The sequence below is a fragment of the Physella acuta genome, unplaced genomic scaffold (genome assembly GCF_028476545.2).
Source record: "Physella acuta isolate Inbredline_101_S28 unplaced genomic scaffold, ASM2847654v3 ptg000283l, whole genome shotgun sequence".
NCBI classification, from domain to species: Eukaryota; Metazoa; Mollusca; class Gastropoda; family Physidae; genus Physella; species Physella acuta.
The window spans coordinates 47,698-191,876 of record NW_026731802.1 but is presented as its reverse complement, the minus strand read 5'-3'; the positions used below and the strand labels follow the sequence as shown (position 1 = coordinate 191,876).

General features: G+C 43.5%; 5 protein-coding genes and 1 long non-coding RNA gene across 11 annotated transcripts; 4 read left to right on the top strand and 2 right to left on the bottom strand.

The window, feature by feature from the left end:
- Positions 1-688: 688 nt before the first annotated feature.
- LOC131939546 (uncharacterized) lies at positions 689-12,461 on the top strand. Its single transcript, XM_059297926.1, has 11 exons — positions 689-883; positions 1,609-1,813; positions 2,556-2,681; positions 2,825-2,919; positions 3,422-3,530; positions 4,374-4,459; positions 5,421-5,518; positions 5,727-5,856; positions 5,996-6,121; positions 7,060-7,160; positions 12,034-12,461. Exons 1-11 carry the CDS (start codon positions 839-841, stop codon positions 12,287-12,289), a joined length of 1,377 nt encoding a protein of 458 aa, XP_059153909.1. The 5' UTR covers positions 689-838; the 3' UTR covers positions 12,290-12,461.
- Positions 8,031-9,439, top strand: LOC131939547 (uncharacterized). The gene is made up of 3 exons (XR_009386433.1): positions 8,031-8,491; positions 8,835-9,059; positions 9,151-9,439. It is a non-coding gene; the product is annotated as an uncharacterized LOC131939547 (long non-coding RNA).
- Positions 12,462-14,872: 2,411 nt separating the features above from the next.
- Positions 14,873-37,081, bottom strand: LOC131939557 (glutamine-dependent NAD(+) synthetase). Its single transcript, XM_059297944.1, has 19 exons — positions 36,883-37,081; positions 35,382-35,442; positions 35,168-35,284; positions 33,703-33,756; positions 33,127-33,268; positions 32,779-32,985; positions 30,197-30,328; positions 29,928-30,002; positions 29,310-29,437; positions 23,397-23,548; positions 21,011-21,179; positions 20,024-20,159; positions 18,542-18,648; positions 18,285-18,416; positions 18,071-18,140; positions 17,853-17,981; positions 16,238-16,414; positions 15,930-16,133; positions 14,873-15,538 (listed from the first exon to the last, which is right to left on the bottom strand). Exons 1-19 carry the CDS (start codon positions 37,067-37,069, stop codon positions 15,320-15,322), a joined length of 2,598 nt encoding a protein of 865 aa, XP_059153927.1. The 5' UTR covers positions 37,070-37,081; the 3' UTR covers positions 14,873-15,319.
- On the top strand, positions 36,398-50,338 carry LOC131939559 (uncharacterized). 2 transcript variants are annotated; one of them, XM_059297945.1, is made up of 6 exons: positions 36,398-36,447; positions 40,425-40,499; positions 42,038-42,078; positions 46,935-47,019; positions 47,347-47,458; positions 48,462-50,338. In XM_059297945.1, the coding sequence occupies exons 1-6, from the start codon at positions 36,426-36,428 to the stop codon at positions 48,517-48,519; spliced, it is 393 nt and encodes a 130-aa protein (XP_059153928.1). In that variant the 5' UTR covers positions 36,398-36,425; the 3' UTR covers positions 48,520-50,338. The 2 variants fall into 2 exon arrangements, with proteins under 2 accessions (XP_059153928.1, XP_059153929.1); XM_059297946.1 differs by lacking the exon at positions 36,398-36,447 and having other exon boundaries at positions 40,303-40,499.
- A 3,323-nt stretch (positions 50,339-53,661) lies between these two features.
- LOC131939545 (acetyl-CoA acetyltransferase, mitochondrial) lies at positions 53,662-66,594 on the top strand. The gene is made up of 13 exons (XM_059297925.1): positions 53,662-53,824; positions 57,785-57,832; positions 60,132-60,249; positions 60,678-60,773; positions 61,387-61,487; positions 62,849-62,941; positions 63,688-63,738; positions 64,043-64,196; positions 64,487-64,579; positions 64,959-65,072; positions 65,508-65,572; positions 65,905-66,062; positions 66,181-66,594. The coding sequence occupies exons 1-13, from the start codon at positions 53,795-53,797 to the stop codon at positions 66,299-66,301; spliced, it is 1,242 nt and encodes a 413-aa protein (XP_059153908.1). The 5' UTR covers positions 53,662-53,794; the 3' UTR covers positions 66,302-66,594.
- On the bottom strand, positions 66,583-142,003 carry LOC131939544 (mucin-12). Of its 5 annotated transcripts, none has more exons than XM_059297921.1 (14): positions 141,718-142,003; positions 140,352-140,556; positions 97,837-97,982; positions 92,645-92,743; positions 87,044-87,142; positions 79,650-79,748; positions 79,459-79,557; positions 79,143-79,241; positions 77,086-77,184; positions 76,895-76,972; positions 76,600-76,758; positions 76,272-76,442; positions 67,145-70,961; positions 66,583-67,099 (listed from the first exon to the last, which is right to left on the bottom strand). In XM_059297921.1, exons 2-13 carry the CDS (start codon positions 140,356-140,358, stop codon positions 67,146-67,148), a joined length of 4,971 nt encoding a protein of 1,656 aa, XP_059153904.1. In that variant the 5' UTR covers positions 140,359-140,556; positions 141,718-142,003; the 3' UTR covers positions 66,583-67,099; position 67,145. The 5 variants fall into 5 exon arrangements, with proteins under 5 accessions (XP_059153904.1, XP_059153905.1, XP_059153902.1 ...); XM_059297922.1 differs by having other exon boundaries at positions 140,352-140,501; XM_059297919.1 differs by having other exon boundaries at positions 140,352-140,447.
- Between the last annotated feature and the right edge of the window lie 2,176 nt (positions 142,004-144,179).

The window sequence follows — 144,179 nt, the reverse complement described above, 5'->3', positions numbered from 1 at the left end:
AAAAGGGGTCACACAACACTCACAACTCGCATGTTGCTTCGGTTAAATTAAGACCTCACACTGCTACGGGCAGAGTTTCTTCCAGGCATCTCTTCGGGGGGGGCGAAGCCCCCCCCCCCCCCCCCGAAAATTTTTTACCGCCCCCCCGAACGAAATGAAATTTATATAATTTATATAGAAAATATATACTTTTAACAGTGTCCGCCCCCCCGAAGAAAGTTTACCGCCCCCCCCCCCCCCCGAAGATTTCAAGTGCCCCCCCGGAGAAAAAAGTCTGGAAGAAACACTGGCTACGGGAGTGGCAGAAATGTGTTGTGAGTGGGGGGTGAGCGTTGAGAAGCGTGTTACTAAGGGTTAGATCCACATCCTGTTTTTTTACCGGGCACAATTTTGAGGTCATGCTAATCAGCTCTGGGTTCACAGTGTTCACTTAACCTACAAGTTATCATGTTTTTATTTCAATTCAGTGCACATCATGTTTATATTTTGAATAAGTAGGCCCTCAGACCTACAAATTATTATGCTTATATTTCAAAAAACTTCAAACAATGTGTGTTGCTTTTCTTGGATAGATAATCCAAGGAATATAGATCTAGATTTCTAGATCTAGATTCCAGATCTAAAATCTAGATCTAGAATCTGTTAAATCTAAATGTAACATAACATTAACAATGACGCCACGCGCAACAGTCCACATAAACTAGTGACGTCATTGTGGTCCACCATTTTGTTTCTCCTCTCAGATTTCAAACTGAACCAGTCTATTTTCAAACTTTTGTAGATCTAGATCTACATTGTATTTTAAAAACCGTCCTCACGCTGATGCATAGACTCCACTATGGCTGTGGTTGGTAATCTAAACGTTTCCAAAGACTTGGATCAGGTACTTTGCACGCCTCACCAGCTGCCATTACTACTTACTTACTATAACTATGACAGATAGAAATCTAGATCTAGATTCTAGATCTAGATTCTAGATAGATCTAGTAGGCCTAAATGTAAATAACTAAACTTTACTAGATCTACACTAATCACTAAACTAACTAAAACATTCATTCTAGAAGCTTCTGCTAGATCTAGATCCTCTAGAATAGAAGACTCACAGTCTAGATCTACTTAGTACTAGATCTAGATCTAGATCTATCTAGATCTAGAATCTAGAAGTAGAAGACTCAAGAATTGACTCAAGATGTAGATTAGAAGAGTAGTCTTGAATTTATATTTAGGCCTAGATCTAGATATGAGATCTAGATCATAGATGACTATCTTATTAATAATTAGTAGTCAGTATCTGTGGGACAAGGACAACTTTAGTCACTACCTGTAGAACATAGACAATTTTAGTCACTAACTGTAGGACATAGACAACTTTAGTCACTAACTGTAGGACATAGACAACTTTAGTCACTAACTGTAGGACATAGACAACTTTAGTGTCTTTAGTCACTACCTGTAGGACAAAAAACAACTTTAGTCACTAACTGTAGGACATAGACAACTTTAGTCACTACCTGTAGGACATAGACAACTTTAGTCACTACCTGTAGGACATAGACAACTTTAGTCACTACCTGTGGGACACAGATAGCTTGTTGTGTTCTATGCCAGGTGATGACCTACTACTGTCAGCAGCTGAAAAAACTGTCGACCTACTGGTCACAAATGACACAGTTGGGCGTGTGTGATGTGACCATGTCCAAGAGCGCGGAGGACATGATGGATCGTCTGGAGCAGGCCGTGGCAGCCATCATGGAGAAAGAAATTCGAGTGGAAAAGGCCAAACAGTCTGTCCTTGACCTCAAAGCCATTTTAGGTCAGCTTGTTTGTCAGCCTAGGTCAGCTGTAGGTCAGCTTGTTTGTCAGCCTAGGTCAGCTGTAGGTCAGCTTGTTTGTCAGCCTAGGTCAGCTGTAGGTCAGCTTGTTTGTCAGCCTAGGTCAGCTGTAGGTCAGCTTGTTTGTCAGCCTAGGTCAGCTGTAGGTCAGCTTGTTTGTCAGCCTAGGTCAGCTGTAGGTCAGCTTGTTTGTCAGCCTAGGTCAGCTGTAGGTCAGCTTGTTTGTCAGCCTAGGTCAGCTGTAGGTCAGCTTGTTTGTCAGCCTAGGTCAGCTGTAGGTCAGCTTGTTTGTCAGCCTTGGTCAGCTGTAGGTCAGCTTGTTTGTCAGCCTTGGTCAGCTGTAGGTCAGCTTGTTTGTCAGCCTAGGTCAGCTGTAGGTCAGCTTGTTTGTCAGCCTAGGTCAGCTGTAGGTCAGCTTGTTTGTCAGCCTAGGTCAGCTGTAGGTCAGCTTGTTTGTCAGCCTTGGTCAGCTGTAGGTCAGCTTGTTTGTCAGCCTAGGTCAGCTGTAGGTCAGCTTGTTTGTCAGCCTAGGTCAACTGTAGGTCAGCTTGTTTGTCAGCCTAGGTCAACTGTAGGTCAGCTTGTTTGTCAGCCTAGGTCAGCTGTAGGTCAGCTTGTTTGTCAGCCTTGGTCAGCTGTAGGTCAGCTTGTTTGTCAGCCTAGGTCAACTGATTTAAACTAGTTGAAATGGGTTTAATTCTCGCCTTGACCTTTCACCTGCAGATATCTCGCGTCAAACAGTTGAAGCCAAAAGCAAACATCTGGGACAGGAGGAGAAGCAGAAGGAAGAAGCCCAGAGCCTTAAGTTTAAAGAGTACCAGAGGATTCACAAGCTGCAGGACGAGAAAGGTAGGTCACAGGTCACATGGGAAGAGGAACTGCAGGGGTAGGTTTGTGTGTGCTACCGGCTATTATGTTTAGACCAACGTTTGATGTCACAATTATTGTTAATGTATCATGACCCTTTGACCTTTACCCCCTATTATTTCTAGCTCTGTTTGAGAAAGAGATAGTTCCAGCCAAGAGGAAGTTGTCCAAGCTCAAAGATTTGTTGGATGAAAAGAATGAGAAAATGAGAAATTTGGAGGTAGCAGCAGATTATTTAAACACAACTTCATACCTACACATCATCATCATCCTTTCCAGCTTGCTTAAGCAGCACCATCATTTCCTTTCCTACAATACAACATCCACCTAGTAAGCCTTAGAACTTCCAGCTAAGCACCTGTTTGCCCCACATCCATCTAAGCTCCTGTTTGCCCCACATCCACCTAAGCTCCTGTTTGCCCCACATCCACCTAAGCTCCTGTTTGCCCCACATCCACCTAAGCTCTTGTTTGCCCCTCATCCACCTAAGCTCCTGTTGGCCCCTCATCCACCTAAGCTCCTGTTTGCCCCACATCCACCTAAGCTCCTGTTGGCCCCTCATCCACCTAAGCTCCTGTTGGCCCCTCATCCACCTAAGCTCCTGTTGGCCCCTCATCCACCTAAGCTCCTGTTTGCCCCACATCCACCTAAGCTCCTGTTGGCCCCACATCCACCTAAGCTCCTGTTTGCACCACATCCACCTAAGCTCCTGTTTGCCCCAGAACTTCCACGAGATCCTGGCTGACCACTGTGCCCTGGACATGATCCTGCTCAAGGACATGACGGATGAGACGAGGGCTGAGAGGCACAAGTGGGACGCGCCTGATCTAGGTTGGTACCACTAGCAGAGTAGCCAAATGTTTTGTCAGTTTTGTACTGCTCAGAGTAGCCAAATGTTTTGTACTGCTACAGGGTAGCCCAATGTTTTGTACTGCTACAGAGTAGCCCAATGTTTTGTACTGCTCAGAGTAGCCAAATGTTTTGTACTGCTACAGGGTAGCCAAATGTTTTGTACTGCTACAGGGTAGCCAAATGTTTTGTACTGCTACAGGGTAGCCAAATGTTTTGTACTGCTCAGAGTAGCCAAATGTTTTGTACTGCTACAGAGTAGCCCAGTGTTTTGTACTGCTACAGGGTAGCCAAATGTTTTGAACTGCTACAGGGTAGCCAAATGTTTTGTACTGCTACAGGGTAGCCAAATGTTTTGTACTGCTACAGGGTAGCCAAATGTTTTGTACTGCTCAGAGTAGCCAAATGTTTTGTACTGCTACAGGGTAGCCAAATGTTTTGTACTGCTACAGGGTAGCCAAATGTTTTGTACTGCTCAGAGTAGCCAAATGTTTTGTACTGCTACAGAGTAGCCCAGTGTTTTGTACTGCTACAGGGTAGCCAAATGTTTTGAACTGCTACAGGGTAGCCAAATGTTTTGTACTGCTACAGGGTAGCCAAATGTTTTGTACTGCTCAGAGTAGCCAAATGTTTTGTACTGCTACAGGGTAGCCCAGTGTTTTGTACTTCTACAGGGTAGCCAAATGTTTTGTACTGCTACAGGGTAGCCAAATGTTTTGAACTGCTACATTGTAGGCAAAGATATGTCTAAAGAAATAACTATATTAAATGTAATCTGATCAGATGTGTCTAAAGAAATGACTATATTAAATGTAATCTGATCAGATGTGTCTAAAGAAATGAATGCATTTCTTCTCAACATGGACGAGCTACACGCCCTGGAGGAGACAGTTGGTGACTTTAAAGATGTGGTGAGCACATCTCTAACACATTAGTACAAACACAGAAGTCTGACGTGTCTGCCCAGCCCACTGGTGCCTCATCTGCTGGTCAGGACAACATTAATGGCTTGGTCGGGACAACATTAATGGCTTGGTCTGGACAACATTAATGGCTTGGTCTGGACAACATTAATGGCTTGGTCAGGACAACATTAATGGCTTGGTCTGGACAACATTAATGGCTTGGTCAGGACAACATTAATGGCTTGGTCAGGACAACATTAATGGCTTGGTCAGGACAACATTAATGGCTTGGTCGGGACAACATTAATGGCTTAGTCAGGACAACAATAATGGCTTGGTCTGGACAACATTAATGGCTTGGTCTGGACAACATTAATGGCTTGGTCTGGACAACATTAATGGCTTGGTCTGGACAACATTAATGGCTTGGTCAGGACAACATTAATGGCTTGGTCAGGACAACATTAATGGCTTGGTCAGGACAACATTAATGGCTTGGTCTGGACAACATTAATGGCTTGGTCAGGACAACATTAATGGCTTGGTCGGGACAACATTAATGGCTTGGTCGGGACAACATTAATGGCTTGGTTGGGACAACATTAATGGCTTGGTCAGGACAACATTAATGGCTTGGTTAAACCTAGTGGTCAACAGCTAGACTGCTAACCCAAAAGTCTCAAGTTAATATGTCCCTGAGTCCACCCAGCTCTGATGGGTACCTAACTCAGAATAGAGAAAATAGGCAGCTGGTTATAGTACTGACCACACTATCCCTTGATATGCAGAGGTCTCTGAAGTAGGTGAACTCTACTAAATCTGCGCCATTTGTCTTGGGCACAAATGGGAAAAGATGATGATTAAACCTTCCTGGCCTATTTGAAAGTGCATGAAGTTTTGTTTGTCATCTTAATATGATAAATGCATTCTATGATAGACTTTTGGTAATAATTTCTTGTATTGGCAGCTTCAAAACCAGAAGATTTGGTATGATGAAGAACTACAGACAAAACTTTTTTATTCCACTCGAAGTAAAGAGATCAAGCATAAAATTAACTATTTCAAGTAAGGTTTCACACTCAGAGGGCAAACCCTAAACATCACATCCATTTTTGACTCATGTTTGTAGCTACATATGAGAAATTCATTACATTCAACTGTACATTTCACACTATTTGGGCCTACACCTATAAACTATAACAGATCTATTTACAAATCTATAAATGACACAAATCTTGACGGTGCTGGTTTTTATGATATAGGCCAATTTCAGGAATGTGCTTCGTCGTTTGGAAAAAACAGGTCGAAGTGAAGACACTGATGAGGATCACGATGAGAAACGTTTGAGCAGACGGTCTGAGCATATCCTTGTTGATGGCTCCCCAGGAGTTGAAGCCAAAGAGGTAGCCTAGATCTAAGTGAAGTTACCAACCAGATTAGCAAGCCCTTCTGGTCATAGTGACAATATATTCAGATTAATATGTAGTGGTAGCATGTAAGAAATTAGAATCAGTAGTGTAGGTTGTACATCACTGCACACAGGTGGAGTTGTATCTCAGCCACCAGTTTGGTATGAAAGTCCTGGCTGACTACACTATGTTGAGAAGATTAAAAGATGAAATAGGAGTTCAAGGTTTGGCTTATCTGGTGGAAAAAATCAGGCTACAAGTAAGTCTAAACTTTAAGTAAACCAGCTAATGCTCAATGCAAAATAATTGTCAAGATATAAGATCTAGATTCCAGCTAGACCTAAGTCTGAATGTTACAATAGCAATTAAAGTAGCCTATATTATAATATACTATGTAAAACATATAGTAGTCTATAAATATAGGATTTCTATTAACTTTATTTGCTATTTAGATCAATGTTTTAAAAAAACAACTGAATATTATGCCAAACTATAGTGTAGTTAGCATGTCACTAGATCTACATGATAATGTTAGAAATCAACTTTTACAATGAGTTTGACAAGATCCAATAAAGTGAAGTTTTGAGTCATTTCCGTTGACCGGAAGTAGTACTTTATGATATTTCTGATTTCTCAGAAAACGCATTAATTTATAAAGTACTAATATTCTGCACTATTATACATATTGTTTGCCATTCGCTGGGTACGCAATTCTTTTTTGTATGAGATTCTATTCTATTTTAAAAAGTTTAAGTATTGAAAAATTGATTAAAACTCGTCTAAATTCCCAGTTGTTATCTCTCTTAGTGTTATATAAGAATATTCAAGAAAGTTTTGGGTAGATCACTCCCGCTTATTTTTTATTTATGCTCTTAATGTTCAGATTTTACACTATCCATCACTACTGGATTGAACAATGTTTTAATTTGAATTTACTTAGTTCAGTTGACTTAGAGCTTAGTCATTGTTTGTGTAGTTAACTTACTAAAGGCTGTCATAACACTAACAGGTGGTTGTCATTATCCAGAAGCTAATTAGCCTTTGTATTTCAATTTACTTCTGGGTGGGTTGAAAATGTCCCATTTTTGTCATATAAGGCACATCCAGGTAATGTGTATTACAATACTTGATGTATCATCTAGTTCTAGTTAGTTGGTTACAGTTTGAGAGGTTAATCTAAAATCCAATTTTGTTTAGGGCTGCAGCTGTGCCCAAACACCCTCACCAAGCCAGTCCTACACAGACTGGGAGGAGAAACGGATAGAGAAGGCCCTAAAAAGTATTGCACTAGAATACAGGTGAATACATGCTATCCGGCTGGATTAGTTAGTTTTCTGCTACAATGATAAACATTACTATGGCTGGATCATTTAGAATTGCTATAGTGTGTGTTGCAGGGACCTCAAACCTTAAGCCCATTCCATGTGTTGCAGGGACCTTGAGCCCATTCCATGTGTTGCAGGGACCACAATCCTTAAGCCCATTCCATGTGTTGCAGGGACCACAATCCTTAAGCCCATTCCATGTGTTGCAGGGACCACAATCCTTAAGCCCATTCCATGTGTTGTAGGGACCTTGAGCCCATTCCATGTGTTGCAGGGACCTTAAGCCCATTCCATGTGTTGCAGGGACCTTAAGCCCATTCCATGTGTTGCAGGGACCTTAAGCCCATTCCATATGTTATAGGGACCTTGAGCCCATTCCATGTGTTGTAGGGACCTTAAGCCCATTCCATGTGTTGCAGGGACCTTAAGCCCATTCCATATGTTATAGGGACCTTGAGCCCATTCCATGTGTTGTAGGGACCTTAAGCCCATTCCATGTGTTGCAGGGACCTTAAGCCCATTCCATGTGTTGTAGGGACCTTAAGCCCATTCCATGTGTTGCAGGGACCTTAAGCCCATTCCATGTGTTGCAGGGACCTTAAGCCCATTCCATATGTTATAGGGACCTTAAGCCCATTCCATGTGTTGCAGGGACCTTAAGCCCATTCCATGTGTTGCAGGGACCTTAAGCCCATTCCATGTGTTGCAGGGACCTTAAGGGGCTACAACACCGTACTCAGCTTGATTTTTTATTTTATTTTTATTTTTTTTTTCGATTTTTTTTTATTTTTTATTTCTATACATTAACATCTTATTTACCTAATGCCATTATCGTTTTAACTGTAAATTGACATTTTCATACATATTTGTGCATTTGAAGAAGGTGTGTGTGCCTGGAAAAATATAAATTTACGGAAAAATGGCCTCCATAAACATGCCTGTCGATTCTTAACTAAGCGACCTAGCATAGCAAGCCGTATATCAGAATGACCGGCTTGCAATTCCTCATTTAAATAACCTAAATACATTGACCTAGTTTTAAATACTAAAATAGAAATCGCGAGGTGAATGCATGATGGAAATAAGAAAAGCTGTATTCCCATTGGTTACCAGGCGAAGCCATGTTGTAAGTTACTAAAATTAGCTCATGTCAAGGCGACATATGACCGAAATGTAAGCCGTTGCCGAGATACGGGCTATTATTTTGCTCAGCGCATGACTTCCTTTACTCGACATCTGCGAACCTGTGTGCTTCTTTTTTATCAAATAAGTGCATATTTTTTGTTTGTTGGCTTCTTTTTACGGTAAGATTTGATTTAATTACTATTTTACTGAAATTATTTTCTAAAATATAGTTATTAATTGTATTTTCATCAATAAACTTGGACTATTATTCCTTATCGATAATGAGTCGTTCTAGATCTAGATCTCGAATCTAGATCTATTCTAGATCTAGAACTAGATTTAGATCTAGATTGGAGATTCTAAATCTAAAACCTAGATCAAGATCTAGAAGTAGAATTTAGATTCTAGTCCAGATCTATATAGGTAAATATGAGTCTATAAATACAAACAATAGTTTATAATAGAATAATAGATAGATCTAGAAATAACAATATGCCTTATTATTTTTAAATATTTTTACAGTCAATGCCTGCAGTCTCAAAGCTAGTGCTGCCAAGCTTGCTAGGGTTGATGCACATCACTTGGGACTGCACAGATGCACTAGATGCACCTACAGTACCTGCATCTCAGTGCACATGCATCGGTTGCAGCTACACTACTTCCACCAACCATCGCAAAGAAAATTTAGTGCTTCTGCAGTCTAATCGCCGTAATGCACTGAGTGGATAGATTGGAAGTCTTACGCAGGTATTAGGATTTGTCAAACTTGTTTGAATTCTTGAAATCACTCTGATAGCTAGAATGTATAGATCAGTATATTGTCTCAATCTCATTTCAGCAGCTGAAAAAATCTCCAGACCTACTTCAAGAAGGCAGTTTCAAGTAAGACTGGCAGTACAGGGAACTGAGGTGGAAAGTTGGAGCTCCTTCTAATCATGTCCCTTTGACAGATGAAAGGACACACACCAGGATTGACAGACAGGGAAAACCTCCTGGTGCTTCTGGCAAATGTGTCATGGTACATAATTCAACACCGCTATCTCACAAAGGTTCATCATTCATCTTAGAACATGTTGCCAAAGCTGTCCAAAATGTTTATTAGCAACTGACGACAAATGCCATATTGAGCAGTTACATGATAGATTCAACCCAAATGAAAGTCTTTCTGCATGCATCTAGGCATATGGCCCCAATCATGGGATTACATGACAGTTAGTAATACTGAAAGATGGCTGTTATTTCACCCATAGCCCAACAGAAACTAGTTCAGGCTGAAGGCAGATCATCATATTTTTCTTCAGCTTTCTAAATAGAGAATGATTAGGCCTACTGTAACTATTTTGTTTTTGTAATGTTAGTAATATGCAAATGTTTTCAGAGTTGTATACTGTACCTCTATGTAGCTATTTTGTAAGCTAATTCAATTTTTTTGTAAATTTTACTTGACCTGTTTTGAAGTTTTTTGTTCAGGGGTACATTTATAAAACCTGATTTACAAGAATAATTACTCCTTAATTTCAGAAACCAAATGATAATAGTAACTTCTGTACATACTAAAACTATTTAATAAGCTTTTACTAGGATATTATTTGATTTAAAAGCTTTTATTAATTTTTAAAATATTTTTGATAACTCTTATTTACAATTTATTTTTAGGGGGTGCACCTCATTAAACCTAATTACCAAGACTAATTATTGCTTGATTTGATTGAAACTTTGATTATAGTATCTTGTATACATTGCTTAAACTATATGATAAGCTTTTGATAAGATATAAAGAGTGTTTAACAGTTTTTTTTCATTTTCAAACACGTTTTCCCCTTTTTCTCACAATTTTGTTTTTTTACCAGTTTTAAAACTTCAAAATTTATGATCTCAAATACTGTCTATTAGATTTCAATGAAATTTGTACAGTAGAAACACAACATAATTACTGTTAGAGTAATAGAGACTTTTTTAGGTTATCTTGAGTAGTTTTGTTTTTAGAGAATTTCAAAGTTGATTTCATGGTTAATATTTTAATCTAAAAACAAAAAATTTGTAACTTCAACATTTTGTCATATATTCAAAAAGTCTCTCTATTCTCCTGTTAGGAATCCTCTCCTTTATTTAAATTAGAAGTTTTAAGTCAATACATTAAATGGTTATTGAGTTAAACAGATTGAAGCATGATATGTCTAAATCATTTATTTCTGTATTTTTTAATCGGCTAACGCTGAAGACACATTCACATTGGTCTAAAAGTATATAAAATATCTTTATAACTGCAATACATGTGTTTGTTTTCTTAAAAAAAATTTTTTTGTAAATTTTTGTATGTACGGTGTAGTGCCCCCTTAAGCCCATTCCATGTGTTGTAGGGACCTTAAGCTAATTCCATGTGTTGTAGGGACCTTAAGCCCATTCCATGTGTTGTAGGGACCTTAAGCCCATTCCATGTGTTGTAGGGACCTTAAGCCCATTCCATGTGTTATAGGGACCTTTAGCCCATTCCATGTGTTGCAGGGACCTTAAGCCCATTCCATGTGTTGCAGGGACCTTAAGCCCATTCCATATGTTATAGGGACCTTAAGCCCATTCCATGTGTTGCAGGGACCTTAAGCCCATTCCATGTGTTGCAGGGACCTTAAGCCCATTCCATGTGTTGCAGGGACCTTAAGCCCATTCCATGTGTTGTAGGGACCTTAAGCTAATTCCATGTGTTGTAGGGACCTTAAGCCCATTCCATGTGTTGTAGGGACCTTAAGCCCATTCCATGTGTTATAGGGACCTTTAGCCCATTCCATGTGTTGCAGGGACCTTAAGCCCATTCCATGTGTTGCAGGGACCTTAAGCCCATTCCATGTGTTGCAGGGACCTTAAGCCCATTCCATGTGTTGCAGGGACCTTAAGCCCATTCCATATGTTGTAGGGACCTTAAGCCCATTCCATGTGTTGCAGGGACCTTAAGCCCATTCCATGTGTTGCAGGGACCTTAAGCCCATTCCATGTGTTGCAGGGACCTTAAGCCCATTCCATGTGTTGCAGGGACCTTAAGCCCATTCCATGTGTTGCAGGGACCTTAAGCCCATTCCATGTGTTGCAGGGACCTTAAGCCCATTCCATGTGTTGCAGGGACCTTAAGCCCATTCCATGTGTTGCAGGGACCACAATCCTTAAGCCCATTCCATGTGTTGCAGGGACCACAATCCTTAAGCCCATTCCATGTGTTGCAGGGACCACAATCCTTAAGCCCATTCCGTGTGTTGCAGGGACCACAATCCTTAAGCCCATTCCGTGTGTTGCAGGGACCACAATCCTTAAGCCCATTCCATGTGTTGCAGGGACCTTAAGCCAATTCCATGTGTTGCAGGGACAACATTCCTTAAGCCCATTCCATGTGTTGCAAGGACCTTAAGCCCATTCCATGTGTTGCAGGGACCACAATCCTTAAGCCCATTCCATGTGTTGTAGGGACCTTAAGCCCATTCCATGTGTTGCAGGGACCTTAAGCCCATTCCATGTGTTGTAGGGACCTTAAGCCCATTCCATGTGTTGCAGGGACATTAAGCCCATTCCATGTGTTGCAGGGACCACAATCCTTAAGCCCATTCCATGTGTTGCAGGGACCTTAAGCCCATGCCATGTGTTGCAGGGACCTTAAGCCCATTCCATGTGTTGCAGGGACCTTAAGCCCATTCCATGTGTTGCAGGGACCTTAAGCCCATTCCATGTGTTGCAGGGACCATGATGAAAACAAAAGATTGCTCAGAGTTCCAGGTTTGAGCCAGGACAGCTGTGTGGAGGAGCAGCAGCACGCCCCATCTGACCACACCTACCCCTCCTCCCCATCACTATCCAACAGCTCCTACCTGACCAGGAACACGTCCAATACAGAAGTTTCCTCCCCTTCCAACCAAGCCAGCAGGAAAAGTTCTAGTAACTCGTTAAAGAGGAAAAATTCATTGGCTCGCATCAAAAAGTTTCTCAAGTTTTGAAACAGGTTGCTGTAACAGTCAGCATAGATTTTTCTTATGTTTCAGATTATATTGATTTTTCTTTTGTTTCAGATTATATTGTCTTACTCATTTAAACTTTAAATATCCCAATTGAAAAAAAACCTTTGTATCAGAAAATAACCCTTAGGATTATTAAAGAGCCTCAATTCTAGCACGTTTTTATTTGAAAAGACAAGTTCATACCACATTTTTAAAACACTTTTTTTTTAATATAGTCAAAAAATGGCAACACTACATTGATGCCTGACAGCATTAGTTTATAGGTGTTGATTGTTAATAAAAAAAAATTCATTAAATTACATAACAAAGTTTTTGGCTATTCTTTTAGTAATAAATAAAATTGTGTGATTATACTTCATAGAAATCGTTCAAATTTAAACAATTATTATAAAAACAAGTAGGCTTTGATCAGGATTCTTACAAACTTGTCTGAGGGAACTAATCAGCCAATAGAATTCAAACAATTTGTCAGATTTAATTGATTAAATTTTTAATCATTCAATAGAATTCTAATACAGATAAACTTGGACAACATGAATATTTATAGAGGATATACTACACCATCAGCTGTACCATTTTTAGTAAATTTAAAAGTAGTTACAACTGATTAAGTTTTTTCAAGTTAACGAGTAAAATTTTATATGAAAATCATTTTTGTAAAATGTAAGACTTAAAAAATTCCAAAAGTGCTAAAATTAAAAAAAAAAATTTAAAAACATTTTGTGCTCACATGAGATAAACATTTGTCCACAATTTAAAAACTTCCTGCCTTGAAGATGAGTTGTGTTTGACAAAAAAAAATGTTTTTCACTCTGGTTCTACAAACTTTCACACATTTGGTTTTACTGAGACACTCTGGGAGTTGAGATTTAAAAGATGACGCAATTGTAAAACATAAAGCAATGATAGAATGGCAACATTGTACAAGTGATGAGTACACTGATTATAGCCAATAAAATGCCCTTTTTAAAATAACGCAAGAGTGTAAAAAAAAGCATACAATATTGAAAATGTTTCTTTAAAAGAGAATTGTACTTACTATACATGTACTTTTTAAAAATGGGAAACATCAAATAAAGTAATGGTTCTCAAAACAATCTAATGGTATGTGGACTGGTACAAAGGTCATCTGTCTTATAAAGTAGCAAGAAAATAATGATAATTATGGCATCAAGAAAAAATACACAAAGTGCAGGTGTAATCCAAGAAATGAATTATGTTTGTCAGTCAAGTATCTACAAGTTTGAAGTAGATAATTCTGTCACCATGTACATACTCCATCCACTAACTTGTTTTATTTACACATTGGTTTTACTCTGATTTAATGTTTTGGGCAATTACATACAATGTTGTGAGGTTTAAACAGTTAAATATAAATAAATGAAGTGTGCTACAAATGGTAGTCCTCTAGTATGGCTAGTAGTTAAATGTCCTCTAGGATAGCTCACATGGTAGCTATATGTCCTCTGGGATAGCTAACATAGCTTAGTGTCCTCTAGGTACCTAAAGTCCTATAAGCATTCATAGATATCTATAATATAAGCGGGCTGTGTCTGTCCTTCCGTCCGTCATCGCTATAGATTTTGGGACTATAAAAGTAAACTACGCACCATGCTGTGCTTTTCAGTGCACCGCAGTGTCTTATTATAAGTTATTGAGTAGGGTTTGTTTATATAACGGCATAGAGCTATTTTATAATTTCCACTGTTTGTACAATTTTGCATAACGTAAAGAGAATATTAAATACACGCACATTGCTAAAACATATTAAAAGGATCAATGTCAAATATCGTTTTCGTTAATATTCCCAGAAAGAGTGGATACATATTAATAACATAATAACAGTACGGTAGAAAAATCTAATTAAACTGCTTAGTAATTTTGCCAATGGAGGTAATTCAAAGATAAATTGAACTCACGCTAAAAATGTGAATGCAAAATCTGCAAGACGGAATAATTGTTGGAATAATATAATTTATAAATGAATTTATAAAGTGCAATATGGTCGGTAAAACACGGATATTCTAAATACTGCCTTTAATTTATTTGCGGAAAAGCTAGGGGTTTTATAACAGAGGCGTAGCAAGAGGGGGGGGGGGAGGGTGGAAATCGAAAGTTTGAGGGAGGTGGGAGGGTGTAAATCGAAATTTTCCGCCGGCGCTCGGAAAGGGCGTGATTTGGCGCTACGGGATAGACTGTGAGCAATATGCCTTTATGATTACATTTAAATTGAGTTTATGTTGAGTGTTGTGTTTGTTTTTTCGTTTGTGTTTTTTCTTTGCGTTCGTTTGTGTTGTATTTAGTTTTGTTCTGTTCCCAACTTGGTACATTTAAAAAAGATTTACCGTGTGTTGTGGTTGTGTTGTGTTGTGGTTGTGTTGTGGTTGTTTTGTGGTTGTGTTGTGGTTGTGTTGTGATTGTGTTGTGGTTGTAATGTGGTTGTGATGTGGTTGTGTTTTGTTTGTGTTTGTGTTGTGTTTTTGTTTGTTTTGTTCTGTTCCAAAGTTGGTATATTTTAAAAAGATTTACCGTGGCGGAGCACGGGATGCAGCTAGTTTTTATATAACCACACTAAAAATTTTGTTTTGATTCTGAAAATAAAAAAAAACTTCCATTGAACAAAATTCAATGAAGCCTTGGGTAGAACAAATTGTGTTGACAAACCAAAGTTTTCAACTGATGTATGGCTTAATCTAATAGAGTGAGTTGTGGTCAGCAGTCAAACAACTGACATATTGGTATGTGTGTGGCTATACAATGTCAGTCTGACTCTGGGCCTGTACATTACCCAACAACATTGTCTTGACATTCTAATAAGAAATACCTGTTCCATTTCTAATCCAGCCAACAAACTTGCATGAGATAGATTGTCTTTTAGTTGCTCTGGATCACTTGTTACACTAAAAATACTTGTATATATTTGAGACCAGCTTTAGCCTGGAGACCAAAACTTGTCTTCCACCAAAACTTGACTGGGCTGGCAGTGTTGAGCTGACTATTTGCTGCTGGCTACCACGAGGCCTGAGATGCTGACTGAGATTCCACTTTCAGATTTTTTCCTCCGCTGGGGAAAGTCTGGTAGCGAGGACGTTTATCCTCTGTGTCCACTGGACTGCCCCCTGACGCAGAGTCTGTGGTGGTGCGCTTGTGTGGGTCACGTATAACAACAGAGTACTGGAGTCTGGGGCTTGATGAGGGCTGCTGGTAGCTGGGGATCTCTTCCTTGATCTGAGACAGAAATACTCAGTACAGTAGTGGCAGTAGTACAACACATCTCAGTACAGTAGTGGCACTAGTACACATCTCAGTACAGTAGTGGCACTAGTACACATCTCGGTACAGTAGTGGCACTAGTACACATCTCGGTACAGTAGTGGCACTAGTACACATCTCAGTACAGTAGTGGCACTAGTACACATCTCAGTACAGTAGTGGCGCTAGTACACATCTCGGTACAGTAGTGGCACTAGTACACATCTCAGTACAGTAGTGGCACTAGTACACATCTCAGTAAGGTAGAATTGAGACATACATTACAAAATATGCTTCATTTCTCTAGTACCAATAAGTAGGGGACCTATATTAGACTAGTCCATTTGTAAAAAAAAAGTCAGCTCACTTTAGCAAACCTGCTGGGACCAGTCCAGTCCATGCCAGGTGAAGCAACCTGCACACCTCCCTGACTCCCCAAGCCCTGCCTTGTTAAGCTGCCCAGACTGTTGATGACTTGCGGGGACGGAGAGTTAGCATAGCCCGGCATGTCTGAAGTTCTTTTGCCACTGGCTTGTTCTATTCTCTGTATGGAGCTGTTGGCTTTCTGGACCTGGACAAGTCAGTCATTAATGGCTTTACTGGACATCACTGATTCACTATATCATGACACCACTGAACATCACTGACTGACAGATCTAATTAAGTAAGACCAACCTCAGCATCAATGCGAGCAAACTGCCACAGCCACTTGGCGTTGTACAGGAACTGTCGCTGGTCAAACCTGTTGTCATCAGGACTGTAGGACTCGCAGTGGTAGGACGGTGTTAGGACAGTCATCTTGTGCCGGTTGACTGCATACGACCTAAAAAAATGTTTCACTTTGTCCGCTATCTGTAACAAAAATTGTAAATATTGGTCAAAGAACTCATTCACACCTTTCACAAAGTACCTACAGCAGGATACTATGACCTAATCAATGGGAGATTGGCCACTATGACCTACCTGTTCACACTGGCCACTATGACCTACCTGTTCACACTGGCCACTATGACCTACCTGTTCACACTGGCCACTATGACCTAATCAATGGGAGATTGGCCACTATGACCTACCTGTTCACACTGGCCACTATGACCTAATCAATGGGAGATTGGCCACTATGACCTACCTGTTCCCACTGGCCACTATGACCTACCTGTTCACACTGGCCACTATGACCTACCTGTTCACACTGGCCATTATGACCTACCTGTTCACACTGGCCATTATGACCTACCTGTTCACACTGGCCACTATGACCTACCTGTTCACACTGGCCACTATGACCTACCTGTTCACACTGGCCACTATGACCTACCTGTTCACACTGGCCACTATGACCTACCTGTTCACACTGGCCACTATGACCTACCTGTTCACACTGGCCATTATGACCTACCTGTTCACACTGGCCACTATGACCTACCTGTTCACACTGGCCACTATGACCTACCTGTTCACACTGGCCACTATGACCTACCTGTTCACACTGGCCACTATGACCTACCTGTTCACACTGGCCACTATGACCTACCTGTTCACACTGGCCACTATGACCTACCTGTTCACACTGGCCACTATGACCTACCTGTTCACACTGGCCACTATGACCTACCTGTTCACACTGGCCACTATGACCTACCTGTTCACACTGGCCATTATGACCTACCTGTTCACACTGGCCACTATGACCTACCTGTTCACACTGGCCACTATGACCTACCTGTTCACACTGGCCACTATGACCTACCTGTTCACACTGGCCACTATGACCTACCTGTTCACACTGGCCACTATGACCTACCTGTTCACACTGGCCACTATGACCTACCTGTTCACACTGGCCACTATGACCTACCTGTTCACACTGGCCACTATGACCTACCTGTTCACACTGGCCACTATGACCTACCTGTTCACACTGGCCACTATGACCTACCTGTTCACACTGGCCACTATGACCTACCTGTTCACACTGGCCATTATGACCTACCTGTTCACACTGGCCACTATGACCTACCTGTTCACACTGGCCACTATGACCTACCTGTTCACACTGGCCACTATGACCTACCTGTTCACACTGGCCACTATGACCTACCTGTTCACACTGGCCACTATGACCTACCTGTTCACACTGGCCACTATGACCTACCTGTTCACACTGGCCACTATGACCTACCTGTTCACACTGGCCACTATGACCTACCTGTTCACACTGGCCACTATGACCTACCTGTTCACACTGGCCACTATGACCTACCTGTTCACACTGGCCACTATGACCTACCTGTTCAGGTGGACACTGCTGGCTACTAATGTGGAGAAGTTTGCAGAACATACTGTATGGCCCACAACAGTTTTGTTTACGTAGTTTTCCATACACTGACAGCTCATCATACGTCATCCCCATGTCTTCCTGTTAACATATTCAATGTTAGATAATTCTATGGACAGTAACAAAATAAATCTGCTGACATACAACAACAAACTCCACTAGACACAAACCTCATCAGTCTGAGCAAGCCTTCCATCCTCCAGGGGTTCTAACTCCGCTGTAGGTGGGGCACTGTTGATTCTAGAACAATAGTCATGGGGATGATTAATTACAGCAGTCAACATTGTTTGATGACTCAATTTTTTTTAGGAAATTATTACTTAATGTCTGGTACTGTTATACTAAAGCTAAGACAAAGGCAGACTCTAACAGATTTCAGCTTACTTCTCTAGAGAAGAGAACTTGAAGGCTTTCACACAGTACTGGATAAATCTACGCAGGTCAGTTTTTGATATCCCCCCGATAGGGTTAATGTCAGCACTGGAGCAGTCGTACTTTGTCATGTAGCCTCGCAAGCTGCAGATGAACAAATGCTGGCATTTATAGGGTTAAAAGTTTAATGCTGGAGGATACCAGCATTTAAAAGGTTAACACTTGAAACCTTGTTTGAGTCACTAAGATGGATGTAGCTGTGGCCTTACCTCTCATCTACATTAGATGAGCCCAGGACCAGCAGTCCCCCAGGCTTGCCTCGGGCCCACAGGCTGAGCTGGGCAAACAGGTAGGACACCACCATCCTCACCCTCGCCTGTAGGGAGACAAGTTTGGTCAAACATTGAGGGGTGGCTGGTGGCTGGACCCAGGGGTGGGTGGTGGCTGGACCCAGGGGTGGGTGGTGGCTGGACCCAGGGGTGGGTGGTGGCTGGACTCAGGGATGGGTGGTGGCTGGACTCAGGGATGGGTGGTAGCTGGACTCAGGGATGGGTGGTAGCTGGACCCAGGGGTGGCTGGACCAAGGGGTGGGTGGTGAGTGGACCAAGGGGTGGGTGGTGAGTGGACCCAGGGGTGGGTGGTGTTTGGACCCAGGGGTGGGTGGTGGCTGGACCCAGGGGTGGCTGGTGGTTGGACCCAGGGGTGGGTGGTGGCTGGACCCAGGGTGGTGGCTGGACCCAGGGGTGGGTGGTGGTTGGACCCAGGGGTGGGTGGTGGCTGGACCCAGGGGTGGGTGGTGGCTGGACCCAGGGGTGGGTGGTGGCTGGACCCAGGGGTGGGTGGTGGCTGGACTCAGGGGTGGGTGGTGGCTGGACCCAGGGTGGGTGGTGGCTGGACCCAGGGGTGGGTGGTGGTTGGACCCAGGGTGGTGGCTGGACCCAGGGGTGGGTGGTGGTTGGACCCAGGGGTGGGTGGTGGCTGGACCCAGGGGTGGGTGGTGGCTGGACCCAGGGGTGGGTGGTGGCTGGACTCAGGGGTGGGTGGTGGCTGGACCCAGGGTGGGTGGTGGCTGGACCCAGGGGTGGGTGGTGGTTGGACCCAGGGGTGGGTGGTGGCTGGACCCAGGGGTGGGTGGTGGCTGGACCCAGGGGTGGGTGGTGGCTGGACCCAGGGTGGTGGCTGAACCCAGGGGTGGGTGGTGGCTGGACCCAGGGGTGGCTGGACCCAGGGGTGGGTGGTGGCTGGACCCAGGGGTGGCTGGACCCAGGGGTGGGTGGTGGCTGGACCCAGGGGTGGGTGGTGGCTGGACCCAGGGGTGGCTGGACCCAGGGGTGGGTGGTGGCTGGACCCAGGGGTGGCTGGACCCAGGGGTGGGTGGTGGCTGGACCCAGGGGTGGCTGGACCCAGGGGTGGGTGGTGGCTGGACCCAGGGGTGGCTGGACCCAGGGGTGGCTGGACCCAGGGGTGGGTGGTGGCTGGACCCAGGGGTGGGTGGTGGCTGGACCCAGGGGTGGCTGGACCCAGGTGTGGGTGGTGGCTGGACCCAAGGGTGGATGGACCCAGGGGTGGGTGGTGGCTGGACCCAGGGGTGGGTGGTGGCTGGACCCAGGGGTGGGTGGTGGTTTAGAGGTTGAGTTACAAAAACTAAGTTATATAAGAGCTAGTAAATTATGATATTAGAATAATGACAATTGTGTGACAGAAAAGTTAGCCATTGATAAATAAGTTAGGGGTTGTGTTTCTGAGTGTACCTGGACATTTTGCATGGCCAGATTTTCTCTGAGACTTCCTCCGTGGGCCTTGAACCTGGGTACCACAGAAAAAGCCAGCTGGAAAATCTTGAGCAAAGATTCAACAGCCAAGTCCACAGAGATGCCCATGTGGTAGCTGAAACAGAAACTTTATATTAGATGGACTGATGGAGCCAAGACAGAGAAACAAGACAGAGAGTCAAGACAGAGAGCCCGGAGAGAGAGCCAAGACAGAGAGCCCAGAGAGAGAGATCCAAGACAGAGAAACAAGATGGAGAGCCAAGACTGATAGCCCAGAGAGAGAGAGCCAAGAAAGAGAGCCCAGAGAGAGAGCCAAGACAGAGAGCCTGGAGAGAGCCCAGAGAGAGAGATCCAAGACAGAGAAACAAGATGGAGAGCCAAGACAGATAGCCCAGAGAGAGAGAGCCAAGACAGAGAGCCCAGAGAGAGAGCCAAGACAGAGAGCCTGGAGAGAGCCCAGAGAGATCCAAGACAGAGAAACAAGATGGAGAGCCAAGACAGAGAGCCCAGAGAGAGAGCCAAGACAGAGAGCCCAGACAGAGAGAGCCAAGACAGAGAGCCCAGACAGAGAGCCCAGACAGAGAGCCCAGAGAGAGAGCCCAGAGAGAGAGATCCAAGACAGAGAAACAAGATGGAGAGCCAAGACAGATAGCCCAGAGAGAGAGCCAAGACAGATAGCCCAGAGAGAGAGCCAAGACAGATAGCCCAGAGAGAGAGCCAAGACAGATAGCCCAGAGAGAGAGCCAAGACAGATAGCCCAGAGAGAGAGCCAAGACAGATAGCCCAGAGAGAGAGCCCAGAGAGAGAGCCAAGACAGAGAGCCAAGAAGGAGAGCCGAGAAGGAGAGTCCAGAGCCAAGACAGAGAGCCCATAGAGAGAACCAAGACAGAGAGCCAAGACAGAGAGCCAAGAAGGAGTCCAGAGCCAAGACAGAGAGCCCAGAGAGAGAGCCCAGACACATCCCACCTTCCAATCTGTTCAGCCAACTCAGCTGCGTAGGATTTGGTTTCAGCTGAGCTGTTGGTGGTGCTCATGTAGCAGGTCATGAAGAGTCGCTGGGCCAGCTCACGCGGGTCAGATGGGATGTAGTCCGACTGTCCGGTTATTCTTTGGATGTCACACACCACTGATTTGTCTGGGGTAGGCAGTTTATAAGATTGTACACGTCTAACATAGACAGCACACATCTAACACAGACAGCACACATCTAACACAGACAGCACACATCTAACACAGACAGCACACATCTAACACAGACAGCACACATCTAACACAGACAGCACACATCTAACACAGCACACATCTAACACAGACAGCACACGTCTAACACAGCACACATCTAACACAGACAGCACACATCTAACACAGACAGCACACGTCTAACACAGCACACATCTAACACAGCACACATCTAACACAGACAGCACACATCTAACACAGACAGCACACATACAGCACACATATAACACATACAGCACACATCTAACACAGACAGCACACATCTAACACAGACAGCACACATCTAACACAGACAGCATACATCTAACACAGACAGCACACATCTAACACAGACAGCACACATCTAACACAGACAGCACACATCTAACACAGACAGCACACATCTAACACAGACAGCACACATCTAACACAGACAGCACACATCTAACACAGACAGCACACATCTAACACAGACAGCACACATCTAACACAGACAGCACACATCTAACAAAGACAGCACACATCTAACACAGACAGCACACATCTAACACAGACAGTACACAGACAGCACACATCTAACACAGACAGCACACATCTAACACAGACAGCACACATCTAACACAGACAGCACACATCTAACACAGACAGCACACATCTAACACAGACAGCACACATCTAACACAGACAGCACACATCTAACACAGACAGCACACATCTAACACAGACAGCACACATCTAACACAGACAGCACACATCTAACACAGACAGCACACATCTAACACAGACAGCACACATCTAACACATACAGCACACATCTAACACATACAGCACACATCTAACACAGACAGCACACATCTAACACAGACAGCACACATCTAACACAGACAGCACACATCTAACACAGACAGCACACATCTAACACAGACAGTACACAGACAGCACACATCTAACACAGACAGCACACATCTAACACAGACAGCACACATCTAACACAGACAGCACACATCTAACACAGACAGCACACATCTAACACAGACAGCACACATCTAACACAGACAGCACACATCTAACACAGACAGCACACATCTAACACAGACAGCACACATCTAACACAGACAGCACACATGTAACACAGACAGCACACATCTAACACATACAGCACACATCTAACACAGACAGCACACATCTAACACAGACAGCACACATCTAACACAGACAGTACACAGACAGCACACATCTAACACAGCACACATCTAACACAGACAGCACACATCTAACACAGACAGCACACATCTAACACAGCACACATCTAACACAGACAGCACACATCTAACACAGACAGCACACATCTAACACAGACAGCACACATCTAACACAGACAGCACACATCTAACACAGACAGCACACATCTAACACAGACAGCACACATCTAACACAGACAGCACACATCTAACACAGACAGCACACATCTAACACAGACAGCACACATCTAACACAGACAGCACACATCTAACACAGACAGCACACATCTAACACAGCACACATCTAACACAGACAGCACACATCTAACACAGACAGCACACATCTAACAAAGACAGCACACATCTAACACAGACAGCACACATCTAACACAGACAGCACACATCTAACACAGCACACATCTAACACAGCACACATCTAACACAGACAGCACACATCTAACACAGACAGCACACATCTAACACAGCACACATCTAACACAGCACACATCTAACACAGACAGCACACATCTAACACAGACAGCACACATCTAACACAGACAGCACACATCTAACACAGACAGCACACATCTAACACAGCACACATCTAACACAGACAGCACACATCTAACACAGACAGTACACAGACAGCACACATCTAACACAGACAGCACACATCTAACACAGACAGCACACATCTAACACAGACAGCACACATCTAAAACAGACAGCACACATCTAACACAGACAGCACACATCTAACACAGACAGCACACATCTAACACAGACAGCACACATCTAACACAGACAGCACACATCTAACACAGACAGCACACATCTAACACAGACAGCACACGTCTAACACATCTAACACAGACAAGACCAACGTGACTTACTTCCACTTTCCACAGCCTCACAAACCAAATGGCACATGGACGCCACGATGCAGGCGGTGCTGGAGCTGTCCACGCCCCCACTCAGTGGCAGAAAGTAGCCCCCTTGACCACTGCGTCTCAAATAATCCCAGAGCCAACAAGCTGGACCATACCTGCAATACACATGAGCATGCTCTGGTCATTAGACATTTTCTTTAGTCACACTCTCACTTTTGTAGTAGGTTTGTCTGTTGATAGGTTTGTTTGTTGATAGGTTTGTCTGTTGATAGGTTTGTCTGTTGATAGGTTTGTCTGTTGATATATTTGTTGATAGGTTTGTCTGTTGATAGGTTTGTCTGTTGATTGGTTTGTCTGTTGATAGGTTTGTCTGTTGATATATTTGTTGATAGGTTTGTCTGTTGATAGGTTTGTCTGTTGATTGGTTTGTCTGTTGATTGGTTTGTCTGTTGATAGGTTTGTCTGTTGATTGGTTTGTCTGTTGATAGGTTTGTCTGTTGATAGGTTTGTCTGTTGATAGGTTTGTCTGTTGGAGAGAGTGTGAGTTTGTCTTGTTGTGGGTTGCTCTAGGTGGTCTGTGGATGAGCTAGTATTCAAATTATGTGGTGTGGGGGGGGGGGGGGGGGATCAGCAGAAGAATGATTGGAATTATTCTTATCATTCTAATTAATTTTAAATATAAATATTACAAGTATTTTTCAATTTTAAAATTTCAGAAAAACTAAAAAGATTCTAGTAATTAGAAAACCCTTAAAATAACAACCTTTTGAGCTCATCATACATGAGAAAAATGTTCATGCTTTATTTATAACTAACCATTAGAACTTAATTTAAATTTATTAATTAATAAAATTTCTGAAATGAATTAGAATAATTCCACTCATTCATCTGCTGACAAGCCCTGTCCCCACCACACACCAGACAGAAGAAAACCTAAGTGGGCAACAAACCTAATTTCCTCCTCAACAGAAGAAAACCTAAGTGGGCAACAAACCTAATTTCCTCCTCAACAGAAGAAAACCTAAGTGGGCAACAAACCTAATTTCCTCCTCAACAGAAGAAAACCTAAGTGGGCAACAAACCTAATTTCCTCAACAGAAGAAAACCTAAGTGGGCAACAAACCTAATTTTCTCCTCAACAGAAGAAAACCTAAGTGGGCAACAAACCTAATTTCCTCCTCAACAGAAGAAAACCTAAGTGGGCAACAAACCTAATTTCCTCCTCAACAGAAGAAAACCTAAGTGGGCAACAAACCTAATTTTCTCCTCAACAGAAGAAAATCTAAGTGGGCAACAAACCTAATTTTCTCCTCAACAGAAGAAAACCTAAGTGGGCAACAAACCTAATTTCCTCCTCAACAGAAGAAAATCTAAGTGGGCAACAAACCTAATTTTCTCCTCAACAGAAGAAAACCTAAGTGGGCAACAAACCTAATTTCCTCCTCAACAGAAGAAAACCTAAGTGGGCAACAAACCTAATTTCCTCCTCAACAGAAGAAAACCTAAGTGGGCAACAAACCTAATTTCCTCCTCAACAGAAGAGAACCTAAGTGGGCAACAAACCTAATTTCCTCCTCAACAGAAGAAAACCTAAGTGGGCAACAAACCTAATTTCCTCCTCAACAGAAGAAAACCTAAGTGGGCAACAAACCTAATTTCCTCCTCAACAGAAGAAAACCTAAGTGGGCAACAAACCTAAGTGGGCAACAAACCTAATTTCCTCCTCAACAGAAGAAAACCTAAGTGGGCAACAAACCTAATTTCCTCCTCAACAGAAGAAAACCTAAGTGGGCAACAAACCTAATTTCCTCCTCAACAGAAGAGAACCTAAGTGGGCAACAAACCTAATTTCCTCCTCAACAGAAGAAAACCTAAGTGGGCAACAAACCTAATTTCCTCCTCAACAGAAGAAAACCTAAGTGGGCAACAAACCTAAGTGGGCAACAAACCTAATTTCCTCCTCAACAGAAGAAAACCTAAGTGGGCAACAAACCTAATTTCCTCCTCAACAGAAGAAAACCTAAGTGGGCAACAAACCTAATTTCCTCCTCAACAGAAGAAAACCTAAGTGGGCAACAAACCTAATTTTCTCCTCAACAGAAGAAAATCTAAGTGGGCAACAAACCTAATTTTCTCCTCAACAGAAGAAAACCTAAGTGGGCAACAAACCTAATTTTCTCCTCAACAGAAGAAAACCTAAGTGGGCAACAAACCTAATTTCCTCCTCAACAGAAGAAAACCTAAGTGGGCAACAAACCTAATTTCCTCCTCAACAGAAGAAAACCTAAGTGGGCAACAAACCTAATTTCCTCCTCAACAGAAGAAAACCTAAGTGGGCAACAAACCTAATTTCCTCCTCAACAGAAGAAAACCTAAGTGGGCAACAAACCTAATTTTCTCCTCAACAGAAGAAAACCTAAGTGGGCAACAAACCTAATTTTCTCCTCAACAGAAGAAAACCTAAGTGGGCAACAAACCTAATTTCCTCCTCAACAGAAGAAAACCTAAGTGGGCAACAAACCTAATTTTCTCCTCAACAGAAGAAAACCTAAGTGGGCAACAAACCTAATTTTCTCCTCAACAGAAGAAAACCTAAGTGGGCAACAAACCTAATTTCCTCCTCAACAGAAGAAAACCTAAGTGGGCAACAAACCTAATTTTCTCCTCAACAGAAGAAAACCTAAGTGGGCAACAAACCTAATTTCCTCCTCAACAGAAGAAAACCTAAGTGGGCAACAAACCTAATTTCCTCCTCAACAGAAGAAAACCTAAGTGGGCAACAAACCTAATTTTCTCCTCAACAGAAGAAAACCTAAGTGGGCAACAAACCTAATTTCCTCCTCAACAGAAGAAAACCTAAGTGGGCAACAAACCTAATTTCCTCCTCAACAGAAGAGAACCTAAGTGGGCAACAAACCTAATTTCCTCCTCAACAGAAGAAAACCTAAGTGGGCAACAAACCTAATTTTCTCCTCAACAGAAGAAAACCTAAGTGGGCAACAAACCTAATTTCCTCCTCAACAGAAGAAAACCTAAGTGGGCAACAAACCTAATTTCCTCCTCAACAGAAGAAAACCTAAGTGGGCAACAAACCTAATTTCCTCCTCAACAGAAGAAAACCTAAGTGGGCAACAAACCTAAGTGGGCAACAAACCTAATTTCCTCCTCAACAGAAGAAAACCTAAGTGGGCAACAAACCTAATTTCCTCCTCAACAGAAGAAAACCTAAGTGGGCAACAAACCTAATTTCCTCCTCAACAGAAGAAAACCTAAGTGGGCAACAAACCTAATTTCCTCCTCAACAGAAGAAAACCTAAGTGGGCAACAAACCTAATTTCCTCCTCAACAGAAGAAAACCTAAGTGGGCAACAAACCTAATTTTCTCCTCAACAGAAGAAAACCTAAGTGGGCAACAAACCTAATTTTCTCCTCAACAGAAGAAAACCTAAGTGGGCAACAAACCTAATTTCCTCCTCAACAGAAGAAAACCTAAGTGGGCAACAAACCTAATTTCCTCCTCAACAGAAGAAAACCTAAGTGGGCAACAAACCTAATTTCCTCCTCAACAGAAGAAAACCTAAGTGGGCAACAAACCTAATTTCCTCCTCAACAGAAGAAAACCTAAGTGGGCAACAAACCTAATTTCCTCCTCAACAGAAGAGAACCTAAGTGGGCAACAAACCTAATTTCCTCCTCAACAGAAGAAAACCTAAGTGGGCAACAAACCTAATTTCCTCCTCAACAGAAGAAAACCTAAGTGGGCAACAAACCTAATTTTCTCCTCAACAGAAGAAAACCTAAGTGGGCAACAAACCTAAGTGGGCAACAAACCTAATTTCCTCCTCAACAGAAGAAAACCTAAGTGGGCAACAAACCTAATTTCCTCCTCAACAGAAGAGAACCTAAGTGGGCAACAAACCTAATTTCCTCCTCAACAGAAGAAAACCTAAGTGGGCAACAAACCTAATTTCCTCCTCAACAGAAGAGAACCTAAGTGGGCAACAAACCTAATTTCCTCCTCAACAGAAGAAAACCTAAGTGGGCAACAAACCTAATTTCCTCCTCAACAGAAGAAAACCTAAGTGGGCAACAAACCTAATTTTCTCCTCAACAGAAGAAAACCTAAGTGGGCAACAAACCTAATTTCCTCCTCAACAGAAGAAAACCTAAGTGGGCAACAAACCTAATTTCCTCCTCAACAGAAGAAAACCTAAGTGGGCAACAAACCTAATTTCCTCCTCAACAGAAGAAAACCTAAGTGGGCAACAAACCTAATTTCCTCCTCAACAGAAGAAAACCTAAGTGGGCAACAAACCTAATTTCCTCCTCAACAGAAGAAAACCTAAGTGGGCAACAAACCTAATTTCCTCCTCAACAGAAGAAAACCTAAGTGGGCAACAAACCTAAGTTCCTCCTCAACAGAAGAAAACCTAAGTGGGCAACAAACCTAATTTCCTCCTCAACAGAAGAAAACCTAAGTGGGCAACAAACCTAATTTCCTCCTCAACAGAAGAAAACCTGAGTGGGCAACAAACCTAATTTCCTCCTCAACAGAAGAAAACCTAAGTGAGCAACAAACCTAATTTTCTCCTCAACAGAAGAAAACCTAAGTGGGCAACAAACCTAATTTCCTCCTCAACAGAAGAAAACCTAAGTGGGCAACAAACCTAATTTCCTCCTCAACAGAAGAAAACCTAAGTGGGCAACAAACCTAATTTCCTCCTCAACAGAAGAAAACCTAAGTGGGCAACAAACCTAATTTCCTCCTCAACAGAAGAAAACCTAAGTGGGCAACAAACCTAATTTCCTCCTCAACAGAAGAAAACCTAAGTGGGCAACAAACCTAATTTTCTCCTCAACAGAAGAAAACCTAAGTGGGCAACAAACCTAATTTTCTCCTCAACAGAAGAAAACCTAAGTGGGCAACAAACCTAATTTCCTCCTCAACAGAAGAAAACCTAAGTGGGCAACAAACCTAATTTCCTCCTCAACAGAAGAAAACCTAAGTGGGCAACAAACCTAATTTCCTCCTCAACAGAAGAAAACCTAAGTGGGCAACAAACCTAATTTCCTCCTCAACAGAAGAAAACCTAAGTGGGCAACAAACCTAATTTCCTCCTCAACAGAAGAGAACCTAAGTGGGCAACAAACCTAATTTCCTCCTCAACAGAAGAAAACCTAAGTGGGCAACAAACCTAATTTCCTCCTCAACAGAAGAAAACCTAAGTGGGCAACAAACCTAATTTTCTCCTCAACAGAAGAAAACCTAAGTGGGCAACAAACCTAAGTGGGCAACAAACCTAATTTCCTCCTCAACAGAAGAAAACCTAAGTGGGCAACAAACCTAATTTCCTCCTCAACAGAAGAGAACCTAAGTGGGCAACAAACCTAATTTCCTCCTCAACAGAAGAAAACCTAAGTGGGCAACAAACCTAATTTCCTCCTCAACAGAAGAGAACCTAAGTGGGCAACAAACCTAATTTCCTCCTCAACAGAAGAAAACCTAAGTGGGCAACAAACCTAATTTCCTCCTCAACAGAAGAAAACCTAAGTGGGCAACAAACCTAATTTTCTCCTCAACAGAAGAAAACCTAAGTGGGCAACAAACCTAATTTCCTCCTCAACAGAAGAAAACCTAAGTGGGCAACAAACCTAATTTCCTCCTCAACAGAAGAAAACCTAAGTGGGCAACAAACCTAATTTCCTCCTCAACAGAAGAAAACCTAAGTGGGCAACAAACCTAATTTCCTCCTCAACAGAAGAAAACCTAAGTGGGCAACAAACCTAATTTCCTCCTCAACAGAAGAAAACCTAAGTGGGCAACAAACCTAATTTCCTCCTCAACAGAAGAAAACCTAAGTGGGCAACAAACCTAAGTTCCTCCTCAACAGAAGAAAACCTAAGTGGGCAACAAACCTAATTTCCTCCTCAACAGAAGAAAACCTGACATTGATTGGCTTGGAGTCAGTCAGCAAGTTGTAATCATCTCCGTCACACAGGGCAAACTCCACATTGATGCGGGGAAAGGCTTTAGTCGAGGCAGCCTACGGAGAACACAATACAGGTGCTACTGTACAATCAAATATTGATTATAATATAATGCATGCTGAAACATACAATCCATGATCTTTCACACATACAATCCATGATCTTTCACACATACAGTCCATGATCTTTCACACATACAATCCATGATCTTTCACACATACAATCCATGATCTTTCACACATACAGTCCATGATCTTTCACACATACAATCCATGATCTTTCACACATACAATCCATCTTTCACACATACAATCCATGATCTTTCAAACATACAATCCATGATCTTTCACACATACAATCCATGATCTTTCACACATACAATCCATGATCTACAACTATGAAGTTGTTTACCTAGACATGAATTAAATGGCTGAAATGAATTAATTGTAATGACATTGACTTGTGTGTGGTTTAAATATCTACGGCTAGCGTCACAACTCACCACATCTGATGGTTTAAATATCTACGGCTAGCGTCACAACTCACCAGATCTGACCTGGAGCCAAGCTTGTGTTTGTAGGACCTCACATCCTCCAAGTCTATAGTGGCTGTCACGACGGTCTGATCCAACATAATAGGATAGGAGGAGAGAACTTTTTAGATAATAAGGGAAATAACTCTTTAAATATCTAAGGGATAATAAAATTACAAGAAAAAAACTCTTTAAATATCTAAGGGATAATAAAATTACATAAAAAATAACTTTCTTTAAATATCTAACGGATAATAAAATGACAAGAAAAATTAAAACTGACCACTTCTTCTAAGGAGAACTGGGGTCCTTTGGAAACAATGTCCCCATTGAGAGCTATCATAGAACCTCCATCCCAGTAAACACGCTCTCCATCACAGCCAACTCCATTACAGAATATGTACACACCTCCAGACTGTCAGGAAATTCTTCATTAGTTGGCTCAATATAAGGATCACTCATACAGTAGGGAAATTCTTCATTAGTTGGCTTACATAACTCATACAGTAGGGAAATTCTTCATTAGTTGGCTCACATCACTCATACAGTAGGGAAATTCTTCATTAGTTGGCTCACTCATACAGTAGGGAAATTCTTCATTAGTTGGCTCACATCACTCATACAGTAGGGAAATTCTTCATTAGTTGGATCACTCATACAGTAGGGAAATTCTTCATTAGTTGGCTCACATCACTCAAACGGTAGGGAAATTCTTCATTAGTTGGATCACTCATACAGTAGGGAAATTCTTCATTAGTTGGCTCACTCATACAGTAGGGAAATTCTTCATTAGTTGGATCACTCATACAGTAGGGAAATTCTTCATTAGTTGGATCACATCACTCATACAGTAGGGAAATTCTTCATTAGTTGGCTCACATCACTCATACAGTAGGGAAATTCTTCATTAGTTGGATCACATCACTCATACAGTAGGGAAATTCTTCATTAGTTGGATCACTCATACAGTAGGGAAATTCTTCATTAGTTGGATCACATCACTCATACAGTAGGGAAATTCTTCATTAGTTGGCTCACATCACTCATACAGTAGGGAAATTCTTCATTAGTTGGATCACATCACTCATACAGTAGGGAAATTCTTCATTAGTTGGATCACTCATACAGTAGGGAAATTCTTCATTAGTTGGCTCACATCACTCAAACAGTAGGGAAATTCTTCATTAGTTGGATCACTCATACAGTAGGGAAATTCTTCATTAGTTAGCTCACAATAAGGATCACTCATACAGTAGGGAAATTCTTCATTAGTTGGCTCACATCACTCATACAGTAGGGAAATTCTTCATTAGTTGGCTCACATCACTCATTCAGTAGGGAAATTCTTCATTAGTTGGATCACTCATACAGTAGGGAAATTCTTCATTAGTTGGCTCACATCACTCATACAGTAGGGAAATTCTTCATTAGTTGGCTCACTCATACAGTAGGGAAATTCTTCATTAGTTGGATCACTCATACAGTAGGGAAATTCTTCATTAGTTGGCTCACATCACTCATACAGTAGGGAAATTCTTCATTAGTTGGATCACTCATACAGTAGGGAAATTCTTCATTAGTTGGCTCACATCACTCAAACAGTAGGGAAATTCTTCATTAGTTGGATCACTCATACAGTAGGGAAATTCTTCATTAGTTGGCTCATTCATACAGTAGGGAAATTTTTCATTAGTTGGCTCACATCACTCATACAGTAGGGAAATTCTTCATTAGTTGGCTCATTCATACAGTAGGGAAATTCTTCATTAGTTGGCTCACATCACTCAAACAGTAGGGAAATTCTTCATTAGTTGGATCACTCATACAGTAGGGAAATTCTTCATTAGTTGGCTCACATCACTCATACAGTAGGGAAATTCTTCATTAGTTGGCTCACTCATACAGTAGGGAAATTCTTCATTAGTTGGATCACTCATACAGTAGGGAAATTCTTCATTAGTTGGCTCACATCACTCATACAGTAGGGAAATTCTTCATTAGTTGGATCACTCATACAGTAGGGAAATTCTTCATTAGTTGGCTCACATCACTCAAACAGTAGGGAAATTCTTCATTAGTTGGATCACTCATACAGTAGGGAAATTCTTCATTAGTTGGATCACTCATACAGTAGGGAAATTCTTCATTAGTTGGCTCACATCACTCATACAGTAGGGAAATTCTTCATTAGTTGGCTCACATCACTCATACAGTAGGGAAATTCTTCATTAGTTGGATCACTCATACAGTAGGGAAATTCTTCATTAGTTGGCTCACATCACTCATACAGTAGGGAAATTCTTCATTAGTTGGCTCACATCACTCATACAGTAGGGAAATTCTTCATTAGTTGGATCACTCATACAGTAGGGAAATTCTTCATTAGTTGGATCACATCACTCATACAGTAGGGAAATTCTTCATTAGTTGGCTCACATCACTCATACAGTAGGGAAATTCTTCATTAGTTGGCTCACTCATACAGTAGGGAAATTCTTCATTAGTTGGATCACTCATACAGTAGGGAAATTCTTCATTAGTTGGCTCACATCACTCATACAGTAGGGAAATTCTTCATTAGTTGGCTCAATATAAGGATCACTCATACATTAGGGATCACTGACAGTACTGTACACAGGGACAACTTTACACACAAAACACCTTACTTAAGGTGAGTTAATATATTATGATCACATTTGTAACTCATCTTGAATAACTGTCAAATGACCTTATTGATTCTATACAGCAAATGTTTACCTTAATATGATAGTTGTCACATGACCTTATTGATTCTATACAGCAAATGTTTACCTTAATATGATAGTTGTCACATGACCTCATTGACTTTATGAAGCAAATGTTTACCTTCATGCTAGCTGACTTGACCAGATCAACACGGATGTACATTTTCCTCAGTTCATGGTGAGACGCGCTCCCATTGGCTATAATCTCCACCCCATCCAAAGCCATCTCAATATGGCGGGAGTTGGGATTCCACAATTCTTCACAAATTTCTGCCCCAATACAAGTATCATATGTTGATATAATAGCATCTCCAAAAGGAACAGTTCTCTGCAAAGAAATGAAAGATTGTGTCAGGTTCATGAAATAGCATCTGATTTAAGTAGGCCTGCTGTAGGGGACAATAATAAAACCTTAAAGTTAAGTACTGCATTTAGACAACAACATATAAGCAGCAACTAGTTATTTTACCTGACCAGTTATCTCATAAATCATACGAGGCAGGTAATGATCCTCAACTTCTTTCAACTTTTTCCAGGCAGTAAACCAGCGAGGCTCCCTATAATTGCCCTCATTAGCCAGCATTATCTTGGGTCGAATTAGAAGAATTTTCCTGGAAAAAGATTTTGGTAAAAAAACTTTACAAATAAAAGGTGTAATAAACCAAAGCATCAATGGGAACATTCCTGCAGGTAAATATCTGAAGTAGGTTTAGCTTGCTTACACATAAAGCAAATAGTGACATTAGAATCTACTGTTACCATTGAACTAATATCTGAAGTAGGTTTAACTTGCTTACACATAAAGCAAATAGTGACATTAGAATCTACTGTTACCATTGAACTAATATCTGAAGTACATTTAACTTGCTTACACATAAAGCAAATAGTGACATTAGAATCTACTGTTACCATTGAACTAATATTTTGCAAATGTTTTCAACACCTAAATAAAAAGTACCTCATTATTAAAGGTATAAAATTAAACATGTAAATAAAAAGTACCTACTTATTAAATGTTTTCAACATGCAAATAAAAAGTACCTACTTATTTAAGAAAAACACCTGACAATTGTAGGAGACATTTTTATGCATGACTGGCCTGAAATAAAGCAAAAGATTTCAGAAATTGAACTTTGTTTACAAAAAAAAAATCTCCATCATGTTTTATTACAGCATAAATTGGTTTGGTTCCATTCTAAATGTTGAAATAAACAAACAAAAACAGAAAATATTTATATTACAACCCCAAGCTTAAGGCTGTAAGAATACATCCCCACACAAAAGCTTGCAGTGAACTTACATCCCCACACATAAGGTTGTAGTGAACTTACATCCCACACAATAGGTTGTAGTGAACTTACATCCCACACAAAATGTAGTAAACTTACATCCCCACACAAAAGCTTGTAGTGAACTTACATCTCCACACAAAAGCTTGTAGTGAACTTACATCCCCACACAAAAGGTTGTAGTGAACTTACATCCCACACAATAGGTTGTAGTGAACTTACATCCCACACAAAACGTAGTAAACTTACATCCCCACACAAAAGGTTGTAGTGAACTTACATCCCCACACAAAAGGTTGTAGTGAACTTACATCCCTACACAAAAGCTTGTAGTGAACTTACATCCCCACACAAAAGGTTGTAGTGAACTTACATCCCACACATAAGGTTGTAGTGAACTTACATCCCCACACAAAAGGTTGTAGTGAACTTACATCCCCACACAAAAGGTTGTAGTGAACTTACATCCCCACACAAAAGGTTGTAGTGAACTTACATCCCCACACAAAAGGTTGTAGTGAACTTACATCCCCACACAAAAGGTTGTAGTGAACTTACATCCCCACACAAAAGGTTGTAGTGAACTTACATCCCCACACAAAAGGTTGTAGTGAACTTACATCCCACACATAAGGTTGTAGTGAACTTACATCCCACACAAAAGGTTGTAGTGAACTTACATCCCCACACAATAGGTTGTAGTGAACTTACATCCCCACACAAAAGGTTGTAGTGAACTTACATCCCCACACAAAAGGTTGTAGTGAACTTACATCCCCACACAAAAGGTTGTAGTGAACTTACATCCCACACATAAGGTTGTAGTGAACTTACATCCCACACATAAGGTTGTAGTGAACTTACATCCCCACACAAAAGGTTGTAGTGAACTTACATCCCACACATAAGGTTGTAGTGAACTTACATCCCCACACATAAGGTTGTAGTGAACTTACATTCCACACAATAGGTTGTAGTGAACTTACATCCCACACAAAACGTAGTAAACTTACATCCCCACACAAAAGCTTGTAGTGAACTTACATCCCCACACATAAGGTTGTAGTGAACTTACATTCCACACAATAGGTTGTAGTGAACTTACATCCCACACAAAACGTAGTAAACTTACATCCCCACACAAAAGCTTGTAGTGAACTTACATCCCACACAAAACGTAGTAAACTTACATCCCCACACAAAAGCTTGTAGTGAACTTACATCCCCACACAGCACAAAATCTCCTGGCACCCAGGGTGAGCAATAATCCGTGCCAGCACCTCCCATGAGTGCAAGAACGTGTCGCTCTCAAAGAAGTGATCACTGCAACTGTACCCACTGTATTGGAATAAACACAGCAACAATATGCATTACAATTTTGAATCATTTAAGACTGGATTTCTGTTTTTAATTGGCTGTCAAATGGATGAATTACCTAATCTCCAGCTCCTGACCTGCACGGAAACGTGCACCCTGTGCCTTGGCTTCATGAATACCTGCAGGAGAAGGGAGAAAACTTTTTTACATGAATCATAAGTTTGACAAGCAGTTAAAAAAGAATATGAAAAAAGGGTCTGCATAAACGCAAAGGGCATCTTACTGACTTATTAAACCATTTGCTCATACTAGCGACCAGCGTTGACTATTTTAAGATTTGAAATAAGGTTGTTTTTTAAATTAAGTCGTACTCTGTAATAAAAACTGATCACTATACCTAACTTGTACCCAGCTTGATTAATATTTTAAGAAAAAACATTTTGTTTTAAAAGTTAAAATTTCAAGTGGGATGGGCATAGACTAAAGTATTACATTATTTTTATAGGGGTTGGGTCTGGTAATTTAGTGAGGATGGAGAGGGAGGGTTTAAGTCTTTAAAAAAAGCATGACATGATTTAATCCATTTATGAATGACCCCCTAGGCAGTAAAAATGATTTTGTACTACCATAATAGTAAATTTATTCAATAACGGTAACAACAGTAATAATGGTAACAACAGTAGGCCGCATTAACTATCAAATTTCAGTTCGGGGGCCAGTTTCTTCCAGGCATGCATTTGATTTTTCCACGTTTTTTTCGTGGACAAAATGATCTCCACAGGCCGGGTGAGAGGACATCGCAGTTTGGAGATCCCTGGTCTATACCTATAGTATATATAGTATATACTATAGCCATGGCCATAGGCCTAATTTTTTTAAAAATTACTATTAAATTAAGGCAAGGTATTATGTATGCTATCAATTTGGCCTAGTAATTAGGCCTATTAATTATTATTAAAATTTACTGGAGTAGGAATATGTCACAATTATTCAATTATTAGCCTAATAGGCCCTAAACATATTTTTAAAATGATTTTGGCCCGGTTGATGTTCAGTAAATTCTTATTCTAGATCTAGATTCTATAGGCTACACTTTTTCACTTTTTGGTATTTAGACAACTCAGTTCTCACAACTGTTCTGTTTCTAATCATTGCAATATCTATGTTAATTAGATTCTTCTTAAGTAGATCTTTAGCAGTTTTGTTAAAGCTTAAACAAATTAGTATAGTTAGCGGCTGAATGAGTTTCATGTAAATTAAAACGTTTTGGGATAAAAGATCATGTAAAAGTACATTTTTTAAAGAATAAAATTCTTGGGAGATAAAAAAAGTAAAATCGGGTTTTCCCAAACATAAAACACCTAATTTTGATTTAAATAAAATTAATCGGTCTAAAAAAAGCCAACTGTACATTTCAATGTAGTATATTGTTTTAAATGAACCTCAACGTGAAATAACTTATAATAATGGTATTTGTAACTGTAAGAAAACGCAAATCAAAAATAAAATTACAACACATTTTTAGTCCAATCAGGCCAATTGGCTACCTATCGGGCATTCACGAGATCAGAAAATGTTTCATTATTCATAAAGTTACAAAGTACGCTTGCTTTACTTACTTTCTATTATTTTTTTCATATTTCCTAAGAAATCCATAGACCACTGATTGAGGGAGCATGCAGCAACGATTACTTTTCTCCCCATTTTTGTTTTAAATTTTAAAAAATCAAGTCGCAAATTTAAACTGTTTTGGACATGCAGGAAACAGTCAGCCACTAAACATGCCAGATACAAGCAACAACGCATTCACCACGGAAAGTTTGAAAGAGATTCTCAAACCATACGCACATGGTTTCAATTCTCAATAGCTGTGCTTTTTAGTGTAGAAATTCAATTTACATACATAACTGAGCTTAGGTATAATTTCTCTGCAGTATCTCCCGGTTGCGTTTATATGTTTTGAAGTTTATGAGGGTCTAGGTTTCAATACTCAATAAGCATTAGGTACACCATACTGTGTAACTGTTTTTTTTTTTTTTAAATGATGACATCAAAATACTCATCTGCCAATTTTCCGTTAGATGAGCATAGGCTGTTAGTACTGTTAGACTTATCAAAACTAGATAGACGTCATTTTTTTAAAAATTTGGTATTACGTAACACCACACATTATGGTGTTGAACATTCGCTATTCCTCAAATCGGACTAATGACTAATTATAACACCGCGTTTACAGTTGCGACATGTATACCATACATGTCTAGAAAAAAAAAATGAAAAAAGTAAGTAGGCCTGTGGGTCTAATTCGTTGCCTGGAAAAAAAATGTTTTCGATAACATTTACTTTGTTGCGAGTATTTTAGTGTTTTTTTTTCTAAACATCTAGGCCTAAGTGTAATCGCGGTATGTTTGGGGACAAACCCAAAGTCGAGTGACTTAAATAGTTTGTCTCATCAACATCAATTGGATATGTGATATTGAAGAAAAAGGCATAGAATGAATCGAGTTGCATTGGATAGCCTACTTTTTAAAAACCATTCTAACATGTTTTTTTCCCTCCATATTGTTCTTTATTATAAAAATGTAGATGATGTTGCTGATTGCTACATGCAGATATATTATAGGCCTAATAACCGTCCTTCTAAAAACTTTTTTCGCTCTTGCGTGAAAGACTGGATCGGGGGTGGGACGTCACTTACAGTAATATTTTTCCGAACGATTTATGGTATTTCCGTTGTTTATAGATGAAAAATTAGACATTTCAAGAAAAGCTAAATTATAGTCTTTAGACTATTTATAGTCTAACTATCTTATTCATTTGAATTGTTGAATTTTTAATTATCCTCTTTCCCCTTCGGCACAAGGGCTTCCGACGATAGGCCCAAATAGTTTTTTTTAAATCATCAGTAATTATCTCAAAATTAAATTTTAAACTAGCAAAAAGAAACAGCATGGACACCATAGGCACACAAGTAATACTATTTTTTTGTTTTGATGCAGTGTTTGATCAGAGTTTCTCCCCACCCCACCCTCCGAAAATTCCAAGTGCCCCCCCCCCCCGGAGAAAAAAGATCTGGAAGAAACACTGTGTTTGATGTTATTCCTAAAACATTTTATTGGATTCGATTTTGTTTCTTAATCCAGCTGCCAGCGTGCAAAACTCGCACGCTTATGAAATGTGGCCATGACTTTTAAAAGACATCAAGTCGATAATAATGCAAGTTAACTGCCAAAATTGCATTTTGATATTTTAAAATGCAACAGTATGATGTCATCCTTTCTAACACCCTTTACCCTAAGTCACACGTCGAGAAAAGTTCAAACATGTTAATCTTCTAACATATAAAGCTCAAATGTAATATTTATGTACGTTTTCGTACTATAATCTAAATTATATATTAAACTCAATATCGATCTATTTTAAAATAAATTTTCATTTTAAACTTAATATTTTAATTGACGTAATGTGCAAAGAACAAATTTAAACGAAATTTATTACCCTTTACAAAAATACCAATTTTGTTTGAAAAATAGTATATACATTATGTCCCTTTGTACCAATTACTTCACTACATGACTTACATTAAAATTTTAAAAAAAAGCAGGAACAATTTTTTTAAAGTTTGTTTTGATGTTGGGGAAAAAAACACAATTATTTAATTAGCATGGTTTGATAAAGTGCAATGTGTTAGGTAAAACACAGGTATTTTAAGTGCTACTTTTTATTTATTTTATACACTGAATATACTATTTAAATTTACTATATAAATTATTATTTTTGACCAATAACAGTTTAGAAGTAGGTCCTTAATGTCCTCTATGTTTACGTTTATTTTTCCATTTGCGTTACTGTTTGCGTTTATGTTTGCTTTGTGTTACGTTTGTGTTACGTTTGTGTTTGCATTTGTGTTTGCATTTGTGTTGCCTTATGTTTGTGTTTGCGTTTACGTTTGTTTTTGCGTTTGTGTTTGCTTTAGTGTTTCCATTTCTGTTTGCGTTTTTGGTTGTGTTTTGGTTTTGGTTGGTTGTGGTTAGAGTTAGGTCTAAAGTGCTCATCGTCTAAATTAATGATTTAAAAAATTAATATTGACGGTGATGTAAAGCAATTTTCATTTTTCAAACTTATAGTGATAATTGTTGGCGTGTCCATCAAAACAAAATTTTAAAAATGTATCACCTTTCACAACAATTCTAATTGTGTCTGAATCGATTGCGGGCGTCCTCCGGCGCCCGAACAGAGTGCTATTTGGCGCTCCCATGTTTGCTATGGCGCATACGTTCGTTTTAGTGAGCGCATCAGTTGGGGTACTATAGTCGTTTACTAAGTTGAATCAGGCGGTTCCACCGGCGCCCCAGCATGGTGCGATTTGGCGCCCCGGGCTGGACTATGAGCAGTATGCTCTTATATTTGCATTTAAGTTTGTGTTTATGTTTACCTTTATTTGCATTATTGTGAGTTATTGTTTGCGTTTAGATTTGCGGTTGTGTTTCTATTTGCATTTGTGTTTGCTTTTGTGTGTGCCTTTGTGTTTTCTTTGGGTTTGGGTTTGTTGCGTCTGTGGTTGGGTTTGTGTTTTGCGTTTGTATATCTTTTCGTTTGTTTATTGTTTGTGTTTTCTTTCTGTTTGAGGTTCGGTTTGTGTTTGCGTTTTTGTTTGTATTATAGTTGCGTTTTTGTGTGTGTTTGTTTTGGTTGGTTGTGGTTAGGGTTAATTCGAACAGTAATATATTTCCTAAACCCGAACAATGCCGGGTATATGCTGATTACTAGATCTAGATCTAGATCTAAACACATAAGTCATGGTCCTTTACGCAGGGCATGGCCGGGACGGCTATTAATTAATATACATTAATATACAAGCTGAATGGTTTTGTATTTAGTAACTTAATATTTTACGTAAATCTAATTCATGTTGATCTAAATTTTAACAGTTCATATTAATTTTAATGTATTGAAACTGATTCAAAATTCTGCTGCCCTTCTTAACTCCGCGAAAAATATAAAAAAATGAATTAGGCTCAGTAGGCATACCGTTTGAGAACCCGTAATGTTTGCCTAGATCCGAAAATAAAAGTGAATAGTTTCCCTTAGACGAAAACAAATCAACACTATTCTGCATTCCTGATCAACAACTGTCCAAAAATGATTTTATTATCTTCAGTTTACCGAACAGTAATTGCAATTGGCGACAGATGCGTACCTTCCAAATTTAAACCCTTGTGGGAGCATCCAGCAGGCAAGTTGATATTTTAATTGAGCATGCCTTTATTTAGGCCTAATCTCTGCATAAAGTTAAATTAATATATTTTTATTTGTCCTTTCCGAAGGCCAGGCAGCAAAGGCAGCTCAAAGCTCAGGGCCCTAGTCAGGCTCTTGTCTTGTGGAAGCTATGGCCCAAATAAGCTAAAATCTAATCTAAAAACGAACAAATTATAGACTCTAGGCCAAAATAGTCTATTATTACAAGATCTAGAATAGATCTAGATAGATCTAGATTCTAGGCCCTAGATCTATAAATAAATATTAATTTAAATACTAGATCTAGATCTAGATTCTAGATCCAGTTTCTCACTGTTTCTGATTGATCTATAATAATCTAGATACACAGTTGAAACCAGAAAGCTTAAAAAAAACCTAGATCTAGATCTAGATCTAACCTTTTTTAGCTAGATCTAGATTCTAGATCTAGATTAGATTTTATCACATCACTATCAGCAGCTTGTTACATTCTTGCAGATTTTTGTTTTAGTTTTACAATTCAATGCTAGATTTCTAGATTAATATATCTAGCACTGTATAGTTTAATTGCCATTGCTAGTCTTGTAACTACTTCACTGTTTTTAGTATCTGTAAAATTACATCATGGTTAAAATTTATAGCTTATATCTTAAAATATAGTTAATATTTATGTTTTAAAAGAAGCAAAAAATGTTGTAGAATAAATAAATAGCAAACATATTTTTTATCTTCTTCTTCGTTCTTAATTTTAGTGTTGGAAGGGATCCCCCTCCAACACAATTAAGGATACGTGTCAACTAGTTTTGCGCCATTGAGGCCATTGACCCTGATTTCAGCCTGCTTTTCTTTTTGGATTTGCTTCCTTCCATTGCCTTTGTCCAACCTAGAACAAAATACAAGGCAGCAGTTGTTTGTTTTTGGAGTTGTCTCTCCTAGAAGAGTGGCTGTCCCCAGCTGACGAGCCTCATCTGCCTGAGGGTCCAAACTTGAGACTTTTCGGTTTAGCAACCATAAGCGTTACAGACTCGACCACGCTGAACCCCTGAGATTTTATATAACATTGTATAAGTATGGAAAAATTCCGTAATTAAATACTAAATGCATACAGAAAGGTATTAGAGAGTATCACTTATTTCCTCTACTTTTGACATCTGTCACTTAAACCTCCCCCCCCCCAGTCTTATAATGTTCACTGGCCCACTGCCTATCTGTTATGCTACAGATGTATACTAAAAAAACTTCCATTAGCATGACCTTCTCAATTACCCATTGTACAATTTTTAGTGTAAGTGATGGTGAATCTTCAACCATAAAAATTAAAGGTTAGGTTTGATGTACTTTCATTGTATATGAAGTATATGGCTAGGAATTCAGAACTATCTCATTGCCTGTAGTAATAAACCCTCATGCCAAATCTACATTTGATCTGTTTAATCTGTCTGCCTTTAATCACACTCTGCCTTCAGTGATCTTCGTACCATAAATTATGTCTGTTATCACTTGTTATGTTTGACTTGATTTATGTTTCTTCCTTAGGTCCTAAAACAGTACATTTCTGGGCGCCTGGGGTGAAATGGGTAAGTGCAGTTGTGAGCATTGTCCTTAAATCTGTCAGCTGTCTGGACTAAGTGTTGTCCTTAAATCTGTCAGCTGTATGGACTAAGTGTTGTCCTTAAATCTGTCAGCTGAATGGACTAAGTGTTGTCCTTAAATCTGTCAATCTGTCAACATTAGTTTTTTTATTTGTAGAGTGTGGAGGTCAGGGCAAATTATTTTATGTGTGAGGCTATTAATAAGTTTTGATGTCAGCAGTATGTTGGGCCATTTCAGCAGTATGTTGGGCCATGTCAGCAGTATGTTGGGCCATGTCAGCAGTATGTTGGGCCATGTCAGCAGTATGTTGGGCCATGTCAGCAGTATGTTGGGCCATGTCAGCAGTATGTTGGGCCATGTCAGCAGTATGTTGGGCCATGTCAGCAGTATGTTGGGCCATGTCAGCAGTATGTTGGGCCATGTCAGCAGTATGTTGGGCCATGTCAGCAGTATGTTGAGCCATGTCAGCAGTATGTTGGGCCATGTCAGCAGTATGTTGGGCCATGTCAGCAGTATGTTGGGCCATGTCAGCAGTATGTTGGGCCATGTCAGCAGTATGTTGGGCCATGTCAGCAGTATGTTGAGCCATGTCAGCAGTATGTTGGGCCATGTCAGCAGTATGTTGGGCCATGTCAGCAGTATGTTGGGCCATGTCAGCAGTATGTTGGGCCATGTCAGCAGTATGTAGGGCCATGTCAGCAGTATGTTGGGCCATGTCAGCAGTATGTTGGGCCATGTCAGCAGTATGTAGGGCCATGTCAGCAGTATGTTGGGCCATGTCAGCAGTATGTTGGGCCATGTCAGCAGTATGTTGGGCCATGTCAGCAGTATGTTGGGCCATGTCAGCAGTATGTTGGGCCAAGTTGATTATTTGATTGGTTTATTGTGTGAGGCCAGTTCCCTGCTGTCATGTTGGTTGTTTCCCAACAAGTCACTGCGTATTGCTTGGTTTAAGTCACTGCGTATTGCTTGGTTTAAGTCACTGCGTATTGCTTGGTTTAAGTCACTGCGTATTGCTTGGTTTAAGTCACTGCGTATTGCTTGGTTTAAGTCACTGCGTATTGCTTGGTTTAAGTCACTGCGTATTGCTTGGTTTAAGTCACTGCTTATTGCTTGGTTTAAGTTACTGCGTATTGCTTGGTTTAAGTCACTGCTTATTGCTTGGTTTAAGTCACTGCGTATTGCTTGGTTTAAGTCACTGCGTATTGCTTGGTTTAAGTCACTGCGTATTGCTTCGTTTAAGTCACTGCTTATTGCTTCGTTTAAGTCACTGCGTATTGCTTGGTTTAAGTCACTGCGTATTGCTTGGTTTAAGTCACTGCGTATTGCTTGGTTTAAGTCACTGCGTATTGCTTGGTTTAAGTCACTGCGTATTGCTTGGTTTAAGTCACTGCGTATTGCTTGGTTTAAGTCACTGCTTATTGCTTGGTTTAAGTCACTGCGTATTGCTTGGTTTAAGTCACTGCGTATTGCTTGGTTTAAGTCACTGCGTATTGCTTGGTTTAAGTCACTGCAGGCCTTATTCATTGCTGGCTATTTATTTATTGCAGGCCTTAGTAATTGCTGGCTATTTATTTATTGCAGGCCTTATTCATTGCTGGCTATTTATTTATTGCAGGCCTTAGTAATTGCTGGCTATTTATTTATTGCAGGCCTTAGTAATTGCTGGCTATTTATTTATTGCAGGCCTTAGTAATTGCTGGCTATTTATTTATTGCAGGCCTTATTCATTGCTGGCTATTTATTTATTGAAGGCCTTATTCATTGCTGGCTATTTATTTATTGCAGGCCTTATTCATTGCTGGCTATTTATTTATTGCAGGCCTTAGTAATTGCTGGCTATTTATTTATTGCAGGCCTTAGTAATTGCTGGCTATTTATTTATTGCAGGCCTTAGTAATTGCTGGCTATTTATTTATTGCAGGCCTTATTCATTGCTGGCTATTTATTTATTGCAGGCCTTATTAATTGCTGGCTATTTATTTATTGCAGGCCCTAGTAATTGCTGGCTATTTATTTATTGCAGGCCCTAGTAATTGCTGGCTATTTATTTATTGCAGGCCCTAGTAATTGCTGGCTATTTATTTATTGCTGGCTATTTATTTATTGCTGGCTATTTGTTTATTGCTGGCTATTTATTTATTGCAGGCCCTAGTAATTGCTGGCTATTTATTTATTACAGGCCCTAGTAATTGCTGGCCATTTATTTATTGCAGGCCTTATTCAATGCTGGCTATTTATTTATTGCAGGCCCTAGTAATTGCTGGCTATTTATTTATTGCAGGCCTTATTAATTGCTGGCTATTTATTTATTGCAGGCCCTAGTAATTGCTGGCTATTTATTTATTGCAGGCCCTAGTAATTGCTGGCTATTTATTTATTGCTGGCTATTTATTTATTGCTGGCTATTTGTTTATTGCTGGCTATTTATTTATTGCAGGCCCTAGTAATTGCTGGCTATTTATTTATTACAGGCCCTAGTAATTGCTGGCTATTTATTTATTGCAGGCCCTAGTAATTGCTGGCTATTTATTGCAGGCCTTATTTATTGCTGGCTATTTATTTATTGCAGGCCCTAGTAATTGCTGGCTATTTATTTATTGCAGGCCCTAGTAATTGCTGGCTATTTATTTATTGCAGGCCCTAGTAATTGCTGGCTATTTATTGCAGGCCTTATTTATTGCTGGCTATTTATTTATTGCAGGCCCTAGTAATTGCTGGCTATTTATTTATTGCAGGCCCTAGTAATTGCTGGCTATTTATTTATTGCAGGCCCTAGTAATTGCTGGCTATTTATTTATTGCAGGCCCTAGTAATTGCTGGCTATTTATTTATTGCAGGCCCTAGTAATTGCTGGCTATTTATTTATTGCTGGCTATTTATTTATTGCTGGCTATTTGTTTATTGCTGGCTATTTATTTATTGCAGGCCCTAGTAATTGCTGGCTATTTATTTTTTACAGGCCCTAGTAATTGCTGGCCATTTATTTATTGCAGGCCTTATTCAATGCTGGCTATTTATTTATTGCAGGCCCTAGTACTTGCTGGCTATTTATTTATTGCAGGCCCTAGTAATTGCTGGCTATTTATTGCAGGCCTTATTTATTGCTGGCTATTTATTTATTGCAGGCCCTAGTAATTGCTGGCTATTTATTTATTGCAGGCCCTAGTAATTGCTGGCTATTTATTTATTGCAGGCCCTAGTAATTGCTGGCTATTTATTTATTGCAGGCCTTATTAATTGCTGGCTATTTATTTATTGCAGGCCCTAGTAATTGCTGGCTATTTATTTATTGCAGGCCCTAGTAATTGCTGGCTATTTATTTATTGCTGGCTATTTATTTATTGCTGGCTATTTGTTTATTGCTGGCTATTTATTTATTGCAGGCCCTAGTAATTGCTGGCTATTTATTTATTACAGGCCCTAGTAATTGCTGGCCATTTATTTATTGCAGGCCTTATTCAATGCTGGCTATTTATTTATTGCAGGCCCTAGTACTTGCTGGCTATTTATTTATTGCAGGCCCTAGTAATTGCTGGCTATTTATTGCAGGCCTTATTTATTGCTGGCTATTTATTTATTGCAGGCCCTAGTAATTGCTGGCTATTTATTTATTGCAGGCCCTAGTAATTGCTGGCTATTTATTTATTGCAGGCCTTATTAATTGCTGGCTATTTATTTATTGCAGGCCCTAGTAATTGCTGGCTATTTATTTATTGCAGGCCCTAGTAATTGCTGGCTGTTTATTTATTGCAGGCCCTAGTAATTGCTGGCTATTTATTTATTGCAGGCCCTAGTAATTGCTGGCCATTTATCTATTGCAGGCCCTAGTAATTGCTGGCTATTTATTTATTGCAGGCCCTAGTAATTGCTGGCCATTTATCTATTGCAGGCCCTAGTAATTGCTGGCTATTTATCTATTGCAGGCCCTAGTAATTGCTGGCCATTTATCTATTGCAGGCCCTAGTAATTGCTGGCTATTTATTTATGGCAGGCCCTAGTAATTGCTGGCTATTTATTTATTGCAGGCCCTAGTAATTGCTGGCTATTTATTTATTGCAGGCCCTAGTAATTGCTGGCTATTTATTTATTGCAGGCCCTAGTAATTGCTGGCTATTTATTTATTGCAGGCCCTAGTAATTGCTGGCTATTTATTTATTGCAGGCCCTAGTAATTGCTGGCCATTTATCTATTGCAGGCCCTAGTAATTGCTGGCTATTTATTTATTGCAGGCCCTAGTAATTGCTGGCTATTTATTTATTGCAGGCCCTAGTAATTGCTGGCTATTTATTTATTGCAGGCCCTAGTAATTGCAGGCTATTTATTTATTGCTGGCTATTTATTTATTGCAGGCCCTAGTAATTGCTGGCTATTTATCTATTGCAGGCCCTAGTAATTGCTGGCTATTTATTTATTGCTGGCTATTTATTTATTGCAGGCCCTAGTAATTGCTGGCTATTTATCTATTGCAGGCCCTAGTAATTGCTGGCTATTTATTTATTGCTGGCTATTTATTTATTGCAGGCCCTAGTAATTGCTGGCTATTTATCTATTGCAGGCCCTAGTAATTGCTGGCTATTTATTTATTGCTGGCTATTTATTTATTGCAGGCCTTAGTAATTGCTGGCTATTTATTTATTGCTGGCTATTTATTTATTGCTGGCTATTTATTTATTGCTGGCTATTTATTTATTGCAGGCCCTAGTAATTGCTGGCTATTTATTTATTGCTGGCTATTTATTTATTGCTGGCTATTTATTTATTGCTGGCTATTTATTTATTGCTGGCTATTTATTTATTGCTGGCTATTTATTTATTGCTGGCTATTTATTTATTGCAGGCCCTAGTAATTGCAGGCATTGGTGACTTACAACGTCCAGCTGAGAAACTCAGTATTTACCAGTCTCTTGCACTGGCAGCAACAGGTAGGTCAATATTTTAGTGGGAAACTTTCATTTTATTGTCCATTTTCTGCAACAACCTCTGGTTTACAAGTCATTGACTAAGTTAAATTATCTTACAGAAATATACAAACTAGAGTTAATGCTCTTAATATCTATATATATAATTCTCTTCTTGGATACCCTAGAAATCACCATGCTGTAACTACTGTAAGCGTGCCTAGCCGCTAGTCGGCTCGTATTACATACATCATTTTCTAAAGATATACAAAAAACGAACTGATCACCAAGTTAAATGAGTTACTTTGTGTAGATATTAAAAATGTAAGTATAGTTTATTGTCTATTTCAGGAACCATCTGGTCCAGATATTCTCTTGTGATTATCCCAAAGAATTTCAGTCTCTTCACTGTGAATCTTTTTGTTGCAATCACTGGCTACATGCAACTTGCTCGAGCTATCCAGTAAGATCCCAGGTTTTTCTAAGGGGATGGGCTTTCTAAAAGTTAGATTCACTCTAAGTTCCCATGTTTTTCTAAGGGGATGGGCTTGCTAAAAGTTAGATTCACCCTAAGATGCCAGATTTTTCTAAGGGGATGGGCTTGCTTAAAGTTAGATTCACCCTAAGATGCCAGATTTTTCTAAGGGGATGGGCTTGCTAAAAGTTAGATTCACCCTAAGATGCCAGATTTTTCTAAGGGGATGGGCTTGCTTAAAGTTAGATTCACCCTAAGATGCCAGATTTTTCTAAGGGGATGGGCTTGCTTAAAGTTAGATTCACCCTAAGATGCCAGATTTTTCTAAGGGGATGGGCTTGCTTAAAGTTAGATTCACCCTAAGATGCCAGATTTTTCTAAGGGGATGGGCTTGCTTAAAGTTAGATTCACCCTAAGATGCCAGATTTTTCTAAGGGGATGGGCTTGCTAAAAGTTGGTTAGATTCACTCAAAGTCTAGCATCTTCACCAAAGATACCAAAAAATCTCCTTGACTAAAGAGCATATAAATAAATATAGACAACAGTTTGGTTATAACGTTTTTACCAACAAAACAAATGGCAGGGCTACCTAGACAGGACCACCTACCTAGACAGGGCCACCTACTTAGACAGGACCACCTACTTAGACAGGACCACCTACCTAGACAGGACAACCTAGACAGGAACACCTACTTAGACAGGACCACCTACCTAGACAGGACCACCTACCTTGACAGGACCACCTACCTAGACAGTACCATCTACTTAGACAGGACCACCTACCTAGACAGGACCACCTACCTAGACAGGGCCACCTACCTAGACAGGACCACCTACCTAGACAGGACAACCTAGACAGGACCACCTACCTAGACAGGACTACAGAGGTTACTTTTTCAAGATCTGGTAAAAATGTTTGGCAAAGATTTTTAATGGTAGTGAGAAAGGGACAGTGTATAAAACTAATCATTGATCATGATTTTTCACCCAGTTATCGGTATAATCAAGAGAAAGCACTTAAAATGGTGAAAGATGGATCCTCTCAATAAATGGTGGATTCTCCTAGTCAATGGCAAAAGAGGGATCATCTTATTAAAGTCTAGTTGTTTGATTGTGTAGACAGAGTTCCAGTTCCTCCAAGCCAGCATAGTTGATTAGTTGTTTGATTGTGTAGACAGTTCAAGTTCCTCCAAGCCAGCGTAGTTGATTAGTTGTTTGATTGTGTAGACAGAGTTCAAGTTCCTCCAAGCCAGCATAGTTGATCGGTTTGATGGGAATCTTTATTTTCTTTGTATCAATGGAAGTTTACTCTTTTTTTTTGGAAAATCCCTTTTTATTTTTGCTGCCCCAAAGGAAATTAAAAATCTTCACTTTCTGTAATATTTTTTGTTTTCCATAATTTAAAAATAATTTCATTTTTCAGTTACACTTTTTTTTTACTTCTAGACATTTTTAAAATTGTTTTAAAATGCATTGTGCATCAAGAGTATTCAAATTGTATTATTTTACAACTAGATCAAGTATAATTCTTTTAAAAGATAAATTCAATTAAGTTGTATTATTTTGTTGTATGTATTTAAACAGCCTTTGTGCTAACATGCATTTATTTTCTTGTCTGTGGGATTGCAGACAGATTATCTTTCCTTGATATTAGACACATTTTAAAATTATTTTTTCTAAAATTTTCTACACAAATATTGAAATTAAAACAGTTGAAACGTCCAAATATTTAGCATTATTAGCTTACTGCATTTAAAAACCCCAAACTAAATCATGTACCAATCACTTTTTTATTCTTGTCTGCCTGGTAGGCCTACTGCTAATGAGATAGATTAACCTTAGAATATAACTCATGTAGTTTGCTGGTTTTTTAGGGTATAATCTTGACTTTTTTTAAACAGTAAACAAGTAGGCATTTAGTTTTATAAAACAAATGGCTTGTATATAAGTTATTAGATTTTTTAAATGTGTGTTTTTTGGGGATATCTCATTGTATTAGTTTAGTTTTTTGTAAGACACCATCGCCTGCAGAACCAGTTTAGTTTTTTGTAAGACACCATCGCCTGCAGAACCAGTTTAGTTTTTTGTAAGACACCATAGCCTGCAGAACCAGTTTAGTTTTTTGTAAGACACCATCGCCTGCAGAACCAGGGTTGTACACCATAGAAACCACATGTGCAATTAAGGCTTTTTGTAGTGACATTGTCACATTTGTCTAATGTTTTGGATATCAAGACAAGAAATGTGTATGTTACCTGCTTGAATGTGTTGTATGTTACCTGCTTGTATGTGTTGTATGTTACCTGCTTGAATGTGTTGTATGTTACCTGCTTGAATATGTTTTATGTTACCTGCTTGTATGTGTTGTATGTTACCTGCTTGTATGTGTTGTATGTTACCTGCTTGAATGTGTTGTATGTTACCTGCTTGAATGTGTTGTATGTTACCTGCTTGAATGTGTTGTATGTTACCTGCTTGAATGTGTTGTATGTTACCTGCTTGTATGTTTTTTACCTGATGATCTGAGCCATGACAAAAGTGACGTCTTCTCAGTATTGTTTTATTCATTTTTTACATTACTCAGGGGTGCCTTGTCATTTATGTTTTAAATATTTTTTCCAGATCTTAAATACTTGGGGTGATTTTGACAATTATTTTATGAGATGAATGTAGCCAGATGTTTTTTTAAATAGAGACCAACTAGAACAATTTCAGACACTCAGACTGTTGTGTTGGTAAACAAGGGCGTGTTGGTGTTTATAAATGGGGCGTGCAAGCTTTTTTTGTTCAAGTGAAGGAGACGTGACCCACTCTACTGTTGATTTGTTTTTTACTAAATTAAAGGAAAATAAAGATATCACTACAATTTTCTATGTCTAATCTTTTTACTTTCTCGTATATACGAAGTAGGCCTATAGAGAAAGTCTTGTAATCGTGCAAAAAAAAAAATCGAGATTTTTGCAAATCTCGACGTTTTACATCTCACTGATACGGAAAAACATAATTTTGCAATCTTGTCCGTACGTCTGTGTGTCTGTGTGTGTGTGTGTGTCCGTGTGTAAACACGATAACTTGAGTACCGTTACAGCTAGGTTGATGAAATTTCATATATAAGTATTTTATCAAAATCGTAGATCCGTATCAACTTTTGAGCGATTTCCGATAACCGGAAGTGGTACTTTTTCTACTTTGAATTTTTCAAAAGCCTATAACTTGAGTACTATTTCAGATAGATAAATGAAATTTGATATGTAAGTAAAAGATCTAATTCTCTACCTTCTGTCAAATTTTGAGTAATTTCCCTTGACCGGAAGTACTTATTTACGCTATTTCCGATTTCTCAAAAAATGCATGTAAATTTATCAAGTACTAATAATATTTCGCACTATTATGCACATCTTTATTTAGCGTTCACTTGGTGTGCATTTCTTTTTTCTACGAGATTATATTCTATTTTAAAAAATTTGAGTAATTAAAATGGATTAAAAATCATGTCTGGAAGTCTATATCCCGAGTTGCCTTCCCCCGTAGTGTTATATTAGAATATTCGAGAAAGTTTAGGGGAGATCACTCCCGGTTTATTATATTTTATAATGGATTATAATGCATTTTATTTTTTATTTTTAAACTGGCATTTTTTGTGAAATTTATTTTCTAATATTAATTTAACCCAGCTGATATATATATATATATATATATATATATATATATATATATATATATATATATATATATATATATATATATATATATATATATATATATATATAGTCCTTGCAGATGACGTCACTGATCAGTCAGTATGTAAACATCCGCCATTGCGGTGTACATGTCCGCATTCAAAATGGTGATCTGTGCTGTGAAAGGTTGTGATACTCAAAGGGGCAGATCTAAAAGGATTCCTTTATTTTGACTGCCAAGGGTTATATTAAACCAACATGATAGACGTCGGCAATCAACAGAACGTAGACGCTGTCGATTTTTACCCAATATTAATCGAAGCTGTGTGATTGAAGCAGCGGCAAATAAAATTCGAATATGTTTTCGCACTTTGTTTTTGGTAGGGATAGTAAACAATAAATTTCATTTAAATTAACAAAAGACAACTGTTAATAAAACAAATATGCCCGGCCCTCATACATATTAATAGGAATAGACCAAAGTCTATATATATAATACAATCCCCAAGAATATTGTCTATAAAGACACAAAATTTAAAAACTATTTTTTTAAAAGGCTTGTAATTGTTACCTATTCTTTAGAAAGCTAGATTATTATTTACTAATACTATTACAACAGATATTTATTATAAAACATATATTTTCATTTTCTGAGTTCCTATTTCTTAAAAAAAATTTGCTTTATTTAGAAAGATTCGATTAAGATGTTGAACCCCCCCCCCCCCCCCCCCCCCCCCCTTCTACTTTCACTACCGAGTTACTTTAACGCCCCCTCCCAAATAGACTAATAAGATAAAAATAATATATGCCTACATAACACTACATATATTTTATATGTAGGCCGCTGGTAGGCCTATCTAAGTCTTAAAGCACCGCCCCTCCCCTTTTTAAAAAAGTGGTCCAAAAACCGAACAAACGCACGTTACGAATACAGTGGACCGATGCGCACGTTGGAGTGAGATGCGCAATCGATAATAATTTGCTTTCCTCCAGGACTGAATGTTTGCGTTGATATTCGGTTTTTTGACAGTGCCACTATTGCGACAAACACAAAATCTTAGCTTGACGTGCCCCTGAAAGTGCACTATCACGCACGATGGCTAATACTAATAGGCCTAGATCTATATATTTATATTATGAATGTACTTTGAACTTGTGGACTTCGGAATTTGCACCGCCAATACTGGCCCAGTAGCATTTTTAATGCTGATAATAAATATTGATAATTTTGAATAGAGCATTTCGAATTTAAAGAAAACACGTTTGGCAGAGGCGTGTCATCAAAATTTGTTTAGTTACTTTCCTGCAATGCCAAACAAATTCAAGCAGGGCTGAACTTAGTATTAGTTTAGTTATTTATGTTTTGAACAGAAAATTAGGCTGTCTACCCAAATTCATTACCAGTTTTTTTTTTAGTTTTATTATAATATTTAATTATTTAGCATGGAACTTTAAAAAAAAAATTACAATGCTGTTTGAAGGCCCGGGATGCATTTATTAAAATAAAGTACGAGACTTCCAAAATCAAAGACAATAATTTAGATGCGTGTTGCGATTGTCGGCGGTACAAAAAATTTGCCAATTTGGACGTGAATCTATTTATTTTTTAGTCTACACGAATGTCTATCATAGGCCTACGTCTACTTCACTTATAGAAATAGGCTAGGCTTCAAAACTACAATTTTAAAAAAAAAAAAATATATATATATAAATTTGGATACACCCTAATCACATTTTCTTGTTAGAACACAGATTGTGAAATGTTATTTAGATGTCATCCATTTATGAGGGGGGGGGGGGATCCCGAAAAAATCGACTATTGCGGACGCGTGTGGACTGAAGGGAGAGGGGGGGGGGGGGTGTTCGGGTAAAGGTGGACGTCCATATGTTGAATTTTACATCAAAATGCTTACATCTAAAGTGAAAAAAATTTAAAACAAAACTGCATTTTCAATATATGAATTAAATCGGCAATTCTCGTGTTTAAACAAAACACCAGCTGAATTTGGTGAATAAATGTATCAGGCAAGTAATTGTATACCACCCTTCTAACCCCCCCCCCCCCCAAAAAAAAAACGGCACATTTTTTACCAGGTCGAAAGGGGGGGGGAGTGGGGGGTGGGACGTCATAAATGGATGAACCCTTACCTAATTATAGATCTAAATAATTAAAATGCTGCCCGTCAGCTGAATTAAAATTAGAATCTAGGGCTAAAATAAAAATTAATTGGAAGTTCTGTATGAAATAGACATATTTCTAGTATATGATAAATTAATTAAACTTGAAAGGAATGAAATTGATTTAATATTTATTGAATACAGTCGAGATCTAGTGGTAGATTCTACATCCAAGTTCTAACTTCTTTTAAAAAAGAAATAGGCCTACTTGTTAATGTTTTTGATTATTTATTATTTATTTTAATATTATTGTTGACTCTTTGAAAATTGCTTTCAGGAGTTAAGAATTTAGAGGTGTGTCTAATCCTTTTTTTTGATTGGCTATGCAATGACCTTACTTAACACTGCAGGGTGTTAGCACACACCAAAGTTCGTTCTCTTGACTTCAGTGACAGCAGAGGCTTCAGCTTATTTTAGGGCTGATTCGCTATTCAGAAACAACTAAAATTCTTGACAAGTACTAAGAATGCTTTTCAATTGCCGCTTTTCATCACAGGTAGACTATAGTCTTTCTATTGAGTAAAATAAAATTATGTTCATAGTCTAGATCAGTAGTATTTTTTTAAAGATCTAGAGATCTAGATTTCAGTCACTATTTTTGAAGTTTTTTTTTACTTTAGCAGAGGTGTGCATAGCAGGGTGTGGGGAAATTGCGAGACGCGAAAAGCGAAATGGCGAGGCGGGAAAATGCGAGAAGGTAATGCGAGACATACCTGCGGAATTAAGGGTAAATAGCGAGACACTTTTTGCGAAAAAAGTTTTTTTCTTTTTTTTTCCATCTTTATTTAATATTATTTATTTAAATTATTTTTTTTGTTTTAAAATAAACAAGCATTTAGCCATAGGCCTACCCTTTAACACGAGTGTTGTATGTTGTTATTTTGTAGGCCTATCTAAATTTTATTATATAGATAGATACTCAGAAGATAGATAGATCTATATCTAGATCTATCTATTTAAAAATCCTAACATCGTTGCTGTGCTACTGTCATCGCCCGCTCTTGTTAGCGAGAGGAGAATCCCGTCTCAGTCGACATTAATTTTAAAATCTAGCCCGCTCATGTTTACACAAACGTGAGCTGTGTCATTGTGAATTGGTATAATCTTGTCAGCAGGAGAGATATTTTGCAACATCTATTTATGGATTTTTGTACTTGCAAAAAGTCATTTATGGAAGACCCCAAAATAACACCACCACCAAAACCAAAAAATTCAGATAAGTTCAACTTGGTTTTTAAAATATTTGAAGTAGGCCCATAGCTTACGATATAGCACGAGCAACTGATAATATCGGTGACGTCACTTTATTTTTTCCCCAAACAGTAAGCAAGAGAAAAAAACTGGGGGCACTGAGAGTTCATAAAAGCTTAGGAATAAGCAACACATAAGGGAGGGTTAATCTAGTCCTCACCTTCACATAGGGCAGTAATCGCATACTTAATTTGATGTTATTTTTTCTGACTTATTTATGGAAATAATAAATATATATATATTTACAATTAATTTATAAATAATAATATAACATTTATGGGAAAATTCGGAAAAGTCACAACCGTGAAATAAAATCTAATATAAATTAGTGTAAAGGAACATTGGAAGAGAAAACACACAGTAAGTAGTTCTTATCTCCAGAATAGTTGTATCCAAATGATGTAGGCATTTCCTTGTGCTTAGATTTATATGGTAAAAAAAGCTAGAAAAAAATCGTAGGCGGCGGCTATAATACAAAATTTCTATGCAACAATAGAAAATATGTTTGCGGCGGCAGCGGATCCGGGCACGGTGATCTTCAAAGACGGTAAATCAGGCGACCCCGGCGTTCCTCACAAAAGACAGAAGTTGATCTATCGTCGGCGGTATTTCCGTCGGTTTCGAACAAGGTGGTATTCTAAGTCGACACAAAAGATGGGGGGAGCTGACAAATCATCACTATGTCTAGCGACGGAAAAATAGGAAGTTTTAACAATGTAAACGGAACGTCTTTGAAGTCTGGACCAAATACCACTGAATATCGGGTGCGGTAAATTTTTCGCAGAAATCTTCGCATTTCAACACTACCCAGCGTATGTATCTGCTTGTGGTAAAATGCGAGACAAAAAAAGTCACGTGACCGACCGTTTTCGCGCCCTTCTCGCATTTTCCCACTTCGCCATTTCGCTTTTCGCGTCTCGCAATTTCCCCACACCCTGCATAGCATACTCATTCATTAATCATTACTCACTACTCAGTGAGTACTGAGGGCATATTATATTACTATTAGGCCTACTTCATATTCAATATTCAATTCTATTATTCTACTCTCTACTTCTAGTTAAGTTACCGTAGTATCTAGATCTAGATCTAGATTCAGAATAAAAAATTTGTAGTTAAAATTTACCCATTGGTAATCTATCGTTTTGGGTACGTAAAATCGCCCGCGACTAGTAATGTGAAAAACAGATGACTCCTTAAATTTTAATAATTTTTACACATTTTGAGGAGGATTTATTTTTTGAAAAATACAAAAATGTTTCCTTGTTTCCTTTATGTACCTGTGTTTTAATAATTGGATAAAAACTTTTCAGTAATAAATGAACACCTGCGATGTTTCCAACAGATGCAACCATGCTCATTTACTATAGCAGCCATCTTGTTTAAGTTTTTTTTCTAAACTTAACGAGCGAGATTCAGGGGGAAGCCACTCTATTTTACAAATGGCTGCTGTTTATATTGCAAATCTTGCTCGCAAATACTGCTGTTTAAAGTTAATTTCTGGCCCATATTTATATATTTAGCCATTGATTTAGGTTTATTATTCATTTATCTACAATATTTGACACAAACATATCACAATATACTTCTATTAAAGCCTTGACAATGAGGTAACTTTTTCGTACATTACTAGCCGCGGGCGATTTTACGTACCCAAAACGATAGATTACCTACCCATTTGTTAAAATACTTCCAAACATAACTGATAAGAGTCTGCAGTAATATTCAAGCACATTGTTATGGTAAAGCCAATGCCTTCCACTTTGTATGGTTGTATTTGAAGAAAGCGTATTTTATTTTAAGTGAAATTTTTTAAAGTCATTTTAATTATAATATTTAAAAAATTGACAAAATTGATATTTTGTATAATTAGGCCTTTAGATACCGGTGTCCGATAATGGAATCTTCTTTAAAAAAGGGGTGTTGGGTTGTTAGTAATATTGTAATCTCCACTAATTTTATGGTTAGAAATTAGGGTTAGGTGTATGGTAGGACGAGGGTTGGGGTTAGGGTTAGGGACAGGGTTAGCATTGAAATTAGCCAGCCATGTGTGTATTTAGTTAACTACCAGTAACATAACACCCCTTTTATAAAGAAGATTCCATTATCGGGCACCAGTGTAAACATTCTCCCGATATTTATATAATAAAAAAAACAATAGGCAGACGGTAGTAATAAAAAATTTCATTGCATCTCAAACAAGATGTTTGTAGCGGCAGGGATCTGAGGCATGGTGATGTTCAAAGGCAATATATTGGGCGGCTTCGGAGTCCCACACAAAATGTTGATAGATCATTAGCACATTTAGCGACTAAAAAATCAGGTAGTTCAATACAAACAAAATATCTGCATCTAAAATAATTGTAAATCTGGTGCAGTGTAATTTTGGCAGACATCTTTGAATTTTAACCCCACCTTGCATAAGTATTTATCAAAAAATACCATGTGACTGGCGGTTTTCTCACCCTTCTCACAATTCACTGCCTTGCCATATTGCGTTTCCCAATTTACCAACACCCATAGTATAGGCCCCTATAGATTTATACTGGCCCAAAAACATCTACAATGATCAATTACTAGGAGAAATGGAAATGCAAGCTGTTGACTAAATAATTGGAAAATGAAGATGGCACTAGATGAAGCACATTTTAAGAATGAACCCAGATTAACTGGGCGCCACAACAAAAAAAAAACAGGGGAAGACCAAGGGAGATGTGTAGATGCACAGCAGAAAAGTAACTGACAAAGGCAGGGCTATCTAGGAGGATAGCCAAGAAAATTGCCAAAGACTAGCTAAAGTGAAAAGAAATTTCTGTGACTTCCCCATGTGTCATGGGCACAGAAGGGAAAAGATGATGATGATTAGATTTATAGGCCTAAATAGTATTATTATAACACATTGAGCTGACATTATTTATTACAAAATGTATTTTTTTAAATTACATTGGTTAAAAAGTCAAGTAGTTAGTATAAATATTATTTGAACTGTTAATTAATAAACTGAAATGTACTAAAACTTTTTGAGTTTTTAACTTGTCATTGCAGTACAGAATAATTAAAAATTAATTTCTGCTATTTGTTTAGGAGGTGGTATTTATTCTGATAATGTCATAAGATCAGTTAGACTTGATAATTACAATGTTTAGGTTGTTTATAATGATGACAACTGATGTAATGATCAAAATTAACTCAATTCTCTGTCCAGGCACTCAGGGCTTTAAGTCGGAGCTATGCTACTAAGTCGGGTTTAAAAGTAAGTCATTGTTTTGTTTCCTGGTTTCAGTTTAAACTTCAACATTTGAAACTGATCATCTATATGATCTAACACACTTTTAGCTTAGAAATGAGACAAGCATAGATTTCTAACCAAGAAATATTTGTTTCCTAATGTTCTAACCACTGAAAGATTCAAATTATGACAAAACACTTTTACACTAGTGGTGCGTGTGAGAAAACATTTCCCATCTCTAGAATGTTTGTGTGAGAAATCTTGTCACATCTCCAGAATGTTTGATTCACAACTTTTTATTTGTAAAGGGATCCTCATACAGTTTGGCATGCTTCAGCATTTAAAATTTCATCTAGTATGAATAAGGGATTGCTCAGCTTTCAGTATGTAGCTTGCTTAGTCACACTATTAGTAGTTAAAATTTACTTCATTTAATTTACCTCAAGCTTTTGTTCATTCAGTTTTAAAAATAAATAAGACAGTTAAGTAGTAAAGTTCTCTTTCAAACCTGACTGTCTATGGTGCTAGTGAAGTAGATTTCATCTGTTTCCATGACCTAGGCATATGGAAGATGGTGTGGTCAGCACTATGTCCAGCTGCCTTTACTTTCCCTAACATGAGTTAGGTACCCATTAGCGCTGGGTGGACTCTACTGACTTGACCCCAGATTTCGAACTTGAGACATTCGGGTTAGCAGTCTAGCTCTCTACAGCTAGGCCACACTGTCCCATAATATAAGCCACACTGTCCCATAATATAAACATGGATCTTGCAAATATTGAAGTCTGCAGGTGAGGGGGACACATGTGGGGTTAGGAAAAAGTTACGCCCATTATTTACATGAACCTACGCGAAACACTAAGCTTTTATCAGCTGCTGGTGTATACTTTTGTCTTATTTATTGGTTAACACTTGTTATGATGCCAAGAACCCCTTTTGAGGAAGATTTTAGATGGAGTTCTTTTGTCAGGGGCCATAATATTGTGGGAATTACTGGGAGCCCTTTTGTCATTAGCCATTAGGACATCTATATTTATATATTGCTCTTTTGTTTGGGGGTGGGGGATATATAAAAGCAAGTCTGTAGGTTCTAATTTGTCATTGGTGTTATGGGTACCTTTCAGTAGAGCGAAATATCTTTAACTTTTGGTGAATCTGTCTTGCCGGTTGTACTGTGGCTGACACATATGTAGCTGACACAAATGTAAGTATGTAGGGCTGCTAAGTGTAGCACACCATAGAATGCCCAACCTCTGTGACCTTGGTGAAATATCACCTGGGGGGGGGGGGGGGGCAAGTAGCAGCTGTTTTATTTACATTTATGTTAATGTACTGTTAGTTGGGCCAAGTTTAATTCAAGCTAGGGTACGGACACATTTTAATTCAAGCTAGGGTTAGGACACATTTTAATTCAAGCTAGGGTTAGGACACATTTTAATTCAAGCTAGGGTTAGGACACATTTTAATTCAAGCTAGGGTTAGGACACATTTTAATTCAAGCTAGGGTTAGGACACATTTTAATTCAAGCTAGGGTTAGGACACATTTTAATTCAAGCTAGGGTTAGGACACATTTTAAACTTTGTTCGCTAGGTCTAATTTTATTTGAGCTCGGCCAGATCTTATTGTTGGCTCGGCCAAATTCTGTCAGCTAGGCCAAATTCGGTCAGCTAGGCCTAAGTTTGATCTTTTAGCTCAGCCTACTCGTGTTGTGCTCTAACTAAAAAAGTGAGTTGTTAAAGAAATATCCCATGAACCCTACACAGGCTATCAGATGATAAGAGTATAGATGTCAAAGCTTAGATTGACCTCCACTGATATCTGTCCCACACACATGATCTTACATCCAGTCGATTGGTTATCTTAGCAACACTTACTTGAATCATTCAATGAGTAGGGGGGGGGGGTGGTTAAGGAGGCTGAAGATAGTGATTGTATATTCAATATTTTCCTTTTTTTAATTTGTACATTTGCTGCATTGGGTTCACCTGAATAATTATTTTAGTTATTAGGTGTTACTCAATAATTATGTAAATTAGCTTGATGTTGATCAGCTTACACTAAAATAGCAAAGCTTTATTAACATTACATTTGTCATGTAACAAAAGTTAAAATTTTCTTGTACGTACGCTTGTGTGTGTGACTGGTGTTTTAAAAGTTAACATTTTCTTGTACTTATGTTTGTGTGACTGGTGTTATAAAAGTTAACATTTTCTTGTACGTACGCTTGTGTGTGTGACTGGTGTTATAAAAGTTAACATTTTCTTGTTCGTACGCTTGTGTGTGTGTGACTAGTTAAACATAATTAATGTTGTACCACACAGGAAGTTGTTATTGTGAGCGCTGTGCGTACACCAATTGGATCTTTCCTGGGCTCCCTATCTGCACTCCCAGCTACAAAACTTGGGTCAGCTGCCATCAGTGCTGCTGTCAAGAAGGCAGGTTGGTGGGGAATGTCAGTGTTCTAGTCTAGTCTAGGGAATGTCACTGTTCTAGTCTAGGGAATGTCACTGTTCTAGTCTAGGGAATGTCACTGTTCTAGTCTAGGGAATGTCACTGTTCTGGTCTAGTGAATGTCACTGTTCTAGTCTAGGGAATGTCACTGTTCTAGTCTAGGGAATGTCACTGTTCTAGTCTAGGGAATGTCAGTGTTCTAGTCTAGGGAACGTCAGTTGTTTAGCGAATATAACTTAATACATATGTATAGCCTCTAGGGAATGACGCTATTTTAGTCTAGGGAATGCAAGTTTTATAGCCTTAAGAAAATGTCAGTGTTCTGGCCTCTAGAAAATGTCAGTATTCTGGCCTCAATGTTAGTTCTGTGATCACCTAGTGTATCTTGTAACTTTGTCACTGTCTGCCTGATTCAGGAATTGCTCCAGAAAATGTCAATGAAGTATATATGGGCAATGTTCTGCAAGGTCGTCAAGGTCAAGCACCAGCCAGACAAGCCACCCTTGGAGCAGGTGAGTTCACCATTAGATGTTGGTGTCACGATTAGATATTGGTGTCACTATTAGATGTTAGTGTCACATTCTGTTGTTGGTGTCACCTTCAGCTGTTGGTGTCACCATTAGATGTTGGTGATGTTGGTGTCAACATTAGATGTTGGTGTCACTATTAGATGTTGGTGTCACATTCTGTTGTTGGTGTCACCATCAGAAGTTGGTGTCACCTTCAACTGTTGGTGTCACCATTAGATGTTGGTGTCACATTCAGCTGTTGGTGCCACCATCAGCTGTTGGTGTCACCTTCAGCTGTTGGTGTCACCATTAGATGTTGGTGTCACCGTTAGATGTTGGTGTCACCTTTAGATGTTGGTGTCACCATCAGCTGTTGGTGTCACCATTATATGTTGGTGTCACCATTAGATGCTGGTGTCACCATTAGATGTTGGTGTCACCATTAGATGTTGGTGTCACCATTAGATGTTGGTGTCACCTTCAGTGTTGGTGTCACCATTTGATGTTCGTGTCACCATTTGATCTTGGTGTCACCTTCTAACTGTTAGGCTAACTTTAGCTATAGTTTAGTGGTGAGTTTTGCTAGTGGAGATGAAAATGTATTGTCTCCCTCCAGGTCTGCCCATCTCCACCCCCACCACAACCATCAACAAGGTCTGCGCCTCAGGCATGAAGGCCATCATGCTGGCATCACAGTCTCTCATGTGTGGCCACCAGGTCAGTCCAAACTTGCTCTATGACAGGGGCACCAGGTCAGTCCAAGCTTGCTCTATAGCAGGGGTGCCAGGTCAGTCCAAAACTTGCTCTATAGCAGGGGCGCCAGGTCAGTCCAAAACTTGCTCTATGACAGGTCACAGTCTCTCATGTGTGGGCACCAGGTCAGTCCAAGCTTGCTCTATGGCAGGGGCGTCAGGTCAGTCCAAAACTTGCTCTATAGCAGGGGCGCCAGGTCAGTCCAAAACTTGCTCTATAGCAGGGGCGCCAGGTCAGTCCAAAACTTGATCTATAGCAAGGGTGCCAGGTCAGTCCAAAACTTGATCTATGACAGGGGTGCCAGGTCAGTCCAAAACTTGATCTATGACAGGGGTGCCAGGTCAGTCCAAAACTTGATCTATGACAGGGGTGCCAGGTCAGTCCAAGCTTGCTCTATAGCAAGGGTGCCAGGTCAGTCCAAAACTTGATCTATGACAGGGGTGCCAGGTCAGTCCAAAACTTGATCTATGACAGGGGTGCCAGGTCAGTCCAAAACTTGATCTATGACAGGGGTGCCAGGTCAGTCCAAAACTTGATCTATGACAGGGGTGCCAGGTCAGTCCAAAACTTGATCTATGACAGGGGTGCCAGGTCAGTCCAAAACTTGCTCTATGGCAGGGGCGTCAGGTCAGTCCAAAACTTGCTCTATAGCAGGGGTGCTAGGTCAGTCCAAAACTTGGTCTATGACAGGGGTGCTAGGTCAGTCCAAAACTTGCTCTATGACAGGGGTGCCAGGTCAGTCCAAAACTTGCTCTATGACAGGGGTCACTATCTGTGTTTAACGTCATTTATTTATCATTATTTTTGCTGAAAATCGTTCCAATAAAATTGTTAGCTGACCCATGGTTTAGCGAATAGGCTTGGACACGTAGTTAGCTGGCGCCTTGTTTAGCATAAACCTAATTTTTAAAAAATCATGTGTATGTGATAGTCCACTTTTAAAAATTCTTTTTTTTCCGTAAGTTTGTCTTTGATACAAAAATTTTTTCTGTGTAAAAAAAATGTTTCTATAAATGTATATTGGAAGCATGAAATAATATCCTGCGTGTAAAAAAATGTTTCTATAAATGTATATTGGAAGCATGAAATATCCTGCGTGTAAAAAAAATGTTTCTATAAATGTATATTGGAAGCATGAAATATCATGCGTGTAAAAAAATGTTTGTATAAATGTATATTGGAAGCATGAAATATCCTGTGTGTAAAAAAATGTTTGTATAAATGTATATTGGAAGCATGAAATATCCTGTGTGTAAAAAAATGTTTGTATAAATGTATACTGGAAGCATAAAATATCCTGCGTGTAAAACAAAATATTTGTACAGGAAGTGATGGTAGCAGGAGGTATGGAGAGCATGTCCAACGTCCCCTTCTACCTGAAGAGAGGAGCCCTGCCCTATGGGGGCATCAACCTGGAGGTACCTGAGTTTTTATAACTTGACTGTCCTACCTATCTATCCCCTCAACCATTTCCTGTCCCGGGCATCCATGTTTTGTACTTCCCCACGGCTGGGCAACCACTGCACTTTAAAAAAATAAATAAAAATAAACATAAGCGGTAACAAAAATGAAATATACAAAGTTGGTCTGAATTTATTATGTGGGAGTTAAAATAGCATAATAGTATTCTAATTTTTAAAAATTGCATCAATCCCAAAAAAACTTTAAACAAAAGGCTAATACTAGTATTATTTCTATAAATTTATTTTAAATGCTAAATAAAATTCAACATAGTCGCTGGAGCTACTTTCTTTTTCAATAGTTACATTATAAATAAAGCCCAATTCAACAGCAGATTTTATTAGATTTAATTTAACTTATTATATTGCCCAAAATTTAAAAAAAAATGGCTAACTTTAGATAAATCGTAGAAAATAAGCAATTTGAGATAGAACAACAAGATAACAAAATCAAATAAAAACATATTTTCTTCTTCCCCTGGTATTACCTCACATAAAAAAACATGCTGTACATATTTCAAATGGCTGGGAGCACATAGAACTGTACTTTAAAGGGTTAAACATAAAAAGATTACACTAATTCCTGAGCTAATCCTAAATCAACATTAGCTGACACAGCTAATTGATGATAATAGACTGTTTTTTTTTTGGACATGATGGCAACGTTTTTCGCCTAGTTCTGACTTTGATATTTCCTTCACCAGGATGGCATTGTGTGTGATGGCTTAACAGATGCCTACAATCACTGTCACATGGTAAGGCTATCTCCACAACTTTTCTTCATACACCCACTGTCACATGGTAAGGCTATCTCCACAACTTTTCTTCATACACCCAGTCACATGGTAAGGCTATCTTCACAACTTTTCTTCATACACCCACTGTCACATGGTAAGGCTATCTCCACAACATGTCTACCTACAACCTCTTTCACCTAAAAACAAGAACTTTGATAAATTGAATTTTTCAAAAAGTTGAGCTGACTAAAAATGTTTTGGAATGTTTCTTATTCTTGTTACCGTGGAGATCTTGTGTATAAATGTTCCCATAATCCACCAGGGCAACTGTGCAGAGAACACTGCCAAGAAGTTTAACATTGGCAGGGAGGCGCAGGACGAGTTTGCTGTCAGAAGCTACACACTCAGTCAGAAATCTGCGGCTGCTGGAGTCTTTGCACCGGAAATAGTTCCAGTGGAGGTGCCCCAAAGAAAAGGTGAAGTAAATTTTTTATTGTATCACTAGCAGCCTAGCAGTAAATCCCTAACCCAGCCGGCTAGACCAAGTCAGATCAAATATTGTAACCCAGCCAGCTAGACCAAGTCAGATCAAATAGAGTCCTGCTGAATCCTAATCCAAGACATTTTGTTTGGCCATTCTACTTTTTATATTCGGGTGGTTGTATTTTGGACTGTGTGGGTTGAATGTGTTTGGGTGTTAAGTTTAGACTGCATTGGTTGGTTGATGTCTTTGTTGGTTATTTTTTTGTTTTTTTTTAATTTCCAGGGGATCCAATCAAAGTTGCTGAAGACGAAGAATACAAAAAAACAGATTTCACAAAGTTTAAAAATCTGAAACCAGTGTTTCAAAAAGAGAAAGGTAATGTTAAAATCTAAACTTCATCTTGCTAGTTTTGGTAGCATCAAATGAAAAATGTTTTTTCAAACAAACCTAATTTAGGGTGTCAAATAAGATTTTAAACTTCAATATTCATCTTGCTAGTTTTGGTAGCATCTAATGAAAAATGTCTTTTCAAACAAACCTAATTTAGGGTGTCGAATAAGATTTTAAACTTCAATATTGTTCAAGATGACGTAAACAATTAAAAACTATATTTATTTACCAATTTTAATTATCAAATTTAATTGGTAGCCTAAAAAATGAATTGTGAAAAAACGTGTTTGTTTTTAAATGGCTGATACTCAGTCATACGGAGGGTTAGTTTTTAAAAGCTTAAAAAGTTATTTCCCTTTCCCAGGAACCGTAACTGCAGCAAACGCCAGTACACTGAATGATGGAGCTGCAGCCCTTGTCTTGATGACTGCTGAAGCTGCCAAGAAATTTGGAGCCAAACCTCTAGCCAGGATAGTCAGTAAGTCTTTAGTCAGTATAGTCAGTAAGTCTTTAGTCAGCTGCCATTAAGTAAGGATATTTCAGCTACTAAAATCATTTAGGCTGTAAGACCTGTACTCTATCTGTACCACCATTTTATCTGTAAAGCTAGCTTTGATTACTTTGAATGCCATCTGTAAAACCACCACTGGTATCTAAGTTTAGACCACCATAAGACATTGTATCAAAATTTAGACAGCCATAAGATATTGTATCAAAGTTTAGACCACCATAAGATATTATATCAAAGTTTAGACCACCATAAGATATTATATCAAAGTTTTAACCACCATAAGATATTGTACCAAAGCTGTAGACCACCATAAGATATTATATCAAAGTTTTAACCACCATAAGATATTGTACCAAAGCTGTAGACCACCATAAGATATTGTATCAAAGTTTTTTATTTCAGGTTTTGCTGACGCTGCCATTGACCCCATAGATTTCCCAACTGCACCAGCCTATGCTATCCCAAAGGTTTTTAATAATTTATACTTGTTTTTTGCTGGGACACTTTTGTGTGTAGCTGTGGAAGTTTGACTGTAGCTGTGTAGCTGTAGAAGTTTGACTGTAGCTGTAGAAGTTTGACTGTAGCTGTAGAAGTTTGACTGTAGCTGTAGAAGTTTGACTGTAGCTGTGTAGCTGTAAAAGTTTGACTGTAGCTGTGTAGCTGTAAAAGTTTGACTGTAGCTGTAGAAGTTTGACTGTAGCTGTGTAGCTGTAAAAGTTTGACTGTAGCTGTGTAGCTGTAAAAGTTTGACTGTAGCAGTGCCCATCTGTATGATGACTATTCTATCTCCACCACCCAGCTGTTCGAGAGCTCTGGGGTGAAGAAAGATGAAGTGGCCCTGTGGGAGATCAATGAAGCTTTCAGTGTTGTGGTGCTGGCCAATGTGGAGATGTTGAAGCTGGACATCAACAAAGTCAACGTTCATGGTGGTGCTGTCAGTATTGGACATCCCATTGGGTGAGTTCACTATTTGACTCAAGTCTCTCTTCCCATCATTGAAATCAATTGCAGGTTAACCCCCCCCCCCCCCCCCTGTATGTCACTCCCCATAAAACAATGTTCCCTCCATCCCCAGAATGTCAGGAGCCCGCATCACAGGTCACCTGGTACACAACCTGAAGGCTGGAGAGTTTGGTGTGGCAAGTATCTGTAATGGAGGGGGCGGGGCATCCGCCATCTTGATACAAAAGCTCTGATCTGTTGACATTTTGTTTGATGTAATCTTAGCTGGTGGAGCATTCTAGAACTTTTCTAGCTGTGTGAGCTAGTACCAGACAATGAGTGCTCACCTTGATGTGATAATATTTGAACTGGTGTGAATGTGAGAGCATGGGATGTTTTTTCTTCAGTTTAGTGTGAGGGCTGAAAGATCAAATACAAAATGTAGGGTGGTTGTGTGAAGGCCACCTACTATAACATGTCATTGTAAATGTTTGATCCTAGTTATTGTGCCATATAACATGCTTATTAAATGCAATTCAATTAAAATGTCATTTATTGTGTATAAAATTCATGTAAACAATCAGCAGGCTAGCCAAGTGATTTGTTGCATACCAACATTTGTTGGATATAAGGCCATAAACATTTGAACAAATCTATTTTTTCTTTATAAAAGAAAAAAATATTGAACAGAAAGAAATGTAAGTACACATGCTGCCATCTAGTGGGTTGCTAAGAAAACATAAATTACTACTGACCACTGTAGAAAGCTTATTTCATCCATACAAATGGGACACGTCAATTATAAACATTGTTCTAACTATACTACAATAGTCCATTTATAAGATGGCTACTCTAAGTAAACAAAGTGAAATTTTTGTCTGTACATTATACAGTGCTTAATCAATTTGCTACTCCCACTTAATTGGAAGACATTGGGTCACACATGACTGCTGGGGCATGTCACACATGACTGCTGGGTCAGTTGAACAGGTCAGACATGACTGCTGGGTCAGGTGGGCAGGTCGCACATGACTGCTGGGTCAGTTGAACAGGTCAGACATGACAGGTGAACAGGTCGCACATGACTGTTGGGGCAGGTCAGACATCGCTGCCATGCACTGGGTCATAATGAATTGTTCTATGTGGTGGAGCATACAGTTTACTGGGTGGATACACGCTGTGGTTTGACATGTCCCTAGCACCCAGTGTGGTGGGTGGATACACGCTGTGGTTTGACATGTCCCTAGCACCCAATGTGGTGGGTGGATACACGCTGTGGTTTGACATGTCCCTAGCACCCAATGTGGTGGTGGAGTAGACAGTCTCCTGATCCCACCCTGTGGCCGGGCCAGTCACTCTCCGTCCTTGTTGGGTCTGACTAGACAAGTGGGCTGGGACACTGACCTGCTGACCTCTGTAGCTCACTGGAGAGGTCACCCTCACAGACTGTTGTGGGTAGTTACTTGGCCTTTGGTCAGTAGATTGATAGGTTGACTGCTGGTAGCTTCCCTGCCTTTGGTCAGTTGATGGCTGGTAGCTGCCCTGCCTTTGGTCAGTTGACGGTTGGTAGCTGCCCTGCCTTTGGTCAGCTGTAGGCTGGTAGCTGCCCTGCCTTTGGTCAGTTGATTGCTGGTAGTTGCCCTGCCTTTGGTCAGTTGATGGCTGGTAGCTGCCCTGTCTTTGGTCAGCTGTAGGCTGGTAGCTGCCCTGCCTTTGGTCAGTTGATGGCTGGTAGTTGCCCTGCCTTTGGTCAGTTGACGGTTGGTAGCTGCCCTGCCTTTGGTCAGTTGATGGCTGGTAGTTGCCCTGCCTTTGGTCAGTTGACGGTTGGTAGCTGCCCTGCCTTTGGTCAGTTGATGGCTGGTAGCTGCCCTGCCTTTGGTCAGTTGACTGTTGGTAGCTGCCCTGTCTTTGGTCAGTTGATGGCTGGTAGCTGCCCTGCCTTTGGTCAGCAGGACGACACAGTGTGTAAACATCTGTATCATACGAGTTCTCTGCGCTGGGCTGCTCAGAGTCTTGCCTGTTGTAGCTCTGGCTCTGGCGCAGCCGCTGTGCAGCTTCCAGAAGTTTGCGCTGGTACCAGCCCTGGATGTGGGCCTGTACTGCAGCGGGCTGGTCTTTGGCTGGAGTGTTGGGTGTTGGTTGCTGGGGTTTGGCTGGGGGTTGCTGGGGTTTGGCTGAGAGGGATGGTGGCAAGCTTGTGTTGAAGGCCTTATAATCTCCACTGTCCTGAGCACTGCTATCATGAAGGCTTGTGGTTTGGGCAGAGATTTGAAGATTTGTGGTTTGGGCAGAGATTTGGTGGGAGAGACTGGCAGGGGAGCCATAGGCCACTGTGTGCTGTACTGGGGGATACTGGGGAGGTCTGCTTGTAACAACGTTGCTCACAGCTCGACCACTGTAAGCTGGGGGTCGTGACCTCTCAGAGCTGGCTGTCTGCTTGAGCCTGCCTGGGACAGGTGTGGAGCTGTGTTGGACAGGTGAGGGCAGGAAGCCATTGCTAGACCTCAGGTCAAGGTTGCCAGCCTCATTTTGGTGGGGGAATGGCGAGCCAGCAGTGCTGGGGGTGGTACAGCCACTCCTCTCCATACTGAAGGAGGAGCTGGGGGTGCCCCCACTGGTGTCAATGCTACCTTTGACCCCTCCATGATTGCGGCTACCGTAGCCAGAGTCCTGGTTACTGCTGCAGGTGCTGTCTTCTTTGTTGGCTGGGACAGGGGCTGGGGAGGTGGTGGGGGACACAAGACTATCATGCTGTAAACACTCTTTCATGGGGGCCAGGTAATGGATGGAGGTATTCAACCTGGGGTCTGCAGGCTGGTACCTGAGCACCTCACCTGGAGAGCTGGGGGAGTGGCTGGGGTTTTTCTCCAGCTGGCTGTCATACAGTTTAGTCATGCTAGTTCTTAGATCATTGTTAAACGTCCTACTTGTGCTAGCAGGACCCTGTGTCCTACTTGTGCTAGTAGGACTCTGTGTCCTCTGTAAGCTGGCGGGACTCTGCACCCTGGATGGCCCTGACAAAGCTGTTGGTCTCCCTTGATATGTGTACGGTGGAGTGGGGCTGGTTTCTGGACGTGACATGTCCGCTGATGTTTCTGGAATACGATATCTGGTGGTGGTACGGGGAGCGGGGCTGTGCGAGTGTGAGCCCCGCTGGTTGCGCTGGCTGCCCGTGTTCCTGCTGCTGCTCCCACTAGAGGATGGTCTGATGGCAGAGTCTGTTGTGTAACCAGAGTAGTAGAGCTCACCGGGGCTCTCTAAGGTGTTCTCCACACTGCGACTCCTGGGCATAGAGCCTGTGTTGTCCTCTGTCAGCACGGAGTCAGTGGATAATGTCCTGGCTCGTCCTGCACCATTTGGCCAGTGGACGCCAGCACTGTATCCATGCTGTGGATAACTGGGGTCACCATTGGCCATCTGTCCAGTGAGAAGGGGCACCCGGGGGCCCCCCTGATCACTGGATCTTACGTCTGTGTTTGGAGGACCCCCTGCGGCTAAATTTTGGTGTGTGAACAACGATCTATGTGGGGCTGGCACAGGGCTGCCCACATGGTTGGCTGGTTGCTGTCTGTGGTTGGCTGACTGGCGCCGCGGTCCACTGGAATAGATGGGATCAGCAGGGCTGGCATGAACACTTTGAGGGGTTGGACTAGTCACCCTGTGGGGATACTGCTGGTCAGCTGAAGTAACCTTATGTGGATACTGCTGGTCAGTTGAAGTAACAATATGAGGATACTGCTGGTCAGCTGAAGTAACCCTATGGGGATACTGCTGGACATTTGAAGTAAGTCTATGAGGATACTGCGGGTCAGCTGAAGTAACCCTATGCGGATACTGCGGGTCAGTTGAAGTAACTCTATGCGGATACTGCTGGTCAGCTGAAGTAACCCTATGTGGATACTGCTGGTCAGTTGAAAATGTCACTCTGTGCTGCGATCCTGTCCTGTCCACACTCCGACTGCGCAGCTTTGGCGTGTCAGTCAGTTGAGGAGTGGCAAGTTTGGCCAGGGACTGGGCACTGGTGTGAGTGCTGGGTGAAGTGGTGGACTTGGTGCTAGGACTCAGGGTGTGACTGGAAGACATGGCCTGCTGACCCTGATGACCCACGTCCCTGGCGAGCTGACCCTGATGACCCACGTCCCTGGCATGATGACCCACGTCCCTAGAGAGCTGACCCTGATGACCCACGTCCCTAGCATGCACCTGGACTTGCGTGACCACGGTGTTGCTGATGCCAGGTGAGGCCGTGGTGTTCTTGTTGCTGATGCTGTAGTTGTTGTTGGTGTTGCTGTAGTTGTTGTTGGTGTTGCTGTAGTTGTTGTTGGTCTCCCTCCTGCGCCCTCTGCTGCTAGTCCTGTCAACAACAGGCATGTCCCAGCCTCGTATCTGCTGCATGGCCGCCTGCCTGGACGCGTAGAAGTCTTTCTTCCTGAACTTGCCGCTGTAGTCCGATGCTGTCAACGTTTCATCTGAGCGGGACCGCACCAACCTCCCCAGCTCTGTAAAGTCAGAGAAGAGGTTTCTGGGAGGCAGGGCTGAGTCATCATGGTGATGGTCTAAACAGTGTCCGTAGCTGGCCAGTTTGTCGTTGAGCCAGTACTCCAGCTTGTCGGTCATGGTGTGACTGGCCTGCTCTAGCATGGCCTGGGTCTCCACCCTCTCCTCATGGAGGCGTGAACTGATGCGGCCATGACAGGCGTGCTCCTCATGTCTCAGCCTCTGCTCCAGCATGGCCTCTGTGGCCTGTGACTGCAGCCGTGACCTGTTGTCCAGGTACTCAATCCTCTGGGACAGGATCTGGTGGGAGGCGTCCATGTGGTTGTAGAGTGTGTCTCGCGTGTCTGTGATGCTGTTCTCCAGACGTCGCAGTGAGGGCCCACACTGACACACAGGGGCGTACCCAATGGGACCCTGGGATGGAAAAACACTTGTTACTGCTGGATGTCAAAGTCTAGCCTGTACTATTCTCTATTTAACACAACCTGTCCACTACTGTCAAAGTCTAGCCTGTACTATTCTCTAACACAACCTGTCCACTACTGTCAAAGTCTAGTCTGTACTATTCTCTATTTAACACAACCTGTCCACTACTATCAAAGTCTAGCCTGTACTATTCTCTATTTAACACAACCTGTCCACTACTGTCAAAGTCTAGCCTGTACTATTCTCTATTTAACACAACCTGTCCACTACTATCAAAGTCTAGCCTGTACTATTCTCTATTTAACACAACCTGTCCACTACTGTCAAAGTCTAGCCTGTACTATTCTCTAACACAACCTGTCCACTACTGTCAAAGTCTAGCCTGTACTATTCTCTATTTAACACAACCTGTCCACTAGAATGTCAAAGTCTAGCCTGTACTATTCTATCTCTAACACAACCTGTCCACTACTGTCAAAGTCTAGCCTGTACTATTCTATCTCTAACACAACCTGTCCACTACTGACAAAGTCTAGCCTGTACTATTCTCTATTTAACACAACCTGTCCACTAGAATGTCAAAGTCTAGCCTGTACTATTCTCTATTTAACACAACCTGTCCACTACTGTCAAAGTCTAGCCTGTACTATTCTCTATTTAACACAACCTGTCCACTAGAATGTCAAAGTCTAGCCTGTACTATTCTCTATTTAACACAACCTGTCCACTACTGTCAAAGTCTAGCCTGTACTATTCTCTAACACAACCTGTCCACTACTGTCAAAGTCTAGCCTGTACTATTCTCTATTTAACACAACCTGTCCACTACTGTCAAAGTCTAGCCTGTACTATTCTATATCTATTTAACACAACCTGTCCACTACTGTCAAAGTCTAGCCTGTACTATTCTCTATTTAACACAACCTGTCCACTACTGTCAAAGTCTAGCCTGTACTATTCTCTATCTAACACAACCTGTCCACTACTGTCAAAGTCTAGCCTGTACTATTCTCTATTTAACACAACCTGTCCACTACTGTCAAAGTCTAGCCTGTACTATTCTATCTCTAACACAACCTGTCCACTACTGTCAAAGTCTAGCCTGTACTATTCTCTATTTAACACAACCTGTCCACTACTGTCAAAGTCTAGCCTGTACTATTCTATCTCTATTTAACACAACCTGTACACTACTGTCAAAGTCTAGCCTGTACTATTCTATCTCTAACACAACCTGTCCACTACTGTCAAAGTCTAGCCTGTACTATTCTCTATTTAACACAACCTGTCCACTACTGTCAAAGTCTAGCCTGTACTATTCTCTATTTAACACAACCTGTCCACTACTGTCAAAGTCTAGCCTGTACTATTCTCTATTTAACACAACCTGTCCACTACTGTCAAAGTCTAGCCTGTACTATTCTCTATTTAACACAACCTGTCCACTACTGTCAAAGTCTAGCCTGTACTATTCTCTAACACAACCTGTCCACTACTGTCAAAGTCTAGCCTGTACTATTCTCTATTTAACACAACCTGTCCACTACTGTCAAAGTCTAGCCTGTACTATTCTCTATTTAACACAACCTGTCCACTACTGTCAAAGTCTAGCCTGTACTATTCTCTAACACAACCTGTCCACTACTGTCAAAGTCTAGCCTGTACTATTCTATATCTATTTAACACAACCTGTCCACTACTGTCAAAGTCTAGCCTGTACTATTCTCTATTTAACACAACCTGTCCACTACTGTCAAAGTCTAGCCTGTACTATTCTATATCTATTTAACACAACCTGTCCACTACTGTCAAAGTCTAGCCTGTACTATTCTCTATTTAACACAACCTGTCCACTACTGTCAAAGTCTAGCCTGTACTATTCTCTATTTAACACAACCTGTCCACTACTGTCAAAGTCTAGCCTGTACTATTCTCTATTTAACACAACCTGTCCACTACTGTCAAAGTCTAGCCTGTACTATTCTATATCTATTTAACACAACCTGTCCACTACTGTCAAAGTCTAGCCTGTACTATTCTATCTCTAACACAACCTGTCCACTACTGTCAAAGTCTAGCCTGTACTATTCTATCTCTAACACAACCTGTCCACTACCGTCAAAGTCTAGCCTGTACTATTCTATCTCTAACACAACCTGTCCACTACTGTCAAAGTCTAGCCTGTACTATTCTATCTCTAACACAACCTGTCCACTACTGTCAAAGTCTAGCCTGTACTATTCTATCTCTAACACAACCTGTCCACTACTGTCAAAGTCTAGCCTGTACTATTCTATATCTATTTAACACAACCTGTCCACTACTGTCAAAGTCTAGCCTGTACTATTCTCTAACACAACCTGTCCACTACTGTCAAAGTCTAGCCTGTACTATTCTCTATTTAACACAACCTGTCCACTACTGTCAAAGTCTAGCCTGTGCTATTCTATCTCTAACACAACCTGTCCACTACTGTCAAAGTCTAGCCTGTACTATTCTCTATTTAACACAACCTGTCCACTACTGTCAAAGTCTAGCCTGTACTATTCTCTAACACAACCTGTCCACTACTGTCAAAGTCTAGCCTGTACTATTCTATATCTATTTAACACAACCTGTCCACTACTGTCAAAGTCTAGCCTGTACTATTCTCTATTTAACACAACCTGTCCACTACTGTCAAAGTCTAGCCTGTACTATTCTATATCTATTTAACACAACCTGTCCACTACTGTCAAAGTCTAGCCTGTACTATTCTCTATTTAACACAACCTGTCCACTACTGTCAAAGTCTAGCCTGTACTATTCTCTATTTAACACAACCTGTCCACTACTGTCAAAGTCTAGCCTGTACTATTCTCTATTTAACACAACCTGTCCACTACTGTCAAAGTCTAGCCTGTACTATTCTATATCTATTTAACACAACCTGTCCACTACTGTCAAAGTCTAGCCTGTACTATTCTATCTCTAACACAACCTGTCCACTACTGTCAAAGTCTAGCCTGTACTATTCTATCTCTAACACAACCTGTCCACTACCGTCAAAGTCTAGCCTGTACTATTCTATCTCTAACACAACCTGTCCACTACTGTCAAAGTCTAGCCTGTACTATTCTATCTCTAACACAACCTGTCCACTACTGTCAAAGTCTAGCCTGTACTATTCTATCTCTAACACAACCTGTCCACTACTGTCAAAGTCTAGCCTGTACTATTCTATATCTATTTAACACAACCTGTCCACTACTGTCAAAGTCTAGCCTGTACTATTCTCTAACACAACCTGTCCACTACTGTCAAAGTCTAGCCTGTACTATTCTCTATTTAACACAACCTGTCCACTACTGTCAAAGTCTAGCCTGTGCTATTCTATCTCTAACACAACCTGTCCACTACTGTCAAAGTCTAGCCTGTACTATTCTCTATTTAACACAACCTGTCCACTACTGTCAAAGTCTAGCCTGTACTATTCTCTATTTAACACAACCTGTCCACTACTGTCAAAGTCTAGCCTGTACTATTCTCTAACACAACCTGTCCACTACTGTCAAAGTCTAGCCTGTACTATTCTCTATTTAACACAACCTGTCCACTACTGTCAAAGTCTAGCCTGTACTATTCTATCTCTAACACAACCTGTCCACTACTGTCAAAGTCTAGCCTGTACTATTCTATCTCTAACACAACCTGTCCACTACTGTCAAAGTCTAGCCTGTACTATTCTATCTCTAACACAACCTGTCCACTACTGTCAAAGTCTAGCCTGTACTATTCTCTATTTAACACAACCTGTCCACTACTGTCAAAGTCTAGCCTGTACTATTCTATCTCTAACACAACCTGTCCACTACTGTCAAAGTCTAGCCTGTACTATTCTATCTCTAACACAACCTGTCCACTACTGTCAAAGTCTAGCCTGTACTATTCTATCTCTAACACAACCTGTCCACTACTGTCAAAGTCTAGCCTGTACTATTTATCTCTAACACAACCTGTCCACTACTGTCAAAGTCTAGCCTGTACTATTCTCTATTTAACACAACCTGTCCACTACTGTCAAAGTCTAGCCTGTACTATTCTCTATTTAACACAACCTGTCCACTACTGTCAAAGTCTAGCCTGTACTATTCTCTAACACAACCTGTCCACTACTGTCAAAGTCTAGCCTGTACTATTCTCTATTTAACACAACCTGTCCACTACTGTCAAAGTCTAGCCTGTACTATTCTATCTCTAACACAACCTGTCCACTACTGTCAAAGTCTAGCCTGTACTATTCTATCTCTAACACAACCTGTCCACTACTGTCAAAGTCTAGCCTGTACTATTCTATCTCTAACACAACCTGTCCACTACTGTCAAAGTCTAGTCTGTACTATTCTATCTCTATTTAACACAACCTGTCCACTACTGTCAAAGTCTAGCCTGTACTATTCTATCTCTAACACAACCTGTCCACTACTGTCAAAGTCTAGCCTGTACTATTCTATCTCTATTTAACACAACCTGTCCACTACTGTCAAAGTCTAGCCTGTACTATTCTATCTCTAACACAACCTGTCCACTACTGTCAAAGTCTAGCCTGTACTATTCTATCTCTAACACAACCTGTCCACTACTGTCAAAGTCTAGCCTGTACTATTCTATCTCTAACACAACCTGTCCACTACTGTCAAAGTCTAGCCTGTACTATTCTATCTCTAACACAACCTGTCCACTACTGTCAAAGTCTAGCCTGTACTATTCTATCTCTAACACAACCTGTCCACTGCTGTCAAAGTCTAGCCTGTACTATTCTCTATTTAACACAACCTGTCCACTACTGTCAAAGTCTAGCCTGTACTATTCTCTATTTAACACAACCTGTCCACTACTGTCAAAGTCTAGCCTGTACTATTCTATCTCTAACACAACCTGTCCACTACTGTCAAAGTCTAGTCTGTACTATTCTATCTCTATTTAACACAACCTGTCCACTACTGTCAAAGTCTAGCCTGTACTATTCTATCTCTAACACAACCTGTCCACTACTGTCAAAGTCTAGCCTGTACTATTCTCTATTTAACATAGCCTGTCCACTACTGTCAAAGTCTAGCCTGTACTATTCTCTATTTAACACAACCTGTCCACTACTGACAAAGTCTAGCCTGTACTATTCTCTATTTAACACAACCTGTCCACTACTGTCAAAGTCTAGCCTGTACTATTCTATCTCTAACACAACCTGTCCACTACTGTCAAAGTCTAGCCTGTACTATTCTCTATGTCCACTACTGAGTTCCCTATGAGACTGACCTGTTTGATGTTGCCCGCCAGGTCACGGTACAGCTGGACACCATCCCGTGGGACGTACTGAGAGAAGAATCCGTGGACTGGAGTTTTTCTCTGCTGCTCTGGCACTTGACCGGGGTGGAAAAGTTCTGGCCCAGACTTTTTAGCCCCTGGTGTTGGCGTGGGAGGCTTGTCCTGACAGAAGACACATTTATAGACAGACTGAAGTTACATGAATTAACATCTCTAGCAGCTGTAGTCTGCTGTTACAAGAATTAACATCTCTAGCAGCTGTAGTCTGCTGTTACCATTCCCACACAACTATTTTATATTTCCACACATTTTTGTTTACCTTTTTCTTTTTCTTGAAGAAGAAAAATCTCCTGCCCTCTTTCTCCTGTTTAAGCTGAGGTTTGAGTGTGAGATCCTCATCCGGACAGACCACAGGGCTGTCTTCTATCTCCTCCTTGAAGGAAACACCAAACATCTCCGCAGGCGGGCCAGTCCTAGGCTGGCAATTTGAAAACACATTTTACAGCTCCATCATACAGACTACTGGGATATGTGGGGCAACTTTATTGACTGACATGAAGGACAAGTCAACTGACAAGAAAGGCAACACATGTCAAGTTGACTGAGATGCTTACCTTGCCACAAGTTGTTATGATGAGTATAATCTCAGGATGTTCTTTTCTCTGGGCCACATCCAGAGCTGTTTCATTTTGCTACAAAAATGATTCAATGAAAAATTGTTTTAGATAATACTTTGCTAAAAAAACAAATGATGACATCTAAAGATGGCATGAATCCAATGAAGGACAGATCAATGGCTGCTGACCTTATTGAGAAGACTGATGTCAATTCCAGATTCCACTAAAATTTTGGCAATTTTCCTGCGCTTGAGGGCTGCAGAAATGTGGAGAGCTGTGTCTCCATTCTGTGGGAAGGTCGGATAAGTCAGGGGTTTATAGGCAGCCAATAGATTACATGGAGGTGTGTGGGTGACATGATGACATGGAGGTGTGTGGGTGACATGACATGGAGGTGTGTGGGTGACATGATGACATGGAGGTGTGTGGGTGACATAACATGGAGGTGTGTGGGTGACATGACATGGAGGTGTGTGGGTGACATGACATGGATGTGTGTGGGTGACATGACATGGAGGTGTGTGGGTGACATGATGACATGGAGGTGTGTGGGTGACATGACATGGAGGTGTGTGGGTGACATGACATGGAGGTGTGTGGGTGACATGATGACATGGAGGTGTGTGGGTGACATGATGACATGGAGGTGTGTGGGTGACATGATGACATGGAGGTGTATGGGTGACATGACATGGAGGTGTGTGGTGACATGATGACATGGAGGTGTGTGGGTGACATGACATGGATGTGTGTGGGTGACATGACATGGAGGTGTGTGGTGACATGATGACATGGAGGTGTATGAGTGACATGACATGGAGGTGTGTGTGTGACATGATGACATGGAGGTGTGTGGGTGACACGATGACATGGAGGTGTGTGGTGACATGATGACATGGAGGTGTGTGGGTGACATGACATGGAGGTGTGTGGGTGACATGACATGGAGGTGTGTGGGTGACATGATGACATGGAGGTGTGTGGGTGACATGACATGGAGGTGTGTGGGTGACATGACATGGATGTATGTGGGTGACATGATGACATGGAGGTGTGTGGGTGACATGATGACATGGAGGTGTGTGGGTGACATGACATGGAGGTGTGTGGGTGACATGATGACATGGTGGTGTGTGGGTGACATGACATGGAGGTGTGTGGGTGACATGACATGGAGGTGTGTGGGTGACATGATGACATGGAGGTGTGTGGGTGACATGACATGGAGGTGTGTGGGTGACATGATGACATGGAGGTGTGTGGGTTACATGATGACATGGAGGTGTGTGGGTGACATGATGACATGGAGGTGTATGGGTGTCATGACATGGAGGTGTGTGGGTGACATGATGACATGGAGGTGTGTGGTGACATGATGACATGGAGGTGTGTGGGTGACATGACATGAAGGTGTGTGGGTGACATGACATGGAGGTGTGTGGGTGACATGATGACATGGAGGTGTGTGGGTGACATGACATGGAGGTGTGTGGGTGACATGACATGGATGTATGTGGGTGACATGATGACATGGAGGTGTGTGGGTGACATGATGACATGGAGGTGTGTGGGTGACATGACATGGAGGTGTGTGGGTGACATGATGACATGGTGGTGTGTGGGTGACATGATGACATGGAGGTGTGTGGGTGACATGATGACATGGAGGTGTGTGGGTGACATGATGACATGGTGGTGTGTGGGTGACATGATGACATGGAGGTGTGTGGGTGACATGATGACATGGAGGTGTGTGGGTGACATGACATGGAGGTGTGTGGGTGACATGACATGAAGGTGTGTGGGTGACATGACATGGAGGTGTGTGGGTGACATGACATGGAGGTGTGTGGGTGACATGATGACATGGAGGTGTGTGGGTGACATGACATGGAGGTGTGTGGGTGACATGACATGGAGGTGTGTGGGTGACATGACATGGAGGTGTGTGGGTGACATGACATGGAGGTGTGTGGGTGACATGATGACATGGAGGTGTGTGGGTGACATGACATGGAGGTGTGTGGGTGACATGCCATGGAGGTGTGTGGGTGACATGACATGGCAGTGTGTGGGTGACATGATGACATGGCGGTGTGTGGGTGACATGATGACATGGAGGTGTGTGGGTGACATGACATGGAGGTGTGTGGGTGACATGACATTGAGGTGTGTGGGTGACATGACATGGAGGTGTGTGGCTGACATGACATGGCGGTGTGTGGGTGACATGATGACCTCTGACCTTGTTTTGTTCACTGAGTTTACACCTGGCACTGATGAGTATCCTGGCCACTCCTGCATGGCCATACCTGGCAGCTGTGTGTAGGGCTGTGTCGCCATACTGTAGGAGGGAACATCTCCATATTAATGGGGGAACAATTAATGGGGGAACAATTGTCTAGATTAATAGGTCGCCATACTGTAGGAGGGAACATCTCCATATTAATGGGGGTAACAATTGTCTAGATTAATAGGGGACAAATGTTCAGTTTTATAGCAATAAATTGTACAGGTTAATATTGGCATTTAGCAGTAGAGACAAAGATAAAAGTGCTTACATTATTCTTTAGATCTGCATTACAACCAGCATAAAGCAGAACCCTGGAGCTTTCATTGTGACCATTTTGTGCAGCTAGGTGCAGCGCTGTGAAGCCAGCCTAAAACAAAACAACATTTTTAGATAGGGGCTAGGCTGGGGGCAGGATGGGGCTAAGCTAGGGGCTAGGCTGTGGGCTAGACAGGTAGTTACCTTGTTAGTGAGGAAGACATCACAATTGTGTTTGACCAGCAACTCAGCAGCTTTACTGAAGCCATGCCAGCAGGCCTCATGGATGGCAGCGTTTCCATGCTGGGGACATCAGTGGCAAGACATGAATGTGTGGGGGTACAAGACATGAATGTGTGGGGGTACAGGACATGAACGTGTGGGGGTACAAGACATGAAGGTATGGGGGTACAAGACATGAATGTGTGGGGGTACAAGACATGAATGTGTGGGGGTACAAGACATGAATGTGTGGGGGTACAAGACATGAATGTGTGGGGGTACAAGACATGAATGTGTGGGGGTACAAGACATGAATGTGTGGGGGTACAAGACATGAGGTGTGGGGGTACAAGACATCAATGTGTGGGGGTACAAGACATCAATGTGTGGGGGTACAAGACATGAACGTGTGGGGGTACAAGACATGAATGTGTGGGGGTACAAGACATGAATGTGTGGGGGTACAAGACATGAATGTGTGGGGGTACAAGACATGAATGTGTGGGGGTACAAGACATGAATGTGTGGGGGTACAAGACATGAAGGTGTGGGGGTACAAGACATGAGGTGTGGGGGTACAAGACATGAGGTGTGGGGTACAAGACATGAATGTGTGGGGGTACAAGACATGAATGTGTGGGGGTACAAGACATGAATGTGTGGGGGTACAAGACATGAATGTGTGGGGGTACAAGACATGAATGTGTGGGGGTACAAGACATGAAGGTGTGGGGGTACAAGACATGAAGGTGTGGGGGTACAAGACATGAAGGTGTGGGGGTACAAGACATGAATGTGTGGGGGTACAAGACATGAATGTGTGGGGGTACAAGACATGAATGTGTGGGGGTACAAGACATGAAGGTGTGGGGGTACAAGACATGAAGGTGTGGGGGTACAAGACATGAGGTGTGGGGGTACAAGACATGAATGTGTGGGGGTACAAGACATGAATGTGTGGGGGTAAAAGACATGAAGGTGTGGGGGTACAAGACATGAGGTGTGGCGGTACAAGACATGAGGTGTGGGGGTACAAGACATGAGGTGTGGGGGTACAAGACATGAATGTGTGGGGGTACAAGACATGAATGTGTGGGGGTACAAGACATGAATGTGTGGGGGTACAAGACATGAATGTGTGGGGGTACAAGACATGAATGTGTGGGGGTACAAGACATGAATGTGTGGGGGTACAAGACATGAATGTGTGGGGGTACAAGACATGAAGGTGTGGGGGTACAAGACATGAATGTGTGGGGGGTGCAAGACATGAATGTGTGGGGGTACAAGACATGAATGTGTGGGGGTACAAGACATGAATGTGTGGGGGTACAAGACATGAAGGTGTGGGGGTACAAGACATGAAGGTGTGGGGGTACAAGACATGAAGGTGTGGGGGTACAAGACATGAATGTGTGGGGGTACAAGACATGAATGTGTGGGGGTACAAGACATGAATGTGTGGGGGTACAAGACATGAATGTGTGGGGGTACAAGACATGAGGTGTGGGTGTACAAGACATGAACGTGTGGGGGTACAAGACTTGAATGTGTGGGGGTACAAGACATGAATCTGTGGGGGTACAAGACATGAATGTGTGGGGGTACAAGACATGAATGTGTGGGGGTACAAGACATGAATGTGTGGGGGTACAAGACATGAATGTGTGGGGGTACAAGACATGAATCTGTGGGGGTACAAGACATGAAGGTGTGGGGGTACAAGACATGAATGTGTGGGGGTACAAGACATGAAGGTGTGGGGGTACAAGACATGAGGTGTGGGGGTACAAGACTTGAATGTGTGGGGGTACAAGACATGAGGTGTGGGGGTACAAGACATGAATGTGTGGGGGTACAAGACATGAATGTGTGGGGGTACAAGACATGAATGTGTGGGGGTACAAGACATGACGTGTGGGGGTACAAGACATGAATGTGTGGGGGTACAAGACATGAATGTGTGGGGGTACAAGACATGAGGTGTGGGGGTACAAGGCTTGAATGTGTGGGGGTACAAGACATGAGGTGTGGGGGTACAAGACATGAATGTGTGGGGGTACAAGACATGAAGGTGTGGGGGTACAAGACATGAATGTGTGGGGGTACAAGACATCAATGTGTGGGGGTACAAGACATCAATGTGTGGGGGTACAAGACATGAATGTGTGGGGGTACAAGACATGAGGTGTGGGGGTACAAGACATGAAGGTGTGGGGATACAAGACATGAGGTGTGGGGGTACAAGACATGAATCTGTGGGGGTACAAGACATGCATGTGTGGGGGTACAAGACATGAATGTGTGGGGGTACAAGACATGAATGTGTGGGGGTACAAGACATGAATGTGTGGGGGTACAAGACATGAATGTGTGGGGGTACAAGACATGAATGTGTGGGGGTACAAGACATGAATGTGTGGGGGTACAAGACATGAATGTGTGGGGGTACAAGACATGAATGTGTGGGAGTACAAGACATGAATGTGTGGGGGTACAAGACATGAATGTGTGGGGGTACAAGACATGAATGTGTGGGGGTACAAGACATGAATGTGTGGGGTACAAGACATCAATGTGTGGGGGTACAAGACATCAATGTGTGGGGTACAAGACATCAATGTGTGGGGGTACAAGACATGAATGTGTGGGGGTACAAGACATGAAGGTGTGGGGGTACAAGACATGAAGGTGTGGGGGTACAAGACATCAATGTGTGGGGGTACAAGACATGAACGTGTGGGGGTACAAGACATGAATGTGTGGGGGTACAAGACATGAATGTGTGGGGGTACAAGACATGAATGTGTGGGGGTACAAGACATGAATGTGTGGGGGTACAAGACATGAAGGTGTGGGGGTACAAGACATGAATGTGTGGGGGTACAAGACATGAATGTGTGGGGGTACAAGACATGAATGTGTGGGGGTACAAGACATGAATGTGTGGGGGTACAAGACATGAGGTGTGGGGGTACAAGACATGAAGGTGTGGGGGTACAAGACATGAGGTGTGGGGGTACAAGACATGAGGTGTGGGGTACAAGACATGAATGTGTGGGGGTACAAGACATGAATGTGTGGGGGTACAAGACATGAATGTGTGGGGGTACAAGACATGAATGTGTGGGGGTACAAGACATGAATGTGTGGGGGTACAAGACATGAAGGTGTGGGGGTACAAGACATGAAGGTGTGGGGGTACAAGACATGAAGGTGTGGGGGTACAAGACATGAATGTGTGGGGGTACAAGACATGAATGTGTGGGGGTACAAGACATGAATGTGTGGGGGTACAAGACATGAAGGTGTGGGGGTACAAGACATGAAGGTGTGGGGGTACAAGACATGAGGTGTGGGGGTACAAGACATGAATGTGTGGGGGTACAAGACATGAATGTGTGGGGGTAAAAGACATGAAGGTGTGGGGGTACAAGACATGAGGTGTGGCGGTACAAGACATGAGGTGTGGGGGTACAAGACATGAGGTGTGGGGGTACAAGACATGAATGTGTGGGGGTACAAGACATGAATGTGTGGGGGTACAAGACATGAATGTGTGGGGGTACAAGACATGAATGTGTGGGGGTACAAGACATGAATGTGTGGGGGTACAAGACATGAATGTGTGGGGGTACAAGACATGAGGTGTGGGGGTACAAGGCTTGAATGTGTGGGGGTACAAGACATGAGGTGTGGGGGTACAAGACATGAATGTGTGGGGGTACAAGACATGAAGGTGTGGGGGTACAAGACATGAATGTGTGGGGGTACAAGACATCAATGTGTGGGGGTACAAGACATCAATGTGTGGGGGTACAAGACATGAATGTGTGGGGGTACAAGACATGAGGTGTGGGGGTACAAGACATGAAGGTGTGGGGATACAAGACATGAGGTGTGGGGGTACAAGACATGAATCTGTGGGGGTACAAGACATGCATGTGTGGGGGTACAAGACATGAATGTGTGGGGGTACAAGACATGAATGTGTGGGGGTACAAGACATGAATGTGTGGGGGTACAAGACATGAATGTGTGGGGGTACAAGACATGAATGTGTGGGGGTACAAGACATGAATGTGTGGGGGTACAAGACATGAATGTGTGGGGGTACAAGACATGAATGTGTGGGAGTACAAGACATGAATGTGTGGGGGTACAAGACATGAATGTGTGGGGGTACAAGACATGAATGTGTGGGGGTACAAGACATGAATGTGTGGGGTACAAGACATCAATGTGTGGGGGTACAAGACATCAATGTGTGGGGTACAAGACATCAATGTGTGGGGGTACAAGACATGAATGTGTGGGGGTACAAGACATGAAGGTGTGGGGGTACAAGACATGAAGGTGTGGGGGTACAAGACATCAATGTGTGGGGGTACAAGACATGAACGTGTGGGGGTACAAGACATGAATGTGTGGGGGTACAAGACATGAATGTGTGGGGGTACAAGACATGAATGTGTGGGGGTACAAGACATGAATGTGTGGGGGTACAAGACATGAAGGTGTGGGGGTACAAGACATGAATGTGTGGGGGTACAAGACATGAATGTGTGGGGGTACAAGACATGAATGTGTGGGGGTACAAGACATGAATGTGTGGGGGTACAAGACATGAATGTGTGGGGGTACAAGACATGAATGTGTGGGGGTACAAGACATGAATGTGTGGGGGTACAAGACATGAATGTATGGGGGTACAAGACATGAATGTGTGGGGGTACAAGACATGAATGTGTGGGGGTACAAGATATGAACGTGTGGGGGTACAAGATATGAACGTGTGGGGGTACAAGACATGAGGTGTGGGGGTACAAGACATGAATGTGTGGGGGTACAAGATATGAATGTGTGGGGGTACAAGACATGAATGTGTGGGAGTACAAGACATGAATGTGTGGGGGTACAAGACATGAATGTGTGGGGGTACAAGACATGAATGTGTGGGGTACAAGACATCAATGTGTGGGGGTACAAGACATCAATGTGTGGGGGTACAAGACATCAATGTGTGGGGGTACAAGACATGAATGTGTGGGGGTACAAGACATGAAGGTGTGGGGGTACAAGACATGAAGGTGTGGGGGTACAAGACATCAATGTGTGGGGGTACAAGACATGAACGTGTGGGGGTACAAGACATGAATGTGTGGGGGTACAAGACATAAATGTGTGGGGGTACAAGACATGAATGTGTGGGGGTACAAGACATGAATGTGTGGGGGTACAAGACATGAATGTGTGGGGGTACAAGACATGAAGGTGTGGGGGTACAAGACATGAATGTGTGGGGGTACAAGACATGAATGTGTGGGGGTACAAGACATGAATGTGTGGGGGTACAAGACATGAATGTGTGGGGGTACAAGACATGAATGTGTGGGGGTACAAGACATGAATGTGTGGGGGTACAAGACATGAATGTGTGGGGGTACAAGACATGAATGTGTGGGGGTACAAGATATGAACGTGTGGGGGTACAAGACATGAGGTGTGGGGGTACAAGACATGAATGTGTGAGGTACAAGACATCAATGTGTGGGGGTACAAGACATCAATGTGTGGGGGTACAAGACATCAATGTGTGGGGGTACAAGACATGAATGTGTGGGGGTACAAGACATGAATTTGTGGGGGTACAAGACATGAATGTGTGGGGGTACAAGACATGAATGTGTGGGGGTACAAGACATGAATGTGTGGTGGTACAAGACATGAAGGTGTGGGGGTACAAGACATGAATGTGTGGGGGTACAAGACATCAATGTGTGGGGGTACAAGACATGAAGGTGTGGGGGTACAAGACATGAATGTGTGGGGGTACAAGACATGAATGTGTGGGGGTACAAGACATGAATGTGTGGGGGTACAAGACATGAATGTGTGGGGGTACAAGACATGAATGTGTGGGGGTACAAGACATGAAGGTGTGGGGGTACAAGACATGAATGTGTGGGGGTACAAGACATGAATGTGTGGGGGTACAAGACATGAAGGTGTGGGGGTACAAGACATGAGGTGTGGGGGTACAAGACATGAATGTGTGGGGGTACAAGACATGAATGTGTGGGAGTACAAGACATGAGGTGTGGGGGTACAAGACATGAATGTGTGGGGGTACAAGACATGAGGTGTGGGGGTACAAGACATGAATGTGTGGGGGTACAAGACATGAATGTGTGGGGGTACAAGACATCAATGTGTGGGGGTACAAGACATGAATGTGTGGGGGTACAAGACATGAATGTGTGGGGGTACAAGACATGAAGGTGTGGGGGTACAAGACATGAATGTGTGGGGGTACAAGACATGAATGTGTGGGGTACAAGACATGAATGTGTGGGGGTACAAGACATGAATGTGTGGGGGTACAAGACATGAGGTGTGGGGGTACAAGACATGAGTTGTGGGGGTACAAGACATGAGGTGTGGGGGTACAAGACATGAGGTGTGGGGGTACAAGACATGAATGTGTGGGGGTACAAGACATGAATGTGTGGGGGTACAAGACATGAATGTGTGGGGGTACAAGACATGAATGTGTGGGGGTACAAGACATGAATGTGTGGGGGTACAAGACATGAATGTGTGGGGGTACAAGACATGAATGTGTGGGGGTACAAGACATGAATGTGTGGGGGTACAAGACATCAATGTGTGGGGGTACAAGACATGAACGTGTGGGGGTACAAGACATGAATGTGTGGGGGTACAAGACATGAATGTGTGGGGGTACAAGACATGAATGTGTGGGGGTACAAGACATGAATGTGTGGGGGTACAAGATATGAATGTGTGGGGGTACAAGACATGAATGTGTGGGGGTACAAGACATGAGGTGTGGGGGTACAAGACATGAGGTGTGGGGGTACAAGACATGAGGTGTGGGGGTACAAGACATGAGGTGTGGGGGTACAAGACATGAATGTGTGGGGGTACAAGACATGAATGTGTGGGGGTACAAGACATGAATGTGTGGGGGTACAAGACATGAATGTGTGGGGGTACAAGACATGAAGGTGTGGGGGTACAAGACATGAATGTGTGGGGGTACAAGACATGAATGTGTGGGGGTACAAGACATGAATGTGTGGGGGTACAAGACATGAATGTGTGGGGTACAAGACATGAATGTGTGGGGGTACAAGACGAGGTGTGGGGGTACAAGACATGAGGTGTTGGGGTACAAGACATGAATGTGTGGGGGTACAAGACATGAAGTTGTGGGGGTACAAGACATGAATGTGTGGGGGTACAAGACATGAATGTGTGGGGGTACAAGATATGAATGTGTGAATGTGTGGGGACAACCTTGTGACCATGGATATACCTTCTGACAACCTTGTGACCATGCACCAACTCACCTCATCTTGTCTGTTGACCAGTGCACCAGCCTCCAGAAGTACCAGGAGTGCATCAAGTGCACCTTGAGAGGTTGCTCTAATCACAGGTGTTAAGCCCATCTGTCAAGTAAACAAAAGACAGGTCACTTACAGTGGTCAGACAATAATAAGACACATTTGACATTATTTTCAATATTTGGGAGACATTGAAGTCACTGGCACGAGAATCTTATTGCTGTTATAGAAATACATATGCCATATTCTCTATGTGATAGAAATACATAGGCCATATTCTCTGTGTGAAATAAACCTGGCTATATTCTCTACAGGTGCAAGGTTCTTGTACCTGTTGGATCTCTCAATAAACTGTTGACACACATTGTGTAGGTTGGGGGGGGGGGGCAAACAAAGGTCTACATTTTAGTTTGGGTGTGTTGTTCAATAGACCTTCAGCTTTTCCCCCACATGAAATTTGTAGGCAGCAGCTTTTAAGCTACATGCTGGTGACTCAATGACAATGTGTACAAAATGATGTCACAGCACATGGCACTGTGTACATACTCTAGTCCACAGTCCTGGTCCACAGTGGACCAAAGGCAGTGGACCAAAGGCAGTGGACCAAAGGCAGTGGAACAGGGGCAGTGGACTAGGGACAGTGGACCAGGGACAGTGGACTAGGGACAGTGGACCAAAGGCAGTGGAACAGGGGCAGTGGACTAGGGACAGTGGACCAGGGACAGTGGACCAGGGACAGTGGACCAGGACAGTGGACCAGGGACAGTGGACTAGGGACAGTGGACCAGGGACAGTGGACTAGGGACAGTGGACCAAAGGCAGTGGAACAGGGACAGTGGACTAGGGACAGTGGACCAAAGGCAGTGGAACAGGGACAGTGGACCAGGACAGTGGACCAGGGACAGTGGACCAAAGGCAGTGGACCAGGGACAGTGGACCAGGGGCAGTGGACCAGGGACAGTGGACCAGCGACAGTGGACCAGGGACAGTGGACCAAAGGCAGTGGACCAGGGACAGTGGACCAGGGGCAGTGGACCAAAGGCAGTGGACCAGGGACAGTGGACCAAAGGCAGTGGACCAGGGACAGTGGACTAGGGACAGTGGACCAGCGACAGTGGACCAGGGACAGTGGACCAAAGGCAGTGGACCAGGGACAGTGGACCAGGGGCAGTGGACCAAAGGCAGTGGACCAGGGACAGTGGACCAAAGGCAGTGGACCAGGGACAGTGGACCAGGGGCAGTGGACCAAAGGCAGTGGACCAGGGGCAGTGGACCAGGGACAGTGGACCAAAGGCAGTGGACCAAAGGCAGTGGACCAAAGGCAGTGGACCAAAGGCAGTGGACAGTGGACCAGGGACAGTGGACCACGAACAGTGGACCAGGGACAGTGGACCAAAGGCAGTGGACCGGGGGCAGTGGACCAAAGGCAGTGGACCAAAGGCAGTGGACCAGGGGCAGTGGACCCAGGGACAGTGGACCAGGGACAGTGGACCAGGGGCAGTGGACCAGGGACTTTGGACCAGGGACAGTGGACCAGGGGCAGTGGACCAAAGGCAGTGGACCAGGGACAGTGGACCAAAGGCAGTGGACCAGGGACAGTGGACCAAAGGCAGTGGACCAGGGACAGTGGACCTGGGGCAGTGGACCAGGGACGGTGGACCAGGGGCAGTGGACCAGGGACAGTGGACCAGGGACAGTGGACCAGGGGCAGTGGACCAGGGGCAGTGGACCAGGGACAGTGGACCAGGGACAGTGGACCAGGGACAGTGGACCAAAGGCAGTGGACCAAAGGCAGTGGACCAAAGGCAGTAGACCAAAGGCAGTGGACCAAAGGCAGTGGACCAGGGACAGTGGACCAAAGGCAGTGGACCAAAGGCAGTGGACCAAAGACAGTGGACCAAAGGCAGTGGACCAGGGACAGTGGACCAAAGGCAGTGGACCAAAGACAGTGGACCAAAGGCAGTGGACCAAAGGCAGTGGACCAAAGGCAGTGGACCAAAGGCAGTGGACCAGGGACAGTGGACCAAAGGCAGTGGACCAGGGACAGTGGACCATGGACAGTGGACCAGGGGCAGTGGACCAGGGGCAGTTGACCAGGGGCAGTGGACCAGGGACAGTGGACCAAAGGCAGTGGACCAGGGACAGTGGACCAGGGGCAGTGGACCAAAGGCAGTGGACCAGGGGCAGTGGACCAGGGGCAGTGGACCAGGGACGGTGGACCAAAGGCAGTGGACCAAAGGCAGTGGACCAAAGGCAGTGGACCAGGGACAGTGGACCAAAGGCAGTGGACCTGGGACAGTGGACCACGAACAGTGGACCAGGGACAGTGGACCAAAGGCAGTGGACCGGGGGCAGTGGACCAAAGGCAGTGGACCAAAGGCAGTGGACCAGGGGCAGTGGACCCAGGGACAGTGGACCAGGGACAGTGGACCAGGGGCAGTGGACCAGGGACTTTGGACCAGGGACAGTGGACCAGGGGCAGTGGACCAAAGGCAGTGGACCAGGGACAGTGGACCAGGGGCAGTGGACCAAAGGCAGTGGACCAGGGACAGTGGACCTGGGGCAGTGGACCAGGGACGGTGGACCAGGGGCAGTGGACCAGGGACAGTGGACCATGGACAGTGGACCAGGGGCAGTGGACCAGGGGCAGTGGACCAGGGACAGTGGACCAGGGACAGTGGACCAAAGGCAGTGGACCAGGGACAGTGGACCAAAGGCAGTGGACCAAAGGCAGTGGACCAGGGACAGTGGACCAAAGGCAGTGGACCAGGGGCAGTGGACCAAAGGCAGTGGACCAAAGGCAGTGGACCAAAGGCAGTGGACCAGGGGCAGTGGACCCAGGGACAGTGGACCAGGGACAGTGGACCAGGGGCAGTGGACCAGGGACTTTGGACCAGGGACAGTGGACCAGGGGCAGTGGACCAAAGGCAGTGGACCAGGGACAGTGGACCAGGGGCAGTGGACCAGGGACTTTGGACCAGGGACAGTGGACCAGGGGCAGTGGACCAAAGGCATTGGACCAGGGACAGTGGACCAGGGGCAGTGGACCAGGGACGGTGGACCAGGGACAGTGGACCAAAGGCAGTGGACCAGGGACAGTGGACCAGGGGCAGTGGACCAGGGGCAGTGGACCAGGGACAGTGGACCAGGGACAGTGGACCAAAGGCAGTGGACCAAAGGCAGTGGACCAAAGGCAGTGGACCAGGGACAGTGGACTAGGGACAGTGGACCAAAGGCAGTGGACCAAAGGCAGTGGACCAGGGACAGTGGACCAGGGACAGTGGACCAAAGGCAGTGGACCAAAGGCAGTGGACCAGGGACAGTGGACCAAAGGCAGTGGACCAGGGGCAGTGGACCAAAGGCAGTGGACCAAAGGCAGTGGACCAGGGACAGTGGACCAGGGGCAGTGGACCAGGGACTTTGGACCAGGGACAGTGGACCAGGGGCAGTGGACCAAAGGCAGTGGACCAGGGACAGTGGACCAGGGGCAGTGGACCAGGGACGGTGGACCAGGGACAGTGGACCAAAGGCAGTGGACCAGGGACAGTGGACCAGGGGCAGTGGACCAGGGGCAGTGGACCAGGGACAGTGGACCAGGGACAGTGGACCAAAGGCAGTGGACCAAAGGCAGTGGACCAAAGGCAGTGGACCAGGGACAGTGGACTAGGGACAGTGGACCAAAGGCAGTGGACCAAAGGCAGTGGACCAGGGACAGTGGACCAAAGGCAGTGGACCAGGGACAGTGGACCAGGGACAGTGGACCAAAGGCAGTGGACCAAAGGCAGTGGACCAAAGGCAGTGGACCAAAGGCAGTGGACTAGGGACAGTGGACAGTGGACCAGGGACAGTGGACCAGGGACAGTGGACCAGGGACAGTGGACAGTGGACCAGGGACAGTGGACCAAAGGCAGTGGACCAGGGACAGTGGACCAAAGGCAGTGGACCAGGGACAGTGGACCAAAGGCAGTGGACCAAAGGCAGTGGACCAAAGGCAGTGGACCAGGGACAGTGGACCAGGGACAGTGGACAGTGGACCAAAGGCAGTGGACCAGGGACAGTGGACCAAAGGCAGTGGACCAAAGGCAGTGGACCAGGGACAGTGGACCAGGGACAGTGGACCAAAGGCAGTGGACCAAAGGCAGTGGACCAGGGACAGTGGACCAGGGACAGTGGACCAGGGACAGTGGACCAAAGGCAGTGGACCAGGGACAGTGGACCAGGGACAGTGGACCAGGGACAGTGGACCAGGGACAGTGGACCAAAGGCAGTGGACCAGGGACAGTGGACCAAAGGCAGTGGACCAGGGACAGTGGACCAGGGACAGTGGACCAAAGGCAGTGGACCAAAGGCAGTGGACCAAAGGCAGTGGACCAAAGGCAGTGGACCAGGGACAGTGGACCAAAGGCAGTGGACCAAAGGCAGTGGACCAAAGGCAGTGGACCAGGGACAGTGGACTAGGGACAGTGGACCAAAGGCAGTGGACCAAAGGCAGTGGACCAAAGGCAGTGGACCAGGGACAGTGGACTAGGGACAGTGGACCAAAGGCAGTGGACCAAAGGCAGTGGACCAGGGACAGTGGACCTGGGGCAGTGGACCAGTACAGTGGACCAGGGACAGTGGACCAAAGGCAGTGGACCAAAGGCAGTGGACCAGGGACAGTGGACCTGGGGCAGTGGACCAGTACAGTGGACCAGGGACAGTGGACCAAAGGCAGTGGACCAAAGGCAGTGGACCAAAGGCAGTGGACCAAAGGCAGTGGACCAGGGACAGTGGACCAAAGGCAGTGGACCAAAGGCAGTGGACCAAAGGCAGTGGACCAAAGGCAGTGGACCAAAGGCAGTGGACCAGGGACAGTGGACAGTGGACCAGGGACAGTGGACCAAAGGCAGTGGACCAAAGGCAGTGGACCAAAGGCAGTGGACCAGGGACAGTGGACCAGGGGCAGTGGACCAGGGACAGTGGACCAGGGACAGTGGACAGTGGACCAAAGGCAGTGGACCAGGGGCAGTGGACCAGGGGCAGTGGACCAGGGGCAGTGGACCAGGGGCAGTGGACCAAAGGCAGTGGACCAGGGACAGTGGACAGTGGACCAGGGACAGTGGACCAGGGACAGTGGACCAAAGGCAGTGGACCAGGGACAGTGGACCAAAGGCAGTGGACCAGGGACAGTGGACCAAAGGCAGTGGACCAAAGGCAGTGGACCAAAGGCAGTGGACCAGGGACAGTGGACCTGGGGCAGTGGACCAGGGACAGTGGACAGTGGACCAGGGACAGTGGACCAAAGGCAGTGGACCAAAGGCAGTGGACCAGGGGCAGTGGACCTGGGGCAGTGGACCAAAGGCAGTGGACCAGGGGCAGTGGACCAGGGACAGTGGACCAGGGACAGTGGACCAGGGACAGTGGACCAGGACAGCGGACCAGGGACAGTGGACAGTGGACTAGGGAGAACCAGAGTGACAGGTACTGAACTAGTCACATGACAGGGTTTGTTGACACCAACACGTCACACAAAGCTAATTATAGAAACAACAGACAAATGCTAATGGTTGCCAATAGACAACAGAAGATAGATTGCCACGTGACATGAATCAAACAGACGGCACTAACCACATCCTGCTTGTCCATCTCACAGCCAGACGCCAGCAGAAGCTTGCACACGTCAGCGTGTCCTTCTTGGGCGGCATAGTGGAGGGCGTTACGTCCGTCCTGCAACACAGGAAAACATCCAGTTGACACAGGCACTAGTTAGTGTACACACGGCAATATTTAGTGGACCTCCACACACGGGAATTGTATGTGTACACCCGCACACGGAATATTAAGTGTACACAGAATGTATAACTAGCCCTGTACAACACGCTACACACCGTGGCTGTAGCACTAGCCAATATTCCGTGTGTTCTCCCAGTCCTAAGAACTGGCAGCAATGATTTTTTACGACACTAAAACTAATTTTGTAATAAGAGAAAAAAACAAACCAGACAACCGTTGGTACACAACGTGTTTTGTAAGCACCAACTTACCAGACAGACCTAGGTAACTCAACTAGTATCTACCTTCATCTTTAGATTCATTTTTACTTTATCGTATACAAAGCATAGAGGAACTACTGTAATCGTGCACAAAAATCACATGAAATTTTGACAGTTTTCATTGTTTTACACCTCAGTACATCATCATATACGGAGTATAGGGGACTTATTTTAATCGGGCAAAAATAATAAATGCAGATTTATCACAATTTCAGCGTTCTATGCGTAATCGAGTCGGAAAAACTGGGCTTTACAATGCTGTCCGTATGTCTGTCTGTAAACACGATCACTTGAGTACCGTTACAGCTATGTTGCTGAAATTTCATATATAAGTATTAAATCAAATTTGTAGTTATGTATCATTTTTTCAGCGATTTCCGGTAACCGGAAGTGGAACTTATTCTACTTTTGGTTTTTTAAAAGCCTATAACTTAACTACTATTTCAGATAGAAAAACGAAATTTCAAAAATAGTAAAATATCTATTCCTCTGCCTTCGATCAAATTTTGAGTAATTTCCGGAAGTAGTAATTTACGCTATCTCCGATTTCTCAAAAAAAAAAAAAAAAAAAAAAAAAAAAAAAAAAACGCATGTGAATTTATAAAGTACTAATAATACTCCGCACTATTATACACAGAAAGTTTGGCGTTCACTTGGTGCGAAATTCTTTTTTTTACGAGATTCTATTATATTTTTTTAAATTTATGTAATTAAAAATTGATTAACAATCATGTCTATATCCCGAGTTGCCATCTCCTGTAATGTTATATAAGAATATTCGAGAAAGTTTAGGGGAGATCATTCCCGCTTTTTCAAAGACTAATTCGACATCTAATAGGACTGAAGAATGGCACTCCTATTGCGTTGCTATGTAAAGTTTGTAAGAAATCGCTCCATTAGACATAGGTCTAAAGTTGAAACATTTTTACCAAAACCCCACCCACCCATCCCCCCGCCCCCACACACGGACGGACAATGAAACGTAGTAATAAAGTATTCAGACCCAAGACACTTCCCAGTGCATACCGCGTGGTAAGTCGGTGGGGGGGGGGGGGGGGTCACTTAATTCAAAGTGTTCCTGACATGAGTTTCTCCAGCCAAGATTTCTGGTAACGTTTGATACGGTCCTTATCTGCCGGCATGGGCATGCATACATTAGCATGTGTGTAGGTCATATTGGTTAATCCTAGGTGTGTAGATTAGGTTAATGTGTGTAAGTCATATGGGGCTTTGGTTAATCCTAGGTGTGTAGATTAGGTTAATGTGTGTAAGTCATATGGGGCTTAGGTTAATCCTAGGTGTGTAGGTCAGGTTATTAAGTTAATGTTGTAGTATATTGTAGGTTGGGATGATGTTATATTGTAGGTTGGGATGATGTTATATTGTAGGTTGGGATAATGTTATATTGTAGGTTGGGATAATGTTATATTGTAGGTTGGGATAATGTTATATTGTAGGTTATGATAATGTTATGTTGAATGTTAGGATAATGTTATGTTGTATGTTAGGATTATGTTATGTTGTTGGTTAGGATAATGTTATGTCTATTGTTAGGATAATGTTATGTTGATGGTTAGGATAATGTTATGTTGTAGGTTAGGATAATGTTATGTTGTATGTTAGGATAATGTTATGTTATATGTTAGGATAATGTTATGTCTATGGTTATGATAATGTTATGTTGATGGTTAGGATAATGTTATGTTGATGGTTATGTCACAAAGTCGGAATGTACTTAAAGAAGTGCAGTTAACTCAGTAACCCACAGAGTCATGAGGAAATAAACTTTTGAAAATAGCAAACAAAATCCCCGCTATTTATAGAAGAGTCAAGCCATTGAAATTGAAAGATTTTTCTAGTTCAGATCTCTTGGAATGTCAGCGTACCTTTGATAAAGCGCCTACTAAACAGCTCTTGAAGTGCTTTCAATATTCAGCTCCCTGCAGTACTTCACGAGGGATAACCCTGACAGAACCCCAGCACACCGTGTCTTTTGTTGGGGCGGCCATTAAAAAACAAGGCCCGTAAATCTGGGCACCTAGGCACCGGGCCAACCCACGTAGGCCTGCGACTTTCACGACAGGCGTACACAGGCTGCTGGTTCGTTTGGTCACAAAAATGCCGAATTTATTTTTTATTTGGCCACATTTAGCTTCAAATATTGGACATGTTTTTTCCTGCCAAATGTTTTAAAGGTGTCGGCCAAAAGTAAATGTAAACAGAGCAGCAACATCTCGGATCTAGTCGGTGGGTTTAAACTTTTGGCCAGACAAACTGTGATAAAAATGATGGCCAGACAAACTGTTATAAACATTATGGCCGGATACGATGGCCAGACACATTGCTATAAACATGATGGCCGGACAGTCCATCCTACAGGAGTTTGGTGGCCACTAACAGCCCCAAGTGTCCAGTCACCCATTCATGATCTACCCACAGGACACATAGATCTAGCTAGACGTCAGAATTAGCGTTCTCCCATTGTTAGACCTGAGCATGGCGTCCATAGATCAGGCCCAGAATATCAAGTACTTCAGATGTTCAGAGTTACCCCAGGGGCAGACAATCCGGTACTTTAGATGTACAAGATCAGAGTTACACCAGGGGCAGACAATTTAGAGGTACAAGATCAGAGTTACCCCAGGGGCAGACAATTTAGATGTAGAAGATGAGAGTTACGGGCACGACCAGCGGGAGGTCGTCATACAAAGAGCGAGAGATTTATTGCTCTACGTCTGTCATAAATCGGCCAGTTGACACCATCTGTCACGTGACTAGATAGGTCTGTCATGGAGGACTTGAGGGACTATTTACTCGGAGATTAAATCCATAAACTACACGGAGTTATCTAGTCATTAGCGGCACTCAGGAGTCATCTAACACACAGTGGAGTCATCTAACCACCAGTGGAGTCATACAGCTCACACTGGAGTCATTAGCGGCACTCACGAGTCATCTAACTACCAGTGGAGTCACCCAGCCCACAGTGGAGTCACCCAGCCCACAGTGGAGTCACCTAGCCCACAGTGGAGTCACCCAGCCCATAGTGGAGTCACCCAGCCCAAAGTGGAGTCACCCAGCCCACAGTGGAGTCACCCAGCCCACAGTGGAGTCACCCAGCCCACACTGGAGTCACCCAGCCCACAGTGGAGTCACCCAGCCCACAGTGGAGTCACCCAGCCCACAGTGGAGTCACCCAGCCCACAGTGGAGTCACCCAGCCCACACTGGAGTCACCCAGCCCACAGTGGAGTCACCCAGCCCACACTGGAGTCACCCGGCCCACAGTGGAGTCACCCAGCCCACAGTGGAGTCACCCAGCCCACACATCCATTAGCGGCCCACCAGTAATAAGACAACACCAGACCGTATGGAGGTCAAGAGTTCACGGGGTCAAAAAGCCATCTGTGGTCAAACGAAGGATTAGGTAGGGTATCGCTGGCTATTGATACACATGTTTACTCGTACAAAAGGGTAACATCGGTGGCAAGTCTTGTCTTAAGGGTAAGATGGGCGGCAAGTCTTGTCTTAAGGGTAACATCGGCGGCAAGTCTTGTCTTAAGGGTAAGATGGGTGGCAAGTCTTGTCTTAAGGGTAAGATGGGCGGCAAGTCTTGTCTTAAGGGTAACATCGGCGGCAAGTCTTGTCTTAAGGGTAAGATGAGTGGCAAGTCTTGTCTTAAGGGTAAGATGGGCGGCAAGTCTTGTCTTAAGGGTAACATCGGCGGCAAGTCTTGTCTTAAGGGTAACATCGGCGGCAAGTCTTGTCTTAAGGGTAACATCGGCGGCAAGTCTTGTCTTAAGGATAAGATGGGCGGAAAGTCTTAGAGGTAAGCACAGACTTCAGGGTCTAACCACAAATCTCCTGTAGTCAACACAAAAACACAACGAGAGGCCGAGAAAGGCTTGCATAAGTGCCACGCCCCCAACCGTCAACAAACAGCTGTTTAAAATTCATCAAGGGGGTGGGGCAGTCATCAGCATCCATGCCAGTAGCACTAGAGGGTGGGGGTGGGGGAAATGGTGCACGGGGTGACCCTCCAAAGGGGGATAACGCAACGTGTTCCACCACTGTGTGGGTGTACGTGAACAAAAACTAAGATATCAAGTTGCCGTCGTAACCTTTGAACCTGGATGTTATCTGATCCTAAACTTTACAGTTTTTTTAAAATATAGACCTTTACTACAGTTGAATGTAACCCTTACCTGTGTCCTGAGAGAATGTAACCCTAACCTCTGCCCTGAGTTAGAATGTGCCCCTAACCTCTGCCCTGAGAGAATGTAACCCTAACCTCTGCACTGAGAGAATGTAACCCTAACCTCTGCCCTGAGAGAATGTACCCCTACCCTCTGCCCTGAGAGAATGTAACCCTACCCTCTGCCCTGAGAGAATGTACCCCTAACCTCTGCCCTGAGCTAGAATGTAGCCCTAACCTCTGCCCTGAGAGAATGTAACCCTACCCTCTGCCCTGAGAGAATGTAACCCTACCCTCTGCCCTGAGAGAATGTGCCCCTACCCTCTGCCCTGAGAGAATGTGCCCCTACCCTCTGCCCTGAGAGAATGTGCCCCTAACCTCTGCCCTGAGAGAATGTGCCCCTAACCTGTGCCCTGAGAGAATGTGCCCCTACCCTCTGCCCTGAGAGAATGTGCCCCTAACCTCTGCCCTGAGAGAATGTACCCCTAACCTCTGCCCTGAGAGAATGTGCCCCTAACCTCTGCCCTGAGAGAATGTGCCCCTAACCTCTGCCCTGAGAGAAAGTGCCCCTACCTTATCGGGGTCCAGCCCGGCGCCTCTAGACAGCAGCTCCTTGATGAGCTCCACCTGACCTCTGCTGGCAGCGAGCCGCAGGTCATCTGACAGCGTGGCCTGGGGGTGGGGGCTTAAGGGCCGGAGCGGCACTCCCCGTGACATCTCTGAAACAGATGGACAAATCAAAAGGTCAAGTTTTTGGTCACTCGGTCAAGTTTTTTGGTGGTCACTTGGTCAAGTTTTTTGGTGGTCACTTGGTCAAGTTTTTTGGTGGTCACTTGGTCAAGTTTTTTGGTGGTCACTTGGTCAAGTTTATAATTGTCTTCATGTAGTCAGCTGACTGACTGTCCTCATGTAACCAGCTATCTTGGCGTATTTCCCGACCAATTTATCAGCCAGGAATGTAGCGCCTGTATTAAGACACTCGATATTTGACATATGAGGGGGGGGGGGGCTGGATGGTATTGTCTTCACACAGGCGAAGATGTTTTACTACTCAAGTACTTCTAGCGTTCATACTTAGGTACTTTATAGTACCATGTTACATGGTCAGTAATTTTTGTCTTTAAAGTACTTTATAGTATCATGTTACAAAGTCAAGTACTTAATGAAGCTATACAAAATTGCGACTATCACTTTGATCAGAGAGATCCTGTGTTCAACATTTTTTCTTGTTCACTGTCAACATCCAAACATTACCGCTAGGTAAACAAACCCTGATGTAGCCAGTAAATCCACCCATGTAAACCCTGATGTAGCCAGTAAATCCACCCATGTAAACCCTGATGTAGCCAGTAAATCCACCCATGTAAACCCTGATGTAGCCAGTAAATCCACCCATGTAAACAAACCCTGATGTAGCCAGTAAATCCACCAATGTAAACCCTGATGTAGCCAGTAAATCCACCCATGTAAACCCTGATGTAGCCAGTAAATCCACCCATGTAAACCCTGATGTAGCCAGTAAATCCACCCATGTAAACAAACCCTGATGTAGCCAGTAAATCCACCCATGTAAACCCTGATGTAGCCAGTAAATCCACCCATGTAAACCCTGATGTAGCCAGTAAATCCACCCATGTAAACAAACCCTGATGTAGCCAGTAAATCCACCAATGTAAACCCTGATGTAGCCAGTAAATCCACCCATGTAAACCCTGATGTAGCCAGTAAATCCACCCATGTAAACAAACCCTGATGTAGCCAGTAAATCCACCCATGTAAACCCTGATGTAGCCAGTAAATCCACCCATGTAAACAAACCCTGATGTAGCCAGTAAATCCACCCATGTAAACCCTGATGTAGCCAGTAAATCCACCCATGTAAACAAACCCTGATGTAGCCAGTAAATCCACTCATGTAAACCCTGATGTAGCCAGTAAATCCACCCATGTAAACAAACCCTGATGTAGCCAGTAAATCCACCCATGTAAACCCTGATGTAGCCAGTAAATCCACCCATGTAAACAAACCCTGATGTAGCCAGTAAATCCACCAATGTAAACCCTGATGTAGCCAGTAAATCCACCCATGTAAACCCTGATGTAGCCAGTAAATCCACCCATGTAAACAAACCCTGATGTAGCCAGTAAATCCACCCATGTAAACCCTGATGTAGCCAGTAAATCCACCCATGTAAACAAACCCTGATGTAGCCAGTAAATCCACCCATGTAAACCCTGATGTAGCCAGTAAATCCACCCATGTAAACCCTGATGTAGCCAGTAAATCCACCAATGTAAACCCTGATGTAGCCAGTAAATCCACCCATGTAAACCCTGATGTAGCCAGTAAATCCACCCATGTAAACAAACCCTGATGTAGCCAGTAAATCCACCCATGTAAACAAACCCTGATGTAGCCAGTAAATCCACCCATGTAAACCCTGATGTAGCCAGTAAATCCACCCATGTAAACAAACCCTGATGTAGCCAGTAAATCCACCCATGTAAACCCTGATGTAGCCAGTAAATCCACCCATGTAAACCCTGATGTAGCCAGTAAATCCACCCATGTAAACAAACCCTGATGTAGCCAGTAAATCCACCCATGTAAACCCTGATGTAGCCAGTAAATCCACCCATGTAAACCCTGATGTAGCCAGTAAATCCACCCATGTAAACCCTGATGTAGCCAGTAAATCCACCCTTGTAAACAAACCTTGATGTAGCCAGTAAATCCACCCATGTAAACAAACCCTGATGTAGCCAGTAAATCCACCCATGTAAACCCTGATGTAGCCAGTAAATCCACCCATGTAAACAAACCCTGATGTAGCCAGTAAATCCACCCATGTAAACCCTGATGTAGCCAGTAAATCCACCCATGTAAACCCTGATGTAGCCAGTAAATCCACCCATGTAAACAAACCCTGATGTAGCCAGTAAATCAACCCATGTAAACCCTGATGTAGCCAGTAAATCCACCCTTGTAAACAAACCTTGATGTAGCCAGTAAATCCACCCATGTAAACAAACCCTGATGTAGCCAGTAAATCCACCCTTAGCACAGAGAGACTGTAGAGAAAGGCCATTGTACTTGTTAGGTCATGCGTCCTATGTGATTCCAAATACGTCTCAGTGGAGAGATTACCTCTCCCAAGCGTACAGTATGCTGCCAGCGTAGGGTAAGCTGTGAGAGAAAAGTGAGAAGTGTCGAGCTGAGAGAAGCACCCGGAGACACGTCCAAATAAATTAAGCTCAACACCGTGAAACACATCTGGTGGGTTTGCTCGCAGATCTTCCTCAGATCACATGTACTAAATAAACATTGAGATAACCTGTGGCCCGCCCTTAGGCCAGTCAGTGACAGCTTTTATTCTATCACATGAAGCACCATGGTCAAATCAACTCAAATGTGTTAGTGGCAGTGTTTCTTCCAGACTTTTTTCTCCGAGGGGGGGGGGGGGGCACTTGAAATCTTCGGGGGGGGGGCGGTAAACTTTCTTCGGGGGGGGGGGGCGGACACTGTTAAAAGTATATATTTTCTATATAAATTATATAAATTTCATTTCGTTCGGGGGGGGGGGGGGGGGGGGGGGGGGCGGTAAAAAAAATTTCGGGGGGGGGGGGCTTCGCCCCCCCCGAAGAGATGCCTGGAAGAAACTCTGGTTAGTGGTCAGAAAGTTCAGTAGCCAGTTAGGATTAAAGGAAAAAAGTAACAGGAAAAAGTATACACCGGAAAAATGTCATAGGAAAAAAAGTCTCAGAAATAAAAGTGACGTGGAAAAAAAAATCACAAATGTATATTTACATAGAATTTATTATAACTTTTATATATCAAGTTTTCAGAAAGTGCAAATCAACTTACGGTTAATTGAATGTAATGTAATCATTTTAAGATACAAAATTGTAGGTTGTATATTATTATGTATAGTAATATTTATAACCAGCGTAAAATTATTTACTATGCAGTATGTAGGTTTTAATTCCGTTATACATGTAACAATAGTAACATTAAATATAATTTAATTGAATGTTCCAACCTTCTCAGTTCCATCGTGTTTTTTTAAAAATACCAACTTTAAATTTGCGTGAAACAGCATAAAAGACGGAGTTAATGTGACTTGCTGTCATAAACTCATCGCAACAATAGTTCAACCACCTTTACTGCCCTCATTTACCATGCTCATTACATCACAAAGCAAAGGATCAAAACAGAAAGCCGATACAGTACAAAGGCTGTCTTGACGCAAACAATACACCATACGGACAAGGCCGACGGAGGAGCAGCCGACCATGGAAAGGACTACGGCAAAAAACATATGCAGAACATGATGTGTCTAAATTTCATTTATGATCATTTTCTACCGTGTATTTAACTAAATACGTAACATATTATATGCAAATTATCTTAGGGGTCGTCCATAAATGACGTCACATTCGGCGGGGGAGTGGGGTCCGTAATTTTGTGACGGTGTGTGATGAGGGGGAGCGGTGGTGGGGGTGTTCAGATGGTGCTACGTCACACTTTTGCATTATAAAAAAGCAATGTTAGAAAACGGAATTTTGTCGTTATTTTGCGTTTTAGAAACTGTTTTAATAAATTGCAATAGGAATTGATTAAAACACTCTATTTTGACAGAGGTCTAGTTAGTCTATCCCAGGTGACCTGAGTTCAGTAGCCAGTGGTTAGGTTAGTCTATCCCAGGTGACCTGAGTTCAGTAGCCAGTGGTTAGGTTAGTCTATCCCAGGTGACCTGAGTTCAGTAGCCAGTGGTCTAGTTAGTCTATCCCAGGTGACCTGAGTTCAGTAGCCAGTGGTCTAGTTAGTCTATCCCAGGTGACCTGAGTTCAGTAGCCAGTGGTCTAGTTAGTCTATCCCAGGTGACCTGAGTGGAGTAGCCAGTGGTCTAGTTAGTCTATCCCAGGTGACCTGAGTTCAGTAGCCAGTGGTCTAGTTAGTCTATCCCAGGTGACCTGAGTTCAGTAGCCAGTGGTTAGGTTAGTCTATCCCAGGTGACCTGAGTTCAGTAGCCAGTGGTCTAGTTAGTCTATCCCAGATGACCTGAGTTCAGTAGCCAGTGGTCAAGTTAGTCTATCCCAGATGACCTGAGTTCAGTAGCCAGTGGTCTAGTTAGTCTATCCCAGGTGACCTGAGTGGAGTAGCCAGTGGTCTAGTTAGTCTATCCCAGGTGACGTCAGTAGCCAGTGGTCTAGTTAGTCTATCCCAGGTGACCTGAGTTCAGTAGTCAGTGGTCTAGTTAGTCTATCCCAGGTGACCTGAGTTCAGTAGCCAGTGGTCTAGTTAGTCTATCCCAGGTGACCTGAGTGGAGTAGCCAGTGGTCTAGTTAGTCTATCCCAGGTGACCTGAGTTCAGTAGCCAGTGGTTAGGTTAGTCTATCCCAGGTGACCTGAGTTCAGTAGCCAGTGGTCTAGTTAGTCTATCCCAGGTGACCTGAGTTCAGTAGCCAGTGGTCTAGTTAGTCTATCCCAGATGACCTGAGTTCAGTAGCCAGTGGTCAAGTTAGTCTATCCCAGGTGACGTCAGTAGCCAGTGGTCTAGTTAGTCTATCCCAGGTGACCTGAGTTCAGTAGCCAGTGGTCAAGTTAGTCTATCCCAGGTGACGTCAGTAGCCAGTGGTCTAGTTAGTCTATCCCAGGTGACGTCAGTAGCCAGTGGTCTAGTTAGTCTATCCCAGGTGACCTGAGTTCAGTAGCCAGTGGTCAAGTTAGTCTATCCCAGGTGACGTCAGTAGCCAGTGGTCTAGTTAGTCTATCCCAGGTGACCTGAGTTCAGTAGCCAGTGGTCTAGTTAGTCTATCCCAGGTGACCTGAGTTCAGTAGCCAGTGGTTAGGTTAGTCTATCCCAGGTGACGTCAGTAGCCAGTGGTCTAGTTAGTCTATCCCAGGTGACGTGAGTTCAGTAGCCAGTGGTCTAGTTAGTCTATCCCAGGTGACGTGAGTTCAGTAGCCAGTGGTCTAGTTAGTCTATCCCAGGTGACCTGAGTTCAGTAGCCAGTGGTCTAGTTAGTCTATCCCAGGTGACGTGAGTTCAGTAGCCAGTGGTCTAGTTAGTCTATCCCAGGTGACCTGAGTTCAGTAGTCTATCCCAGGTGACCTGAGTGGAGTAGCCAGTGGTCTAGTTAGTCTATCCCAGGTGACGTCAGTAGCCAGTGGTCTAGTTAGTCTATCCCAGGTGACCTGAGTTCAGTAGCCAGTGGTCTAGTTAGTCTATCCCAGGTGACCTGAGTGGAGTAGCCAGTGGTCTAGTTAGTCTATCCCAGGTGACCTGAGTTCAGTAGCCAGTGGTCTAGTTAGTCTATCCCAGGTGACCTGAGTTCAGTAGCCAGTGGTTAGGTTAGTCTATCCCAGGTGACCTGAGTTCAGTAGCCAGTGGTCTAGTTAGTCTATCCCAGGTGACGTGAGTTCAGTAGCCAGTGGTCTAGTTAGTCTATCCCAGGTGACCTGAGTTCAGTAGCCAGTGGTTAGGTTAGTCTATCCCAGGTGACCTGAGTTCAGTAGCCAGTGGTCTAGTTAGTCTATCCCATGTGACCTGAGTTCAGTAGCCAGTGGTCTAGTTAGTCTATCCCAATATTGACATTGCTGACAAGAAATGTACTGAGCTGTGTTGTCTGTCCTGTGGTGTGTTTGATTATGGAACAAATAAAAACAAAATGGCTGGACCCGTGTTATCGTCACAGACAAACTTGGATCGGTATGCGATCTGTGGCTCTGTTTCTGTGCCTGTTTCTGTGGCTCTGTTTCTGTATCTGTTTCAGTTTCTGTGGCTCTGTTTCTGTAGGCTGTTTCTGTGGCTCTGTTTCTGTAGGCTGTTTCTGTGGCTCTGTTTCTGTAGGCTGTCTCTGTGGCTCTGTTTCTGTATTTGTTTCAGTTTTTGTGGCTGTTTCTGTGGCTGTACTTGCGGCTATGGGTTGTGACCAGAGTTCAATATGTACTAGCTCTGGTTCTGTATGAACAATCTAGACACTGAACATACACCTTGACCAGTAGGTCGATGAACTTAAGATTTCTGCACACGACACTTTCATTGATCAACCTGATTTGACTTAACTTCAAGAACTTTTTATTGATTACCCCCCCCCCCCCCCTCCCCTGTGGAAGTTGATTAACTCCAAAAATTCACCATGTCATGTAAGTGCTAGGTGTCGCCGGCCTGTGAGCCTGTCAGTCTTTGTTTTACACCGTCCAGTTCGCTGACCGGACACTGACCTACAGACGGCCAGACACTGACCTACAGACGGCCAGACACTGACCTACAGACGGCCAGACACTGACCTACAGACGGCCAGACACTGACCTACAGACGGCCAGACACTGACCTACAGACGGCCAGACACTGACCTACAGACGGCCAGACACTGACCTACAGACACTGACCTACAGACGGCCAGACACTGACCTACAGACGGCCAGACACTGACCTACAGACGGCCAGACACTGACCTACAGACACTGACCTACAGACGGCCAGACACTGACCTACAGACACTGACCTACAGACGGCCAGACACTGACCTACAGACGGCCAGACACTGACCTACAGACACTGACCTACAGACACTGACCTACAGACGGCCAGACACTGACCTACAGACACTGACCTACAGACGGCCAGACACTGACCTACAGACGGCCAGACACTGACCTACAGACGGCCAGACACTGACCTACAGACACTGACCTACAGACGGCCAGACACTGACCTACAGACGGCCAGACACTGACCTACAGACGGCCAGACACTGACCTACAGACGGCCAGACACTGACCTACAGACACTGACCTACAGACGGCCAGACACTGACCTACAGACGGCCAGACACTGACCTACAGACGGCCAGACACTGACCTACAGACACTGACCTACAGACGGCCAGACACTGACCTACAGACGGCCAGACACTGACCTACAGACGGCCAGACACTGACCTACAGACACTGACCTACAGACGGCCAGACACTGACCTACAGACGGCCAGACACTGACCTACAGACGGCCAGACACTGACCTACAGACACTGACCTACAGACGGCCAGACACTGACCTACAGACGGCCAGACACTGACCTACAGACGGCCAGACACTGACCTACAGACGGCCAGACACTGACCTACAGACGGCCAGACACTGACCTACAGACACTGACCTACAGACGGCCAGGCACTGACCTACAGACACTGACCTACAGACGGCCAGGCACTGACCTACAGACACTGACCTACAGACGGCCAGACACTGACCTACAGACGGCCAGACACTGACCTACAGACGGCCAGACACTGACCTACAGACACTGACCTACAGACGGCCAGACACTGACCTACAGACGGCCAGACACTGACCTACAGACGGCCAGACACTGACCTACAGACGGCCAGACACTGACCTACAGACGGCCAGACACTGACCTACAGACGGCCAGACACTGACCTACAGACGGCCAGACACTGACCTACAGACGGCCAGACACTGACCTACAGACGGCCAGACACTGACCTACAGACGGCCAGACACTGACCTACAGACGGCCAGACACTGACCTAAAGACACTGATACACACCGATGTTTTGTGCTGACAGCCCCAACACAACATGTCCCCAACACAACTCAGGTTTCCATTGTCAGGGAGATCTTTACGTACATTGACGCCATAGGCACACCAGGACTACAGTCGGCGACACCACTCGGCGTGGAGCGGGGGAATCAAGCCCCACGCTGGGTGGGAGGAGACACAGACGGTGGCGCGCAAGCAGCCCACTTTAATTTGCGGGCCTCAAACGTTGCGACGGTTTCAAAAGTCAAGGTTGACTTCACGTCTGAGGCTGGGGTTTTAATAGTTTTATGCCTGGTTTGGTGGGTCGCGGGATTTCGCTGAGTCACGTTTTGTCACAGTGTATGGTGTCACACACGTTTATGTAAGAGTTACATATGTATCAGACCAACGTATGAAGACGTTTAGCACTAAGTGCTCTAGACCAACGTATGAAGACGTTTAGCACTAAGTGCTCTAGACCAACGTATGAAGACGTTTAGCACTAAGTGCTCTAGACCAACGTTTAGCACTAATTGCTCTAGCCTTGATCGAGGCTAAGCGACCGTCAATGAACAAGAAAACCAAAACAAATGGCAGAATCGATTGTGAATATTTAGCCCGACTACACATAAGGTTAGCGTGAAATCAAAAGGTTTAAGTGGAGTAGAATTGCCTGCACAATCACACACACACAGAATGAGAGGGGGGGGGGGATCTTCTAGCCTTGTTAAAGACGGTGACACATTATTCATCTAGGCGGGGCGGGCTAAGGGGGTATTGTTCAGCTTTATCAAAGGTATAGCTTAGGTTTTAATTGGGAGATAAGTAGCGTTGCTTTATTGCATGATAATCTTATCATCCACAAGTTAACAGGCAGTCGTGCTGAGCCGCAGATATTGTACACGGCTGAGCCGCAGATAATGTACACGGCTGAGCCGCAGATATTGTACACGGCTGAGCCGCAGATATTGTACACGGCTGAGCCGCAGATAATGTACACGGCTGAGCCGCAGATAATGTACACGGCTGAGCCGCAGATAATGTACACGGCTGAGCCGTAGATATTGTACACGGCTGAGCCGCAGATATTGTACACGGCTGAGCCGCAGATAATGTACACGGCTGAGCCGCAGATATTGTACACGGCTGAGCCGCAGATATTGTACACGGCTGAGCCGCAGATAATGTACACGGCTGAGCCGCAGATAATGTACACGGCTGAGCCGCAGATAATGTACACGGCTGAGCCGTAGATATTGTACACGGCTGAGCCGTAGATATTGTACACGGCTGAGCCGTAGATATTGTACACGGCTGAGCCGTAGATATTGTACACGGCTGAGCCGTAGATATTGTACACGGCTGAGCCGTAGATATTGTACACGGCTGAGCCGTAGATATTGTACACGGCTGAGCCGTAGATATTGTACACGGCTGAGCCGCAGATAATGTACACGGCTGAGCCGCAGATATTGTACACGGCTGAGCCGCAGATAATGTACACGGCTGAGCCGCAGATATTGTACACGGCTGAGCCGCAGATAATGTACACGGCTGAGCCGCAGATATTGTACACGGCTGAGCCGCAGATAATGTACACGGCTGAGCCGCAGATAATGTACACGGCTGAGCCGCAGATATTGTACACGGCTGAGCCGCAGATATTGTACACGGCTGAGCCGCAGATATTGTACACGGCTGAGCCGCAGATATTGTACACGGCTGAGCCGCAGATATTGTACACGGCTGAGCCGCAGATAATGTACACGGCTGAGCCGCAGATATTGTACACGGCTGAGCCGCAGATAATGTACACGGCTGAGCCGCAGATAATGTACACGGCTGAGCCGCAGATATTGTACACGGCTGAGCCGCAGATATTGTACACGGCTGAGCCGCAGATATTGTACACGGCTGAGCCGCAGATATTGTACACGGCTGAGCCGCAGATATTGTACACGGCTGCGCCGCAGATATTGTACACGGCTGAGCCGCAGATAATGTACACGGCTGAGCCGCAGATATTGTACACGGCTGAGCCGCAGATAATGTACACGGCTGAGCCGCAGATAATGTACACGGCTGAGCCGCAGATATTGTACACGGCTGAGCCGCAGATAATGTACACGGCTGAGCCGCAGATATTGTACACGGCTGAGCCGCAGATAATGTACACGGCTGAGCCGCAGATATTGTACACGGCTGAGCCGCAGATAATGTACACGGCTGAGCCGCAGATAATGTACACGGCTGAGCCGCAGATATTGTACACGGCTGAGCCGCAGATATTGTACACGGCTGAGCCGCAGACATAACCACGAGATTAAAGTGACAACACTAAAGTGAGCCACACGACCGATTAAACTGAGCCACATCCCAGATTCCATCAATGAAAGAAACAACCCCCCACCCCCTCCCAAACGAATGGCTATTGGATGCAAATCATACAAGACATTCAATAAATCCACTTGCAATTTAACTTCCTCCAAAAAAATAAACCGGGAGTGATCTCCCCTAAACTTTCTTGAATATTCTTATATAACACTACGGGGGATAGCAACTCGGGATATGGATATGATTTTTAATCAATTTTTTATTACTTAAACTTTTAAAAATAGAATAGAATCTCCTAGAAAAAATAATTGGGCACCAAGTGAACGCCAAACAATATGTGTATACTAGTGCGGAATGTTATTAGTACTTTATAAATTCACATACGTTTTTTGAGAAATCGCAAATAGCGTAAAATACTACTTCCGGTCAAAGGAAATTACTCAAAATTTGAAAGAAGGCAGATAATTAGATTTTTAATTACATGTACAACGGCAACAGAAGCAGACATAAAAATAAGGACGGGCAAGGCAAGAGCAGTCTCCGAACAATTAAACAAGTTAATTAAAAAGTCTAGTGACATTTAGGCGCAATTTCCTTATGTTATCTAAAAATAGCTCTGTCGTAGCGTAAATCAAGAGCAGGGTTAGTAAGACCATTGGTTAAAATACATGTTTTATTTACAATAGAGTTACATGACTAAAAACCATTGCGCGCCTAGCTACTGAACGTGATGACGCAGCCATTGAACGTGATGGCGCAGCTATTGAACGTGATGACGCGTGTGGTGTGGTTGGATAAAAATGCCTACTAATTCGGTCAAAATTTTAATTAATTAAAAAAAAAATTTGTGACCGAACGAAAGGATATTTTTGAAAACTTTCTTCGGCAATATTGTTCTAAATTATGGCAGGAATCGATTGGTACATGTTTCAAGTCGCTAAGTGGTCTGGTTGCCGAGATATGGGCCAAAAACTGCATTTTTTCGAGGTTTTTTGGCTTTTCCGGGAAAACCATGAAAGAAACCCGGAATTTTTATGGCCTATGCTCATCCTCGTAACTTGCTTAACATAATTGCTTTTAGAACTAGTCCTCGATATTGCTTCGTTGAGGAGGAGATACGACTTAAAGCTGCGGACACACATTCATACATTCATCCATTTATCCATCCAGAAATGACGGGTTAATAAACGCAATTCTCCAGAATGGAAATTGCGCTAAAAATGTTTGGGGTTCTGGAGATTTAACCCTTGGAATAAAAATCCGGATCTTCAACACACTAGTAAAACCTGTTTTACTCTATGGAGCCGAGACATGAAGAATAACTGCTAAAAATAAGAAGAAAATACAATCATTTATAAACGGATGCCTCAGAAAGATCCTGCGAATTCGCTGGCCTAAAACCATCAGAAATGATGTTCTATGGCAACGGACAGTTGAAGTAGAGATCCTCCAGAGAAAATGGAAATGGATTAGCCACACACTCAGGAAGCCTGTATCCAGCATAACAAGACAGGGCCTCACCTGGAATCCACAAGGCAGGAGGAGGAGAGGCAGACCAAGAAAGACTTGGAGACGTGACCTGGAAGAAGACACCAAGAAGATTGGATACACCTGGGGACAGTTGGAGAGACTAGCCCTGGACAGAGACGTCTGGAAAGCTCTTGTCAGCGGCCTATGTCCCAGTAGGGACGACAGGTAAACGTAACGTAACAATTTCATTTATCTATCTGAAACAGTACTCAATTTATAGGCTTTTGAAAAATTGTGGAAGTTCCACTTCCGGTTACCGGAAATAGCTGAAAAGTTGATACAGAACAACAAATTTGATATAATACTATTATATGAAATTTCATCAACCTGGCTGTAACGGTACTCAAGTTATCGTGTTTACAGACACACACACACACATACATACACACATATACAGACATGCGCACAAAATTGCAAAACTATGGGGGGGGGGGGGGTTGACTAAAGGGGGTGTACGATTACAATGCTTTCTCTATACTTCGTATACGAGAAAGTAAAAATATGTTTTTATGAATTGTGTAAACGAAGAGATTTGTGGGGATTAGCATTCTCGATTTGTCTTGTTCATAGTCTAATGTAAGCAATACCTCCTTCTCTTTGTGTGTAGTCTAGCCTTCAGCATAAGATGAACATTTTATTGTAGTTACTTGCCGCTAGTCCTGTTGTGGACATCATCAAAACAAAGTACTGCTCAATGGTGTGTGGTAACGGTTGGAGACTATGGGAAGTAGAAGATGTGTGGCTGTGGCAGGATGTGTGGCTGTGGGAGGATGTGTGGAAATGTGTGACTGACTGGATGTGTGGATGTGAGAGGATGTGTGGAAATGTGTGACTGACTGGATGTGTGGATGTGTGGAAATGTGTGACTGACTGGATGTGTGGATGTGGGAGGATGTGTGGAAATGTGCGACTGACTGGATGTGTGGATGTGTGGAAATGTGTGACTGACTGGATGTGTGGATGTGACAGGTTGTGTGGAAATGTGTCGTCAAACATTGGGTCGGTCCCAGCACCGCCTAACTCATTAGCGCACCTAAAGTTTACCAGATCGTCACACAATGCTACCTGTGTCTACCTCTGTAGGTGGGCGCTCAAACTGGCAGCTGTGTCTACCTCACTAGGAGCTGTTACCTCACTAGGAGCTGTGTCTACCTCACTAGGAGCTGTGTCTATCTCACTAGGAGCTGTGTCTACCTCACTAGGAGCTGTTACCTCACTAGGAGCTGTGTCTATCTCACTAGGAGCTGTGTCTATCTCACTAGGAGCTGTGTCTACCTCACTAGGAGCTGTGTCTATCTCACTAGGAGCTGTGTCTATCTCACTAGGAGCTGTGTCTACCTCACTAGGAGCTGTGTCTACCTCACTAGGAGCTGTGTCTACCTCACTAGGAGCTGTGTCTATCTCACTAGGAGCTGTGTCTACCTCACTAGGAGCTGTGTCTACCTCACTAGGAGCTGTGTCTACCTCACTAGGAGCTGTGTCTATCTCACTAGGAGCTGTGTCTACCTCACTAGGAGCTGTGTCTACCTCACTAGGAGCTGTGTCTACCTCACTAGGAGCTGTGTCTATCTCACTAGGAGCTGTGTCTATCTCACTAGGAGCTGTGTCTACCTCACTAGGAGCTGTGTCTACCTCACTAGGAGCTGTCTACATCACTAGGAGCTGTGTCTACCTCACTAGGAGCTGTGTCTACCTCACTAGGAGCTGTGTCTATCTCACTAGGAGCTGTGTCTATCTCACTAGGAGCTGTGTCTACCTCACTAGGAGCTGTGTCTACCTCACTAGGAGCTGTGTCTACCTCACTAGGAGCTGTGTCTACCTCACTAGGAGCTGTGTCTACCTCACTAGGAGCTGTGTCTACCTCACTAGGAGCTGTGTCTACCTCACTAGGAGCTGTGTCTACCTCACTAGGAGCTGTGTCTACCTCACTAGGAGCTGTGTCTATCTCACTAGGAGCTGTGTCTATCTCACTAGGAGCTGTGTCTATCTCACTAGGAGCTGTGTCTATCTCACTAGGAGCTGTGTCTACCTCACTAGGAGCTGTGTCTACCTCACTAGGAGCTGTGTCTACCTCACTAGGAGCTGTGTCTACCTCACTAAGAGCTGTGTCTACCTCACTAGGAGCTGTGTCTACCTCACTAGGAGCTGTGTCTACCTCACTAGGAGCTGTGTCTACCTCACTAGGAGCTGTGTCTACCTCACTAGGAGCTGTTACCTCACTAGGAGCTGTGTCTATCTCACTAGGAGCTGTGTCTACCTCACTAGGAGCTGTGTCTACCTCACTAGGAGCTGTGTCTACCTCACTAGGAGCTGTGTCTACCTCACTAGGAGCTGTGTCTACCTCACTAGGAGCTGTGTCTACCTCACTAGGAGCTGTGTCTACCTCACTAGGAGCTGTGTCTACCTCACTAGGAGCTGTGTCTACCTCACTAGGAGCTGTTACCTCACTAGAAAGTACAGAGAAAGTACATGGATGTCCAGAGAAAGTACATGGATGTCTATGGATGTCCAGAGAAAGTGAATGGATGTCCAGAGAAAGAACATGGATGTCCAGAGAAAGAACATGGATGTCCAGAGAAAGTACATGGATGTCCAGAGAAAGTACATGGATGTCCAGAGAAAGTACATGGATGTCCAGAGAAAGTACATGGATGTCCAGAGAAAGTACATGGATGTCCAGAGAAAGTACATGGATGTCTATGGATGTCCAGAGAAAGTGAATGGATGTCCAGAGAAAGAACATGGATGTCCAGAGAAAGAACATGGATGTCCAGAGAAAGTACATGGATGTCCAGAGAAAGTACATGGATGTCCAGAGAAAGTACATGGATGTCCAGAGAAAGTACATGGATGTCCAGAGAAAGTACATGGATGTCCAGAGAAAGTACATGGATGTCCAGAGAAAGTACATGGATGTCCAGAGAAAGTACATGGATGTCCAGAGAAAGTACATGGATGTCCAGAGAAAGTACATGGATGTCCAGAGAAAGTACATGGATGTCCAGAGAAAGTACATGGATGTCCAGAGAAAGTGAATGGATGTCCGGAGAAAGTGAATGGATGTCCAGAGAAAGTACATGGGTGTCCAGAGAAAGTACATGGATGTCTATGGATGTCCAGAGAAAGTGAATGGATGTCCAGAGAAAGTACATGGATGTCCAGAGAAAGTACATGGATGTCCAGAGAAAGTACATGGATGTCCAGAGAAAGTACATGGGTGTCCAGAGAAAGTACATGGATGTCTATGGATGTCCAGAGAAAGTACATGTATGTCCAGAGAAAGTGCATGGGTGTCTAGGGATGTCCAGAGAAAGTACATGGGTGTCCAGAGAAAGTACATGGATGTCCAGAGAAAGTACATGGATGTCCAGAGAAAGTACATGGATGTCCAGAGAAAGTACATGGATGTCCAGAGAAAGTGAATGGATGTCCAGAGAAAGAACATGGATGTCCAGAGAAAGAACATGGATGTCCAGAGAAAGTACATGGATGTCCAGAGAAAGTACATGGATGTCCAGAGAAAGTACATGGATGTCCAGAGAAAGTGAATGGATGTCCAGAGAAAGTACATGGATGTCCAGAGAAAGTACATGGATGTCCAGAGAAAGTGAATGGATGTCCAGAGAAAGTGAATGGATGTCCAGAGAAAGTGAATGGATGTCCAGAGAAAGTACATGGATGTCCAGAGAAAGTGAATGGATGTCCAGAGAAAGTGAATGGATGTCCAGAGAAAGTACATGGATGTCCAGAGAAAGTGAATGGATGTCCAGAGAAAGTACATGGATGTCCAGAGAAAGTACATGGATGTCCAGAGAAAGTGAATGGATGTCCAGAGAAAGTACATGGATGTCCAGAGAAAGTACATGGATGTCCAGAGAAAGTACATGGATGTCCAGAGAAAGTGAATGGATGTCCAGAGAAAGTACATGGATGTCCAGAGAAAGTACATGGATGTCCAGAGAAAGTACATGGATGTCCAGAGAAAGTACATGGATGTCCAGAGAAAGTACATGGATGTCCAGAGAAAGTACATGGATGTCCAGAGAAAGTACATGGATGTCCAGAGAAAGTACATGGATGTCCAGAGAAAGTAGATGGATGTCCAGAGAAAGTACATGGATGTCCAGAGAAAGTACATGGATGTCCAGAGAAAGTGAATGGATGTCCAGAGAAAGTGAATGGATGTCCAGAGAAAGTACATGGATGTCCAGAGAAAGTACATGGATGTCCAGAGAAAGTACATGGATGTCCAGAGAAAGTGAATGGATGTCCAGAGAAAGTACATGGATGTCCAGAGAAAGTGAATGGATGTCCAGAGAAAGTACATGGATGTCCAGAGAAAGTACATGGATGTCCAGAGAAAGTAGATGGATGTCCAGAGAAAGTGAATGGATGTCCAGAGAAAGTACATGGATGTCCAGAGAAAGTACATGGATGTCCAGAGAAAGTACATGGATGTCCAGAGAAAGTACATGGATGTCCAGAGAAAGTACATGGATGTCCAGAGAAAGTAGATGGATGTCCAGAGAAAGTACATGGATGTCCAGAGAAAGTACATGGATGTCCAGAGAAAGTACATGGATGTCCAGAGAAAGTAGATGGATGTCCAGAGAAAGTACATGGATGTCCAGAGAAAGTAGATGGATGTCCAGAGAAAGTACATGGATGTCCAGAGAAAGTAGATGGATGTCCAGAGAAAGTGAATGGATGTCCAGAGAAAGTACATGGATGTCCATACACGCACACAGAGTACCATGACCGTGTATGTAAACAAACGAATGTGTGGAAACAAGTGCCGTCGTCTAATTTATTCACCTCAAACATAGCCGCCCCCCCCCTCCCAGCCAATAGATCGATGTCATACAGACAATAGCCATTTAAATACATCTAGTGGTTCGGGAGAGGCTTATTACCACGCACTGATTAGTATCATTAATGTCACCTGTACAGGTAGTGATTAGTTTCTGTATCATAGATGTCACCTGTACAGATAGTGGTTAGTTTCTGTATCATAGATGTCACCTGTACAGATAGTGGTTAGTTTCTGTATCATAGATGTCACCTGTACAGATAGTGGTTAGTTTCTGTATCATAGATGTCACCTGTACAGATAGTGGTTAGTTTCTGTATCATAGATGTCACCTGTACAGATAGTGGTTAGTTTCTGTATCATAGATGTCACCTGTACAGATAGTGGTTAGTTTCTGTATCATAGATGTCACCTGTACAGGTAGTACATGAGAGAAGAGCAGTCGGTCAGCTGACAGTCTGTGTGGGGCAATGTGTCAGGCCCTCAAACGTTTGACCTTTGACAGGTGGAGACAATTACAGGTGAGTAAGGTATAAGGAATGGCGGTACGGGGGTGGGGGGAGGGAGGTGGATGGCAAGTCGGGATGGAGGGACCGATTGGTTGTTATTTTTTAAAAATATCAGAAAAGCCCGACATTCTAATTGACGTGTTGCCGTTGTCGTCATATTGTTGCCGTTGTCGTCATATTGTTGCCGTTGTCGTCATAGTGTTGCCGTTGTCGTCATATTGTTGCCGTTGTCGTCATATTGTTGCCGTTGTCGTCATATTGTTGCCGTTGTCGTCATATTGTTGCCGTTGTCGTCATAGTGTTGCCGTTGTCGTCATATTGTTGCCGTTGTCGTCATATTGTTGCCGTTGTCGTCATATTGTTGCCGTTGTCGTCATATTGTTGCCGTTGTCGTCATATTGTTGCCGTTGTCGTCATATTGTTGCCGTTGTCATATTGTTGCCGTTGTCGTCATATTGTTGCCGTTGTCGTCATATTGGTGGAATCAAGAGAGGAGGCGAGGTCCAGAAAAATGTGTTGAAATGTTGACCAAGGCCGTGTGGACACACTTGTGGGTGTAGCCACACTGTGGCTCGACTCTACGGCTCTAGCGGTGGCAAACATAGAGGGGGGGGGAGGACAAACGTAACCGTTAGGAGGCAACCACAGTTGATAGAACCGACAGTAAACCCACGACAGTGGTGACAGACAAGTTGGATATCTGTTGCACAAGTTTTGTCTTGTTAGAGACATGAGCAGCCAGCTCTCTCTCAGCATACAACCTTTAAGCCTACCATCTAATGCGTGTATACCATCTCCAAAATGAAGCGATCGTCTCTACCATATAAAGACAAAACAAAGTTTGAGCCAAAAATAGCCACTAGCAGAGTTCGGCTCATGAAAACAAGTTCTAATTACAGTCGACATCCTGGTAACAATACAGAGTTACCTTTGGGTGTGGTCACAAGAGGGACTCTAGTATTAGCATGTCCTACCACCCCAATGTCCTACCACCATGTCCTACCACTAAAATGTCCTACCACCATGTCCTACCACCCCATGTCCTATCACCACAATGTCCTACCACCACGTCCTACCACCCCCATGCCCTACCACCATGTCCTACCACTAACATGTCCTACCACCATGTCCTACCACCATGTCCTACCACTAGCATGTCCTACCACCATGTCCTACCACCATGTCCTACCACTAACATGTCCTACCACTAACATGTCCTACCACCCCCATGTCCTACCACCATGTCCTACCACCATGTCCTACCACTAAAATGTCCTACCACCACCATGTCCTACCACTAACATGTCCTACCACCACCATGTCCTACCACTAACATGTCCTACCACCACCATGTCCGACCACTAAAATGTCCTACCACTAAAATGTCCTACCACCCCCATGTCCTACCACCACCATGTCCTACCACTAAAATGTCCTACCACCACCATGTCCTACCACTAACATGTCCTACCACTAAAATGTCCTACCACCACCATGTCCGACCACTAAAATGTCCTACCACTAAAATGTCCTACCACCATGCCCTACCACTAGCATGCCCTACCACTAACATGTCCTACCACTAAAATGTCCTACCACCACCATGTCCGACCACCACCATGTCCTACCACTAACATGTCCTACCACTACAATGTCCTACCACTACAATGTCCTACCACTATTACAGTCAACATACAATACGTGGTGTGTACACTCTCATGTAAACTCAAAAAATCTTCGCTTAAAAGATATAAATTAAAATGTTATTTAAAACTTGTGTAAAAACGTGATGCAATTATTTGGATTTTTGTATGTACGTGTATCTTTGTATATGGGTGCAATTATGTTTAATTGTGTATACATGTGTGTATGTGTGTGTATCTGTGAGTGTAATTGTGTGTACCTATGTGTGTAAGTGTGTGTACTTGTGTGTGGGTTTTGTGTGTGTAATTGTGTGTGTAATTGTGTGTGTAATTGTGTGTAATTCTGTGTACCTGTGTGTGTAATTGTGTGTGTAATTGTGTGTGTAATTGTGTGTACCTGTGTGTGTAATTGTGTGTACCTGTGTGTGTAATTGTGTGTGTAATTGTGTGAACCTGTGTGTACCTGTGTGTGTAATTGTTTGTGTAATTGTGTGTAATTGTGTGTACCTGTGTGTGTAATTGTGTGTGTAATTGTGTGTACCTGTGTGTGTAATTGTGTGTGTAATTGTGTGTGTAATTGTGTGAACATGTGTGTGTAATTGTGTGTACTTGTGTGTAATTGTGTGTACCTGTGTGTGTAATTGTGTGTGTAATTGTGTGTAATTGTATGTACCAGTGTGTGTAATTGTGTGTACTTGTGTAAGACAGAGCACTGAAGCGGGCCACAGTGCCATTGTGACGAGGTTTGTCAAGGAATCAATGACTCGTTACAACCAGAGAGAGGACGGGGTAGCGCTACAGGCTCGTGGACACGGTGCTGGGTCTGGTGCCATCAGCATCGTGGACACATGTGTACAGCAACCGTTGTATTTACAATAGCCAGACACAGGTTACACGCGACACACCGCGACACGAGGGACTCCTCTAATGAGCAGAAAGATTTAATCTCTCAACAAATGCTGGACCATTTCCCCAAAGGTCAAGCCAGAAAAAAATGTGTTTGAAGTGTCGACCGCTCTCTTGTTTGCCTCACACCTGAGTCAGACGACTTCACCGGGAGCGGGAAATTAGCCTCAACGCTTCGTCTGCACCGGTCAATGATGACTGGAGTCACAGTCAGTCAGTCATCTGACTCGGCACACTTTGCGACATTAAGAATCTGTCTACTGCCAGAGGCCTCACTAGATCGGCTGTCCCCTACGATATAACTCAAGGTTCCATCCCCATCTTAAACTCACACCTCAAGGTGCCATCCCCATCGTAAACTCACACCTCAAGGTGCCATCCCCATCTTAAACTCACACCTCAAGGTGCCATCCCCATCTTAAACTCACACCTCAAGGTGCCATCCCCATCTTAAACTCACACCTCAAGGTTCCATCCCCATCTTAAACTCACACCTCAAGGTGCCATCCCCATCTTAAACTCACACCCCAAGGTGTCATCCCCATCTTAAACTCACACCTCACCATCCCCATCTTAAAATCACACCTCTAGGTGCCATCCCCATCTTAAACTCACACCTCAAGGTGCCATCCCCATCTTAAACTCACACCCCAAGGTGTCATCCCCATCTTAAACTCACACCTCACCATCCCCATCTTAAACTCACACCTCACCATCCCCATCTTAAACTCACACCTCAAGGTGCCATCCCCATCTTAAACTCACACCCCAAGGTGTCATCCCCATCTTAAACTCACACCTCACCATCCCCATCTTAAACTCACACCTCACCATCCCCATCTTAAACTCACACCTCACCATCCCCATCTTAAACTCACACCTCACCATCCCCATCTTAAACTCACACCTCAAGGTGCCATCCCCATCTTAAACTCACACCTCACCATCCCCATCTTAAACTCACACCTCACCATCCCCATCTTAAACTCACACCTCACCATCCCCATCTTAAACTCACACCTCACCATCCCCATCTTAAACTCACACCTCAAGGTGCCATCCCCATCTTAAACTCACATCTTAAGGTACCATCCCCATCTTAAACTCACACCTCACCATCCCCATCTTAAACTCACACCTCACCATCCCCATCTTAAACTCACACCTCACCATCCCCATCTTAAACTCACACCTCACCATCCCCATCTTAAACTCACACCTCAAGGTGCCATCCCCATCTTAAACTCACACCTCACCATCCCCATCTTAAACTCACACCTCAAGGTGCCATCCCCATCTTAAACTCACACCTCACCATCCCCATCTTATACTCACACCTCACCATCCCCATCTTAAACTCACACCTCACCATCCCCATCTTAAACTCACACCTCACCATCCCCATCTTAAACTCACACCTCAAGGTGTCATCCCCATCTTAAACTCACACCTCACCATCCCCATCTTAAACTCACACCTCAAGGTGCCATCCCCATCTTAAACTCACACCTCAAGGTGTCATCCCCATCTTAAACTCACACCTCACCATCCCCATCTTAAACTCACACCTCAAGGTGCCATCCCCATCTTAAACTCACACCTCAAGGTGCCATCCCCATCTTAAACTCACACCTCACCATCCCCATCTTAAACTCACACCTCACCATCCCCATCTTAAACTCACACCTCAAGGTGCCATCCCCATCTTAAACTCACACCTCAAGGTGCCATCCCCATCTTAAACTCACACCTCACCATCCCCATCTTAAACTCACACCTCAAGGTGCCATCCCCATCTTAAACTCACACCTCAAGGTGTCATCCCCATCTTAAACTCACACCTCACCATCCCCATCTTAAACTCACACCTCACCATCCCCATCTTAAACTCACACCTCACCATCCCCATCTTAAACTCACACCTCACCATCCCCATCTTAAACTCACACCTCACCATCCCCATCTTAAACTCACACCTCAAGGTGTCATCCCCATCTTAAACTCACACCTCAAGGTGCCATCCCCATCTTAAACTCACACCTCACCATCCCCATCTTAAACTCACACCTCTAGGTGCCATCCCCATCTTAAACTCACACCTCACCATCCCCATCTTAAACTCACACCTCAAGGTGTCATCCCCATCTTAAACTCACACCTCAAGGTGTCATCCCCATCTTAAACTCACACCTCTAGGTGCCATCCCCATCTTAAACTCACACCTCACCATCCCCATCTTAAACTCACACCTCAAGGTGTCATCCCCATCTTAAACTCACACCTCAAGGTGCCATCCCCATCTTAAACTCACACCTCACCATCCCCATCTTAAACTCACACCTCTAGGTGCCATCCCCATCTTAAACTCACACCTCAAGGTGCCATCCCCATCTTAAACTCACACCTCACCATCCCCATCTTAAACTCACACCTCACCATCCCCATCTTAAACTCACACCTCAAGGTGTCATCCCCATCTTAAACTCACACCTCACCATCCCCATCTTAAACTCACACCTCACCATCCCCATCTTAAACTCACACCTCAAGGTGCCATCCCCATCTTAAACTCACACCTCAAGGTGCCATCCCCATCTTAAACTCACACCTCACCATCCCCATCTTAAACTCACACCTCAAGGTGCCATCCCCATCTTAAACTCACACCTCAAGGTGCCATCCCCATCTTAAACTCACACCTCACCATCCCCATCTTAAACTCACACCTCACCATCCCCATCTTAAACTCACACCTCACCATCCCCATCTTAAACTCACACCTCAAGGTGTCATCCCCATCTTAAACTCACACCTCAAGGTGCCATCCCCATCTTAAACTCACACCTCACCATCCCCATCTTAAACTCACACCTCAAGGTTCCATCCCCATCTTAAACTCACACCTCACCATCCCCATCTTAAACTCACACCTCACCATCCCCATCTTAAACTCACACCTCAAGGTGCCATCCCCATCTTAAACTCACACCTCACCATCCCCATCTTAAACTCACACCTCACCATCCCCATCTTAAACTCACACCTCACCATCCCCATCTTAAACTCACACCTCACCATCCCCATCTTAAACTCACACCTCAAGGTTCCACCCCCATCTTAAACTCACACCTCACCATCCCCATCTTAAACTCACACCTCAAGGTGCCATCCCCATCTTAAACTCACACCTCACCATCCCCATCTTAAACTCACACCTCAAGGTGCCATCCCCATCTTAAACTCACACCTCACCATCCCCATCTTAAACTCACACCTCAAGGTGCCATCCCCATCTTAAACTCACACCTCACCATCCCCATCTTAAACTCACACCTCACCATCCCCATCTTAAACTCACACCTCACCATCCCCATCTTAAACTCACACCTCACCATCCCCATCTTAAACTCACACCTCAAGGTGCCATCCCCATCTTAAACTCACACCTCAAGGTGCCATCCCCATCTTAAACTCACACCTCAAGGTGCCATCCCCATCTTAAACTCACACCTCACCATCCCCATCTTAAACTCACACCTCACCATCCCCATCTTAAACTCACACCTCAAGGTGCCATCCCCATCTTAAACTCACACCTCAAGGTACCATCCCCATCTTAAACTCACACCTCACCATCCCCATCTTAAACTCACACCTCACCATCCCCATCTTAAACTCACACCTCACCATCCCCATCTTAAACTCACACCTCGCCATCCCCATCTTAAACTCACACCTCACCATCCCCATCTTAAACTCACACCTCACCATCCCCATCTTAAACTCACACCTCACCATCCCCATCTTAAACTCACACCTCACCATCCCCATCTTAAACTCACACCTCACCATCCCCATCTTAAACTCACACCTCACCATCCCCATCTTAAACTCACACCTCACCATCCCCATCTTAAACTCACACCTCAAGGTGCCATCCCCATCTTAAACTCACACCTCACCATCCCCATCTTAAACTCACACCTCACCATCCCCATCTTAAACTCACACCTCACCATCCCCATCTTAAACTCACACCTCAAGGTGTCATCCCCATCTTAAACTCACACCTCACCATCCCCATCTTAAACTCACACCTCACCATCCCCATCTTAAACTCACACCTCAAGGTGCCATCCCCATCTTAAACTCACACCTCAAGGTGCCATCCCCATCTTAAACTCACACCTCACCATCCCAATCTTAAACTCACACCTCAAGGTGCCATCCCCATCTTAAACTCACACCTCAAGGTGCCATCCCCATCTTAAACTCACACCTCACCATCCCCATCTTAAACTCACACCTCACCATCCCCATCTTAAACTCACACCTCACCATCCCCATCTTAAACTCACATCTTAAGGTACCATCCCCATCTTAAACTCACACCTCACCATCCCCATCTTAAACTCACACCTCACCATCCCCATCTTAAACTCACACCTCTAGGTGCCATCCCCATCTTAAACTCACACCTCACCATCCCCATCTTAAACTCACACCTCACCATCCCCATCTTAAACTCACACCTCAAGGTGCCATCCCCATCTTAAACTCACACCTCACCATCCCCATCTTAAACTCACACCTCACCATCCCCATCTTAAACTCACACCTCACCATCCCCATCTTAAACTCACACCTCACCATCCCCATCTTAAACTCACACCTCAAGGTACCATCCCCATCTTAAACTCACACCTCAAGGTGCCATCCCCATCTTAAACTCACACCTCACCATCCCCATCTTAAACTCACACCTCAAGGTGCCATCCCCATCTTAAACTCACACCTCACCATCCCCATCTTAAACTCACACCTCAAGGTGCCATCCCCATCTTAAACTCACACCTCAAGGTGCCATCCCCATCTTAAACTCACACCTCACCATCCCCATCTTAAACTCACACCTCACCATCCCCATCTTAAACTCACACCTCACCATCCCCATCTTAAACTCACACCTCACCATCCCCATCTTAAACTCACACCTCACCATCCCCATCTTAAACTCACACCTCAAGGTTCCATCCCCATCTTAAACTCACACCTCACCATCCCCATCTTAAACTCACACCTCAAGGTGCCATCCCCATCTTAAACTCACACCTCACCATCCCCATCTTAAACTCACACCTCACCATCCCCATCTTAAACTCACACCTCACCATCCCCATCTTAAACTCACACCTCAAGGTGTCATCCCCATCTTAAACTCACACCTCACCATCCCCATCTTAAACTCACACCTCACCATCCCCATCTTAAACTCACACCTCAAGGTGCCATCCCCATCTTAAACTCACACCTCAAGGTGCCATCCCCATCTTAAACTCACACCTCACCATCCCAATCTTAAACTCACACCTCAAGGTGCCATCCCCATCTTAAACTCACACCTCAAGGTGTCATCCCCATCTTAAACTCACACCTCACCATCCCCATCTTAAACTCACACCTCAAGGTGCCATCCCCATCTTAAACTCACACCTCACCATCCCCATCTTAAACTCACACCTCACCATCCCCATCTTAAACTCACACCTCACCATCCCCATCTTAAACTCACACCTCAAGGTTCCATCCCCATCTTAAACTCACATCTTAAGGTACCATCCCCATCTTAAACTCACACCTCACCATCCCCATCTTAAACTCACACCTCACCATCCCCATCTTAAACTCACACCTCTAGGTGCCATCCCCATCTTAAACTCACACCTCACCATCCCCATCTTAAACTCACACCTCACCATCCCCATCTTAAACTCACACCTCAAGGTGCCATCCCCATCTTAAACTCACACCTCACCATCCCCATCTTAAACTCACACCTCACCATCCCCATCTTAAACTCACACCTCACCATCCCCATCTTAAACTCACACCTCACCATCCCCATCTTAAACTCACACCTCAAGGTACCATCCCCATCTTAAACTCACACCTCAAGGTGCCATCCCCATCTTAAACTCACACCTCACCATCCCCATCTTAAACTCACACCTCAAGGTACCATCCCCATCTTAAACTCACACCTCAAGGTTCCATCCCCATCTTAAACTCACACCTCACCATCCCCATCTTAAACTCACACCTCAAGGTGTCATCCCCATCTTAAACTCACACCTCACCATCCCCATCTTAAACTCACACCTCAAGGTGTCATCCCCATCTTAAACTCACACCTCACCATCCCCATCTTAAACTCACACCTCACCATCCCCATCTTAAACTCACACCTCAAGGTACCATCCCCATCTTAAACTCACACCTCAAGGTGCCATCCCCATCTTAAACTCACACCTCACCATCCCCATCTTAAACTCACACCTCAAGGTGCCATCCCCATCTTAAACTCACACCTCAAGGTACCATCCCCATCTTAAACTCACACCTCACCATCCCCATCTTAAACTCACACCTCACCATCCCCATCTTAAACTCACACCTCAAGGTTCCATCCCCATCTTAAACTCACACCTCACCATCCCCATCTTAAACTCACACCTCACCATCCCCATCTTAAACTCACACCTCACCATCCCCATCTTAAACTCACACCTCACCATCCCCATCTTAAACTCACACCTCAAGGTGCCATCCCCATCTTAAACTCACACCTCAAGGTTCCATCCCCATCTTAAACTCACACCTCACCATCCCCATCTTAAACTCACACCTCACCATCCCCATCTTAAACTCACACCTCAAGGTTCCATCCCCATCTTAAACTCACACCTCACCATCCCCATCTTAAACTCACACCTCACCATCCCCATCTTAAACTCACACCTCACCATCCCCATCTTAAACTCACACCTCACCATCCCCATCTTAAACTCACACCTCAAGGTTCCATCCCCATCTTAAACTCACACCTCACCATCCCCATCTTAAACTCACACCTCACCATCCCCATCTTAAACTCACACCTCAAGGTGTCATCCCCATCTTAAACTCACACCTCACCATCCCCATCTTAAACTCACACCTCTAGGTGCCATCCCCATCTTAAACTCACACCTCACCATCCCCATCTTAAACTCACACCTCAAGGTTCCATCCCCATCTTAAACTCACATCTTAAGGTACCATCCCCATCTTAAACTCACACCTCACCATCCCCATCTTAAACTCACACCTCACCATCCCCATCTTAAACTCACACCTCTAGGTGCCATCCCCATCTTAAACTCACACCTCACCATCCCCATCTTAAACTCACACCTCACCATCCCCATCTTAAACTCACACCTCAAGGTGCCATCCCCATCTTAAACTCACACCTCACCATCCCCATCTTAAACTCACACCTCACCATCCCCATCTTAAACTCACACCTCACCATCCCCATCTTAAACTCACACCTCACCATCCCCATCTTAAACTCACACCTCAAGGTACCATCCCCATCTTAAACTCACACCTCAAGGTGCCATCCCCATCTTAAACTCACACCTCACCATCCCCATCTTAAACTCACACCTCAAGGTACCATCCCCATCTTAAACTCACACCTCAAGGTCCCCATCTTAAACTCACACCTCAAGGTGTCCATCCCCATCTTAAACTCACACCTCAGCCATCCCCATCTTAAACTCACACCTCAAGGTGTCATCCCCATCTTAAACTCACACCTCAGGCCATCCCCATCTTAAACTCACACCTCAGCCATCCCCATCTTAACTCACACCTCAGGTGCCATCCCCATCTTAAACTCACACCTCAAGGTCCATCCCCATCTTAAACTCACACCTCACCAGTCCCCATCTTAAACTCACACCTCACCATCCCCATCTTAAACTCACACCTCAAGGTACCATCCCCATCTTAAACTCACACCTCAAGGGCCATCCCCATCTAACTCACACCTCACCATCCCCATCTTAAACTCACACCTCAAGGTGCCATCCCCTCATCTTAAACTCACACCTCAAGGTACCATCCCCATCTTAAACTCACACCTCACCATCCCCATCTTAAACTCACACCTCACCATCCCCATCTTAAACTCACACCTCAAGGTTCCATCCCCATCTTAAAACTCACACCTCACCATCCCCATCTTAAACTCACACCTCACCATCCCCATCCTTAAACTCACACCTCACCATCCCCATCTTAAACTCACCACCTCACCATCCCCATCTTAAACTCACACCTCAAGGTGCCATCCCCATCTTAAACTCACACCTCAAGGTTCCATCCCCATCTTAAACTCACACCTCACCATCCCCATCTTAAACTCACACCTCACCATCCCCATCTTAAACTCACACCTCACCATCCCCATCTTAAACTCACACCTCACCATCCCCATCTTAAACTCACACCTCAACCATCCCCATCTTAAACTCACACCTCACCATCCCCATCTTAAACTCACACCTCAACATCCCCATCTTAAACTCACACCTCACCATCCCCATCTTAAACTCACACCTCACCATCCCCATCTTAAACTCACACCTCAAGGTGCCATCCCCATCTTAAACTCACACCTCAAGGTGCCATCCCCATCTTAAACTCACACCTCAAGGTTCCATCCCCATCTTAAACTCACACCTCACCATCCCCATCTTAAACTCACACCTCAAGGTTCCATCCCCATCTTAAACTCACACCTCACCATCCCCATCTTAAACTCACACCTCACCATCCCCATCTTAAACTCACACCTCACCATCCCCATCTTAAACTCACACCTCACCATCCCCATCTTAAACTCACACCTCAAGGTTCCATCCCCATCTTAAACTCACACCTCACCATCTCCATCTTAAACTCACACCTCACCATCCCCATCTTAAACTCACACTCACCATCCCCATCTTAAACTCACACCTCACCATCCCCATCTTAAACTCACACCTCAAGGTGTCATCCCCATCTTAAACTCACACCTCACCATCCCCATCTTAAACTCACACCTCTAGGTGCCATCCCCATCTTAAACTCACACCTCACCATCCCCATCTTAAACTCACATCTTAAGGTTCCATCCCCATCTTAAACTCACACCTCCCCATCCCCATCTTAAACTCACACCTCACCATCCCCATCTTAAACTCACACCTCACCATCCCCATCTTAAACTCACACCTCACCATCCCCATCTTAAACTCACACCTCAAGGTGTCATCCCCATCTTAAACTCACACCTCACCATCCCCATCTTAAACTCACACCTCTAGGTGCCATCCCCATCTTAAACTCACACCTCACCATCCCCATCTTAAACTCACACCTCACCATCCCCATCTTAAACTCACACCTCAAGGTTCCATCCCCATCTTAAACTCACACCTCACCATCCCCATCTTAAACTCACACCTCAAGGTTCCATCCCCATCTTAAACTCACACCTCACCATCCCCATCTTAAACTCACACCTCACCATCCCCATCTTAAACTCACACCTCACCATCCCCATCTTAAACTCACACCTCACCATCCCCATCTTAAACTCACACCTCAAGGTGCCATCCCCATCTTAAACTCACATCTTAAGGTACCATCCCCATCTTAAACTCACACCTCACCATCCCCATCTTAAACTCACACCTCACCATCCCCATCTTAAACTCACACCTCACCATCCCCATCTTAAACTCACACCTCACCATCCCCATCTTAAACTCACACCTCACCATCCCCATCTTAAACTCACACCTCAAGGTGCCATCCCCATCTTAAACTCACACCTCACCATCCCCATCTTAAACTCACACCTCACCATCCCCATCTTAAACTCACACCTCACCATCCCCATCTTAAACTCACACCTCACCATCCCCATCTTAAACTCACACCTCAAGGTGCCATCCCCATCTTAAACTCACACCTCACCATCCCCATCTTAAACTCACACCTCACCATCCCCATCTTAAACTCACACCTCAAGGTGCCATCCCCATCTTAAACTCACACCTCTAGGTGCCATCCCCATCTTAAACTCACACCTCACCATCCCCATCTTAAACTCACACCTCACCATCCCCATCTTAAACTCACACCTCAAGGTGCCATCCCCATCTTAAACTCACACCTCACCATCCCCATCTTAAACTCACACCTCAAGGTGCCATCACCATCTTAAACTCACACCTCAAGGTGCCATCACCATCTTAAACTCACACCTCAAGGTGCCATCCCCATCTTAAACTCACACCTCACCATCCCCATCGTAAACTCACACCTCTAGGTGCCATCCCCATCTTAAACTCACATCTCAAGGTGCCATCCCCATCTTAAACTCACACCTCACCATCCCCATCTTAAACTCACACCTCACCATCCCCATCTTAAACTCACACCTCAAGGTGTCATCCCCATCTTAAACTCACACCTCACCATCCCCATCTTAAACTCACACCTCACCATCCCCATCTTAAACTCACACCTCAAGGTGCCATCCCCATCTTAAACTCACATCTTAAGGTACCATCCCCATCTTAAACTCACACCTCACCATCCCCATCTTAAACTCACACCTCAAGGTGCCATCCCCATCTTAAACTCACACCTCACCATCCCCATCTTAAACTCACACCTCACCATCCCCATCTTAAACTCACACCTCACCATCCCCATCTTAAACTCACACCTCACCATCCCCATCTTAAACTCACACCTCACCATCCCCATCTTAAACTCACACCTCAAGGTGCCATCCCCATCTTAAACTCACATCTTAAGGTACCATCCCCATCTTAAACTCACACCTCACCATCCCCATCTTAAACTCACACCTCACCATCCCCATCTTAAACTCACACCTCACCATCCCCATCTTAAACTCACACCTCACCATCCCCATCTTAAACTCACACCTCAAGGTACCATCCCCATCTTAAACTCACACCTCAAGGTGCCATCCCCATCTTAAACTCACACCTCACCATCCCCATCTTAAACTCACACCTCAAGGTACCATCCCCATCTTAAACTCACACCTCAAGGTTCCATCCCCATCTTAAACTCACACCTCACCATCCCCATCTTAAACTCACACCTCAAGGTGTCATCCCCATCTTAAACTCACACCTCACCATCCCCATCTTAAACTCACACCTCAAGGTGTCATCCCCATCTTAAACTCACACCTCACCATCCCCATCTTAAACTCACACCTCACCATCCCCATCTTAAACTCACACCTCAAGGTACCATCCCCATCTTAAACTCACACCTCAAGGTGCCATCCCCATCTTAAACTCACACCTCACCATCCCCATCTTAAACTCACACCTCAAGGTGCCATCCCCATCTTAAACTCACACCTCAAGGTACCATCCCCATCTTAAACTCACACCTCACCATCCCCATCTTAAACTCACACCTCACCATCCCCATCTTAAACTCACACCTCAAGGTTCCATCCCCATCTTAAACTCACACCTCACCATCCCCATCTTAAACTCACACCTCACCATCCCCATCTTAAACTCACACCTCACCATCCCCATCTTAAACTCACACCTCACCATCCCCATCTTAAACTCACACCTCAAGGTGCCATCCCCATCTTAAACTCACACCTCAAGGTTCCATCCCCATCTTAAACTCACACCTCACCATCCCCATCTTAAACTCACACCTCACCATCCCCATCTTAAACTCACACCTCAAGGTTCCATCCCCATCTTAAACTCACACCTCACCATCCCCATCTTAAACTCACACCTCACCATCCCCATCTTAAACTCACACCTCACCATCCCCATCTTAAACTCACACCTCACCATCCCCATCTTAAACTCACACCTCAAGGTTCCATCCCCATCTTAAACTCACACCTCACCATCCCCATCTTAAACTCACACCTCACCATCCCCATCTTAAACTCACACCTCACCATCCCCATCTTAAACTCACACCTCAAGGTGTCATCCCCATCTTAAACTCACACCTCACCATCCCCATCTTAAACTCACACCTCTAGGTGCCATCCCCATCTTAAACTCACACCTCACCATCCCCATCTTAAACTCACACCTCAAGGTTCCATCCCCATCTTAAACTCACATCTTAAGGTACCATCCCCATCTTAAACTCACACCTCACCATCCCCATCTTAAACTCACACCTCACCATCCCCATCTTAAACTCACACCTCTAGGTGCCATCCCCATCTTAAACTCACACCTCACCATCCCCATCTTAAACTCACACCTCACCATCCCCATCTTAAACTCACACCTCACCATCCCCATCTTAAACTCACACCTCACCATCCCCATCTTAAACTCACACCTCAAGGTGCCATCCCCATCTTAAACTCACACCTCACCATCCCCATCTTAAACTCACACCTCACCATCCCCATCTTAAACTCACACCTCAAGGTACCATCCCCATCTTAAACTCACACCTCAAGGTGCCATCCCCATCTTAAACTCACACCTCACCATCCCCATCTTAAACTCACACCTCAAGGTACCATCCCCATCTTAAACTCACACCTCAAGGTTCCATCCCCATCTTAAACTCACACCTCACCATCCCCATCTTAAACTCACACCTCAAGGTGTCATCCCCATCTTAAACTCACACCTCACCATCCCCATCTTAAACTCACACCTCAAGGTGTCATCCCCATCTTAAACTCACACCTCACCATCCCCATCTTAAACTCACACCTCACCATCCCCATCTTAAACTCACACCTCAAGGTGCCATCCCCATCTTAAACTCACACCTCAAGGTTCCATCCCCATCTTAAACTCACACCTCACCATCCCCATCTTAAACTCACACCTCACCATCCCCATCTTAAACTCACACCTCAAGGTACCATCCCCATCTTAAACTCACACCTCAAGGTGCCATCCCCATCTTAAACTCACACCTCACCATCCCCATCTTAAACTCACACCTCAAGGTGCCATCCCCATCTTAAACTCACACCTCAAGGTACCATCCCCATCTTAAACTCACACCTCACCATCCCCATCTTAAACTCACACCTCACCATCCCCATCTTAAACTCACACCTCAAGGTTCCATCCCCATCTTAAACTCACACCTCACCATCCCCATCTTAAACTCACACCTCACCATCCCCATCTTAAACTCACACCTCACCATCCCCATCTTAAACTCACACCTCACCATCCCCATCTTAAACTCACACCTCAAGGTGCCATCCCCATCTTAAACTCACACCTCAAGGTTCCATCCCCATCTTAAACTCACACCTCACCATCCCCATCTTAAACTCACACCTCACCATCCCCATCTTAAACTCACACCTCAAGGTGCCATCCCCATCTTAAACTCACACCTCACCATCCCCATCTTAAACTCACACCTCAACATCCCCATCTTAAACTCACACCTCACCATCCCCATCTTAAACTCACACCTCACCATCCCCATCTTAAACTCACACCTCACCATCCCCATCTTAAACTCACACCTCAAGGTGCCATCCCCATCTTAAACTCACACCTCAAGGTTCCATCCCCATCTTAAACTCACACCTCACCATCCCCATCTTAAACTCACACCTCACCATCCCCATCTTAAACTCACACCTCAAGGTTCCATCCCCATCTTAAACTCACACCTCACCATCCCCATCTTAAACTCACACCTCACCATCCCCATCTTAAACTCACACCTCACCATCCCCATCTTAAACTCACACCTCACCATCCCCATCTTAAACTCACACCTCAAGGTTCCATCCCCATCTTAAACTCACACCTCACCATCCCCATCTTAAACTCACACCTCACCATCCCCATCTTAAACTCACACCTCACCATCCCCATCTTAAACTCACACCTCAAGGTGTCATCCCCATCTTAAACTCACACCTCACCATCCCCATCTTAAACTCACACCTCTAGGTGCCATCCCCATCTTAAACTCACACCTCACCATCCCCATCTTAAACTCACATCTTAAGGTTCCATCCCCATCTTAAACTCACACCTCCCCATCCCCATCTTAAACTCACACCTCACCATCCCCATCTTAAACTCACACCTCACCATCCCCATCTTAAACTCACACCTCACCATCCCCATCTTAAACTCACACCTCAAGGTGTCATCCCCATCTTAAACTCACACCTCACCATCCCCATCTTAAACTCACACCTCTAGGTGCCATCCCCATCTTAAACTCACACCTCACCATCCCCATCTTAAACTCACACCTCACCATCCCCATCTTAAACTCACACCTCAAGGTTCCATCCCCATCTTAAACTCACACCTCACCATCCCCATCTTAAACTCACACCTCAAGGTTCCATCCCCATCTTAAACTCACACCTCACCATCCCCATCTTAAACTCACACCTCACCATCCCCATCTTAAACTCACACCTCACCATCCCCATCTTAAACTCACACCTCACCATCCCCATCTTAAACTCACACCTCACCATCCCCATCTTAAACTCACACCTCAAGGTGCCATCCCCATCTTAAACTCACATCTTAAGGTACCATCCCCATCTTAAACTCACACCTCACCATCCCCATCTTAAACTCACACCTCACCATCCCCATCTTAAACTCACACCTCACCATCCCCATCTTAAACTCACACCTCACCATCCCCATCTTAAACTCACACCTCACCATCCCCATCTTAAACTCACACCTCAAGGTGCCATCCCCATCTTAAACTCACACCTCACCATCCCCATCTTAAACTCACACCTCACCATCCCCATCTTAAACTCACACCTCACCATCCCCATCTTAAACTCACACCTCACCATCCCCATCTTAAACTCACACCTCAAGGTGCCATCCCCATCTTAAACTCACACCTCACCATCCCCATCTTAAACTCACACCTCACCATCCCCATCTTAAACTCACACCTCAAGGTGCCATCCCCATCTTAAACTCACACCTCTAGGTGCCATCCCCATCTTAAACTCACACCTCACCATCCCCATCTTAAACTCACACCTCACCATCCCCATCTTAAACTCACACCTCAAGGTGCCATCCCCATCTTAAACTCACACCTCACCATCCCCATCTTAAACTCACACCTCAAGGTGCCATCACCATCTTAAACTCACACCTCAAGGTGCCATCACCATCTTAAACTCACACCTCAAGGTGCCATCCCCATCTTAAACTCACACCTCACCATCCCCATCGTAAACTCACACCTCTAGGTGCCATCCCCATCTTAAACTCACACCTCAAGGTGCCATCCCCATCTTAAACTCACACCTCACCATCCCCATCTTAAACTCACACCTCACCATCCCCATCTTAAACTCACACCTCAAGGTGTCATCCCCATCTTAAACTCACACCTCACCATCCCCATCTTAAACTCACACCTCACCATCCCCATCTTAAACTCACACCTCAAGGTGCCATCCCCATCTTAAACTCACATCTTAAGGTACCATCCCCATCTTAAACTCACACCTCACCATCCCCATCTTAAACTCACACCTCACCATCCCCATCTTAAACTCACACCTCACCATCCCCATCTTAAACTCACACCTCACCATCCCCATCTTAAACTCACACCTCACCATCCCCATCTTAAACTCACACCTCACCATCCCCATCTTAAACTCACACCTCACCATCCCCATCTTAAACTCACACCTCAAGGTGCCATCCCCATCTTAAACTCACATCTTAAGGTACCATCCCCATCTTAAACTCACACCTCACCATCCCCATCTTAAACTCACACCTCACCATCCCCATCTTAAACTCACACCTCACCATCCCCATCTTAAACTCACACCTCACCATCCCCATCTTAAACTCACACCTCACCATCCCCATCTTAAACTCACACCTCAAGGTGCCATCCCCATCTTAAACTCACACCTCACCATCCCCATCTTAAACTCACACCTCACCATCCCCATCTTAAACTCACACCTCACCATCCCCATCTTAAACTCACACCTCACCATCCCCATCTTAAACTCACACCTCAAGGTGCCATCCCCATCTTAAACTCACACCTCACCATCCCCATCTTAAACTCACACCTCACCATCCCCATCTTAAACTCACACCTCAAGGTGCCATCCCCATCTTAAACTCACACCTCTAGGTGCCATCCCCATCTTAAACTCACACCTCACCATCCCCATCTTAAACTCACACCTCACCATCCCCATCTTAAACTCACACCTCAAGGTGCCATCCCCATCTTAAACTCACACCTCACCATCCCCATCTTAAACTCACACCTCAAGGTGCCATCACCATCTTAAACTCACACCTCAAGGTGCCATCACCATCTTAAACTCACACCTCAAGGTGCCATCCCCATCTTAAACTCACACCTCACCATCCCCATCGTAAACTCACACCTCTAGGTGCCATCCCCATCTTAAACTCACACCTCAAGGTGCCATCCCCATCTTAAACTCACACCTCACCATCCCCATCTTAAACTCACACCTCACCATCCCCATCTTAAACTCACACCTCAAGGTGTCATCCCCATCTTAAACTCACACCTCACCATCCCCATCTTAAACTCACACCTCACCATCCCCATCTTAAACTCACACCTCAAGGTGCCATCCCCATCTTAAACTCACATCTTAAGGTACCATCCCCATCTTAAACTCACACCTCACCATCCCCATCTTAAACTCACACCTCACCATCCCCATCTTAAACTCACACCTCACCATCCCCATCTTAAACTCACACCTCACCATCCCCATCTTAAACTCACACCTCACCATCCCCATCTTAAACTCACACCTCACCATCCCCATCTTAAACTCACACCTCACCATCCCCATCTTAAACTCACACCTCACCATCCCCATCTTAAACTCACACCTCTAGGTGCCATCCCCATCTTAAACTCACACCTCACCATCCCCATCTTAAACTCACACCTCACCATCCCCATCTTAAACTCACACCTCAAGGTGCCATCCCCATCTTAAACTCACACCTCACCATCCCCATCTTAAACTCACACCTCACCATCCCCATCTTAAACTCACACCTCACCATCCCCATCTTAAACTCACACCTCACCATCCCCATCTTAAACTCACACCTCACCATCCCCATCTTAAACTCACACCTCACCATCCCCATCTTAAACTCACACCTCACCATCCCCATCTTAAACTCACACCTCAAGGTGTCATCCCCATCTTAAACTCACACCTCACCATCCCCATCTTAAACTCACACCTCACCATCCCCATCTTAAACTCACACCTCTAGGTGCCATCCCCATCTTAAACTCACACCTCAAGGTGCCATCCCCATCTTAAACTCACACCTCACCATCCCCATCTTAAACTCACACCTCACCATCCCCATCTTAAACTCACACCTCAAGGTGTCATCCCCATCTTAAACTCACACCTCACCATCCCCATCTTAAACTCACACCTCACCATCCCCATCTTAAACTCACACCTCAAGGTGCCATCCCCATCTTAAACTCACACCTCAAGGTTCCATCCCCATCTTAAACTCACACCTCACCATCCCCATCTTAAACTCACACCTCAAGGTACCATCCCCATCTTAAACTCACACCTCACCATCCCCATCTTAAACTCACACCTCACCATCCCCATCTTAAACTCACACCTCACCATCCCCATCTTAAACTCACACCTCAAGGTGCCATCCCCATCTTAAACTCACACCTCACCATCCCCATCTTAAACTCACACCTCAAGGTGCCATCCCCATCTTAAACTCACACCTCAAGGTGTCATCCCCATCTTAAACTCACACCTCACCATCCCCATCTTAAACTCACACCTCACCATCCCCATCTTAAACTCACACCTCACCATCCCCATCTTAAACTCACACCTCACCATCCCCATCTTAAACTCACACCTCAAGGTGCCATCCCCATCTTAAACTCACACCTCACCATCCCCATCTTAAACTCACACCTCAAGGTGTCATCCCCATCTTAAACTCACACCTCAAGGTGCCATCCCCATCTTAAACTCACACCTCACCATCCCCATCTTAAACTCACACCTCACCATCCCCATCTTAAACTCACACCTCACCATCCCCATCTTAAACTCACACCTCACCATCCCCATCTTAAACTCACACCTCACCATCCCCATCTTAAACTCACACCTCACCATCCCCATCTTAAACTCACACCTCACCATCCCCATCTTAAACTCACACCTCACCATCCCCATCTTAAACTCACACCTCACCATCCCCATCTTAAACTCACACCTCAAGGTTCCATCCCCATCTTAAACTCACATCTTAAGGTACCATCCCCATCTTAAACTCACACCTCACCATCCCCATCTTAAACTCACACCTCACCATCCCCATCTTAAACTCACACCTCTAGGTGCCATCCCCATCTTAAACTCACACCTCACCATCCCCATCTTAAACTCACACCTCACCATCCCCATCTTAAACTCACACCTCAAGGTGCCATCCCCATCTTAAACTCACACCTCACCATCCCCATCTTAAACTCACACCTCACCATCCCCATCTTAAACTCACACCTCACCATCCCCATCTTAAACTCACACCTCACCATCCCCATCTTAAACTCACACCTCAAGGTTCCATCCCCATCTTAAACTCACACCTCACCATCCCCATCTTAAACTCACACCTCAAGGTGCCATCCCCATCTTAAACTCACACCTCACCATCCCCATCTTAAACTCACACCTCAAGGTGTCATCCCCATCTTAAACTCACACCTCAAGGTGCCATCCCCATCTTAAACTCACACCTCACCATCCCCATCTTAAACTCACACCTCACCATCCCCATCTTAAACTCACACCTCACCATCCCCATCTTAAACTCACACCTCACCATCCCCATCTTAAACTCACACCTCACCATCCCCATCTTAAACTCACACCTCACCATCCCCATCTTAAACTCACACCTCACCATCCCCATCTTAAACTCACACCTCACCATCCCCATCTTAAACTCACACCTCACCATCCTCATCTTAAACTCACACCTCAAGGTTCCATCCCCATCTTAAACTCACATCTTAAGGTACCATCCCCATCTTAAACTCACACCTCACCATCCCCATCTTAAACTCACACCTCACCATCCCCATCTTAAACTCACACCTCTAGGTGCCATCCCCATCTTAAACTCACACCTCACCATCCCCATCTTAAACTCACACCTCACCATCCCCATCTTAAACTCACACCTCAAGGTGCCATCCCCATCTTAAACTCACACCTCACCATCCCCATCTTAAACTCACACCTCACCATCCCCATCTTAAACTCACACCTCACCATCCCCATCTTAAACTCACACCTCACCATCCCCATCTTAAACTCACACCTCAAGGTTCCATCCCCATCTTAAACTCACACCTCACCATCCCCATCTTAAACTCACACTATCTCTGATACATTTCGAGCATTGACCTAATTTAATCTCCACAATAATGCTGTAGTCGCCAGTCATGTTTTCTTGCCTACGCTGTAAACCAAAACAGATGGACATAAAGCTAATTTAAAACCTGACGTCACACCCACAGATAGATGGGGTCACAATTAGTAATGTCCAGTAATCACCAGACACACGTCGAATGATTAATTTGTCCCCCCACCCCCTCACCCCCAATCCTATACCCATATTTAAGTTGGAAAATTTAATAATTTAAACGTAGGTGTCACGCCAAGTCAGATCATCAAATTGTAATTACTGTAGCTGTGAACTCAAATCGTTTTATAATTAGACCAGTAAATTATAATCTTTGGTTTGGTATCAGCCGCCTAAACGGTGTCGCCTTGACCAACATACCCCCCCCCCCCCCGCACTTTATGACGAAACTGTTTGCCGCTGGTGAAAGTATTTTGTCTGCTGTCGTATTTTGTCTGCTGTGGATGAAAGTATTTTGTCTGCTGTGGATGAAAGTATTTTGTCTGCTGTGGATGAAAGTATTTTGTCTGCTGTGGATGAAAGTATTTTGTCTGCTGTGGATGAAAGTATTTTGTCTGCTGTGGATGAAAGTATTTTGTCTGCTGTGGATGAAAGTATTTTGTCTGCTGTGGATGAAAGTATTTTGTCTGCTGTGGGTGAAAGTATTTTGTCTGCTGTGGATGAAAGTATTTTGTCTGCTGTCGTATTTTGTCTGCTGTGGATGAAAATATTTTGTCTGCTGTGGATGAAAGTATTTTGTCTGCTGTGGATGAAAGTATTTTGTCTGCTGTGGATGAAAGTATTTTGTCTGCTGTGGATGAAAGTATTTTGTCTGCTGTGGATGAAAGTATTTTGTCTGCTGTGGATGAAAGTATTTTGTCTGCTGTCGTATTTTGTCTGCTGTGGATGAAAGTATTTTGTCTGCTGTGGATGAAAGTATTTTGCCTGCTGTGGATGAAAGTATTTTGTCTGCTGTGGATGAAAGTATTTTGTCTGCTGTGGATGAAAGTATTTTGCCTGCTGTGGATGAAAGTATTTTGTCTGCTGTGGATGAAAGTATTTTGCCTGCTGTGGATGAAAGTATTTTGTCTGCTGTGGATGAAAGTATTTTGTCTGCTGTGGATGAAAGTATTTTGTCTGCTGTGGATGAAAGTATTTTGTCTGCTGTGGATGAAAGTATTTTGTCTGCTGTGGATGAAAGTATTTTGTCTGCTGTGGATGAAAGTATTTTGTCTGCTGTGGATGAAAGTATTTTGTCTGCTGTGGATGAAAGTATTTTGTCTGCTGTGGATGAAAGTATTTTGTCTGCTGTGGATGAAAGTATTTTGTCTGCTGTGGATGAAAGTATTTTGTCTGCTGTGGATGAAAGTATTTTGTCTGCTGTCGTATTTTGTCTGCTGTGGATGAAAGTATTTTGTCTGCTGTGGATGAAAGTATTTTGTCTGCTGTGGATGAAAGTATTTTGTCTGCTGTGGATGAAAGTATTTTGTCTGCTGTGGATGAAAGTATTTTGTCTGCTGTGGTGAAAGTATTTTGTCTGCTGTGGATGAAAGTATTTTGTCTGCTGTGGATGAAAGTATTTTGTCTGCTGTCGTATTTTGTCTGCTGTGGATGAAAGTATTTTGTCTGCTGTGGATGAAAGTATTTTGTCTGCTGTGGATGAAAGTATTTTGTCTGCTGTGGATGAAAGTATTTTGTCTGCTGTGGATGAAAGTATTTTGTCTGCTGTGGATGAAAGTATTTTGTCTGCTGTGGATGAAAGTATTTTGTCTGCTGTGGATGAAAGTATTTTGTCTGCTGTGGATGAAAGTATTTTGTCTGCTGTGGATGAAAGTATTTTGTCTGCTGTGGATGAAAGTATTTTGTCTGCTGTGGATGAAAGTATTTTGTCTACTGTGGATGAAAGTATTTTGTCTGCTGTGGATGAAAGTATTTTGTCTGCTGTGGATGAAAGTATTTTGCCTGCTGTGGATGAAAGTATTTTGTCTGCTGTGGATGAAAGTATTTTGTCTGCTGTGGATGAAAGTATTTTGTCTGCTGTGGATGAAAGTATTTTGTCTGCTGTGGATGAAAGTATTTTGTCTGCTGTGGATGAAAGTATTTTGTCTGCTGTGGATGAAAGTATTTTGTCTGATGCAAGACTCGACTTGGTGACACACCTAGCGAGGAGACTCAGCCGCCCAGATCCCGGCACGAATTCCGTCCTGTGTGACCAGACCCCCACAAACGGGAACAAGGTGATGATGTCATAACATGTGGGTGGTGTGGGGGGGGGCACTAAAGTGATGGGATCAGATAAGGTCACCAACAACTTGAGCGGGTATAGCACGTGACTTGAAGTGATGATTGATTCAACCACAGAGGTCTGAGGGGACGCCATCCCTTGTAATCTCTGCCAGTCACTAAATAAACGGACATAATCCCTTATAAAAAAACAGTTAACGTTCAATGTCTGGGAGTGTTAATTGATGATTTTATACCGCCCCGCCCAATATAGTAGATTGAAGTGTATAGAAGTGTAGACCAACGGAGCAGATACAGATGGCTATATAGATAGCTGGTCTAAGGAGTCAGTGGGCTGCATGGTTGAACACAGACGGGCGAGAAGCAGGAATTTGAATGGCCGCTACAGTACAGTCAGGCTTGAGACAGGCAACGGGGTGCCACTCATGGGCGTCACGCATTAATCCAGTGGATATAACTGGTAATATTTCACTGAGTTTCCTGAGGTTTGATGGGGTTTTCAGGCAAGTATCATACACACTGGACAACTGAACCAGGGCATCGTAAATAAGTTGTTTGAATAACTTTGTACGCATGCGTCGGGTGGTTGCTGGCATTACGTAGCATAGACAGGGCAGAAATTAAGCAGGCGTGTTAGCGTCATACTTTCTACCTCAACACACCTGGTTAGCGTCATACTTTCTACCTAAACACACCTGGTTAGCGTCATACTTTTTACCTCAACACACCTGGTTAGCGTCATACTTTCTATCTCAACACACCTGGTTAGCGTCATACTTTCTACCTCAACACACCTGGTTAGCGTCATACTTTCTACCTCAACACATGTGGTTAGCGTCATACTTTCTACCTAAACACACCTGGTTAGCGTCATACTTTCTACCTCAACACACCTGGTTAACCTCATACTTTCTACCTCAACACACCTGGGCGAGATAGATCGATCTATTGGCAGAAAATTCAGGTAAAAGCAGCCACAATTTAAGCTGTTATTTATTGGATATTTCGGAAATCGGGAGGCAACATCTAAAATCAACTAGATATTCTATCTTCTGTAACTAAACGGTCAAATAAGAATATTCTATGGCCAAACTGTATCCATAACTAAACTATGAGATATTAAAAGGTAAATACTAATACAACTCACCTGTCATTTCATATTATGTTCCCATGTGTTGGAGACAATCCATCAATGTATTCAAGAATTTGAGGTCACCACAGTCTAACTTACACACTTCCTGGACTGAATTTCAACACAGAATTTTATTTTTCTCTTATAACTTGGTTAAACTTAGGCCTAAAAAATAACTTCGTGTTGAAAATACTAGACCATTAGTGAGCCTACTACTATACTAAAACCAAAACAACTCAATTGACACATCAAATAAACTATTTAACAAAAACTAACGCTAAAATCCCCTGACAAAAGTTACTAATATATACAGTGGCGTCACTAGGTCGGGTGTCACCCGGTGCGTTAACTGAGGGTGTCAACCCACCCCCTCAAACAATTGTGAATATTTGGTTTGGTGTCACCCCATCTCTCCAGCTATTTTGTTATTTTAACTAGGTTAAACGTTTTGACGGTAAATTTTTACCTAGATCTAGATTATATAGATCTAGAAATATAGTAAAAGTTTCGTAAAAAGTGAAAAAATTCATAATTTTCATAAAAGAAAATATCTAGTCTTGATTATATTTATAGATCTAGAGAGAGGCCTATTTGGTCTAGATCTATAATACGATCTAGACTAGATCTATACATTTGACTGGCAGGTCTAGAATAGTCTAGATTTAGATCTAAACATAAAATTAGTAAAATTAAATCTGAATATAAATAACATATGTAAATCTATGTTAATTGTGTTTATTTGTAGATCTAGATATAAAGATCTAGATTGCCGCTTGTTTTATGAATGAGATACTTCAATATTTTTAACGACTACCGTAACGTAACCTAAAAACTTTAGAATTGGAAAGGGCGTGTTACAAAAAATGGTATAGATTTCTAGATATCTAGATCTAAATCTATTATAATCTAGATTCTATTTCTATTAGATCTATATTTCTAAATGGAATAAATATAGATCAAGATCTAGATTAGGTCAATTCTAATTAAAATTAAAGAATCATATTAGCTTATAGTGACTTAGAGGGGAGTCTACGCATGCTTTAATTAAGTCTTTTAATAGCCTATAATAATAATATTCTTATAATATTTTATAATTCATAGCTAGATCTAGAATCTAGAGAATCTATGTAAATTTAAATAGTTAATAATATAATAAGTACATGATTATATCTACATTTAGCATCTTTTCTTTCTACTAAACTCTAAACGAATAGCTTGATTGTAATAATTGGGGAAGGCCTTAAAAATGGTTTTAAATAAAGAGACCTGGGCCTAAATAAATGTGCCTAGCGCGGAATCTAGGTCCAAAACTAAGCTAAGAAAATCTAATATAAGAAATCCACCGTCAGGTAAGTTCTACAACTCTCTTAACTACACTTACACTGCACTAAACACAACACACAGACGATAACGCCAAGAGAAACGACGTGTGGTTTTGAATTAAGACAATCACATGTGTAGTCCGTGAAACCAAACAATTGTATAAGATCACATGAATAAATCCTGGAAATTACACTTTTTTCTAACAGGTAATCACATTATTTTTTTAGAACACATGATCACGGAAATAACAGTTCAGTCAAACAAGAAAATCGTCCGCTACGATTCGATAAAGCATATATCCTGAGGCGCATGCGTACAACATAACATCCGTAATGAATCGCTGAGACGAACTCGAATATAGGCCTAGGTTGTTTTCAAAAACCACAATGACCTCGCAGGTAAAAAGTTTGCGTTGACACCGTTGTCAACATTTGAGGCTCTGCCAAGGATGTTTAGCGATAATGCTGTCACAGGGGAGAAAACTCTCTTTTGGCTGTTGTTCAAACTAAATATCAATAGTTTTCTCCCCTTTTAGATGTAAAATACACCACAGGACGCTGGAGGAATTTAAAATTGATACACATAGCAAGTGTATGAAAATAAAAGATAGTTCGTGGCACCTAAAGGATTTCTTTAAAAAAACCGTTTTTCAAAATTGACGTTACACCATATTTAATGCTCATTTTTTTTTTCGCAATCAGAGTTTCTTCCTGGCATCTCTTCTGGGGGGGGGGGGGGGGGGGGGGGCTTTGCCCCCCGAAAAAATTCTACCGCCCCCCCCCCTCCCCCGAACAAAATGAAATGTATAGGCTATAATTTATATAGAAAATATATACTTTTAACAGTGTTACTTCGCATTATAGGAAACTTTTAATAAATTGTAATAGAAATGGATTAAAATGTTCTTTATTAACCAAGCCCAGTCAATATTTTAAAAAAAATTATGTTTAAAAAAATAGCTGCGAGGCCGTGACGTCATTTTAGGGGGATGGGGTCTGGCTTTGTTGTGTCGATGTGTGACGGAAAGGGGGGGGGGGGTTAAATTAAAATCGTCAAAAAAGCGTGACTTCATTTATGGATGCCCGCCAAGGCTAATTCTGGTATACAAAGGTGAAGAAACCCACAGATTTCAACACATGTCAATCAGTCATCCATTAAACCTCACGGGGTCGTTGGGGCACCACAGTTGATTTTCTCATCTATCTCTACCCTCTGCTGCCTTGAGTAGTACTTGATGTCCTCCACCCACTGACGTGTTTGCCATCCCCTTCATCTCCCTCCTGGCACAATGCCCTGAATTATTGTTTGGGTTGGCCGTTTGATCTTGTGACATGGACATACCATCTCAATTTTGTTTTGACAAAGCTCATTAGACTCTCAAAGGGCAAGGTCACATGAGTGATACATTCACGGATCTCTTCATTTATGTGGCGATACATTTATATGGTGACACATTTATATGTTGATACATTTATGTGGTATACATGTGTTGATATTTATGAGGTGACACATTTATGTGTTTTATGTGATGTACATTTATGTCAAGTTCCCTTTCAAACCTGACGGTCTATAGGGCAAGTAGAGTTCACTTGTTTCCTTTGACCTCGGCATATGAAGAGATAGTGTGGTCAGCACTATGCCTAGTCGCGTTTACTTTCCCTAACGTGAGTTAGGTACCCATCAGATTTGGGTGGACTCAGGGAAGGTCTACTGACTTGATTTATGTGATACATTTATGCTGCATTAAAAGGAGCCAACTTTATTCTGCGATTAACATTCAATAAGTTTATGTAACACATGATGGGCCCTTGCGACTTTTAAACATTTGTCTCTTTGTAAAAAACTATAGCAACAGTAGTATATAAATACACACAATACCCACGCCTGCAATATATACAGATAAATAGCAACTCAATTAATAAGTTGAAACCTTTCTGTTACAGGCGCATAAGGTAGTCAAAATATGTACAAGTCAGTTGCTTTAGTTCATAAAGTACTCACAATATGTGCAAGTTGGTAGCTGTATACTTGGTGATAAGAAGGGGAGCTACCCTTGAGCAGAGGTCCAATGAGCAGTAAGATTATGTCCCTTTAGTAATGTTGATTAGAATTTTTTCCTTTACAAATACAATCAAGAAAAACATAAGAACCAACCCCTGATAAAAATATCATTTACAAGAGCAATGTACCAAATGGGGAGGACATCATAAGCAGTGTTTCTTTCAGACTTTTTTTCACTGGGGGGGGGGGGGGGGGGAGATGCCTGGAAGAAACTGATCATAAGAAAACCTGGTATTATTATAGTTGTACAGATCTACTTGCATCTGAGGTGACTTAGGGCAGTCTTTGATTTGACCAGATGATATCCCATCAATCCATTGTCTAGCACACACCATCACACCAAAATTTGACCAGATGATATCCCATCAATCCATTGTCTAGCACACACCATCACAACAAAATTTGACCAGATGATATCCCATCAATCCATTGTCTAGCACACACCATCACAACAAAACA

Bases quoted from the DNA above. Each gene is read 5' to 3' on its own strand.
- LOC131939546 (XM_059297926.1), top strand. From the start codon at position 839: ATGGCTGTGGTTGGTAATCTAAACGTTTCCAAAGACTTGGATCAG. The intron at 5,857-5,995 runs GTAGCCTAGATC...CACTGCACACAG, and splicing joins CAGGAGTTGAAGCCAAAGAG to GTGGAGTTGTATCTCAGCCA. The intron at 6,122-7,059 runs GTAAGTCTAAAC...AATTTTGTTTAG, and splicing joins TGGAAAAAATCAGGCTACAA to GGCTGCAGCTGTGCCCAAAC.
- LOC131939559 (XM_059297945.1), top strand. From the start codon at position 36,426: ATGTTAATTAGATTCTTCTTAA. The intron at 42,079-46,934 runs GTAAGTGCAGTT...TATTTATTGCAG, and splicing joins GGGCGCCTGGGGTGAAATGG to GCCCTAGTAATTGCAGGCAT. The intron at 47,020-47,346 runs GTAGGTCAATAT...TGTCTATTTCAG, and splicing joins TCTTGCACTGGCAGCAACAG to GAACCATCTGGTCCAGATAT.
- LOC131939557 (XM_059297944.1), bottom strand. From the start codon at position 37,069: ATGCGTTGTTGCTTGTATCTGGCATGTTTAGTGGCTGACTGTTTCCTG. The intron at 30,329-32,778 runs GTAAACATTTGC...ATTTCCTGACAG, and splicing joins TCAAGTCAGCTAGCATGAAG to TCTGGAGGTGTGTACATATT. The intron at 21,180-23,396 runs GTAAGTCACGTT...TGCCTACCCCAG, and splicing joins TGAGGCTGTGGAAAGTGGAA to ACAAATCAGTGGTGTGTGAC.
- LOC131939545 (XM_059297925.1), top strand. From the start codon at position 53,795: ATGCTTTTCAATTGCCGCTTTTCATCACAG. The intron at 64,197-64,486 runs GTGAAGTAAATT...TTTAATTTCCAG, and splicing joins GGAGGTGCCCCAAAGAAAAG to GGGATCCAATCAAAGTTGCT. The intron at 64,580-64,958 runs GTAATGTTAAAA...TCCCTTTCCCAG, and splicing joins AGTGTTTCAAAAAGAGAAAG to GAACCGTAACTGCAGCAAAC.
- LOC131939544 (XM_059297921.1), bottom strand. The intron at 79,242-79,458 runs GTAAGCACTTTT...TCCCTCCTACAG, and splicing joins ATGCAGATCTAAAGAATAAT to TATGGCGACACAGCCCTACA. The intron at 76,443-76,599 runs GTAAACAAAAAT...GTCTTCTGTCAG, and splicing joins TCTTCAAGAAAAAGAAAAAG to GACAAGCCTCCCACGCCAAC.